Source organism: Malurus melanocephalus, unplaced genomic scaffold, assembly GCF_030028575.1.
Source record: "Malurus melanocephalus ecotype Western Australia unplaced genomic scaffold, MMel_1.1 scaffold_180, whole genome shotgun sequence".
NCBI lineage: Eukaryota > Metazoa > Chordata > Aves > Passeriformes > Maluridae > Malurus > Malurus melanocephalus.
In genome coordinates, this window is record NW_026623412.1 from 1372199 (window position 1) to 1507030 (window position 134832).

The window sequence follows — 134832 nt, forward strand, 5'->3', positions numbered from 1 at the left end:
CTGTGCGGCCGCTGATCGGCTCTTCTGATCACCASAACAAGAACAAAATGTTTCGCCTGTGTGGATTCTCTCTGAAAAGTTGCGGTTGTACAGGGCGTGGGGAAGGGTGAACTCCCAGCTTTCCAGCCTGGCCAGAAAAGCACATAATGGAAGGTCATCAGAAACGAGGAAAGACAGCCTCGTGGCCGAAGCACTGCACTGAAGCCATCAGTTAGGAGGTCTGTTCGGTCAGTTCCTGSCTTTAATACTGACTTCCTCCATGTCCCAGGAAGGACATAGATTGTGCGAAAATGTGGGAAAATGCGCACCCTTTGAGGAATATACAACGCTTTCCCACTCAATTCCTCCACCTGAACTTAAAAGTAACCTTTCTCCCACAAAAAAAAAAAAAAAAAACCAAACAAAAAAAACAAACAAACAAACAAAAAAAATAAAAAACCAAAAGCAGCCCTGTCAGCAGAAGCGTCTTGCTGCAGGGGAGCTCATTTGTCTCTTTGATACGAATTGCAGCTGATTACTCACCTCACGTTCCCATGAAGCTCCATAAAGCTCCTACACCCCAGGGTACTGATAGAACAGCCTGACGCTTTCCCAGCCTTCAGAGAACATCCAGCGCTGCAGAACCTGGGCATCAGTCTGCTACCACAGCTTTGAAAGCTGTTGCAAAGGCTTCCAGCTTCAGTCCATGCCTGACTTCTAGAACTGCAGATTGCAAAYACCTGGTGGGGTCAGGCAACAAACTAGTTGTCTTTGGGGCCAATCCTTAGAAATTTTTTTTCCCTAAAAAGAAAAATGAGATAGAAATCCCTGCCCTGAGGGTCATTTCTAYTTAGTTTGCTTAGTTTTCTCATATGAAGGATTAGTCAGGCACAGTGTTCATCATATTGCTGGAAAAAAAACTCATGCAAAGCATTTTTCTCCCATTTTAAAATGTGGACTGAAATCCACAACTTCGCTTGACTTGTGAAAAGTCACTACTTAGCTTTTTCTACAGGCAGTTAGAGAGCCAACMCAAAAAGGTTTAAGAACCACAGAATACCCTGCCAGAGACACCTCACCAATGATGGATGTGGGGAGGAGAGAGGTGACTGTACATAGACACCTGCACTGTCACTGAGCACCCACAGTCACTGAACACTCATGGAGTCAGGCTGCCTGCAGCTCTCCACAAGTTTGCCATTCTGCCCTAAACTCACAAGCAAAGGAGTGCCATGCAGCCTCATTCTTGGTGCCTTCTACCCACAGAGTTTATAAAACGTTGAGTTATACATCCAAAAATACTAGGTTTGAGGTAGTTAAAGAATAAATCATGGTTGTTGGCTCCCCTGCTGACTGTTAATGCACTCCTTGAGAGAGCAGTCTTTTCTGCAATGGCTCAAGGAAGGAAAGTCAGCCAGATAAACTCACAAAAGACTGCTGCACTGTGTGGAGCTCCAAGCCTTGCCCCACAACTCCAAGAATCATCCAGGCCAGGCCTCCACCTCCCCCAGATAAATGCTTTCACGCTTTGGTAACAGGCCCTATGCTCCCTCCTCCACAGCAGCTTCAGCTCATGCCACATCTGCTGCTGCTGCTGCTGCTGCTGCTGCTGCTGCAGCTCCAAGGGTTGTTCATGCCCATACTCCCAGGACTCTGTGTTTGTGCCAGGCTGGAGGCAGGCTGAGGCTTTCCTTCTCTCTTCATTCATTTGCTTCTCAGGTGTGAAATCAAGCTGTCATTTGGCAGCTCCCCAGTAAACCTACATGATCTTTCTCCTGGCAAAAGGAGARAGCTGTCAAAATGTAAAGGGGAAGGTTCTCCAAAGATGCTGTTAGGAGTTTTAACCTGGATTAGCAGCACCAAAGTGTGGGGAGGGGRAATTGTTAATTGTCATCTTCTCTCTGTGCCTTTGCATGCCACCAGGGCCTGCTTTCAGTGGAAAYCTGTGAGAGCCCATCTGCTTTCAGATCTACACTCAGTGTCTGTAAACYTCCTTACAGGCAGCTCCCACCTGTGGGTCAGGCACCTCTTGACCTCTCAAGGCACCTCTCACAGGCTCTGCCTGTGGTTCTTAGGGAGTAAGAAAAAGCATTATCTGAAATACATGCACACAGCTGTTCACAGAGTAGCTAAACTAACCTATCTGCATAATCAGGTGCTTGTTATCACAGCATGTTTACATTTTAATAGGGTAGTCATTTATGGATTTAAATTTAACCATGAAGAGCCTTCCTATCAGAATAATGGCCAYCCTATAATCCTCTGTTTACATACCAAAAATAATTAGAAATAGTGTTTAAATTAGATCAACTGAATCCAACTACCACTTCCCTAAATTTACATAAATTACTTCCCATCTGTCAAGTGATGTACTAAACTAATTTTAAGTTTTTATATTTTCACAGCCCTAATTTATTACGCACTTCAACTTCTCCAGCTTTTTTCCAATTCTTTTGTGCATGATTTTCCTTTATATCAATATCTTCAAGAATGAGAAGCAAACACATTTTTCACCTAAAGGTGCCACTGAAACAGTCAACAAAAATTAGAAAGGCAAACAGTCTAGAGACTTTAAATTGGAGGTTGAGATCCAGAAGCACAGGGACACCACTCTTCTTCCAAGTTCTGTCACATGTCAGGTTTTTACCTCTGCCAATCACCCAAGGGAGTTCCCTCCTCACAAACACTTYCAGAGATGAGCCAACCCATTGGTCATGTGCAATCTTTAAACTGGCCACTCTGCATGGGTGTCCCACATGTACAGTTTGAATCACCAATTCTTTTTTAGAGAAAAGTAATAATGGGGTAGCTCAAAGGCCACCTATGTTTTTGCACCCAGTATGAAATCACAACTGAAGTCTCTTCCATTTTCTTTGCTTTATGGAAAACTGAACAGCACAGTCACCACATCACGTGGTGCAAATAAACATTCTCTTCAGACAAGATGATCAGGTCAGATCTCAGACAGATCCTGCCGCAGGTTTTCAGTTCACTTGTTTATATAACTATGCTCTAGTTTTATGAATTTTTCTTTTCTTCTCTTTCTCTCTTTGTAAATAGTAGAAACAAAAGCTGAAAATCCTGTGCTGCTGCATCACATGTAGCTGAGCAAATCTGCAGCTGGATAAAGGGTAAAGGACTCTGGCACCAAAGTTTTGGTTATGTATACTGACGATATATATAGGCCCATGCCCTTTAGCTGGAAGGTAGCATTTACTGGAGGGGTGAGGGAGGGAAGAAAAATTGGGCAATTGAAGGAAATAGTAACTGGTGTACTTTCACTCCCCCAACAAAGACACAGTCCTCATGTTTGCTTCATATAGTGTCTGGATCTGCCTCTGCCTGGATGGCCACTCTTTGCCAGTCTCATAATTCAAAGTGTCTGAAGCAAACAACAATTTATTTAATTCCCAGAGATATTCCAGAATGCTGGGGTGGCCTCCCAGCACAGAATGCAGCTGTCTAATTCCACAGCAAATGGTGTCAGGATCCCCAGGCATCTTAAACACTCAACCTCCACTGCTCACTGTAAACCAGATTGAAAAACCCACACACCCTGAAGCTGCACATTCTCCTCCTGCTTCCTCAGGCATTCAGCAATTTGCTGGGCAATCACAATTGTAACCACAGATAACCTCTCTGCTCATGAGAAACTGCAGCTAGGTAAAAGGCTTGCTGCACAAAGGTAGGAAAGGTGATCCATGGAGTAGTTTCCATCTCATCTAAGTGTTTGCTCTRCCATTGTTTCAGAACCACCTAGTGCATGATTGACATCTGATTCCTAACAGCACCTCCAGAGAGGAACAGGACATGTCACAGACACTGWCTGTCTGTTTGAGGGCATGTCTCATTCCAAATCCCAAGCTTTTTTCTAGTTTTCTGTTGAACTTTATTTCAACAGAGCACTATGTAAGGACAGAGAAGTACAATGGGAGGAATGCTCCCAGGGAGGAAGAGGTCAGGCTAAACAGAAAAAATAATCATCTCTTTCTAACATTTCAGACTTTAAAAGAAAACAGGCAACACACAGTCTCAAAGAGAGGCCAGCACAAAGCATAGTTGCTCATCAGTTTCCCTTCCAAGGCTTCAAACGACAAGCACTCAGGGAACAGGGGAGGAAAGAACAGCTGTAATTTGTTTTTCCTGCTGGTGTTCCTTCTCTAAGATGTTAACCCAGACACACTGCCAGTCCTTTTCTTCCCTGTCCTCACCTTGGGGGATCCCTCAGGTAACATCTGACATGGCCACTGAGCCACTAAAGGGTAGATAGAGGAGTTAACGCTCCAGCACAACACATACAGAAAATCATCCTCTCTGAACTATTGATTCTGGATCACAACAGAAATTGTAGGTATTATCAACCTACTGATGCTTTTTTCACATTTTTAAGTTTGATCTGCAGCAGCTGCTATGGTCAGAATCATTCTCTGAGGTCTTTGTTTCTTCCTGTATGTAATTAAAGTTCAGATTTTTAGATACATAATTCCAGGACCTTGCCCCCTGGAGCTTTTCTAATCGTGTCCTGTTTGTAATTCTGCTTTTACCACATAAATCACTTTAAAAAGATTTTATGACCTTGCATATTCTTAGGAGCCACCAAACCCAGAGTGTGTTGTTTCTGGAACTAGCTTAACTCCCTTGCATAGGAACTATAATTAGTCACATCTCTGAAGTCATCTTTCWTCCTTCTATCACACATCTGGACAAGTAATCCCTTTTCTCAAGGCTGTGAAAGCAGCTTCTCCTTGCATAGCTTTTCTTCACCACCACAATCTGCACCTCCCTCCTTCCCTTAACTGCTCTGTTCTCCTCTTGGCAAACATACGGAGCATTTCAGCCCTTTCTCTCACCCACAGCTATCTTTGACAGTATGGTAACAACACAAATCTCAATAATGCAGTACTACCTAACAGGAGATGGAGGCTGATGGGCGCAGCCATTTCACCCACCTCAGTCTGAATTCAATTTGACAGAAATATTTATCCACAGAAGGCAGCCAGGCCTCCCCACACATCTCCTCTGAAAGGGAGCTTAAAGGCCTTATTTATTTCAAAGGCAAAGACATCTCTGAATCATACAAGTGAGCTTTTAGCAGGAAAGAGTTAAGTGCCTAAGCTGTASCCATCCTGCCGTAAACTAGTCAAGAGTCACAATCTCTGCATGCTGGAGTATAAGACAGGATSCAAATGATTGATTGTCATGTGTCAGCATGCAAGGTTTGATCTGTCTCATAGAGGTAAAAGGATTTTTATTTCYGTCTTTATTCCAAACACAATGGAATATTCACATCCCTGAATTCAAATGATGCAGGGTAACCCAATCTATTTTGCAGATACCAGCCTTAGCTAACAAGCTTCGAGCTGGGACTGAGCTGGGTATGTAACTGGGCTGTACAGCAGTTTATGACATTTGTTTCAAGAGCCCTATCAGCCCCATTCCCCAGCTGGGAATGGGATTGCTGCAGGAGACATTCCTAGCATGAGGGCAGAGGGGAATGGCTGAAGGCCACAGGCTGGTCACTCTTCAGCTAATAGCAGTCCGGAGTATTACTGATTGATAAATAAAGCCAAGCTCTAGTGATCAAAGTAATCATACAAGCCTGTGCAGATCACTGGCCTCACATGGAGATTTATTTGAATCAGGAACACCAAGGCAATTCATCCTCTCTTTACAGCCTCATTCCCTGCTCTGTTTGCTTACTACCCATGGAGCCCAGCTACGCAATCGTTCCCCTTCTTCTCTCTGTGCTTTCCTGCAGCATGTAGTTGCTAAATATAATTTGACAGCTTACTTTCTCTGGTCCAGAGCCTCAACATCCATGCATTGCTTCTCTATGCCAGAAGCTCTATTTTACAAGTCAAACCATAGTCTCCCTCCCAGCTCATCTTGTATGAGAAATGAGCATATCCTCACATCATCTTGTATGAGAAATGAGCATATCTTCACGTCCTCTCTCTTTCCATATCCAGCACTGTTGTTGGAATGGGCTTATAGAGCAACTGCAGTAGCACATCCCCTGAAAATCCAGCAGCATCAGRGCCACACAACCAAGAGTTAACTTCTGCAAATGCCAGCTAGCCCTTAGCTCTAAACAGTTCATACACTTACACCAGTTCCAGTTTTGGCTTAATTCTAAGTCTCTTTGAAGCCATCACACAGGTATAATTTCATTAGATAACAGAGCTCTCACATCCAAGTGGTACCTTAATACTTTACTGCACCTTTCTGCCTCACCAACTTCAAAAGGTGCCATATTCCTCTAATGTGCACTCACTGAAATGTCATTGAAATCTCCTTTCTAGATCTATTTCCTGACCTATTGCACATCCAATCTCAAGGCCAAATTTCTTAATTTTATTAATTACAGAAAAATCTGACCCTTCTCAGTATATATCTCACTTCCAACCAAGGAGGTTATTTAACCACTTGTTAGTTGCATTCCTTGATTGAGGAATCCMGAGCTCATTAGAGTACTGAGTGTTGTTTAGGTGCACACATCACTAGGATAAAGAGATTATTTCATGGCACAGACTATCMTCTCTAGTATGTAGGAAGAGAAGCTGAAGAGCAAACATATACAACCGGTGTGTTTTTGCTTCTCTGTTGCCAATCTGATTTTTCAAGCTGTTTTTATACAAAGRAAAAAACAGAATGGAGAAATCCTCATCTTAAAAAAATGGCTGGGAGCTCAGTGAATTCAGCTGCTCTTAGGATAAAATACCCACAGTGCATTCCCCCTGGCTGCCTCCTCAGGAACCAGCAGTATTTCTTACAGCTTTCCATTAACCACTTTTATTATCTGAACGTCTGCCCACATGAGTAATTGACTGAGTCACATCAGCAAAAGACTTGTGGAGTTTTATGAGAAGGTTGCACTGTAAAATTTTTTGAAATCACAGTTTAATTTACAGAAGGACGATTTTTAGCTGTGGCGACAATTTCAAGACCAGTGCAGCAGTAGTGGGAGAAAGAAACACAGAGGTGATAAGGATTTCCAGTTCTTGAAGGTAATTGAGAAAATGATTGCTCAGCTCAGTTTGCCATACTGGAACAGTACAGCCATAAAATATATACAGGCTAATGCACAATGTATGTTAGCAGTATTTTCATCTTTATTATGTAAAAATCACCATCAAGCTTCCTCAAGCAAAGAAGACATTCASTGTGAACTATGGTGTATATACAACAGGCTGTTATCACTGATAGGATAGGAAACCAGAGGCCAGGCAACTTCTACATCATTTCCTTTTCCTTTTCATTATGGCAATACTAGATTTACAAAGGTATTTAGGCATTTAAATAGTCAAGTAGGTGCTTGACTATTTGGGGGTATTCAAAAACCAAATACCTAAAGAGATGAAAAAATTTGGTTCCCAACAACTGAAAGCTACTAGAATTCCAGTGCAGCTGTGCAAGGCCAGTCTATTGCATAGTCAATGGTATTCAATGCAATTGTGCAGCATATTAATAGTCAGTCATGCAAAGGTTTGCAGAACCAGGCTCATGACTGAGGTTAATTTAGAGCATTCTGCTAACAAGCAATCGATCTGCTCCTTCCTTTTAGAACAGTAYGATCAAATCAAGGTGCAGGGTCTGTCAAACTTAGTGTGAATTCTGCATAGCAGAATAAATAAGTGCTTCAGACCCTCTGTGCTCCCAAATACCTTGCTTACCAATGAATGTGTGGCAGCTGCAAACCACTGGTCCAGTTGGTTTCCCATGATATGTGATAGTGTATTCTAGCAGGCAACCCTGTCAGCTCCTGTTAACTCACATTGGCTCACTTCTCTCCTCTCCAAGGCACCTTTCTCCCATTCAGACTGCTGTAAGAGCTTGCAAAAGCAAGACATCCACCTCACAAGGGCATGTTCAGAAACAAATCTGCCACACCTTTATCCCCAAGCAGGGCTGCAGAAGGTAGCCAAGTTGCCAGCAGGCAAGGCTATCTGGCCCAGAAATAGCATTTGTGGAAGATGAGAGCCATGCAAGAGCAGGTGTACATGGTACCACATGGCAGCGTTTGTCACTCGCTGCCCCAGCTCCTGCTGCCCTGTGGACCCAGAGCCCTGCACTGCCTCTGGCTGGCTGATACACACCGGAGCACTCAGCAAGAGGCAACTCCTGGCACACTGGGCACCGATGGCTGCTGAGCAGGGACTGACACTGCTGCACTTGAGTGATTTAGGTGTGGCAGAGCTCCTGCCTCTCCAGGAGCTCAGCTGCAAGGCAAGCACATGGAGCGAAGCAGCGGAGTGTGGCACAAARTACCACTGTGGTCTTTTAAGGAAGCGATGGAATAAACATGATGCCTGTAATCAGCCCTATATGAGCAAGTCAGTTGCTTCTCAGTCCATGAAACTATAAAGCCAGAATATGCATTTTCACTGATGTGAAAATTACTCCAGGGTATCATATTRTTCACAGAATTAGTAACAATATACCTGACAACACTGAATCTGATAGAGCATCCAACAGTGGCATAAGTACAGCTTTTTTCCATGCTGCTGGTAGGTTTTATCAGTGAAGATGTAGGTAAGCTGACAAGTCATCTTAGCTAGATCTGAGCCTTGCTTATTCTGTATCAGGTCTTGGCCAGTGTGAAACAATGCTGCCAATAGCCAATTTCCACGCTTCTGACAGTATGAATTTGGCTAYTATAGACACCCTTATTTGCAACCCCTCCCTCACCCTAAAAGATAAACAGCCAAATGTGACTTACTTTTTTCTCTTATTATTCCAATAGATTTTTGTTCATTTCCTGGATTCACGGCCTAGGGAAGTTTGGTCAGGAAAAGAGCCTTAATGGGTGAATTGTCCCTTTTGTTTTCTATATGACTATTTATTTCCTCCCAGACTCCTTTCCCCAGGGCTTCTGAACACAAAATACTTGTAGGAATCATTTAGTCTATTGCTGAAGCACAGGCCCTGAGCCAGCAGGTACAGAGCACTGCTGGAGTATCTTGTTCCATCAGTTAAATCAAAGAACTGAATCTGCTTAATGGCTGGGCTCACCAAGCTCTCTTTCAGAGAGGATACCCAGGGCCTTCTACTGTAAAGCTCTGAAGGGGAAGATGATCACTTTACCCTTGCTGCAGTGCCTGTGTCACCACTGAATTGYAAGCAACTGTTAAAAAAAAAAMMCAAACCTTTTTTGGTGAGACTTCAGAGCTGGCAGCCAAGCAGGCACAGCACTGGACGTGCCAGGCTCGTGACAGAGCTGACCTGCCTGGATGCCAGCAGGGAGGTGGGAGCAGAGCATGCCTGTGCCTGTGAATTGCTTTGCAGTGCACAGACTGGAGCAGAGAGGTAAGAACAGAAGAACCTTCAGGGAGGTTGAGAGGTGGCCCCAGCACTGATACCCAGTATCAAGGGCAAACATTTCCTGCATAATAGTGTCACTGGAGCATCACTTGTCCATCTACAGGGATATTTCACTGTCATCAAAGTAACCAAGACACTCACCAGGGACATCTTTTAGCTGGTTTCTCTGCCTTTTCAGCTCTGTATCCTCTCCTCTTCAATCAYGGCAAAAGGCCTCAGCTACCACATCACGACTACTATCAGTTAACTGCACATCAATTAAAATTTAGATTTTGTGCTAAGTTACACTAGTTTTRATCTAAAACCCTGCAAGATTTGTCCTTGTGACTTTTAACTGGTCTAGCATTGATTTATTTCAACTRCTTTTCCTATTAAAAATATGATCAAGTGCATGCGCCAAAGCTGTTGGAGCAGATATAGAACTATGACTGGTGCTTCCTGCCTCCTGCAAGCAAGGCTTTCTTTAAAGGAGCATTAAGATCACAGTAATCACGCATACTTCATTTATCTTTGGAGCAGGCTCCTCTGTAAAAGAAACTAGAATGACCTGAAAAGTAGGGGCAAAAATTCTTTCCTCTCCAGCCCTCCCCTAAATCTTTTTGTGGGAATCACAACTGTGTATTTGATGCTAAAATTCACAGATTTAAAAATACTTATCTTCAAGGAATGTTGCCATGGAAACCTTTACCGTGTCTCCTTCCCCACCCTCCATATGTGAAGAACATTTTCCTCACCTTTTTTGCCTGCATGTGGTAGTTCCTCTTCTCCGTCTGCTATCACCAAAACCCTGGCATTGAGTTCTAGAGATGTCAAAMCTTTTGTTTAGTTGAAAAGCCATTGCTAAAAAACACTCCTGAGCTGAACTACAAAGAAATGTCAAGATGGGTTCATATTCTTAGGCTCCAGAGAAAGATRCCTGGAATATTTTCTAGCAGTTCTTGCTTTAGACAAGTGAAAAGAAGCAATGAGAGCGGCCATGGTCATTAAAACAGTTTCACTTCCTGGTAGCATAACCCACAAGTGATGAAGATTTTTCTTTATGCTTTCCTGAAGGTACTGCTTTACCTCATTCCTTTTGCCYCAAAGCCACAAGAGGATCTGAGCATAAAAAAGAAGTCAATAAACTATAGGCTTACATCTGCTGATCAGGATGTATCTCTATTCAATGGTCAGTGTCAGGGAGCCCCTTCTGTAGCATTAACAGACACCTTGGGCAGGTCATACCTGGCCCTGTTGAGGGATGAGGCTGTTCAGACATCTCCTGCTGTCAGTGGGGAACGTGTGCACAGACAGTGAGATGGCAGTGAATGTGCTGACCTGTGAATTAAGCAGTACCAAAATGTTCATGAGCAAACTACACAGGTGAGAGATTGTTTTCCCAATCTGAACTGCCAGCAGTCCCAGGTTCACATAACTGCACAGCTAGTGGGGGAGCTGGCACGACAGCTGCCCAAGGGACTTTAAATCAGCAAACATACACATCCACCCTGCCCAATAACCAACACTGACTCTTGCAAGTAGGACAGAAGTTGCCAAGATGATCCTTTCCAAGTAACAACGGAAAACAAAACATGCAGCCCTGAACTCTGTGGTGCATGCCACAGCCACTACCAGCAAGTCCTTAAAACAGCTGGAAACAGCATATTACTAATTTGCAGTGGCACTTCTACATGTAGCCCATGTTAATTAAAATGTAGAGATAACAGTATTCATGGACATTTTGGAGGTTATGGGARGCTAGATCAGTAAACTGTCGGCTCTGCTCAAAGTTGTTAACAACTGTCTCACCAKTTGCCACCAGTACAAGGGGCAAAAGTAAAAGGTTTTGCCAGCCATGAAGAGCCATGACAATGGTCTGGCTGCTCCAGCCACCTGTGCTGGCTGCCTGCTTCTGAGAGCAGCAGGTTCCATAGCCACAAAGATATACTTGCCCTCCTACCTTTCCTGAGTTTGTGGCCCTGTGTAGAAACTTGTCCYACAGTTAAGAGCCTAAGGAATGAAACGACAGCTTTTCTGTGTGCTTTGCAAAACCATCCTTCAAATTTGTGAAGCAGCTTGCTGGTGTAAAGCAGGAATAGGAGCATAAAAAGCAACAATTCCCTATATTGTAGAAGCAACCTCCCCCTCTTGGCTTTCTTCCTAGACAAAGACATTTTTTTCCACAGRTTGCAATGCTTGCCATATCCCTATTTTGAAGCCAGAAGGGATCTCTGGACTTTAGATGTGTCCTTAGTATGTGGGTTTGAGCWGCACTCACAAACCCCTGTCCTCTGTTGAGAGGACTCCTGAGATTGATTATCTGCATCAGAGCAGGTGCCTGATGCAGGCTTTTCCCCAGGCTASCACCTATAATGCTGCAGCTTTGACTGCAATCTTGTGACATAGCTAGCATAGACTCCCTATCCCAGTCTTCTCTTTTCCCCACAAAATTTGCAGGAACGCAACAGTGCAGAGAATTCAAATCCCTGTCAAATGCAGCTGATTTGCCCAAGGGCTCAGAAGTTAGTTCTTGTGAGAAAGGGGAAAATGACCAAAAATAAGTGGGAAGGGTGCACACTCTATGAACACARGTCTTCCTTAGGAAACCAGGCCAAACAAGAATCAGTGACAGTGCATGCCAGACAAGGGGTGAGGGCAGAAATRGGAGAAAACTTATTTTTCAATCCTCAAATCAAAATAGCTTAAAACTTCTTAAGAAAGCTCCATTTCATGAACACTCCCATACAAAAAAGGAGGTTTGCTGCACAAGGATCCATAGTTGGGCTGATGAATGTTGCATTAAATTGCCATAGCTGGGCTGTCTGAAGTGACTGACACACATAGAGCGCAGAATGGAAACCTACAGACTTCAGCAAACAATGTGGCTGTGACCTCAGTGTCACTCCCAGCAGTAAAGCAGTGCATTACAAATGCCTGAGAGTGCCTTACGCCCCTTCTTTCCCTCCATGCTCAACACCGTTCCTTAACTGATGAGTCAGGGTGTTTTTCTGACAGCAGTTTTGAGCAAACACAAATAGATCATTGGCTCTCTCCAGCACACCGGGCCACATTCTTCTCCTGCATCAGTCATAGACTCCTGCAGCACGCTTGATCACTGGCCTGGACACAGTACAGCCTAAGGGTGCAGGCTAATGGAAAATTCGTAACTAAGTATAAAGGACCACTGCCACTTTTGATTCGTGTTACTGGGGAAGGGACTGTTGCAAGGCAGATGGTGTGAACAGCTCCAGCAAGGCAGAGAAATGCTGTACCAGAAATACAGATAATTGCACTTGGGAAGCTTTTCTAGTATTTCAAAGCTTCACTCCTATGACACAGCTACAAGAAGGCAGATCTTCACTCAATTATATTCCTTGTCCAGCTCCTAGCAAGGACAATGCTACCCTACCATATTTTCCCAATAAAGCAGTAACTTAGCCTTCATTTTGCCTTCTCTGCACACCAAGGATGCTTAAAAGTAAAATTTTTTTACCACACTAATTTCTCCAGAAGGTTTAGGAAACATCTGCAACTTTCAAAATAAACAGGCCTTTTTGCATAAGCAGTGAAGCAAAGACTAACATGAATTGCCATCTGGGGACATGACCAACCTTTAGTTAAGGGGAGGTCAGATTAGCAAGAGCTTTCTTGCAGTTCATTATRAAATCAGTGCAAGAAACAGAGGAAGCTGAACTGCACAACTTTCCCTTTTCTGCCCAACATCTCTGTATCACTCTACCCTAACAGAAGCTACAATGGGGGGCATCTGAATCTCTGCAGCTCCACCAAAAAGAGAGCTGACATGTTAAACCCAAGAGCCCTGAGTTTGTCAGGTGCCCACAGAGGCTGGCATCAGCTGCTAACTTCGTAAGAGCTGACAGTATTGCATTCRGGCTGGCACACCTCAGACAACTGGAAGAACGTTTTTAAAAGAGCAGCAGATTTCCTGACCTGGAAGGTACCAGTGAAAATACCAGTATCTGTAGAAATGAAAAACGGCACTTMCCAGTTATGTGTGCTCTGTCTGGACAAGCAGTGAAAAATAACTCAAACAAGAGGCACACACTCCTGGCCTGCTCTGGGGTGCACTGGCAGCTGTGTACAGCTGAAGCAGACTTTGCTATGGGCTGAGAAACCTCTCACTCCTCAGCTGCTGGGTGGAGATGGGGGACTGGGAACTGGGGCTAAGAGAGAAGTCAGGTGTATGGAGAAAAGACTTATACAGGTCAGTTAAAGAGYGATCCTGTGTAAGAGAAAAAAGGGAGAAACACAATGTAACCAGTAAGTCAGATGGCAATTAGTCCAGTGCAATGATGGGGTAGGAGGTTCCTGCCTTGCAAACCATTCAGCGGGGCTCTGAATGGAGCTGTCCTAGGATTGACAAAAAAGAATGGAAGAATCAGGAGAAAGCATGTGAATATGTAGCATTCACTGCTTGTTTGGCTGGCATTTTGGAGGAAGAAAAGATTCTTTGAAAGGCKTTCAAGTTACTAAGTACAACATTAATCTAGAGCCCTAYAAAATCAGCACTCCAGTATTTGCATGACCAGTCTCATGTTGACCCAGTGCTGAATAAATTGCAAGCATCTGTCAATTTCTGATGTTGATTAGATTAGACACTGCCCTCAGAATTGTCAGGATAGAGACTCTCTTTCTTGGGGCTTTGTTCTGTGGTTGTATTTTATTTCTTTATATTATTACTGATGATTTTGTTTTCTCAGGGGCCAAACCAATTTTATTCCTGTTGGTTTACTTGCATTTCTCAGTCATCCTTTCTCTTGCAACTACACAGCATGGCAAGCTTACACAGCAAGAGAACTGGTGGTGYAGTTGCCACCCCACTTCATTTCTCTCTTTCTCACACTCACACATATTTCTCACAGGATATATTTGCTCTTCTTGACAGATATAGCTCAAGGGAAGGAAAGACACTTTGAATAAAAATACCTATATATAGAGAAAGGGTTTGTCCTTGTGTTTCCAAGGTCTTATTTAGCTAGTACCCAGAATGAAGCATTCCACTGGATAAGAAGTGCACTCATACCTAGCTCTGGCTGCTGTGGGAAAGAGGCTCTGGTTTTTGACTAGCTGAAATCCAGTAGTTCATACATACACCACTGCAAGGTTTTGTTCCTTCCTTTGCAAAGGTTTGGCAAGAGATCCAAAAGAAAATATAAAAAAGACATATAGATTAAATCTACTTTAATATGACTACTGGTTGAATTAGAAAACGAACCAAAGATAGGCATGTGGTTAAGAATGTGGAAAGTAAAAATATCTGGATAGACAATTCCCTGGCTGAGTAAAAATGGTGCCAATATGGTTCTCATTAAGACCCTTGCTCAGAACTTCACTGCTGGCACTTTTAATCCCTTGTTTTGCTTGCTCCTAACTTCTCTTAGACACTGTTATCCATGCTTCCTCCTTTGGTGAGGTTACCAGTTCATATTTTGCCTCCATGACTTGTCCTTTCACTGGGTGGAGATACAGTTTCCTTACCAGGACACTCAGCAGAACTGTGGCCACTATATAGGCAAACCTGAGGGAAGAATCAGGAGAAGAAAATAAAAACCTTGCTCTGATGTACATTTGCCAAAGGATAACAGCCAACTTGGACAGGTTGTCCCAGCAGTAATACCAAGATGCTGGAAGCACCGACTCTGCTGTCTGCCACTAAGACTCACCAGGACCTCCTCCCCTATGCTCACCTCAACTCTGGGCACTCCTGGCTTCCTGAAAAACCCAACAAGGAGAGGTTTTTCATGGCTAATTCCTCATTGAATCTCTCTGGGTCAAACCTGTAAAAGATGAAACACGTGTAAGGCTTTCTGAGCAGGCACAGAATCCTTTCCCCAGAAACATGCACACACACGCACGCAAGCAAAAAAACTGGAAATTAAATACAGAACCTCACTAATTTGTTCTCTCTTGGTCATTCCACATAAATGTATAAAGGCAATTGTGCATCCACTCCATCAATGTTCCCAGCTGGTCAGCGGTGTCCCTTTTTGTTTAAAATGCTGACAGACTGAGGGAGTATGAGACAGGGCTGGAACGAATATGCAGTACACAGCTGAGCTGATGGTGTTACCTGCCCTCTACTCCTCTCCTGCGCACATGCAATGTCATTTCTCTCTCTCTCCCTCTCTCTCTCTCTCTCCAGTCGAGTCCCTTCTTCACTTCCAAAAATATTTCCCTTTTCTCCTTACCCCTCCGTCATTCTCTTCTAGCAGCTGGTGTGTGCATGTGTATGTGCTGGAGGAGGGAAGTCAGTGACTCATTCAAGTGAGAAAAGTAGTTTCCACCTTTAGGATGGTAGAGGCTGGGAGAAAACTATTATCCAGGGCTGGAAGGAGTTTAAAACAAGGGAAACTAATAAAATATGATTCAATTTAATTATTTTTTAAAAACCCAGCCGCACACAGAAAATTTCATGGACAGAAGACAGTTCTTTCAAACTTTTTTGCTAAATAATTCAAGTCTCTGTTTCCCTGCTTTAACAACCAAGCTCTGCTTCTATCAAGGTAAAGGGTGTGTGGGTGCTGATATTAAGGAAAAGCAGCATCAAACTTACATTTCTCCTGAAGTGCAAATTTCAGATTTTTAATAGGAGAAAAAATGCAGCTGCCTAGCAAAAAAGCAGGGAGGGAAAACAACCATGTTGTGGGTGAGGTGAAAGGATCACACAGAGCTGGTCTCCCATCCCTGTCATGGAAATATTCATCTACCTAAAGCTAAACCTCAACCCCAGCCTTTCTAAAACAAACATACAATGCTCATAGCTGTCCTCACAGTCACTCCCATGAGGCCTCAACAAATCTAAACACAGTCATGTCTTATCTTGGGAGGYAATCCTTGCCAAGGTGCTCATAGACTGGTGCATCAATGCCTGACCCCTTTCTAAAAGGTATAATTGCAGGAGAGGACAGGTGCTGTTGTCTCCTAACTCTCAGCTGTCTGTTCTCTCTGTCTAGAATAACTGACCCACATTTTTCTGCCAGCCCAAGCAAACTAAGTCAGATACACATTAATATTTGYCACCTGGAGGCCACAGGAAGCTACAGCATTTTTTTTTCCTTTAATCTCCAGAACACTGGCCTAGATCCACTTCAGTTTTCACAGACAGAAGCATTAAGGCAGCATTTCTATTCTTCCTAAGAACCCAAAACTTCAGACTGGCATTTCCTCCCTTGCATTGTTTCATGATAACAAGCAGTGACACCAAAGCCATTCAAGTCACTGTTTCACAGAAACCCTTCAACATAATTTACCAGCATTATTACCAGGGAAGTTCTGTGTATGTGCAAAAAACAGTTTTTGCTGAACTCRAGCACATACATACACACACATGCAGACTGGAGCATGGGAGGAACCTGACTTAAATTGCCTCAAAATCAGGCCCATGGAGACAAACTTAACCCAGACCTTCATAACCTGATTTTCTTACAGACTCCCTTTCATCTCTAGAATCTGCTTAAGGCAGGCTCTGCAACCCAAAGGGCTGTGCTGTAAGACCTCATTTTAAAAAGCAAAGGAATAAGTTGCAGTAAAATTCGATTCTACATACTTGTATGGTGATGGCCAAGATGAACTATCCTGCAGCATCACACCAAGAGCATAAAGCACAAGTGTCTGCAAAGAGAACTATGACACGTCAACGCACAATTGAACACACGTCTTGACAGCTCTTCTAGATGATGATTATTCTGTAGACTACTCATATTTAGGCGGATTAAAAAACAATTACGCTGTATTCATCTACAGATTTTCATAATCCATGCCCAGATGTTAGGATTTTAACTTCTAGAATCACACTGCAATTGCTGGTGGTTACAGAGGGTGTGACCCCATTTCTCTATGCTTGCTGGGATGTACATATGGACTACTTTATTCTCTGCAATGGAAGGTGACTAGTTATATGATGAGGCCTGAAACTGTGCTCTTTTATGCATAACTGAGCCCAYGGGCCCCTTCAAAAACTTACTCATCCCTGGTGGACCCAGAATCAGAAGCAAATCTGCTCAGAAAGAGAAAATGAATTTCCAGAGCCTCTCCAACAGAGGAACCACAAACTTTGAGCTAAACCGTACTTTCAGATGACAGAGCAGATGCTCAGGTTCAACAGTGCCAGAAGAAATGGTTTTCCTGCCTCACCCCTTGTCTCGAAGAAGAGGAAAGAGCACATTCCCCTACAGGAAAGGAGAGTACCTCCAGCACTGTCCTACCTCTTTGGGGATTGTATGTTGGTCGACTCTGCCCTCCAGTTCCTGCAGCTGTGCAGCAATGGGAGTAAGCTTTGCTGTCCGCACCGTCTCACACAGGACTTGCCGACAGTACCTGCAACCAGTGACAGTCAGGTTAACTCTCAGAGAAGCTTGTCCACGTCTTTGTGGCAGCAAGCAGACCTGCGTCAACTGCTGTATTTAAAGGCACTTCACATTTTTTTTGACAAGGAGTACCAACATCTTTGCAAGAAGCATTAAATCTCATTAACAACTTTCACAGAAGGTTATCGGAATCCCTCTTCTTTCAGATTTCAAACCAAACTACATCTGCTAAAATGCATAAACACACCAGCCCTTTTCATGTACCTCTCACCTACACAAGCAGCAGCAAGAAAACCACACACTATATTCCCTTACTGAAACTCTAACACTAGTCCAAACACAAAATGCACCCAGTTGCATCAACATGATAAACATAAAGGCACACTGTTGGTCAGTCATCATCACTTGTGGCTCTTTGAAAAGAAGACTGGTCCAAGCTTCTTCTCTAGTTATGTCTGTATCCAATCATGAAAATGGTTGATTGCTCCTACTTTTGGAAAACTAGGCCAGAAACCAAATAAGTCAGTAAGCAAAAAATTTTGGCCTGGCAGCCAGGACACTGATTCTGTGCTTTTCCTCTGCTGCTGAACCTAAAGGGTTTCCTGCAATCACCCTGAGCACCTTGGTTCCTGTGTCTGGAGTCCTACAGCAGATTCTCTCTGTATTGCAGGTCATCCTGTTGTTTGACAACTTACAGAAAAGAAATAAAATGGGAGTAAGTAGCTCTTGGATGCCTTCCCCTGGCCTCGTGTAGGCTAGGCATCAGACTCCATGTGAAACCCCTGTTCCCACCACATGACACAGCCCTCCTCTTGCAGCTCATTCTACAGGACCCACCTGAGCTGCTCCATTTTCTCATGTGTAATTGGTCCCTTCCCCAGAACACGGTCCATCTCCTTGTAGAGATTCTGCTGAACATCTTCTGAGGTTGCCAGGAAATAGACTGCCCAAGTACACACTGGGGAAGGAAACAAGAAGGCAAGATTGGACCCAGAAAATTCAATCCTTTATGAACAGCTTTCAGTTTTCTTACTTCCTTTATTTTCAACATTACTTGTTGACCTAAAAAAACAGGTGACCTCTGCTCACAGCAGGCTGTGCTAATTCTATATCCTGTGGTAGGAACAGAGGCTGAACTCGGAACGCCTGTGTAACAAGAGGCCCTGCAAGCTAAAATTCTCTTTCTGATGCTATGAGGAGCTTAGGGAGCTCAAACCATTCAGCCTCACAGCCTCGGCCAAGGGACCACACAGCCCAACAAACTCAGGGGAATCAGGGTTATTAGACCAACCATGCAAATGAAAGGCTGGTTTGCTCAAAGAATTGGAAAATTCCTTTATGTGGGGGGCTTCCCTAGCACATCTTAGGCTAGTGCTTCAGACAGCCAATGCCTGGGGCTCCTGACAGGGAGCTCTGTGCAGAGGTTGGCCAGCACCTTTTCCCCTACATCTATTTTTTAGGTACTTGAGATATCTTCAATAGCAGAGTGAGAAAAAAAAACATGCATAAGAAGTAAGTGTGTAGGATGCAGTTTCCCTACAGCTACAGGGAAATGTTTCTAGCTCTCAAATATGTCTGTTCATGAGAACTATCTGGAATCCTGGAGAGGAATCCTTCCAACTCAGAATATTCTGTGATTCTATGAATCCATGTGGATTCAAGCCCTTTAAAATTACAGTCTTCCTGGAGTACTTGGAGAGGATATTCTCTAGAGAGAGTATTACCATGGTTGCCTAATTTAATTCCCACATTCTTTAACACCTAGATGAATCTTGGAGGTTTTCTYTGGAGTCCCAGCCCATTCGCTGAGATACATAGCCAGATAATCATATAATATCATATGATATCCCTTATCATAAGGTACTTTACACACCTTCAGTTTGTATTTTYGTTTAGGGTTTTTTCATAATCTTTGCACAAATCCCAGAGCAGTTTCTTTGAAAGTCCTCCATACATGGAACACCTATTCTCCAGAAATTCAAAGCACCCAGACAGATTCTAGCAGTATAATTTTCTTCCCATGTGCCAGAACCTATTTTACAACATGACCTTTGTGGCTTATACATTTTGGTGTTTTTTCATCAAATTTAGCAYCACTTGTCTGGAGTTAAGAATGCAAGAAAAGAGAAATGGGGATGAATTCTAAGGTTCACCAAAAGATTGGAAAGGTTATCAAGCACAGCTTAGGTTCAGCTCACTAACTGTGAGGCTGTGTCAACAGTCTGATGAAAAAATTAGCTTCTTCTGTATGTCTGTAGCTCAGGAGAAAGAGAATGATAAATACAGGTTTTTTAAACTTGGAATAAGTCTCATGACACCATACACAGTTTTTGGCTGCTGAGTGTAAGGATGGGAAATTACCTACAGTTACTGTACTTACARTTAGCAGTGATTACACATCCTGCCAAGGAGAAAATCATTGTATCTTCCAGAATCTAGGAAAGAAAATTTGTTTCAGAGAATGAAGTTCAGAAGRCTGTAAAGAGAAAAATGCAGTGGCCTACTCTCCACTCAAGCACATTAAATCCTTTTAGTGCACAGAACAGGAAATATATCTAGAAGACGTGGACTGAACTCTCTGTAAAACTTCCACTGAATTGCACAAGRCATGTTTAATATTAACATACTTCTGGTTGATAAAAATAGCTATGAAGCAATGGCAAGGAAATCTACCAAAGATTAATGCAATCAAACATTGTAGGAGTGGGAAAAAAAGAACTAGAAGCCCTGCTTTGATAAACAATCTAAGCTAAGATGCAAAAACTTCTATTAAACGAAGGCTACAATGTAATGAATTGCCCATCTGGAAAAASTCCACTACTGTGAAATGAGGTAACAACTGCACAGACCTGCTGGTCACTCAGGCTCCCTTGCAGCAAGGTGTCTATAAAGACATGCCTGTTGAATGATCTGCCTCGGCGTTCCTTTGTAACCTTCCTTAAGATGGATTCCATCTCCACAAGAGCTTTGGAAGAAAAAAGAAATGTTTATTTTAAAACCTGATCATCCTTCTGCTGCAGAGAAGCAAATCTATCTTCCCAAGCAGATTTTCAGACCAGCTGTCCCTGCTGGGCTCACTTACAGAAGCAGCCTTTGTTACATGTTACTGCCAATTTGGAAGGCAGAATCTCCAATTCAGTTGAAAATGTAGGAACCAAGTAACATGGGTTGTCTATAAAAAGCCATCCTTACAGGTATAGCCAAGATGTATACTCTGTGAGCTGAAACAACATAAGGGGAAGTCACATAATGCTGTAGAACCCTCAAAGAATGTATTCCATCAGCCCTCATGAAAATATGTGARAGCCACATAACACTGGTTACAGGACCTGTAGAGTTACATTAGTACAGCACCACTGCACCTCCAGCGAGGGAGTCCCTTTTGCCAGGGGTTCCATAGGCATGGTGCAGGAGGATGGCTCTCACCTAAATGTCTCATCTGCAGACACAGAATGGGGGAGGGGGTGGGGAATGTGGGAGGGTTTTGGCACGAAGTCCGCACATCTGAAGATATGTGAATGCCTGTTGTGAGAACCAGGGSGAGTTAGGGACCTAGATGTCATTGCATGAAGTGTTTTCACATGCTAGCTAACTGCCAAGTATTAATCAGAGCAGGAGAAAAGTTTTGGGAGAAAACCTACCATCCTCATAGTGCCTCTTCCTAGTCGTGTTTTTGTCAAGAGACCCATCCAGGAAACCYTTTCCAATCTCTGACCAGATCTGAAAGAAGAACAGAGAGAACAGCACCAGCACTCACCACAGGCAGTGACTGCTGGGACTATTCTATTCTTCCCTACTCAGGAAAATGAAAACACCAAATAAAATTAAGACTTCCTGTCAATATGGAACTGGTCTTCTCTTTAGCACACCAGATTCCATTTCAGACACTATGTCTGATATGGGATTAAGCTGATAATCATAGCTGGGATTAAGCTGAAATGAAACCACTGTAACTACAACTGCAGGGGAAAAAGCATGGGAATCTTAAATGGGAGATGGAATTGTTTCTTTCCCACCCTATCACTASCATATTTAACATCCTCACATGTGGATACAGCTTGAGATCTCCTCAGATTTTCTTTTCTCTACAAGGTCACAGAGCCCTCAGAAGATCTTTGAAAAGAAGAAATTCCACTGGCAGTCCCCAAAGAGTTTAAGTGACTTAGGGTACCAAAGACCACCCAAGTGCCACTCAGGATCTGGGCTCCTGATCCCTATGGATCCTTTAGAAACACCTCTGACTAGCAACAGCAGGATCAGCAGTAGGATCATTTYCAGCTTGGGACACATGAGGCAGAATCCTCAAGCTTATCCTTTAAAGTCTCAGCAGTAGCTTGTACTAAACTGTAAATAGATACAAACTGTGCTTTTAGTCTGGAAAAATTTAATAGATTTCCTGGCTCTTTGGGACACTTACTGCATCATGGTACCTGCGGAATCGGATGACTTCCCGGTCATCTTCAAAGCTGCTGCCCATAGCTGTCTGTGTGACAGACTTCATAGCAAAGCCCAGCATGTGCTGGCAGAGTGGCACATGCTGTGCTTCGGGGAGGGAGAGCCATTTGGCCAGCAGCTCTTCTGACAGCTTGAGAGGGAATGAACCACTAGTTAGCAGTAATACCAGCAATCTATTTACCAAACACATCCTGGACACGTTCCCACCCAGTTCCTAAGGCRGACCACACTTTCATGGCTGTGGAATGAAGCTGAATTCTTTCCATGGTTTCTTCCCACTGTTAAACAGTAATATTTTAGCCTCCAATCTTCTGTWTCTTTCAAGGCTCTTCCCCAACAAGGCAACCCTATCCTCCTCTCTTGCTCCCTCTGTCACAAAAGAAACTTTAAGCCCTTCAACACTAACAGCTCCAGAACAGGGAAACAGATCATACTCTAGTTGCTGGACTAAATCAACAGAACAGTTCTCCTGCTTGTGGCCCCAAAAGRTGGTTCCTTGCTTCATCCTCCTGTCCTGGGAAATATATCTAGAATCCAGGTGCTCCAGTCTGGTATCTTGGCATAAAAAGTAGCCAAGCTCAGCCCTTCCCCCAACCCACTGGAGCTAAGAGAAACCAAATATTCACACGATGAAAGGCAGAGGCTGTTTGCTATCTCAGATGCTTATAGCTCCAGCACCAATTTGAATGCAGATCCTTTATCCCAGTGATCATTCTCACTAAAYCTTCCCCTGTGAGCCACACATGGCTTCTCTGCCATACAAAGGCAGCTACGCACCTTTTGGATGAGAGCAAAGTTATTTTGCAAGGACTTGGTCACACCGTTCTCATACAGTTTTCTCCTCATGTGGCTCTCTCCTGTATCCCCATTCAGGKTGGCCTCGTACCTCAAGAGGGATTTCAGCATTGTCTCAAAGGGRTCCACTGAAAGCAAACAGAGGATGCACCATTCAAAAGTCACACTACACAGGGCTGATGAAAACAGCAGCCTCTTTAACTGGGTACTGCTATTTCTGAGCAGTGAACAGGGTGTGGCTCCTTACCCTAGAACAGTCTCTTAGGAGCAAGTTTCTCTTGCTCAGTGTGGGCTGGGACATCATAAAGTCTTTTACCTGGGGCTGTAGTCATCCTGTGATCAGCTCCCCCTGCAGAGCTCACCTACTGGGCTCTACAAGTAACTCTTTAGTAGTAAGGCCTTCAGAGCTTGTTCCCAGTTTTCCAGCTTCCAGCACGTTGTGCCACTGACTTGGTGACAAGAGTGAATGTGGCATAGTCCTTCCCCTTTTCCTGAGCCTGACTTGCAGTCTCTTTAGTACAATCCCCCTCACATCGGGTGTGCCCTCCAGTYCTGAAGGTGCTATGCATTCAGGACATACCAGCTCACATGACAGACTTAGCCAAAGGTTGCTCTCTGCACTCCCTCCCTCCTTTGCATCACCAGCAAACCTTGTTTGATAGCCTGCATCATTTCTCACATGCACCAAGCTCCCCAGTGATGAGTGCTTCCCAAACCAGCACCTACTTGTCTGCCAGGGTTGCCTTCAGCACAGAAGCTCTGAAGCTCCCACAGAAAACTGTACCCCCCTAAGCTACAGAATGCTTTCTAATGTTGATCACCTTTTGATTCTTCTTCCACACAGAAACTTCCATCAGTGTAAAAACAAGACAAAACCACGTAACTTCTATATCCATGGCTCATTTCAGCTAGATTTTAACTCTGAATTTCACCACCAAGGACCTCTACTTAATAAATTTGCTAAAGGATATTAGGTATCAATGCAAAAYTGGGCAATAAAGCATGGCATACATTTTTCCCTTTCTGTAAACCTTTTAGCAGGTCTTGCGGAACTGGCAAGATCTTTAAGGAACTATTTGGAAGAAGCAATCAGGGTTTTCATGCAGGAATTGTCACTGTTTATCACAGTCTGTTATTTCTCCCAGATGGAGAGTGAAACCCCTGAGGCATCAAAAAACATCAAGGCTGGGCTAGACACATATGACTTTAACAGCAGTGGATGTATCTAGGATTCCCCCCAGAGATTGGTGCCTCATTATCCCACTAGGCAAACATATAAGAAAATTCCCACCTGCAGAGGACTCACTACCTAAAGACATAAAAGCAGCTAACGAGGCCAGAGGCATGAATATGGTAATCTTTCCCAAATGTTTTTCTCTCACATCTTCTCCTTTTCGATGTTTTTAAGCTCTGCATCTCACCCTCTTTCCCACTTTGAATGACAAGGACCATGAGCATGTGTCTTTTGGCACTGGCAGATGGTACCTGCCGCTCTTGCTCTCCACGTGGCACTGTTATGTGACTCTAGCTGCTGCTGACAATTCCTCCTCCAAGGTACTCTGTCACGGAGTGGCTGCTGCTATTCATGCCACAGATCCCTGCTGACTGGCACTGGCACTGGCACTGGTACAGCCAGGCACAATACCAGGTAGCCAGGAAGACACATGGCAGGTGGTAAAGCCCACACAGAAAATATGGCAAACAGGCATCTATAGAGGCTGGAGGATGCTTAGAACTAACACCTGCTGAAACTGCAAAGTTTTCCTGCTGCATGGAAAGGATGCAAAGAAAACTGCTGGATTAGCCATGGGCTCTGTTTCTTTTCTCCCAATGTCCCCAGTCTAAACTGGCAATCCCACACCATCAATACACCCTCACTGTCAGGCACTCAGGGCGGCAGAGCCCAGGCTGCCCTTTTGCAGAGGGATGGCTCTGCCTCATTCTATTTGGAAAGGGCTATCTCTCCACAGCTAATGACAAGTGGCAAGCTAGTGACTCCACATGGCACAAACGGCCTCAGGAGTGAGCTCTATTCTGCCAGTATTTGCATAGACTTTATCCTTTGTCCTTGTCTTGAAAATATCTCCAGCCTTACATTTTCAGCCCTCCTAGTGAAACATCAAAATTTTAACTGTTTTTCCACTTACAAGGAAATCTCCTCATCCCAAGAACCTCAGAGTGCTGTCTGGGACACCATGGCAAGTAGATACAGAGAAAAGATCTGAGATTGAGCAAAACTGAACATCAGAGATAGAACGGACCTCTAAACCTGCACAGTAAAGTGCTCACAGAACAGCAATGAAGTCCTGTTCAGACAGGCCAGGACCCACAGCTCCATCTCCAGTATTCAATGTGTTTCAGATTCCTTGCTCCAACCCAAAAAGCAACATTGACTCAGGCAAGGTTTCCAAATTGGTTCTGAACACACTGCTATTGACAATCCTGCATAAGTCCACCCTCTTCACATCCACATCCTCTGAAGGCCTGAACTGCTTCCCTAGAGCCACTCAGGGGAATCACCAGTACTAGCTGCAAAATTTTACTTCGTTTGAATTCTTCTTGCAAATTGATCTCAACCAAGTTTTAAGAGGCCATGAAAACATACCARTTTCAAACACAGCTTTAAGCATAAGGAAAAAGAGACTCCTGGAATTGGAAATGTTAATAACTTTGAATGCAATTAGTCCAACTTCAAGGCTTTGATGAGAGATGCACCATCTGCACCTCTGTCTCTGTCTCCAAGATGTTTGGCCATACCTGTGATACACACATGAGATGAGAGGAACCTTTGTATGATACTTGGAGCCAAACCCTGTACCTCAGCTTTGGAAACCAACTGTCAGGTATCCATGAAGACGGATGCGGGGGTGGCCTTAGGCACCCCAGAAGACTGAGGAGTCACATAGCATGGGTTTTCAAGTGGGGCTGAAGAGTCAGGAATTGGATATAATGCAGCTTGTCTGTGGGCCATCTCCTGTCCTACAACACCATGTTTACAGAAGACACACAGGTAACACCGCATCTCCAACAAAACCTCAAGCTGCCCAGAGCCAGTTTGTGGCTGATACTTATCACAACCCACTCACCAAGGAAAGGTACAGGAAGGGCTTTGCTACAGCTACTCAGCTATTACTGTTTGTACCTCAATGTTTCAGGAAATACAAACAGTARGATTCCTCACCTCTAATAAAGGTGGTAGACTTCTGGCAGGCATTGGTGCTAAAAGMAAAGCACTGATACAACTAATATTGCTGTTTTTCCATCTCTGAGTTYGCAAGAACCTTCCCTCTCAAGCCTGTTGCCTTTATGAGGATCCATCCCCTCATAAACTCTTCTGCTGAGATGAACGCACTTTTCCAGGCTTCTCYGGCATAACAGGCTTCCCACTTCTCTACGAGCACTGGCACCCTCTATCTGCACTTGCTTTATTCAAAATCATGCCTGCATGCAGAGGTCAGAGCCACACACAGGACTCCAGGTCTGACTCATGCTCATCTTGTGCAAAAGTCTAAATGCTTTCCTGTCTTTACAGAAAATGCATGACTCGATGTATCCTTTCCTYTCCATGGCCATTCATCCTGCAGGCAATTTGTGCAGCCTGCTTCCTCTCCTCCCACTCCTGTTCCTGTTCTCCCAGCCCTCAGGGACACCCATCTCACTCTTCAGCCCTGTGTTGACAAAGGGTCCCAGCATAATGCCATCAGGGCAGTTTGCTAACATAAGAGGCAGTATTTCACCTCCCCAACACTGCATTTCACTTTTCCAAGACAATACAACCTTGCTCCCTCTTTCATTTACCAGTGTCCAAGCAAATTCTGAACTGAATCCYTGACATAAACACAGTTCTATCACTTTCCTTGTYTCAAAATCTAATTATCAAAGTACARTGTGCATTTCCCATTTATCCTCATCCTGAAAAAAAAAACATGTTTAGCACTTGGCATAGCAGGATATTGGGCTAGTCTGTAGCTGCCTGGGTCACTTGATTTCCTGCATTTAAATCCAGGCACCATACTTCTCTTTCTCCGATACTCAGATACTCCCAAATTCAGCACATTTCTGAGAACTTGACTGCTCAGAGGCCTGTCACCACTTCTGTGAGCTTTGAAAAATCAACTGTCTGCTTAATTTCCCCTAAATAGACTTGAGAGCATTCAGATCTTCAGGGTGGTTTTCCACCTTCTGGAGTGTCATTGCTATACACTGTGTCTTGCTGATCCTTGTTAACTCCCACTCCTTTCCCAGACTGTCAGCATCTCTTTTTTTTGTTTTTGTCATGCAGCTGTACATGAAGCTTATCCCTCACGACCCTGACATAAAGTGATCTGAGATAGCTGCCTGTGCCTAAAGACAGCCTACAGGATCAAGTCAGAGGTGTGAATCCAGCACCTCAGTCAGCCTGGTAAGATAAATAYTGAAAAAGAAAGAAATGAAACCCAAACATCAACTGAGTTAACGTTTTGAGTGTAATAACCTTAGGAAGCAAAATGCCCACCTAAGAAGCTTAGGTCATCAGTTAAAATACCCTCCCATGACTAGGATGGTCAACTCAGCTACTAACACCACCAACTGCTTCCAAGACTGGAATATGATTACAGGTTTTCAGCACAAAATTCTATATACCAAAAGAAAAATGAAAGTTCWAGAACTTCTCCAAAGAATTGTTTAAAAAACCTCCATATTCAATGACACAAGGCAATTACAACAAACTAGCAGAGCTGTTTTCAGACTAAATTTAGCAAAGTTTCTGCTCTTAGACTACATTTCAAACTGCTTTTCAAATGTATGCCATGTGGCTACAGGATGCTCACCGTGCTCTATCAAGTGACTAATAAGCATGATGCCTTCCATGAACATTTGCCTGTAGAGAGATGGTAGAAGACACAAGCATACTGATTTCTTGATGGCCACTGGACAGCAGTAACTCTGGGTCACTGATACCCAAGTCCAGTAAGCAGGACCAAAATCATACCTGAACCACCATGACAGCTACAAACACAGTCTCATTTTCTTTCAACTTAGAATGAAACCCCAATTTCATTTGRCACCTTTCCACTGAAAAAAGTGGAAGCCCAGCAAGGCCAGAACACACTAACTCAAARACAAGGTAAAAGACACTTACCCAACCGGTTGGGGTTAATATGTTGTTTCAGGAGATCAATGGAGCCAAGGCTGACGACAAGACGCCTTCCAAACCAGAAGGAGGCCAGTGGCCCATATTTCTCATGAAAGTTCACAAGAAACTGATGTAAACTGCTGCTGACAATGATATCTGGCAGATTGCCATCCCTGGGAAACACAGAGGATATCTGGTCATGAATAGCATCCCCTGCCAATGTGGAACTTGATCGGTGTTGGGACAGAAACCACTTACTTTTCATCAGTTGGAGCCARCCCAGGGATACCTGATGCTCGATTAGATGCCTAGAGTAAAAGGAAATGCATCAATCTACATGAACCTCGGGTTTTCTACAAGTCCCACAGCTTTCCAGCTGGAGAGATGAATCTTCCACACCAATACTACTACACTACTTACAAACATGAAACAGAAGCTGATATGCTACATCTGCAGGCTTTAAACGCACTAAGCCGATAAACTGTGTGTCCACTGGCTAAACCAGGATTACTCRTGTGTTAGATGAAAGATGGCTCGGTAAAGATTTACAGGGTCAAGTTTGCAATGAAGGATCTGACACACTGATTTGCCCTGGAGGGCTGCAAGAACGCAAGGCGAGCAGATAGCATCTTTGGAAAGCGGGAGTCACTCCCGGAGTACGTAAAGCAGAAGTGGGTGTGTGCTGTACGTAAAGCAGAAGTTGGGTGTGTGCTGTCCCGAGAACGCCCCGCCCGTCAGCTTCTCCCGCAGGCCATGCCACGTCCCGCCCGGGCCCCGGGKTACGGGCCTGGGGCACCGCCCGAGCCCAGGAGCCGTGGGGCGGGCCCGGGGCTGCCTCTGCCCCGCGGCCGCTCGCTCCCCGCCCGCCTGCCTGCCCCGGGGGCCGAGCCGGGCCGGGCTGGGCCGGGCTGTGCCGTGCGCCCCCCGCCCCGCCGCCGGCAGCATTACCGGGTACAGGTAGAGCACGGCGCCCACCAGGATGAGCAGGAAAGTGACGGCGAAAATGGCGAAGTCCAGCATGGCTGTGCCGGGGCRGCGGAGCAGCGGCGACTCGACCCCACCCCGGGCCGGCAGCAGGGCAGGAAGGGGCGGAGCGGGCTGGGCCGGGAGCACGGCTCGTCTGGGCTGGGCTGCGCTAGGGGTAAGGCTCGTCTCGGCTCGACATGGGGGGCCCCCGGCGCCTGCTGCTGATCTCCAACTCCACCCTGCACGGAGGGGGGTACTTGGGCCACTGCCAGCAGCACATCCAGAAGTTCCTCGGGCAGTAAGTGCTGCGCAGGGCAGAGGGAGCGCKCCCGGCACTCGCCTCCGCCGCTCTGACCGCTCTCTTCTCCCAGGAATGTGAAGCGGGTGCTGTTCATCCCCTACGCCCTACACGACCGCGACGCCTACGCCCGCACCGCCAGGGCGAAGTTTGAAAGCCTGGGTAAGGCCGGCCCGGCTGCCCCGGCCACGCCGGCTGTGCCCGGGGTTGCCGAGCCGGCACCGGGCACGGGGAGCAGGGTGCGGGCATGGGGCGCCCCGGCTCTGCGCTGTGGGGYCATGAACGGGCGCAGCGCTGCAGCCTGCGGGGCTGGGCTGGACTGGGTTGGGTTGCTGCGGTACGGGCAGCAAGGGCAGTGAGAGCAGCAGGAGCCGGCTCCGCACTTGTGCCCTGAAGGAGATGTTTTAGAGGCCTCCAGAAGAAATCCTGCTGCAAACACTTCTACCCACTCCAGGAAGGAYATTTTATACCTAAATACTGAATGGCATCTTTTTACCCTTCTTAATCATATGAGGGAACATTTATTCCCATGCATCTAAAACATCTGCTCAAGCCGTGCAACCACTGGTGTTACGTGAAGTCAGCCAGTTCCACGATGAACGGCAGCTGAGCTTTGCKTGGAGCAAAGATCTTTGCAGTGCAGCCTATAGCAACACCTCCACCTAGTATCTGTCACTGCTGAGGGTAACTTTGGACTTGTTAGTGTAGTAATAATCAGTACCAACTTCCCTGGGCAGCACACTTTGCTCCCTGACTTGCCAGAAGATTGCTGCTATGAAATGCCCATATTCTTCTGTCTCTCCTGACACTTCTTGTACTCCATGAAACCCAGAAAGGCAAATCTATCAAAGTCAGACATTTTAACAAAACAATACTCAGATCAGTTATTTGCAYAAACAATGCTAGAGCTAATGATGACACATCCTGTCAAATTTCAGCACAGCCAAGCTGGGGACTAACAGCTTTTTCCTTATTTGCTASTTATCTGGTAATGCTCAGTAGGTTGTTGTGCCTCAGCCTGCACCTGCTGAGTGAAATGCTGTGCTCCTAGACACTGAGTGCATACATCMACAAAGCAAACATTTCCTTTTGTGCAGCTGGATGCTGAAGGCCTGCACGAATGCAGGACATACTTTATGTTGTAGAGTTCTCTGAAATTTCTTGTGGTTGAGCCATTTGGCTCAGGGTTGGAGGGGTAGGCAGGGAGGGATTGAATGTATCACATTCTTCCACAAGACTGACCTGTCAAAGGTAAATACTTTTTAATTTAAGGTTATGGGCTGGACAGCATTCATGAATTTTGTGATCCAGTGGAAGCTGTAAGGAAATCTGAAGCAATATTCATTGGTAAGTTTTATTTCTTAGTCCCTGGTGAAGGTTTATATAGGGCACTGGATTAGGCCTGCTCAGAGGTGGCAATGAAGACCAACAATCAAGTCAGGCCTACTAACTAGAAACTGCAGAGAGCAGTACTTGGGAGCCCTAAGACCCTAAATTTAGTGGTGGGTAGGGAAGTAGATTTACTRATGGAACTTACTGTGTTGAACAGTACCTCAGTGTAAAAACATGATGATGATCATAACAGCTGTATCATTACTTAGCCCAAGAAGATCTAGTTGTAATATCATGCTCCTGGGTATTCGAAGAGATGTCACTGTCAGACAGTGCCAGCCTTACAAGGACAACTCACGGCATGAGCCCATGGTCTGAAGCTTCTGATTTTACTGTTTCTCAAAGCACAATACTACCCTGAACAGGGCAYAGAACTCAGTGAGCTTGCCAAGTTTGTAAAGGCTTCAATTAAACGGATGGTGAAAGCATGTTAAATAAGCTGAACTTTCTTTCTGCAGGAGGTGGGAACACATTCCGTCTCCTGAAGGCTCTTTATGACAACAGTCTGATACATGAGATCAGGAAGAGAGTTCTTGAGGTAAAACTAGATTCTGGTCAAGTCTAAATGGCAGGATCTCAGGCATGAGCTTTTGGACAGAAAAATCCAAGTTGATTCTACATTTTTGTCTCTAATATACTTCAAATGTTGAGCCATTTCAGGCAACCTGGTGAACTGAAAACCAGGGCCAAATAAGCCTGTTACTGAGYCATTGAAAAGCCTTAAAGTCAGCAGTCTGTCTTCCTAGAGGAGTTTTCTGGATGTGGGACTGCAAGACTTTGGGATGTACAATGCTTCATAGAACCCTAGAAGTAAATCCCTCATTATACCAATGAAGAGCAGTGCAGGATTTAATCTAYGTCCAGAAACCATGTTTTTCAGCTTGAGATGTCTGCTTCATACCTTGTTCATGTTGTAGTTTGCCTGCTAATAAACTGGTACTGAAGTTGGATCTGTATGTGCCTTTTAGTGTGCCTTTTAGASAGTGTCCTGTGGATGCTGAAAATTATGTAATTTCTGTAACTYCTTGGTACTAAGAGGTGTGAGTGCCATAGAGCCCTTCTGGCCAGCAGCACCAATCTAGCTGGTAAATCTCATAAGGCACAGCAAACATACACCATCCCCAGAGGAGAAAGAAGGAAGGTGTTCCCTAGCAATGTGGAATTGCAAATGACTTKATGTAGATTTATACAAGCCACAGTAAAGCCAGCTGCCAAGAAAAAAGGTTAGCTAGGCTTATATTCATGTATAGAAATTCAGCATCTGTTGTGGAAATAAAAGCCAGAAAATACCAGTTAAGTCTGGATAACTACTTGGGTGCATTTCCATCAGTTGTCTCAAGATAGCTCTATTTTTACAAATTGTTTGGCATTACCTGTATACTTGCATATTTGTGTGGCATTCTTCTATGTACAGCATAGTGGTATGAATAGTGCCGTACTGGTGATGGTACTGGTAAGCTGACRCTTGACAACATTACACTTAACTTCCAATGGTCTGCTCTCTTCAGGAGCTATTTAAAAGCCAGTTCAGRTACTTCTTGTGACTACAACAGAGACAAGTCTCCCCTCTCTTAATAGCCAAGTCCAACATGCACTGACAGCCTGCTAAGTTCTCTCTTGTGGGCTCACAGAGTTGTGAGTACAAGGCATGCAGCAGTTAGTTCTCTGATACAAGCTACTGCCTACCTCAGAGCCTGAATTCTTTTTCTGCTTTTTACCTGTAAAGTTAGCAGTGAGAAAAGCTAGAAGGACTAAGTCTGATCTGACTGAGGAGTCTCTRAGATTGATAGAAAATGCTATAAAATGCAAATCCTAGTTGTGATACTGCAGACTGATCATTGCTTTTGTCTTTCAGGATGGGATTCCTTACATGGGATCCAGCGCAGGAACTAAYGTTGCTACCRTCAGCATCAATACCACCAATGACATGCCAATTGTTTATCCACCTTCCCTGAAGGCCTTAGGTTTAGTTCCTTTCAATATTAACCCCCACTACCTGGAYCCAGACATTAAGAGAACTCACATGGGTGTAAGTAAAGCACACCAGAACTAACACAATAACCAGAGTGTGGAGGAGTAAAAATAGTGTGCACTTTTGAGGCCTTACAAAGCTATAGAATGTCAAACAGCTGCTCCCTAGAGAAACTGGAAATGCCAATGAAGCAGTAACACTTTACAGCCTGTGATGCCCAATACAGAGCAAGCACACACAGTATAGCTGAAAGAAAAACACTTCAGCCATCAAGCATAAAGACAGATTTCCATACAGTGGGGATGAGCTGCTTCTTGAATAGAAAGTCAACTGATTCCTCAGGGAACAGTTTGTATGGTGCATCCTTTAACGTAAATAATATTCCTCCTTGTAATCAAAATTCCATGGTTAGAAAAAGTGTGAAGAATTAGGGAATAATGAAGAGATGGTGCTTATGGGTATGCTTCTAGAATTTAGATGAGGTTGTAGGTATTCATTTAATCAGTTTGTCACTAGATTAGCAGGCAATSTTTTCCTTATAAATAACTTCTGCTTTTTCTCAGAGGTTGGAAGCTCTGTGCTGTACYAAGTCCCTGCTGTGCTCCTATGTTTCCTGTTTCTTTATTGTTGCTCAGTTCAGCAGCAAACCTCAGGAAACATGATAGAGCTGTTCACAGAAGGAAATTCTTCAGTGTAAAACCTACTTGAAGACAAAAAAGCAAATATTTAATCACTGAAAATCCATGATTCACTACTCCCTTTCAGGAAGGTGGCACCTCAGGCATTTGCTTCTACCACCTTCCTCAGTGCAGACAGAGACAGTACTAATAAAAAAACAAAGTGGATGAATTGAGTAGAAGTAAATTTTAAGGCTTTTCAGGGTTGGGATTGTGTGAGTTCTGTTTGAGCAACCTGCAGTACATTGCTGCTAGTGGTGAAGKGTAGAACACATGTCAATTAAGAGTCAATCCTGCCATCCCATTCTGCTGGAGAGAAAGTACTTGCTTTATGTTATGAAATTGCTTGATGTGACACTACCTGGATAGTTCCAAGTCCTACCTTATGGCCTGAGAAGCTTAATCTATGCTCATTACTGCAGGAGACAAGAGAGGAAAGAATCCGCCAGTATCACGAAGAACCAAACACCCCTCCAGTTCTGGTGAGTAGCTCTGTGTCAGGGAGATCCTGGCTGTAGCATGATAAACATTTCAAATGCATTCACACTAGTTCTCAGTGTGGGTACCCTGCCTGTCAAGACTTGCAGAACCATGCCATGGAATGCTAATTGTACTCTTGCTAAGAGCTTCAGCCTTTGCTTTTGCCCACAGAAAATGAAATGCATACTCCTGTTAGTGTTGCTCAACACTATTTTAGGCAGCTCTGATTTTTGCTGTCACTGGCCAGCAGGCGTGTATTGTGTGTTGGGGGCCGTGTGCGTACAGATGGTACAATACTTCCCCTTAATCTTTTTGCAGATACTCTTTAACTTTAATCTCTGTAAAACAGTTTCTGAATCTGCACATTCAGTAGCAGTATATGTGTAATTTCCTTATGTGTGTCTGGGGAAGTGGAACTTCTGTGTTTCCTGTCTGTGTGTTTGATAGTGTAGTATAAAGTTTGGGCTCTAGCAAACTCAGCTGGTCGTTGATTGGCCCAAACTGAATCTAAGAATGGTGGGGTAGTGGAAATAACTGGGGGGAAAAAACAGAGTTTTCTCCTTAATGGTTTCTCCTTTAAAAGTGAAAACTGAAATAAACAAGAAAATCAGCTTCTAAAACAAGATAACTCACCTAATTTTGTGTTTGCATCTTTGTTAGGTAAACGARGTTTAGTCTATAGTCATGGTGAGCTGCACTAAGACTGCCCTGCTTGTGACAAGCATTCAAACCCTTTCAAATAGCTTGAAAATCACGTTAAATGTTTCCTCATCCAACAGGGTTTGCGGGAAGGTACCATGCTGTTAGTGGAAGGAGATAAAGCCACACTTCAAGGAGTGACAGGAGCACGTCTGTTTTTGAGGTAAATGCTTCACTTGAATTGATATCCTCCTTCACAGAGAAAGGAAGAGAGGCTTCTGTTAGCCTCCTGGCACATGCTGCCTGTCCCCCACATCAGAAGTTACTTAATCCCTTGATTCCATTTCTCCTTGGGGAAAGTGCAAGTATTGTTTCATGCTCCAAAGGAGCTGGCAGGATGACTGCACTCTAAAAGATGTCTGACTAATAACCCAGCATGTGCTTTGGCATTGCATTGGTGTTTATGTTTCCAAATTCTAGTTACCTTTCACAGGAAGAGCCCCAATAGTCAGGTCTTTTACTGAAAACCAGGGGAGTGCCAGTTTGGCCCTAATGCATTGAACTCCAGAGCAAGGGAATCAAAATCTATAATCATATGGACACTATTAAGAGATCTAAGATGCATGTCACATAATGTGGGCGAAGAGGGGAGTCAAAACTCTGCTTGTTAAGAACAAGGGTGCCTTGTTCCATCCCTAGTAACAGAAGCAGAGCAGTCCCACCTCCCATTAAAGCTCACAGCATGGTTTGTCTTCTTTGCAGGGGTAAGAAACCAACTGAACATGAACCTGGAACAGATTTCAGTTTCCTCCTGAATGACAGTAATGCCCCAAATCTGTAGCCTTCCATATTCTGCAGCCAGAGTTACTATATGGGAAAGACAATGAGCAAGAAGGAAAGATATGCTTGTAGTCTCAGGGTGGGTGGGGAACTTGAGCTTCATAAATAAAGATAAATATGTATTGCTTGGCTCTTTTCCTCACCCCAATTCATGTTTCAATCATCTCCTTCCCAGCAAAAAAAAAAAAAAAAAAAAAGAAGTTTTATTGCAGTACTTGGATAATCATAGCTATTCAAAGCTTGAAGGGGCCTGCACATTCATGTATCCACTTTGATTCATTCCCCACCAAAAAGTTGCCTTAACACAGTTAAGGCAGGACACTGAATCAGCTGTTTCTGCTGCCTACTTTTACCTGCTAAATAAAAGCATTGTRCGTTCAGTGTACTCCCACACTTAGTTTAATTTTTGTGCTATTAATAAAGGGAGAAGTTGYGCATTCAATTACTTTTATTTGCTTCAGACTCATGTTAAATATATACAATGATAATTCTGTACAAAAGTGTGCATGTTAAAAATTTTCAGGTTACAAACTTGCAAATCCTAGAAAAGTGCAAAATTTTAAAACCTCTTCCACCAAGCTGTACAGGAAAAAAATCCATCATTAGCCAATATATACACTCTTAAAACATATTGATCAAAACAAAGCAAGACATACAGTATACTCTTAAAGCACCCAGAGCRAAAAAGATATTGCACAGAAGACAAACAAGTTCATTACAGTGCCTGATGGCTTATTTCTGAAAGTAGCTATTTCCAGCACTCCTCAGACCTAGCATTTAACTCTTTAAAAAGGCATTTTTTGGCATTTTAAAATCCATTTGTAATCAYATCAGAAGATATGGTTAACTGTTGCTGTAAGGCCTTGGCTTCCACCCCCTGATTAGCTTCAATAAAAATTCATCAGGCAAACTGAGTAGCATCACAGCTTCCATCAAAACACTGACTAAAGGGAGGTAAGTCTCACATGCTGCATTTCTCTAATCTGSTATTAAGTTGCTTCTGCAGAATCAGAATACACATTGCAAGATTTTCTTGAATTCTTTTTTCCCATCATGGTTTTCTTTAAGAAACAGCTTCCTGCTGCGCATGACTAAAGTAGTATTGTCAAGTGCAAGATTTAGTTTATTTTAAAGCTATTTCAAGGCAAAAAATATGGCTCCCTTGAGAGGAAAATRCTGACTAGATAGGAAGCTAAATAAACAAGTGGCCTCCAAGTTCAGTTAGATCTATTATATATATGGCTGGATGTTTTATATTTCAAACACCTTAGCAGCTTTAAACCACAATCTGTACTGACAATCGTGCTTCTGGGACAGAAGATGTATGATGAAATTGTGTCTATGCTGAGTATAAGCACAGACCTAAACTGTGGAAATACCTGCCACATTTCTCAAGTCCACTGGGCAAAACTAGGAAGAACACACACTGAAGGAACTATTGAAAAGAAGTGAAACACCTATTTTATTTGGGCCACTTAGGTCAATGGTGACTAAAAGACACACSAGTCTTCTTCCACAGATGCACAGCAAGAGGGTGAGATAAAACCAAACAAAGGSTACCTTGGACCAAACACTGCAAGCAGTTCCTCGCATATGGGGTGTTCAAGACTGCAGTTAGGTGAATGGCAMTCAACTGAAACTGCAGAACATGCTATGGTGCCACTCAGAGGCATTTTTACATTCAGGCATCTGATGACTGTAACATTGAAGGAACAATACCATTTGACCAGTATTTTTTAACTGTAGTAGCTTTTTAGAAAACACTCGATTCCTTCTAAAAGTATGTGCTTACAAGGGCAATTTAGTAATAATATAATTGGCTCCTTGGAATGGAAAGGACATCYTCCAAACACTTGAGTTGATTCTAACATTGGCATACAATGAACCCACACATATATGATGCCATGGAAACTTACTCTCCCCAGAAGAAGACTACCAACAAGTGTCATGTTTAAAACTGAAACCAACATAGCTTTTAAGCCAAAAAGCATAAAAAGACCTAGAAAGCACTGAAGTTTATCCTTGGATTTCCATCCAAATAAATAAAACCTTATGTAGTGCTTTCACATAACAGTATTTATTAGATCAGGCCTTAGGATCACATTAGGATATGCATTTATTGTATGTGCAACACTTAGTTGCACTTAGTTTTTAATTCTTAGAAAAGAAAAAAAAAATCGCAGCACCTTGGTGCTCAGCATCTTACATAGCTAGCAAGGTGCCTTTAGCAGTGGAAGACAGGRATGTTTCAGGTGACAATACAGAGCATGTGTCTACAGAGACTCAGTGTAGAAGCAGAAGGAGGTCAACATCTCTACATCACTTCTAGCTCTAAAGCTCCCTACCATTCTATAATCTGTATATAGAAACACTTTTTCAGCTAAATACAGGTACATGGTTAAAGCTTTGTGCAACATTTGGATCCTTTACTTATATTTTCTAATGATTTTGTTCATTAAGATTGGGAAAGATTTGCAAAGGAAACAGGGARGAGAAAAACATGGTTTAGAGAAGTGAGGCATACAGCTCCCATTGACTAAAGCAGTAGTTAAAAGACTTAATAATTTGTGCATTACAGATGAAAATAAAATTCTCATTCCTGCAGGACTATTTTAAAGCAAACTGATGTTACTAGTCCCATACAGAATTTTTCCAGTGCATAAACATAKTTCTTTGCACTCATTTGAAGGACAAAGAAATAAAACTTTAAAGRGGATCCTTTTAAGACAGCTTTTGACTTGACTATCTAACACCTGTGAAGRCTTTGATAAATTTGTTTTGTGATTATACACATGATCTAAGGTATGCCAGAGGGAAAAAAGCTTGTTTATATCAATGCTGCAGGTTAGCAAAACAATTGTAATATGGATGTGGGTGAGAATGGGTTTTTTGGAGGGGAAGTTGTGGGGGTTGGGAGTTTTCTTGTTTTTGTCAGTTTGGKATTTTTTTCTTTTTTCTTTTTTTAATCAAACAGGCTTCCTAAAAAAACTCTGATATCCACAATGTGTATTAACCATCAGGACAAATGCAGTTACTTTAGGACTGGGATTATTAATTTGTGCTGGTAAGGTACATGGATGATAGAAGACGTGGTTTCTAGATATCTGATGAGTGATTAATAGGTAAGTGTATTGATACAGAAAAAAATGCCTTAGTCAGATGCTAACTTGAAGAGAATTCACTTTCTGTATGCTTGTATAGTACAAAACCAGCAAAGACCAGGTGGGATTCCTCACTATAGATAAARAGGCAACTAAAAGTACTATCAAGAATTATTAGTAAATTGATCAAAAGAAACTTAACAAACATTTTACTTAAAATAAAGGACAGATGTCTTCTAAATATCCTTTGGTATGCAAGTTCAAAACTGTGCTATGAAGAAACTAATACTGCCAACTTGATCTCATTTATATACAGGTATGAAAAGTAGGTCAGTTTTCAGTTTCTTTTAGATATATATACTTACACTCCTACTTACTCATCCCCAAAGGTARACATATCTTAAACTTTGATAAATATTATTACATTTGTTCCAAAAATTGAAAACAAGAAGATATCACAAAGAAGATCTTGACAAATGTAGTGCTATGAAACCAATGTCACTTAAGACCTGTTGGTTCTRAATTCCTCGTTGATATTCTTTCATCTCAAAACTTTACTTTTTACTCTTAAACAAATCTTTGATCAAAACCAAAGGAGAATCTTATWTCACCAATACTATCTGAAAAACAAAATGGGATCCTAAGATTTACTGACTTGAAGAAATCAAAGAATTATGCAAGTCATCAATTCACAGTGCACTGCATAACAGGCTGCAATTCAACTGACCTAAACAGCTGATCAGAAAAATTATTTTCTGTTTTTAAAACATTACTGTCTACTTTTTAAGCTAGTAAGTTAAAACCAAAAGAAACAACATACCAGCTAATGCTCACACAGCTCTTATCTTTTATTTAAAGCTGGTTTTACAGAAAGGCAAAGTGCAGACCTTCACACCTATGGAGGTCTTTCCAGAAGGCGCCTGGCAAGGATACCAAGTATGCCGTGGTGTATTCCTCCCATCCCCAAGGACCAGATATMTAAGATCCAAAGGCCATGGATGTTGCCATTCTACCTGGGGCATGAAGCAGCTCACAGCTGACCTGTTCTCTCCTCATTCTGTGCTGTTGAGCACAAACTAGCCTTGAGTTTGAGAGCCCATGAACTGTCCACAGTTAAACCTATCCCAGATGTTTGTGAAGATCACCAGTGCTTGCGATGTACTGAAATGATGGTATTCAAATGTCAAAAGTCTTCATTATAAACTATTATTGCAACATTACATTTGACTTAAATTGACACACTGTATTCTGTATTCTTGAATATTAAACTACTAAAAGTGTTAATTCAGTCCTTGTGCCTAACCCACAGTAGGATGTTTTCAAACACTTATGCAAACCCTCTGTGCAAATGACAAGAAGAAAACTGTGCTCTCACCACATACCACAAAAGACCCATCTCCTCTATTTTTCCACTTGATTTGGATAGCCCAAAACATGGTAATTTCCTGTCCCCTTCTCCTCCAAATAAACACTTAGCCTTGTATATGCATTTAAACACAACATTTTTGCACACACATTAAACCCATCAAGTCAATGCTCCAAGTTCTTTCAATCTCCTATAACACAGAAAAATCTCACATTCTGAGCTGTAATACYTTTAAACTACTCTCTAAAGAGCTACCCTGAAGTCCCTTCTTTATGAAATCATAATGGACAAACATACTTCACATTCTCATGTACAAACTTATTACTTCCACAGTATCCTTAGTATTCTTATTGGATAGTAATTGATTAAAAATGGTATTTTTCACTTTTCTATAGCTTATTTGAAAATATGGGATATGGGTTTAATTATTATTCTTTTATGTACATGTAGTATGAAAAAATCCACACCTCTCCTGGAAATKTAATCCTCTCTTGGCAAGTGACTTGGGAAAATAATTCTTATTTTCTCCTAACTTTCCAGACAAATGATTCTGTCACAGTGATTAGGTAGAATATTGCAACTATGCATAGACCCACTTGTTCACTAATCTGATTTATTATTTCATTTACAAACATTAAGAAAAAGCAACACAACTTTCTTTACACAATACATGAATCAGTCATCAAGAGGGATTTTCTTTTTCCAMTAAAGAAAGTGAGGAGGCAAAATCAGTTTGAAAGAGTCTAACTTCTAAAGATTATCCTTTAGCAGGGTAAGGAGGTATTATTATTTCTATAAAGTTAATAAATATTGTGCTTAAAGTTAATGAAATGAGATTATACACTGTGTTCCTCAGGTAGTTCAACATTATGTTCCTCAGGTAGTTCAACTTAACTCAGGTAGTCCCCAGCCACAGGGAATATTGGATAACATTTATGAGCGATACAATGCACATTCATTTTAATAAATAAAAAAAACAAACAAAAAAAACCAAGAAAAGCAATGGTAGAGGGAAGAAAGGGGGAGCCAAAAGGGAACATACCAGCTAACAATCACTTACACCTCAGCCTTGTATCTGCACTCCCGTCACCCCATGGGATTTTCTTCTTTTAATACATACATGAATATACATATATACACACGCACATATATACACGTACACACAGACTTTCGCACAGTGATGCAAAAATCTGTATTTTTCCCTCAGCACCAGGCTTTTCTAACAGTAYTGAGTTTATCATTTCAATCAGTAACATTAGAAAAATGTCAGACTGATAGAAAAATACACACCCTTCTATCATCATGTACTACTAAACAAAACAAACAAAAAAATCCRCAATGGCTTCACCAAAACATAGTAAGCAATTGGATATAGCACACRTAAGGATCTGATATTTTCTTTTACCAGGTCTTAAATGTATTTTGAAAATGGATACATCATCTGTTTTTCCCTGCTTAATTTTACAGAAAAAAATAATATGGCTAACAACTGGTTTGCTGAACACCAAGCCAAGAAACAAACGTGCTATTTTTAATTGAATTGTGCTGCAATGTTGCATAATGATTCTGCAGTGGAAATTCATCTTTTRTTTGCAGGAGTTCCCTTACTAATGAAACAGATTGATCTTTGACCAATATAGATGAGTCTTCCTCTGTATTTCTACAAGATATTAAACAGATAATGGTATTTTTTGGTGTTTGTCTACTTAATAATATAAATAATTTTCAGCAGCAGTATTTCCTACCTCCTTCAGCTCCTTCACCACCTCCAACTCCTTTGAAGTTATTCATGTCAGTACTTAAAACAATTTCTGATAAAGTAGTGCAACACGGATGTTCCTTGCAGAACAGCCTAAAACTGGAACTACACAAAAGAAGACAGCAATAGCCATTGATATAAACAAATTATAATAAAGTTCATTAGGCTGAAAAATGTATTGAGAAGGCTGCAACTGTCATCTCTCCAATTCTGAATTGAACCATTGCAACTGCCAGAATTTTAATTTACCAGGGAATAACAGTGCTGTCAAAGCAAAGCCAAATATCTTGTTTGTTATCAAGGAGCATCTGGCCCTACTCAGCTTTAAATCAAATGSTACTTATCTTAAATTCAATTAGTAATCTTGGTGTTTGGAGACTTGTGGGAGATTGCTCTTTTTTTTAGCCCTCCCAAAACACAGTTTTAGCAGCTGTTGAGAAAGGGAGTTTGCTGTGAACAAGTCAACACAGTTAAGGAAAAATATTCAATCAAGCTAACTTGCATGAGTTCCTATGGTTAATACCATACCTCTACCATAGGTTCTTTGTCAATAGACTTAGAAATCAAGGCCCTAATTACAAATTTATACATTTAAAGTAACCAAAAGATTAAACACTTTTCTGGAATCCATGAGAGCAAGTAGAAGCAGCAATCACTTGGAATCTTGAGTGTTATATTCAGTCTCTCCTGATGAAATCTGGCTGAGCCGTTTGCTTGATCCCCACAGCTTTCGGGAAAGCTGACCTGAGCGCATCTGTTTAAAAGTAATTCAGAGAAACAAAAGGAGGGGGAAGGGATAAGGTGGATAAATTAAAAAAGAATTCAGACACTGAATCTGGTGAAATGCAGACACTACAATGTACTGCATGAACAAAACTATACCAACAAAAATCATTTGAAAACAAACTAAAAGTTACACTTAGGGATGATTCTTGGGACCAACAAAAAACAAGACACAAAACACTAGTCACAGTCTTCTATGATTTTGAACAGTTAAAGGGATATTACCCACTAACGTGTACTTATACGCTTAACCTACTTCAAATGGCTTGGAAAGAGTGTTTAGATTGCTATTTTGATAGGAAGGGAAAAGAAGAGGTGAAKGTCAAGCAAAAATGAACCAAATGAGAAGAAAGGACATTTCATGTTAAAGATTTCAAACAGAAATTGCTAGAAGTGAAAAAAAAATAGCCAAGATGCAGGACAGTGATAGCAGAAAGAAAAAGAGAAAGGTTATCTCTTGGTGTCAAATTTATACAATCTTCCAAAGATCCTGGGTGAAATGTTCAGAGGAATGTTTAAACCAGAAGTAACTCATACTGAATATTCAAYAAGACAGGTAACAAGCAACCAGAGGCCATACTAAATCCGGCATCTGGTACGTCTGCAATCTGACAACRCTTTCTAAGAGACTCTTAATTACCTAAGTACAAGGTTGAAGATTGGCCAGTAGTGATCAGCCTGGCAGATGACTGTGTTCTGAAATTCCTTGCAGYTCAATAAACAAGATTCATGCCTGAACAAATTGGAGAACAGTTCCTCGCAGTTAGTACTACCAATGTAATGTGCTTAAGAGCTGCATCATCACAGCAGCAGTGTTCTAGAAAAGGCACAGGGCTGACCAGGATTAACACTAACAAGTGATAATTGCCCAGACTTCTGCAACATCCAAAACAGCTAAGTAATTGTTAAAAATACAAAAACGTTTATTATACTTCATACTGGATACTGTCAATGTAGAAACACTAAAGGCCAATCTTAATACCAAGCAGCATTGCATTTTTTGCACATTACAGTTAGGTCCATGCTAAGGATCCAATCCTCTGTCGTAAGGATCAATATCATCACTGAAAGCCAGAACTACAACACTGTCTTCTGTATACTATGTATTRTGTATTATATGTATTATATTCTGATAAAGTTCTAGTAATTAACACATTCCTTCCAAACTAAAAATAAGTAATTCAATAAATAAACACCCCACATATACACATTTTCAAATATATTGATTGATGCCATTATAGAAAACTAGAAAATCTGGGACATAATGTTGTTCCTTGTATGTTTGTGTTAAAAAAAGGAATCTATTTACATAGATATGAAGATATTAAGCTTGCATATTATCTGAACTATAAACAGAAAATTCTGAAAAAGAAGTCATTGGAAAGCCTCTATAACCATAAAAGGAATCCAGTTTTTGAAACATTTTCTGCATAGTTAGAAAAATAGAGCTGATTAAAGAGTGAAAATAAAAAAAAAAAAAAAAWKGKYMWTCAGTCTAATGATACAAACAAATTTCAGACTACAAAAGATCATTTCATGGAATCGGAAGCTTAGAAATAACATTGACTTTAAAACTGCTGTTACAACCATAAGTTTAGCCACATAATAATCAGCTCTTTGTCAATTCTACAATTGAAAACTGAAAGTCAGTGGAAACYTCCCCTCCACATCCAGTGCAAGCAAAATCAGACGACCATTGTATTAAGCCTGTTTCCAATATTAAACCATGCATCTCCTTGCAAAAACATTTAAAGATATTGACAAATAAAGTTGCTCTATTTTCACATTTAAAATATAAAATTAAATTAATACACACTTTTCTGGCTTGTACTAAAGATCATGCAAAAGTGATAATTACATTTTGAAATAAGTACATAGCAGCACAACAGAGATTGAGCTATAAGGATAAGCAGTTTTAAGTTAACTCAAGTACTTTGAAAGTCATGACAAGAAGTAATTAAAGCAAAAACTATGTTTTGCACACAAAAAATTGGGTACATCTGTTTGAGAGATGGATGCTCCGTATTTGATATTGCATATGAAGGACCAACAAGTTTATAATCACCATATGGAGCACAGAGCATACTGGGAACCTACAGAAGTGATTCCCTGTGCATTGCGATTAGAGACTCCAAACAGAAAGGAGTAATATCTTTTTCCCCAATGTCAGTCAATGCATATTAAAAGATATCTGACAGAAACGATAAAGTAGCTTGCTCTCTTCATTTCCAATTTTCTTCTGGAAAATTATTTCATGAAGAAGAGGCTGACAATGCTATCCCATTCAGAAAAGGTTAGCTATTATGACTTTGCTTATTCAGATGGGAGTGATAAAGTCTGGAAGTTAGTCCAGCTGAGCTTCCCATCTGCGATCCCTATATACCTCTGATTCTTAATGAGAACTTTCAGTAGAGCAGTCTCAAAAGTTATTTGTTTCCCACTGAAAACTGAAACTTGCTCTTAAATTTACCCTGCCATAGAGGAGACCTTTTGCTCAACTGGAAAGCAGAAATAAGTGAACTTCCCACTGTTCGGTAGAAAAAGTTCTTGATGGTGGGTTTTACCTCTGCTGGCTTGCCAACACCAACGATAATCAACTTGCCRTCCTCCAAGCCAACAAGGATGTGGCTGTACTCTTTGGTGACAGAAATGCAATGGATTGGCAGTCTCATGGCTAAGGGGGAGATGCTTAGACTCAGGCTGAAAGGAACAAAAACCACAGGGAGAAAGCATGTATTTGCTTGCACATACTGCAAAGAATCACATGCAGGTGAAATTGCTGTCCACAGGATGCATTATAAAACAGTTTCTCAATAATATAATTTGCAATTTCAATGACTATAAACTCCTACAGAACAATCTGATTCCATCCCAAAATAAAATTTCACTAACAAGAACAGGTGTGGTCAGGCAAGTAAGTCAATAAGCTAAGACATTTTCACTGAAGAACAGTGACATGAGTCCCACAGCTGTCTAAGGGACAAACATCACTCCCATTCTAAGGAGCAATGGAGCTCTACAGAACAAAGCAGTGAGTGGAGCTTAAAACTCAGTGCAGAACCACATAAGGCTTGATCCTGCAGTTGCTGAGCTCCGTGTGACTAATCAGGGGACAAGAACAAACTGACAGCTTCAAACTGACAGCTCCTCCTGTCAGGTCTAGGTGTTTAATTGGGATAAATATCTGGGAAGAAACATCCGTTAGAACTTCTCATTTTATTTTTCTCCATTTCTTATTTCCCCTAAAACCATTTTTTGGGKGGAACATAGAAAAAGCAACAGCTATCACCTATAACACCAAGCAAAGTTCACATTACACAGCCATATCTCAATAAGCATTTTTATTTGAACCTCAATAATAATGGTGGTACATTACCTGTAGAGATCCCGTATGGAAAGAAATCCCTGTAAGCTGCCCATCACAATATACTCSCCAGTTACACACATATCTGACACTTCCTCCTTCAGAGTCTCAGAACCCAGATATTTGCCATTGACAGAATAGAGGTGTAATGCATTCTTATCCTGAAGAGATCAAAAATAAATATGTCACAGAGGACTGACAGCATAAAAAGAGTAGTAGTTTTACCTTTAGCYCATTAACAGGTGCTACCTGGGCAACAAGACACAGATGATAATGCTGACAAGTTTCCTTGTGGAATGATACAACAGTAGTGAGCCTATACTAAATATCTATAGATAAAAGGTCATGTATGGAAGTTGCTGAAGCTACCTCTTAATGTAGCATTATAACATCTTACCTACTCCATTTAATCAATTCCAAATTTCCTGGAAACATCTATGGATTTAACAGACAGGTCCCTATTTTATAAGAATTTTTGTTAAAGAAGAAGAAAGCAAGATAGCATTCATCTTTAGCCTTGCTACCACCATCCTTTCCTCCCTTCTCTTCYCAAATTGAAAAGCAGAAGGAAACAAGCATATTTCCAGAGAGCTAGATCCTGATGCATTTTCTGGACAAGACAATGACTTCTTAATGATTACAGACACAACTAACAAAACCATCATAAATTCTTCCAGCCTGACAAGGAAGAACTCTTGGATCTCTTCTGTCCCCATCTTTCTAATGTAGCTAGTATCCCTACATCAAAGAAATGTGTCTTCCAAGAAATTTCCCATGTTTAAAGAAATCACAACAGCTCTACTGTTATTAAAGCAACTACACAGCTTCTCGACAGACAACCTTATAGCCATGTCTCCAATCCCAAACTGAGAAACAGTGTAGACACTGAGCATCTTGCACTCAGAACTTACRACTCCCCTTATAAGCCTCTGTTTCTGTGCACAGTGGAACTTGTTTCCCCTAGTTTCCCAGTCCAAAGCAGCTCTCCCAAGAAGATTCATTAACATATGATTGAGCATCTTCCTTGCAAGGTATTTGGAGATTTTAATGAAACTCAAAGGAGCACAATATGCCTGTCATTTATCCTTTAAACAAGCTGCACGCAAATCAGCTAGCAAACTTCAAATATGGAAACTTACACTGCTTGCTCAAAAATCCCCATTAATTCAAGAARTAAGATAAAGTTAGGTATATTTATGATTGAAATTTTCAGCGACAGAAACAGAGGTTTTCCATGAACTTAAGTACCTTAAGAGAAGTCTTTCCTTCCACACTGGTGTGGACAACTATATGGCCTTCCCAGGACAAAGCCAGGTTGGGAACAGTCAGCAGAAGAGAACTCTCACAAGGTGGCCGCAGAGTCCTCACATACTGACCTTTGCGAATAGTGTGGACAATGACAGTGCCATCCTGCAGCAACCAAATTCAGGGAAGTTGATATTTAGCAAGTAAATTAGCACAACAGTCACTATTTACATACAGAGGATACAGGGAGTGCTTTGAAAGCACTTAAATCCTTAATGGGAGATAAGGACTCCTGAACATTAGGAACTCTGCACAAAGAAGYCTTCCCCTCAAGACCATGTACTATAGGCATATGAAAAAAAAACAAATGCAAGTAGGACAAGAGGGAGGATAGGCAGCAAATCAGCCATTTCATAGGTCACATTTATGAATAGGCATTATGTGGAGTATAAAGCCAGAGTTCAGCAGTTTGCCAGTGCTGTACAGTAAGGCAGACCATGAGAAAGTGGCACAGAACCTTCAGGGTTAACAGAGCAGGCAAGAAACAGTCAAAAAAGTGTTGCTAAGAGAAGTCTAAAATCTCCACAAAAGTCCACGCATATTAAAGCTCATCTGTGCAGAGTAACACYGCATGGTAGGTGAGGCCTATGCTCTGCACAGCAGCTGGACGCAGTCTGATTTAAGCAGGCAGCAAAGGAGATGGCACATATTTTCTTGATACACAAGGCTGAAGAAAAAGATTGTGAAACAGTGACTTTTCTGGTATTATTCTGAATCAACGTTAAACTCCTTTTGCGGTTTGACTTTGGTTTGAAGAAAAAAAAAAAAAGAAAAGTAGGAAGATGCTTACCCTGGATCCTGACACTGCCATATCCAGTTCAGTGCTGATGCCAACACTTGAAACTTCATCAGTGTGCCCATAAAGGATCTGTAATGGCTTAGTTGCCAGGCCTACAGGCACTCCTCCCTGAGAGTAACAAAAAGCACAATGACACATTCTCTTGCAAGGAGAAGCAAGAAGGACAAACAAAAAATGAACTTCTGGTATCTTCAGCACCAGTTGTGTGAAGTGTGTATTTGACAGAGGCCAAAGCCAAAGGCATAACTCACCACTCCAATATCAATGTATTGCCTTTTATGTCAGCATCTTACTTACTGAAAACACAAGAATGAATGAACATGAGAGACATTATGACTTAGCTGATTCCTTCCTATCCCTGCAGGTGTCCAGGAGTGCCAGGAYCACAGTAAGCAGCCCTAAGAGGAGCTGTTCACATAGCCCATTCACACACTTGTCCATTACCTGTGTACCTGGGCTTATCCAGTTCTTACAGTTTACCCTGGCATCAAGCACCATCTTCATAATCAAGCTTAAAGAAGCTGAAAGCTATTTTACTTAAAATAACAGCAAYTCTTTCCATTTTCTAAGGAAAAGGRAGGAAATAGTACTTCTCAGTGACTGCCAGTAGTATGATATGCAAAGGAAATCTTGCAGTAATGGTCATTAAAAATAGCAATGGTCCCATACAACTGCAGGTTATCACAGCTTTTGTTCCAAYGAGTGTACTGTCAGCGTGTACGGGCTTATTCTCTAACCTGTTCTAAGGAAAGAACTGTGCTTAGAGAGAAGGTACAGCCAATAGTTTCGCAGAGAATGATTTATTTTTATTTCTGTGATAAAAAATTGACTGCCAACCAGGCCCTGAAAGCCTGAAGCATGCAGGAATACAGAACAAGTGTCAAAATACAGGTGTCAGTGCAGAGAAGACAAGAAGAATGGAAATGCTAGTATGCAGTCCATTACTGCCACTTTGTAAAKACCAAGATAAAACTCTCACAAGAAACATTTACTATGCATAAAATATCACATATATSTATTAATTAAAAATACTTTAAAAATCTTAAGAAAAAGCACTTCTAAACAAATATAATTTCCAGAGGATGACTTAACCAACAATGAAAAGATAAACAAACTAAAAAAATCTCAAACATTTATCCCCATTTGGAAYAAAAAGCTACTCATTCAAGCAGTAAGGATTTACTTTTTTTTGACCATGCACTACTACTAAGTACTTCTAGACAGAATTATAAATACTCCCCACCATAAAGACACCTTTCACAAAAGCACATGTGGTTACACACCATTCTACTGCTTTAAAGTGCTGACTTTAGTTCCATGACGCAACCAAGGTGACTTGACCAAATCTACTGTCCAAAACATGACAGCTCCCCTTAGCAATTAATCCTATTTGTATATCTCAAATGCAATTGGAAATCAGTATTTTAAATTCATAATGATGGAAACAGCTTCACATTTTGAGTGTAAGTAYACACATGGATCACACAACCAGTTTCACTGTGTGAAAGCATGAGACCAATATCAAAAAATCTCGAATGCCAGGGCAGATGCAGGTAATAGACAGTGCTGTCTTTGCTAACCACTACTGTAGTCATCAGTAACCCCCACAGAGAAAAGGCAGTGCAAAAATGTGACTACTAGGAGTGAACAACTGCTTAGAAATGTAAAATTCTTATTTGCCTACCCAGAAAATAATCTATGGAATCTTTAARAGAGCCTCTAAAATAGTGCATTTCAGCTATATATAGTAACTAATACGTACAGCATTTCAGAGAAGACAATGGGAATAAAATTACTAAGCTAATTGATTTTAGTGCACTATCTTCGCTACAAACCTGAGAGAAAATCAATAGAATATAACAGCAAAACAGAGAAGAACAAAAATACATTCAGAAGCTGCTTCTGAGTATGCTTAAATAACCCACCTGCTGAACTATTTGCCATATCATACAGGTAGTATCTCTGGAGCCTGAAATTAAATTAATTCCACAGTGGTCTATTGCCAAGCAGGTCACAATATCTACAAAAAGAAAAGAAAACAAAGTTGTTACACGGGYAATGAAGACGAATTGCCCACAGACTGACAATGTGGATACAATTTGTCAACACTGTATCCTAATTTGCAGTCAGCATGACATACTCCACTGTAATAAGGGTTGATGACACTTAAGCAATGAAATCATCATACAGCCAAGTGTACCCACCTGACTTATTCAGCTTTGCTACCTAAAAATAGCAGGCAAGCCTTAYTTTGGAACTACATCAAACCACCTCTCCAATGATTAAAAAGACATGCTCAAGTATTTATGTACAATCACAATTCAAGCTTTCTTCAGTTCTTATGCTGTTATTCCTTTACAACTGCTACACTTGTGTGCCCAAGTGAATTGGCTATGTTCTGAGAACACCCCATAACAAGGTACATCCATAAACCCTTTCCATTTCCCACCACAGAGTTACTGACCCATATGCCTGATGTGCTGTCCCATCAGTTTGCCTTTTGTAAGGGATGTCACTTGGATGCTGTTGTCCCAGTGGCCGCCACTGAAGAGCAGCTTTGCATCATGGGACACGGCAAACAACTTGGAGGTGATCTCCAGCCCTGGGGCAAAAGGCCCACTCATTCTGCGTTGTGTTCTGTAGGCAAACAATGAGTAGTTAAGAGTAACCTTAGCTCAAATCCACGTATTTTGCACTTCCTCTGTCTTTAAAAATCAGTAACAAATTCTGTCTATAGAAGAGGCTATATCCATGGCACAACCGTCACTGCTATCAGTGACTGGAAGCAAGATTTCATCTTAGATCTTTTCAGCCTTTTACACTATTGGATAACTCATGTCACTACTCAGCATTGCAACATGAAAGACAAAAAGGAATATTCTAAAGACAAAAAACACCAAAACCCACCACATAAACCTGTATGTATTAACCTAGCATAAATATGAAGACTGCCTATTTCAGATTCCAAGAGGAGCTTTTATGATTGATAATTAGAAAAATATTAGAAGTAGCTCTAAGAATAATCATCTAAGAATGAAGCTTGAAATGCCACTTATGTAACTCTACTAGAATGCTATTACAGATTAGAGGTCGTATCAGTGAACATTAGAAGATCCATTCTTAGGTGAAAACTCAGACAATGAATACAGCACAAGCCACTCATTTTGAACAATTACTATAATCCATTATTTTAGATGCATTGATCTGTACGCCTCCTCAAATTTGCTTACTTGGGATTTGTCACTGTTGTATCTTTGATGAATGTAAAATAATTGGAAATATTTTTGTCATAAGGCAGCCAACCATGAGTTCCAATAACGCAGTTCAGACTTGTTGTTACCTAAAAAAGTTGGATGAAAAAGTTGATGAAACCCAGAGGYTTATTTTCTGCTTGTCTTGATGCTAATGGAGCTTGCATAAAATCCAGTAGAGGTTCCTTGAAAATTTGCCACATGCACTTCTCCCCAGACAAACAAATCAATAAAAGATCCACCTCAGATGAGTTAATCCACATGTCATATATAGAACCATATTAGAATAGTCTATTTTCTACATWGGTCAGAGAAGCTGAGGTAGGAAGGATGAGTAGGAAACAAAAACTGAAAATCCCAGCCAACCAACTCCTCTCAAACATTTAATTACAAGTCAGTCATGCTGCTTCTTCTCTGCTCTGAATATTAATGGTTAATAGTAAACATATTAACATAGGAAATTTAAAAAACAATGTACCATAGTTCCATTTCTAAGGAAGTTACAAAGGAATGTAAATATCCAAGGTTATTTTCATCAGATATTTATGAAAAACACCAGGAGACTTTAAGATGTGTCCAAGTAACACACGAATGTACCACATTAAGCCAGGACAATAATTTTGAACTACAAAATAAGAATACCGGAAAATACTCTTTCCTGYGAAACAGAGGTATTATTACACTGGGGCCAGTATCTAGGCCATACATACAGATATAAACAAAAAAACACTGTCCTCCTTTTAGTATTTGGTATGTGCCACAGTATAAGAACATGTGCAAAAAAAATGTGTTGGTGTAAAAGTTAGTTTTAGGAACAATGAAAAGGCTTTTAGAGTGTGCATGCACCACATACGGTATAGTTTAAGATATGGCTTGGGAAGCGATGATAAACATAATGACACCATTAATAACTCAATCCTGTAACTTTAAATCTGGGCTGTACTGAATTAGCAAATTGGTTGCTACAGGGAAGTTGATCAAGTGGCAACTTAAAATATGTCTCACTGTAACTTACAGCCCTGTCTTGTCAGCTCTTAAATGCCATTCAACAAATCAGCCTGGTTTCTCCTTGGAAGATAAATATTTAACTTGTAACTGACATTCTTAATGAGTTAAAGCAACAGATTAGAAGAACAGTTAAGAAATGTTTCTCTACAAGCTGAATGCAGAAAAATACACTCATTTGGCRTCTGTAGTTTAAGAACAGTATTGACATATGCAACTCACCAAGATCTCTGGGCTTCCCTGAGAAATAAAGGAACGTGACTGATTCCTGGGGACAACGGCTTTGACAATGGGCACACCATCACTAATTCCCTAAGAGAAAGGACATGGTTTTGATCTGATTATATTCAAGAGCTAAAGGACAAATCTAGAACCTGTGAAAAGTAAGATCCAAAGGCTCTGGAATCAATGTCAGACCTGCAGAGCACTCTGAGATGTTGGTAGACACACATTCAGTTTGTGCAGGTAGGCTTCATCACAAATACTGGAAATGAAACCCTGGTCCTRAGTCAGTGAGTTTAACTACCAAGTTCAGTGGGTCCTCCAACACCACCGATGAGGTTTTTAGCCTTCTTGGTGTGGTGACTRATTTACTACTCAAACAACACCCACACAAACACCCAGCAGATTATGGGACTCAACCTCTGTGAAGCCAACTAGAAGGACAGAGCTCATTTAATACACATTGCATTGTAAAAGATTTTCCTTAAATAGGAAGCAAGTATATTTTCATCTAGCTTGTGACCTTTTGTTTCAAGTACATCAGAAGTTTCAGATTAGACTTTAAATAATYTGAAGTAACACATCTACCTCTATGAAGAACGACTTCAGTTCAGTGAGGTGTTGGAAGAGATTCAAAGTAGAGGTATCACTTTTAGTTAGTCTTTGCACTACCTCTTCTGCTGACAGTCTTTGTGGATGGGGCTCCTAGGAGGCAATATTTGAAGGAGTAACAAATTAGACTAGTTTATCAATTCGTTCAATACACACAAGATACACAGAACCTTAATGGAAAACAGTATTACATACTTAAGTTCCCTTCTTGAAGCAAATTAATTTATTTTGAAAATGGGTATTTTGGTAATGTGGCAAATATTTAACATTGCTAAAATTACAAACCATTACCTTACAAGTCATTATTTTTTTCAGAAGTCCTTGTAACTCAGTTGTATTCAATGACAAAGGTCTGGTTGAGAGGGAGCGAAAGAAGTATTACCTTTAACAGCTGACAGGGAGTTTGACCAAAATTGTTTATCATCCCTTCTAAAGCCTTCCTCTCTTTCTCATCTGTTAAAGCATCCAAATCCACAGCCCCTGGTGCACAACCAGAATGATGAAGAAGAATAGGGAAAAGAAAAAAAAAAAAGAACACAATCCAATCAACTTGTTAAGAATAAATATGGTCAACTAACGTTGCAAAACTTATTTACTTGCACGTTTATGGCCCCTTACCCTCAGGAAATCTCTCAAACAATGCCTCCATTTAAAATACAAGCTGAAAACTCCACTCTGCATGTTGAATTTTACATGTATCTCTCAGGGCAAGAATTGCAAGGCCTTTGCCTTATCAAATTAATTTAATATTTTTCACGCAAGTAACAATTAGCACACAAAAGCCATCCAAAATTTAGCTTTGAAATTAACAGATTAGCATTTGCCTCTAATATTAGTTGTTTTTAAGCAACATGCCTGAACTCTAAACCACAAACCCTCTTCCCACAAATGCTTTTAAGCAAGCAAATAAGAAAGTGACAAGAGAACCCAATAACTTCTAGAAAAAAACCACAACAAACTGTAAYAGCCCTCCTTTCAAAGAAAAAAGAACTGTACTGTTTTTCCAATGATACATTACAAGGTTTGCTGCCATATTTCATCTATAAATCTGCTGCCTTACCATATGCTAYTGAATGGTATGCTCGCTGATCAAGTGTCTTCTAATAATGAAAACTCACAAGTCTGATGACAATGACAAGGGAACAAACTGCTTTGTACCTTCGTAAGTACAATAATAGAACACATTAAGCGCCTCCACTGCAGCTGGTCCCCTCTGCTTGTAGCCAAAAATCAAATCTATCCATTCATGAAGATGAGCAGAAACATACTCAGATTCCTAGAAGGAAAAAACACTCTTGTAAGAATAAGAGAAGTACTGCTCCCAACATGCCGTTTTTACTCTTTTCTGTGGAAAAGATTGAATTCCTAAACTAAAAGTATCCACAGATTAGGTACTTATCAATGTATAGGGCAGAAGCATAAGAAAGGGTAGAAGCATAAGAATATCCTCACGTATTATGGGCAGTAACTGCCAGGTAAGAGGGAAAATCAATACAGCGACACAACAGATCCACATCTGCACTACTGAAATGCAAATTGTACAAAGGAAGGCAACCTGCCAGCTCCCTGATACCATACAGAAAAAGCTTTAAATAGCAAGACAAGGCTAACCTAACTCTGCATTTTATCTCTTAGGTCAGCAAATGCCCAAATCATTAGTGCCCAAAATGGCCAAGAGATTAAATGCTCTTTTCAGCAATTTATCAACATGCACAGAGTTTTTAACTGGAAGTTCTAAGGTTACTTGTAATGTCAAATGCAACCACAACYCCAGTTTGAATGTCATCCAACTTGTGTTATATCGAAGCCACAGCAACAATGTGCAGTCACTTCCTTTATGATTTTGTCTCACATACAAACAACACCTTACCAGAGCCTTCCTGTGTTTGTAAATGAAGTCTTCTGGGGAATGGGCCCATTTAGGCAGAACAACATCATTTACCACCTCTTTGGACATTTGAAGCTGGCCTAGGTTAAAACCTAGTGAATAATGCAGACAAGTTTAAGAGTCACTACAAAATATTTCAAGTATTTCAAGTTGGTTTTTCAATAAAGATTAAAAATCATGCTTTTCTCAATGCAAGAGAAGGTTACTGAAAAATTCTTAATGTAAATCTCCTGACATAGGAGCTGAAGTTCTGTTCTGTGTACTTACAGTTTTAAATGATAAAGGATAAAAATCATCCAAAATATGTAAATTATTTTGAAGCTGAAATCCCAACCATAAAAGTAGCATTAATCTTTTACACATCCATCTTTAAACCATCTGCATTTACTTTACCAGCATTAAGAGTCCGAAACAGCTCCTTAAGGTTATTCATAAGAAGAAAGTTAGAGGTTTTTTACTTGTAAAATCAAGCCTTTAAAGGAATCTTAAATCTCACCAGCTATCACTGAAACAACTCTACATAGTTAAATGACTTGATGAAAGTGGGACTAATTAGCTCAATTAGCTCTAATTTAGAACTCTAGTACTAGATTGTAGCAGCACAATACCAATCCATTTTCAAATTGTGCAAAGGTAGAGAAACAAATCACTAAACAATAAATGTGAATTCAAAAATGCCCAGGAGTCTCATACCAGAATGTAGGATACTGTCTTTTCAATCAGCATTATAATAAATATAATTTAGCTCTATTAACTCTTGCTAAGTATTTAATAAGTATTAACTATTACTAAGTTTTTCAAACATCCAAGTGAGCATTTCTGATACTTTCCATTGGGTAAGCAACAYTATTTTTAGCCATCCTTAAATGCATAGCCTGAATTTTAAACTATGTTTAAGCTGTTGCTTAACACAACTGGTATCTTCACTAAACAGTTGGAAGCCAGCGTGATGATTAGCGTCTATGATCATACCATAAAGTTAGTAACAAGTGTTCCTTAGCATTCACAAATGGTTGGAACTATTATTTTCTGAATAATCCAGAAACAGTTTTATGTGAGAATATTCTTAGCAGCCAGTTTACCATTTTGATTCTCCAGGAATTCTGGAAAGTAGAAGAACTCTGGGATAAGTTCCTTGACATCATTGGGGTTGTCCATGAGTGCCTGCCAGGTAGCAGGAATAGAGTGGAACTGTCTGTCGGCACAGTCAAATCTGTGGATCAGATACTCAGGTTGACTTCGATAATTCCCTCAGTAAAATGACAAGGAAGAAATAGGAAGAGGCTGTTTATTTGCTCAGCATACCTGCCACTCTGAAGCTGGATATGAAGAGTTGTGAAAGGCTCTACCCGAATGAGGTAATGCATGACACCAGCAGCATTTGAGTAATGTGTCCCATAGTGAAATTTATCAATCATCCCAAGAGGATCCTCAAAATTCTCATATCTAAAACAAGAAATCTTCATAAATACAACTGAGCATTATAGTTGAGCATCATAGTTGATTTACATGTGGATTATGCTTATTCCAGGTAAAGATTCAAAAGAAATGACCACATCAATCTAGAAGAGAAAAATACGTTGAGTTCTACCAAACGTGAAGATTCCTAATCTTATTCAGAAAGTCCCTAAGCAAAATACTGCTGAAAGATAGAAATGTAAACCAGATTAAGCCTTTGCATGCCTGTTATACTTTTCCCTGGGCATCTGCTATCAGCTGTCAAAAACCAGCCAAAGGGACTGACGATCTTGTACAAMAGACCAAAACACTCCACATCACTAAACCAAGTATTTACTATTAAAGTAAATTACCATTGTGATGTTTTCCTGCAAGATTTAAGAAGTGTGTGTGTGACTGTGCCAAGATGCAAATGAGAGATCTAATTCACACTCATGCCCATTTCCTTCTCTACTGGCAAGCTCACTCTACCATGCCACCATCTGGCTGATACATTCCTCAGCCTCACAAGGCCAGTAAAAGAAATTCTAGTTAAACATATTCTTAGAGAACCAATTTCATTACAGTCAGGACAGAGCCTAATCATTCAAGGAAAATCCTCCATGTTCCAGGTTTTCTGAATTTTGGAAAATACCTGACTAGAGTCTGTTATGATRGCACACTCACTCCCACACAGAAAAGGAAAGATCACTACTCTGCTATGGGGGTGCATGTACCTGCCATTTATACCCACAACAGACTTGCTGACAGTCATTGWGATGTATTTTATGTTGAAGATAATWATCTATGCTTGAAAAAAGGAGRGAGCACAGACTATGGATCAATGCTACCTCTTACCACAGGCAGCTCAACTCATCAGTATGATTTCACATTCCTTATCTTGATGTAGACACAGCACAYGTTATGTCTTTTCAAGCTGCTGGGCCATTAAATTGTTTCTACAGCCTGAGTTTTTCATCTCCACAGCTGAGAAACAATTGRAAATTTATAACAGTAAGTTTTGTCCTTTCACTGCCATATAACTGAGTGCCATATAATATAGTCTGAAAGCAGCAGAAACAACAAATCAACRACCTTTGCAAATGCATCTGTTACATTATAAAACCAGCTTTTAAAATATCACCATCACAACTTTGTTTTTTAAATGTCTTACTAGCCTGGAGGCTCAGAAAAGACAGAGAAATAYAACCAAGTGTTCAAATACATACTTCTCTTTCACAGTCTTCGCATTCTTCTCATTTACCACACCTATGGGTTTGGACAGGTCTCTAAATACTGCAGGATTGTTCAGGTCCAGCTCTTCTGAAGTGTAATCTTGTAAAATCCAGGGAAACTGAAAACMAAAATTAAACACCCAACGGAGGTTAAAAATACATCTTTCAAAACAGAAAAAAAACATATCTTTGTCAAAAATTTTTAAATTAGCTTTTATATTTACCACAGGATATTGAGCAAGGTCATTGTAAGTACGTCCTGCCATGGTGTTCAGCTGAATAAGGTAGTCAAAGTTGGATATTTCTCTATTCACCCATTTCTGAAAGACAATGGRAGATAAAATGGCATTCACTATATCAAATATATAATTATTGCAAATTACACATCTTGTCAGTATCTATCTGCCAGAGGACAGCATTGGCAAGCAAAAAGCACAAGACCACAAAAACTGTATGAAAGCTCAGAATCAATTTCTCATAATAAAGTTTATTTTCTCTTTGATTKAGTGATTGTTCCATCTATATTTCATTGAAATCAGGTCCTGATTGACAACAGTACTGTTTCAAATACAGAGCTGCAGACAATTAGCAGCCTCAGTAAAAAGAAAAATAGAAATAAAGAAACAAGCAGGGATATTAACAGGTACTGATAAAAAGGGGAGCAGAACTTTGAAATCCATTAGAGTATTAAGATCAAAATTTATTTATGAATTATTCTCCCACTGGTTAACAGTATAAGAACTTGCAAACCAAAYTGTCTGTGCAGCTTTGCTCCATGATTGTATTCTAAACAAAAGAGCAGACATAGCTGTGTTCAGAAGAGCTCAGTATTTGTCTGTAGGGTGTTGGAGATGTGCCATTACAGATGATATTTTCTCTTGTAAATACACGACTGGATAGTTTTTATTGTTAGGAAAACAAAGAACAATCAAAGTATTTCCAATATTTTAATGTTATTTGTAAAGCTTCCTCCCTCAGAGAAAACAATTTTGGCAGAAAGAGATGGAAAATAAAAATACATTTATTACATATAAAAATGTATCCRCATTTATGGTAATACAGATGTTATGACTTTTTTTTTTAATATTAATATTAATAATTCTCACTTAATCTTCATGAGTGTTTTGTTGAAAGCCCCATCATGAAAAGATAGCAGGGGAAATATTTAGCACATCTAGTGAATGAAGTTTCAAAATGTGCATTCAAGATCACAGACTAAAACCAGAAGCAACTGTGCCACATGTTTTGTATTCATGTTGGAATGCCTGTCAATCACATCAACAGAGTCTGGCTCTACACATGTACCTGACTGTAAACACAAACCAAACACTTCCAGAAACATGCACGTGAAAGTTTGGGGGCCAGGCTGAGAGTACAGAAGTTAGCAGCTGTCAGCTAAACACTGTAGGATTCCTTCCAAAAGCAGAGGACTGCTTTAGACCATTTAGCTGAAGTCTCGTACCTGCATCAAACCTGACGCTTTGAAAAGTTCCTGYGGAGATCTGGTCCCAGAAATGTTTGGAGAACGCAGTGACAATATCCGACTGTAGACTTTGTTTCGTACCTGTTAGAAAACAGCACTTATAAGCCAATGTTCTGGAGACAGAAGCTGACAATTAAGCAACTTATCTGCCAATTAAAATGTGAAATAAATAGGACACTTTCAAGCACTTTGATCTCTTGCTGTTTAAAACATTTGAACATGGATGGATGTGACTTCCTTCACATCAAAACCAAAGCACACATTTTCTAAGAGCTGTTCATAAATTGACCTCCTTGTATGTAACCCACCCTAAGTTCTGAGTGTATCTTACTCACTCATAAAAAGGATCACTGATATTATCCAGAGGGAAGAAAGGTTACCTTTCTAAATCATGGAATATCATTCATTTCCATTGTAGCTGTAAAAAAGGAAGTCCCCTTTGATTTGTAATTAATTTGTTCAATCTTTAAAAATATTTACAGGCTTCAAGACATCTAGATTACTACTGATGTAATTTTAATTAAATAACCATTCTGTATAACAGAGAGAATGAGAGAGAGGAAAAATGATAATCTTGTTTTATCTATCTTTTCACATTTAATCAGCTTGTAGATATCAGTCCGCAGTCTAGTTTTCCATAATAACTGTGTAAAACAAACCTTTTGCTACTAGYGTTACAGGGTTATGAAAGACAACCACTAAACTTAAACTTGACTCTTATGCTAATTCTATATATCCATTAAATTTAGGAAATCCATACCTCCTTATTGAAGTTTAGGAAATAGTTGGTTTGATCGGTAAGGAAGATCTCCAAAGCTGACCTCCTCAGGTTGTACCGACGCAAATGTATCTCTCGAATTTCAGAAAGATGCCATTTGAAATCAAAACCTACCCCTAGGAAGAGCACTTTGTTTACTGACTTGGAATATAAACTAAAAAACAAACCCTTTTCATACAGACACAGTGCAGTACAAGTTCCAATCACCTCAGAGTTAYCCCTAGAAAAGCAAAGTATTATAGCTGACTTCATTAACCATTTTGCTAGGAAAATACTAACTTCAGATATTGTACTGAAAGAAATGAAGCAAGAAGTATCTGATGGAATGTAGAATTTGCTTTTGTTTTCTGATTAAAGACACATAATAAATGTATTCTGTYGACAAAAAGTATGAACCAATCCCCTTTGCTTTCTTAAACAGGCTCAAACAAACTTTTATGTTTAGATTTCCCAAAGGCTGCCATTTTGGTATACTGATTTGGAAAATGTTACTATCATTTGCCCTATATTTCGCTTTGATGTTTTCATAGCTAGCTGTGTGTGTTCTAATAGAATTCCCTAAATTAATACAGATGGTTAATGTGTATATACTACTACATATTTTAATCAATGCATGAGTAAAGCATTATTTGTTAGGAAGATCAGAGATGCCATTTATGAAGCAAATTAGAGGCAGTAACTTTTTTTCAGTCAGCAGGTATCTTAATAAGTTACATTTAAGAAACGCTAAGAATTTACCAGCTCAGAAAGTACAGTTACAGTACAGTACAGTGAATCAATTTACCAGCTCAGAAAGTACAGTTACAGATTTTTGAAACTGAAGAGATCAGCCAGCCACTGGCCATCAGGCGCAATACTAATTTTAACTACAGATCAACAACTTTGACAATTATTTTGACACTCATTTTCAAAACATAAACTTAGCCTACTAAAAGCAGAATGTTGAACTGCACTGAATACAAAGAGACATTGACTGTGCTCACCTTCCTCTTTTTCAATGCTACCATCAAAGAAGTAGATGTGCTGAGTAGTGACCTCCAGCCTGCCTGGTATCACGTCAATCACTGTAATGAGTTCACAGTCTTCAGACAATATTAGCTTTTCTTTCTGACTTTCCTCGTCCTTCTCATCCCTGCAAAAACACCACCAAATGTTGGATAGATTATACTGTTGGTTAGGTCCTTGGTAATATCACAGTCCAGAAAAGAATCAAATTTGAATGGCATTAAAACTACAAAAAAACATAAACAATTACATAAAACTACTTTCATCAGTAATCTTGGGTTTTTCAGACTGGACCACAAACAATTTCATAGCATTGCTCTTCTGTCCTGACATTTTGTTCTCAGACACAAGGAATTTGACTTCCCCTAAAGCATGAAAACATCAGGCTGCATTTCTCTTCCTTATTTAATTGGTAGGTGCTTAAATTCTGTGCCCCAGAGCCAAGCTGAGCTCCAGTTAGTGTGCCTAAAACTATCTTCAGGGTTATTCAGCTATAGTCTATAGCAAGCATTTAATAACCTTTAAAGTACTAGATGTATCAGTATCACTCAGAGTGCCATATCTCTACAGGACTTGAACAGCACAGACACACATAGATGCATGCACACCACAACATGTCCAACTACTGAAGCAAAGCATTTGCTATCCTCCCTCTTCTGCCTTTTTTCTTTTTTTTGCAGTCACACAAGTGACATGAAGAAAGCACAGCAGGCCTCTCTGGAATGCTCTTAAACACAGGGCACTCTCCAGCATTTAAATGCCCACCACACAGATTTCCATGCTATGCAGCTGACAGTAGAATGAATGGCTGTGGCAACTATGGACAAGAGGCAGCTCCAGTCTAGTCTATGTCCTTACAGGGCAGATTGCCTCTTGACAGTTATATCCAATGTACATTGTAGAAAAGCTTCACCGGTTCTGTAGCTTCAGCTTCAGACCAACTGTGAGCAGCGGATCACTAACAGAACCCTACAAACATCGGCTCTGCCTTCTTTTTCCTGGGGCTTTTCATGTCTCAGTGCTGACAATTATAAATCCAACACTAACTTTGCTGATTAGAACTGCCCTGGATTGAATTGTCAAAGCCAGACAGAAGCAAGCTTTGTATGCTACTCAATTTCCAAAGTTATTCCTCATTCCTTATCCCTAGCACAGAAACAAATCACAATTGTTTCATTCTGTTCTACTCACAAGTTGGAACTGGCTGCTGTGTCTTCTTCTGGTAGCTCTAGAACATCATCTTCCAAGTAACTCACTTTCACCTGCTTCACCACCTCCAGAAGCAGAGACTCACTAGAGGGCTGTGTCTGGTGCACACCTATCATAAATACATATAACAGCTCAGAACTTCTTTTTGCTACAATATTTTTGGAAATCTAAACTACTCAGTGTATCTTCTACGGTTGAACTTTGGTTTTAACCAAGTAAGAAGCAATCAGACTTCTTAAAATATTTTTCTGGTTAAGCAGAACACTAAAAAATGTCCTTGAGGCGCACTGAAAATTATGACAGTAGAAAGGGAACACAACACCTAAGAAAAATTCAAATTGAATTCTGATGTGCACACTTCTAATTAAATATTTTGCAATGTTCTTCCAGACATTGCACTGCTACCTCTGGAAAAAAAGAACTACATTTGCTTTTTCCTTATGTGGGTTTAAAAGAGTGTTATTAGGGATTTGTTTTTTTTTTTTTTTCTTGAGCCTTGATATTCAATACACCTAACTTAACACTTACACCCCCAACTTAGACTTCCAAAACAAAGCGCTTCATTTCTACATGGTTTAATAATAAACTCTAAAATGTTTGAACAAACGCTGCTGAATCTGACCTTATTGCTTCTTTCAYGAAGAAATAATATTATCCAAGAAAGTTTGCGAGAGCTTACTTTAAAACCAAGGAGTGAACTTCTTTTATTGCACCACAAAACCACACATTTCAATGAACCAGGGTAAAAGACTTCTATGCAGTAGGAATATGCTCTTTCAGGTCAAAGCACCATTCTAATATTACAAATTTTATTATAAATTAGATTGAGAAAACTCAAGATTTATGTATCTAGCATATACAGCTTGTTAAATACAAAGAGGAAAGTGGGTATCTTTCTTTGGTAATAATTCAAGAGAAATAAAAAACCAATACAACTTTACCTAAATTATCTCTCAGGTCACTAGCATCCTGATGAGAGTTGAAGCTGTAATTCTGTACTAGTTTTAGTCTCATACGTGAAAAGTTTTCCACATTTGAAAGTTTCCAGTGAATAGGATGCTGTTTCCTATGAAAGCAGGAATATTCATAAAAACAGTGTTAAAAGAGTAAAGACCTACATGAATGAACTGATTACAAAAGAATGCATACCTAGAAAAGGACTGGTCATCCACTTGTATATTGTAAAATAAAAATAAAATGCAGTTTATTGCTTTCATTTCACACTGCAGCTCTGACCATCACTCTTTACTTTGTAAACAGCATTTATTTTCACAGAATTACTAAGATCGGAAGAGATGTTCAAGATCATCAAGTCTAACTGACAACCTACCATCACCATAATCACCCCAAAATTATTTTCTAATATCTAATCAGAACCTTCCCAGACACAACTTGAGGCCATTTTCTTTTGTCCTTTCACTTATGACATGGAAGGAGGTACCAATCCCTGCCTCAACTACAATCTCCTCTCAGGGAGTTGYAGASAGCAATGAGGTCTACCTGAGCTAAACAGCCCCAGCTTCCTTAGCCACTCCTCATTACACTTTCCTAGACCTTTCATCAACATCAGTGCTTTTTTCTGGACTCAATCCAACGCCTCAATGTCCTTCTTGCAGTGAGGGGCCCAGAACTGGACACGGCACTTGAGGTGAGGCACTTTGCCAGTGCCAAGTACAGAGGGACAGTCAKTGCCCTGGTCCCGCTGGCCACACCATTCTTGACACAGGCCAGGTGTCACTGGCCTTGCTGGCCACCTGAGCAYTGCTGGCTCATGCTCAGCMGCTGTTGACCAGCACCCCCAGGTCCTTTGCTGCTGAGCTCTGCTCCAGCCAGTCCRCCCCAGCCTGGAGCTGCATGGGGTTATTGTGACTCAGGGGCAGGACCTGGCACTTGGCCTTTTCGAACAATACACAGAACCCTCTGCAGAGTCTTCCTGCCCTCCAGCAAATCAACACTCCCACTTGGTGYCATCTGTGATCTTACTGAGGGTGCAGTCAAAGGCTTAATCCAAATCACTGATAAAGGTTTCAACAGGACCAGCCCTGTTTAACAGTGTTTTCTACTGAAATACATTAAATCATTTATACTTGAAGCTAATGGCAATTAAAAGACTTACAAAAAAACTTTATTGAGAACTTCCCCAAAAGCTATGACAAGCAATATGTACTCTTACATTGAACTTAGTTTCATATATAAAAATTCAAAAGTCTCTATTAGCAAGCGTATTATCTTCTCTCATAGAATCACTGATGCACAGGATCTCTCAAAATGTTTTTACAACTACTTAATTGATAACTAGTTAAGTATCCAGGCAATAAGCTCASMATTACACTTCATACTTTGCAATCTGATATTTAAATGCAGAAAACATGATAAAAGATCCATTCAGTATTGAGACTGTACATCTCAAGAATGGTTATTGCAGTCACTCTGACCAGATTCTAACCATGTGAAACAGTCATGTGAACAAATTCCTTTTAAGCATCRTATAAAGTTTAGGAACTCCAGTCTCACCTTTCAGCCCAAGGACCACGTTCAGAGAATAAGTAAAGCTGGGCTGCTCTCCACTGCCTCAGAGTGGCTGTGTGTTGACTACTGAGTTGTTTTAGCATACTGTTGTACCGCAGGTTTTCCTGCCGAGCCTTTCTGCTGAATGGTTCCACAAAGTGCTCCTGCAAAACCCATTGCAAATAAATCTAGCACTGAATTAACTCTGACCATAGAAAACACTGTTTGGTGGTTTCCAAGAATTCCCATAAAACAAGAAAAATMAAAAAAGGTTTAGCAATAAAAAATTCTGAAATTTGAAGTTAATACTGATGTGAGCAATTAAAAAAAGCTTACAGCTAGAAGAAATAATGGCAAATTTTGATTTAAAGATGTGAAGAAAGCCTTACCAATGCTGAATCCACATGAAAGCAATTTTTCATCATCAGCAAAGTGCTCAGTTTAGAAATCCTACARTAATAGGTAGGATTTTTCTTAAATTCAGAATTTCTAGAATATGACTCATACTATATTCTTCCTTTAGCTATTTGAATAAAATAGACCTATAAGTTTTGTTATTAAGAAAGCAAATGGGAAACCAGAGAAATGTGATTTCACCATGGTATTTCCTACAATAACCAGTTAGTTCTAATGCAGAAACTGAATCTGGACCTCGCACAGAAAGGTCAGTTTAGAAGCAGTTTTCCCATATTAAATGAAAACAGTTCAGTTTTTTAAGTGTTTTAATGGTATTGAAATGGGGTTCAAGAAAAAAAACAAACAAAAAGCTCATAATGGAGAACAGGTTTTTATAATTCAAAACATAAATCAAAGTAAAAGAAAATGCAGCTTATGGCTGAGCATATTTTTAGGTTGCTGTGCAAAAAGGAAGGTCTACTGTACTGAAATAACTTTGCTTACACATAAGACTCCTAATAGAGAGGGCAGAATTAGAAAGCATATCCTGCAAGTGCATATAGTCCCACTGCCATAAAATCTTAAGACAATTAACCTGTCTACAATCACTTGAACTGTGTCATCCTGGAATTCATTTTGTCCATCTTTCAGAGGGCAACTCTTGTGAGAGTTCTTTAAAGACAGCATTGCATTCACTGAAAACCTTACCTGAAATTTAAGTTTACTTTCTCCTCTCTCCCGGTCTCGCTTGTGCATATTCACCATAAACGCCTCATAACAGTCTTTCCAATAAAGTGCCATCTGCTCATTATCGTGTCTGAATGAATTCTCTTCATACTGCTTCATATTTGGAATAATCTGGTTCCATCAAAGCAAAATAAAAAGCACAACATGATTTCTGAATGGGTTCCTCCTCTGCTTCCATGGCTGAAAAGAGGGATGAAATGATACAAAAAGAAATTACTACTTACATATTTGTCAATATAAACCTGCCATTCATCAGATCTGCAGTAYTCTTGGAAGTCCTCAAAGAAAGATGGACTGCCATTGGTAGAAGGCAATGAAGGGAGATGCAGGTTCATGAAGAGAAGTTCATAAATCTTGGATATCAATGTCCGAACAAGGGGAATCAAAAACGAGTAAGTTTCTGTCTTCTCTTCAATTGACCTACTCAAAATGCCTTCCAACTTCCCCAGGAGGTAGGATGCTTCAGGCTGGCTCTCAATTACTTTGGTTTGAAGGAGGGTGTTTAGTTTGGCTGCTGCCATAGCACAGACCTACAAAAACAAGCAACAAAAAACGAATGCAATCCTCTTTGAGTGCCCATCTTTTTACGCCACTTGTGCCTGCCTAGCCCCATCCTCAAACGGAGGCCCTCTGCCTCTCTCACACTCCAGAAGTGCACATTAATAGGACTGCAGAGTAAATTTGTAAATGGTAAGAACCAACAAAACATCTTCCCTGCAGAAGGATGAGTAACTGCCACAGGTCTGCTCACTGGTAYGAGCGTAAACCACAACCCTTACATCAAATGTTCCCTTAAAACTCAGCATCACTTGCAGGAATTTGCAACAAACCTGTAAGTTATCTCGTGCAATGAATCCAAGGAGCAGCTGGACTTGCACCTGTGAAAGCCTAATTGCTTCTAGGCCATCAGAGTACCAGACTGACAGGCTATCCATGAGAGTCACTAGTTCTTCCAAGAGCTATTACAGAAACAGAAAATTTGTATAAAATTAAAATAAATAAATTGAAATAAAGGAAACAATGACTACTCTAGCTGGAGACACAATAATTTCAAAGAGTTGAAGAAGAGGCTGTGTTCATACTTCTAACTTAAACCCAGAAAATCATCCTAGAGCACTGCATTAAATCGGTTATTTGAAGAAATTCCTGACAACAAAAATCTACCTAGCCCAGTATATGTTAAGTCAAGTGTCTTCCCTAAATAAAGCCATATATATTGTATATATATATATATATATAGATATACAGAGAGAGAGAGAGAGAGAGAGAGAGGGAGTGTATATATGCTTATTGTTTTTCCTATAATTTAACTCCAGAAAATGCCATTTCCTTAGAAAGTTTAGAAGACTCACTCTAAGAGGTACTTCTTTCTGTCAGTATTTAGGTAGAAGAGTGATACAAACCTTGTGAAAGCTTTGTATGTGCAGATGGCACATTTCATTACCCAAATGTGTTAGTTTAAAACTAATACACCTTGACATCCTCTAACAAATTACTTGAATGTAAAATCATTCTGACTGAAATATCCTGTTTAGGACATTACAGTGCTTTAAATTCTTGCCAGGCACAGTGGAAGAGAATTTATGAAAGTACTGTTATTTTCAAACCAGAGTTGGCAAGAAGCACAACACTTACTGTTCCAAAGTTCAGATCTCATTTCTAATTATGTTTCTCAACAGAAGGCAAAGCCTTTACCAAGAAGAGACTTTTTTAAAAACAAGCAATTTAAAGCCTTAAGCTGTGTTTACTTATAAGCAGACATTTTGGAGAACAGCTTAGGAATTACTGTTAATGTGTTAATGACTCTTGACATTATATTTAAAAAAAAAGGAGCCTTAAAAATATTTTTTAGGGATTTCTTGTGATATAAAGACAGTTTCCATGTACTCTCCACCCTTTTGCTTAGAACAACTGAAAAGCAATGACAACTCAGAATGTGGAGGATGCAAGACCAGTGCCAGAGATTACATAAATGTTCAGAAAAATTATGGTTGTTGAAACTCGATTATGGGTCAATAGCCAGAAGTGATTTTTCCCAACTCCCAACTGAGAGCAGAGTTTTGGCTGGTCTTTTATTCGGGACATGCATGGAATCCTAAATACTGATAACCAGTGCAAAATCAGCTTAGGCTACAACTGACACTGTTTTGTTGGCTTTCACATTTCCTAAATATTTCCCACTCTGAAGAGACCTGGTTTCTCAGTAAAGAGTACCACTTACATGCCTATTCAATTTGCAAAATTAACTATATTCTCTGTGGTACGTATTCACACTCTTTTATTCATAAATGGGMACTCRAATCCATTCCACTATAAATCCTTACTCAGTAGTATCTGTGGTTTAAAAACATATGACTAGAAGAGATGACAGTGTCCAAACAAACAACTTTCTTATAACCGTTTCAGCCTATATACAGTACTTCCATGATGCAGTTACTGTACCTTTTCTGTCCATAAATTTGAATTAATTAGTCCTTCTGCCTGCAGGAAATCTTGTACAATTAGCAAGAGCTTGAAGGCATTTTCAGCATGTGTAGGGAGAGCTTTTGAATCTCTGTTATCAGTGACTGACCATTCTAACATCTTCTCCAGCAAGCTGCATGGAAAACAAAATCCCAAWGTAAGTATTACATGTTCTAAGTGTAATTGGATTTTTTAAAAGCCACTTAAGCATTTAATTGAATCTCTTAGTCTGCAGTTACATAACTGCCATCTTCTTGATAAGGCAATGAGATAAAAGCGATTGAGACTCATGAAAACAGGGAAACAGTTTTAAAACCTTCTGCCTGCATGACACTCCTAAATAGGTATTGGAATATATTTCTGTCTGAATGTGAAGAAAGAGCAAAGAAAGTACATCCTACTGGGAAACACCCACTCTTTCCCAGCTTCACTCATGTCCCTCACTTTTTCTGTTTATCCTCAAAAGGGATGAACCGTACACTCACTTGAGTTTTATTTCATCAGAAGGCCGCAGCAACTCATTAGACATCCCCAGTTTGGTGAGAGCAGAGAATACCTGTCCTCTCTCAATCCAAGCATCATCATCAGATTTTTCAATACCTTTCCACATTATACACAGCAGGATGTCTGTGAGTAACTGTATGAGTTCATTATCACTCCCCTACAAAAGAAGTGAAATATTTAAAGACCTTCTATTGTAGAAAAACTTCAGAACATTTCTTATTCATTACACCCCCTATGCTTTCATGTTTCAACATCTGAAACTGTGCACTCCAAAGTCCAACTGAAAAGGTCATGAAAACATGAATATAAGAGACTGTGGCTTGCTTGTATGCAAAACAAGCTGCCTTTAGCTACCCTTGATTTTTTCACAGCAAGTCTGCTCCATCCCTCCTCTGGTTGATAAAGGATGTTTAAATATAGAAGAGAGAAGGCAGTTKGTAGTTTTTTGTTTATGATTTCTTGTAGCTGGGAGAGAAGGTTGATTTTTGGTTTTTTGTTTGTTCTTTTCTTTCAACATCAAAGCTATCCCAAACAGACAATCAAAAAATAATACACATTACAAAAGGAAGCACCCCTACTCACTATAAATGAGCCACATTGCTCACTTCTCTGTTGGAAGATAGGAGGGACAAAAAAAAATTATTAGGGAGATTGACAGAATAAAAAGAAATTGCCAACAGCTGGRAAAACTATTAACATCGGGAGTGTGCTACTTACTCCTTGGTTTTCAGATAGAGAAAGCTCAGCAGTGACGCCCACACCATTGGTAACACCCAGCTCTTTGTCAGGCTGCCCTGAGAACGGCTTTGTGCTCTCTGTAGGTGAAGGAGTGCTGGGCTGGCTGTCTGTCATCTGATTCCCAACATCAGGCAGTTCRTAGGAGTCAACACTGGACAGATCCAAACTCAAATGTGATGGATTACTGCGCCACAATTCTTCTCGGTCCTCCGAACTAAAAGACATCTCTGCTGTRGATGCATCTTCCAGTGGCATGACAGAGAAATGGGCAGGGACATCCAGGGACTTGTTGTCTTCTAAACTCCACTGATCAAACAGACCATTAACTGATGCAAAGCTGCCAGCTTTGTCTCCCTCTGTCTTATCAGGTTGATGTTTCTGAAGCTCTTCAGTAGGAGGCTTTTTTTCCTCTTCCCTGGAGCAATCAATCCTGTTCTCCCTAAAGCCAGTCTGGACCTCTGAGTTTTCTTTCAGGAATAGCCTAATCAAAGTGTCCTGCCAGCCCAGCTGCTGAGAAATCTGTCTTGCTGCATCCAATTGGGAATGCAAAAGGTACAAAATCTAAGGATAGAAGATTCCCCATATCTACACATTAATTTTAACTTGCAACTGCATCCATTTGGCTTTTCAATTCAACATTTTACAATCTTACAACTTCTTTACTTTTCTTACAACCTTATATAAAAAGCCACAATTGGTTAGTAATAAGCAAACAAGCTAYAAACTCATTTTTCTTCATTAAAAGGATATATTTTAGAAAAAAACATTTTCAGGAGTAGGAGAGAAAAAGCTGTCAAAGCATATAGGTGAGATGCCATATTTTGGCATCTCATCTGAAACAATTCCTTCATAAACCATTTATCTCAATAAATAATCCCATTCAACCATTATCTAAAAAAATTAYTGAATAGAACATATGCTTGATTAGCAACTAATAAACTGATAAAATTAATAAAATGGCAGTATTAATAGCTTACTGACAGTGTACATTATAGTTTCACTTTTTCATTTTATGTAACCTTAAAAACAATATGGTATGTCATAACTAATTCAGTACTAATTCCAATGATARAAGCTTTAAGAAAACTCAGTAATTCAAGGAGCCTACTATCTCAAACCTGTAGAAAAKACAAGGTATTTGAGAAACATAATAGAGCCTTCACTTTTTGTTTTGGCTTTAAAAAAATACTTGAGTATACAAAATCCAACAGTAAGTGACAGACAGGTTTAATCTCTAAAGTAAAATAATTGCTGAAGAAAACAGTAACAATAAATGCTGCCACTATGTTTTAAAGAAATTATTTAGCTAGAACACTGTACAGTTTATGGGCTTGAATATTGAGTATTCCAGTTCTAAAGAAGACAACTAACCTTTCTACAGATAATCACTCTCATGTTTATATCTGATTTATGAGCCAGATGCACTACAGCTAGGAGATCTTTATAATTCACAGTAGGATCTGTAGAGAAGAAAGAAAGAAAAAAGCCAYCGTAAATGATTATCACACGAGAATATAACAGCCAAATATTTAAAAATTGCCTAGGAAGTTATGTCTACACRCAGGGATAGAAAAAGGAACAAACTTCAGAGAACTAAGAAAATGTCAGTGAAGACTAATGGGAACTTTGAACAGAACAGCTCCACAAGTAACACCTCTGGCTTTCCTGAGCAAAAACCAAGCTTGCCTCTGAGCAGCAGAAGTGGACTAATGTTAGACATGGCACTTGTCAATTACCTGCATATAGAACTTGGTTAAGAAGGTTTCTAATAAGAGAAACAGTAACTGGTGATTCATTCAGAAGGAGCCCCAGCCCAGAGTATCCCACTTCTCTAAGTCTCATACGGTGCTTGCTACGTTCATAAACTTTGGTACATTTCAGCATCTCTTCCACAATCTGCAAAAAAAAGTAGCACAAATGCAAATTAAACACCAAAAAGCATCCAGATCTCTTAAACYTGTGTATGATATAACATGCTGGTTCACAGTTCTTGAAGTTTATTGRTAAGCTAACTCAAACAACGTGGACTTTTTTTTTAAAGGTCAAAATATTTTATTTGAAGAGAACACTAGTTCCTTTGTGACAATGCCATCTAGTTAACATAACAGAAGACACAGGAAAAAAGCCAAATTTGTATGATTAGTATCTTTGTAATTACATACACTTCTGCAGCCAAATCAATGAAAAAAACCAATTTATGTTCAATTGATTAATTTAGGAATGTATCATTCATTACCTTGAACACAAGTTCTCTAAGCTTGTCAGAGTATCTTTGATGCAATAACAGAGCATAAAGAATATCAGCATTCCCYGGTTCAAAGAGCAATAAAAAAAGCTGGTCTGGGCTTGGACTGGAATGAAGTAGGCTGAAGAGAACATCCAAAATTCCGCAGAGCTACAAAATTAAGACAACTAAATTAATCCGCAGTCATTCAGACTTCATGCTCTGTTTTAGACAATTTTCTTGGTTTTTAAATTTTACCTTTGCTGGTTAATAGACATTCTGTTGCTCAGTATTACTGCATTTAAACAATTTTTAATACTTTTTTCCTCTATATAGAACACCTTATCAAACTGTCAGCAGAGATACAAAGCAAGTATCAAGTGCTACTGATATCTACAAAATAGAAGCTACATTGTTACAATTCCTGATCAGCTGAAGTTCARTTCATTTGGTTTTGTAAATGAAGACAACTATTCTAATGGCACGTCCTATCTCAGCTACATCTAAACAGAGCCACACATCAGCTGACATTTTGCTTGTCATTTTCTTCTTTGCTCACCCTTCTTTCATGTATACAAGGCAAGATTTCTAAACACCAAGAAGCAAAACAAAAATATGTACAGATTTTGCCATTAATTTATGCCATGTTGGATACCTGCTCCTCATCACTGGTGGCAGCTATGTATCCTACAATGCTCTGAATTTCTTCATGTGTTCCACCTTTGCTCAGGAAATATTTGATCAGTCCATACAGGGATGTCCGTATTGTTCTCAGGTCATCAGGAGCCAAAKCGCTGTCTTTACAACCTGTCCTATACGCCAACAGACCAGAAAGGCAGCCTAAGAAAGTTCTTCATGGCTCATTAATAACAATTTGACCATGTCAGTTTGGTAATTTTTCATCTACCCAGGTATCATGAACAAGTTTTCAATTTTCACTGAATGCAAGCAAATTAATAGTAATAGGGAGTTCAAATTTAATAGGTCTATAAAAGCTCTTAAATGTAAACTTGTATTATCTGGATGTAAGTCAGGATTGAAGGTTCTCACCTCCCACAGGAAAGAGCAGTCTCTAGCCAACCTTCCTCAAGGACATAGCTACATTTATAAGCAATTAAAAATCATCAATTTTAGTGAAAGGTAAAATTTTAGGTCCTACTGCAAATTCTACCGGTATTTAAAGTAACTTAAAATGCTAAACACCCTCTCTTTTTATGATGGTAATGATCTGTGACTTAATTTGCATTGTTGAACACAAGTCCTACAACTTTGTAATTTTAATTACTTATACAAACACCCCTAGTGTCAATGACAAACTACATAATATTAATATAAAAATTCAAGGCAAAATAAACTAGTAAGTCGAACAGGAAGAAAAAATTAACACAATTYTGTAAATTAAATCAACCACCAAAACCCAACCTGCAATTTCGTTCATTAATTTTCTCATTTGAATGATGGCAAAAAAMCCCAAGAGCCACATACAATAAATAAGGAGACAGAAATAGTAAAACTCATACCCATAATAAATCCTCAGTGTGTCTAGAAGAAATTGCACACCGTACTTCTTTCTGAAGAGTCTTCTACTGTCTTTGATAATTGTAGAAAGATACTGTATATGTCCTACAATTTAAAGTTTTCTTTTAGAATCAMGATAAAGATTTGTGTCAAGTAAAGAGAACTGCATCTTCACACAGTTGCCCAAGTTCAAGAGCTCACCGATTCTGAAGGGAAAGTCACCACTGTTCCAGATACTGAAGTCAAAAAGTAAGTGTTGATACATCTGTTGCAAAAGCTGCATGTTCTTTTCCACTGAGACTTGTTCTATCAACAGCTGTACAGCCATCAGTACATTCACATCCATAAAGATTCTTGGCACCTTACAAAATAACAACAGGTGTCAGCACTCAGAATACTGAATGTTCTAATAATATTTTATATTWAAAAATGGAAGTTTAAGCTTCTTTTATCTTCTACAGCAATGTCTGCCCAATTACAGCAATACAAAAGGCATAAAAATAGCCTAGTTTGAATAACAATGCACTGTATATATCAAAAAAGCAAAACATAAAAAAACAGTGAAATACTATATTCCACTTTGCAGATAAAGACCAACTTCTCATATCTTTTTGCTTTCAGAAACACAAGAAAGAAAATTACTTACCAAGGAGGCCTTTAAAGCCCCTGGCATCCTACTATGCTTCAAAATAATCAGGACCTCATCCATAAAATTCATTACTAAAGCATAGTTCTCAAGTTTGCTCACCTTCTGTAACAAGGCTCCTAGGGTAGCAACTCCATGGGAGTGAATGAGATTTTCTTGATTAACATGATGTCTTCGAATAAAGTGTTTTATCATCAAGATGAAAGTTGCAACTATGTTCTTCTCCAGACGTGCTTCTGCAGAACAGAACAACAGAAGCAAAAGTCTTATGGTTTATCATTTGATCACTGCTCAAAAAATAGAGGGGAAAAGTAAAAGCAAGTGTTTACATTCCCCACTATTTCCTGAGCTTCACAACTCCTGTTCCTTAGGTGTAGACTGTCTTCAGTTTCCTTTTTTTTTCCTGTGCAGAATCACAGCCATTCCATGCCTGTCCAAAACAAAGTGATTCCAGCCCTTTCTTCAATTGCTTCACCAATGGCTGTAGGTTACAAATTCTTTGTTAAAATGTTTGCATATGCTTTCCCTTATTTTATTTTCCCTTTCTAGTTGCAGACTGACACTTTCTAGCCAGGGTATACCAAAAAGTTAAAGATAGTGAGAAAAAGATCTGTTTTTTTTACTTTACTCCACCAATTAATCTTTGAAACAAACACAAATAGTGTTTTCCCTTGCAAGGTCTGACTTCTCAGTAGTTCTTGTTAGAGTCAAAGCTAATTCTCAATATTAGAGAAGTTTTTTTAAAGCATCCTTTCTATTTATTTTAATTTTAATCCAAAATGTGTGTGCAAGAGGTAGGAGTCTGAACATTTTATTGAGAAAATAAAACTTGGGCTCAAGGCTTAATAGTACTGTTGTGATGCTGCTGTGTCCATGTGGCTGTGTGACCCAGCACTCAAGTTGTAGGGAAGTTTCTCCTACTGTATCAGTAGGTTTTACATCAAATATAATTCCTCAAAATAATCAGAACTGAAATTAAAACAATGTCATACCTTGGCACCAGTAACAGTAAATCAAGAAAAGAAAAATGTTACTAAATATAGCTATACTTGAAGTATGTTATTGTATTATTTTCACATGGTGCTGGACTCCTGGTATTCAGTATTCATGTCAGATATCTAGGAACAGAAAGACCTTTCAGTTTTACATAGGTGCTCTGGAAAATCTAGCACATAAAAATCAGCTTTCTGTCATTCACAGACAGACTTTTAAAATCAAGCTTAAAAATTATCTCACTYCAGCTGCTTTTTCCTACCTGATGCCTTTGTGGATGATAACACCACCCAGTCACCCTCTACAGGAGTTAATAGTTCTGGAGGAAGTGTTTCCCCTTCAGATTTCTCAGTCATCTGTCCACCCAGAAAGCTGATCTGTTCCAGCAATGGAAACAGCACATTTATTCCACCAATACAGTTGATCATATCCTGAACCAAGAGAAAAGGGAGGAAAAACACCATCATAAATAAAATCCCCTCAATCACAGCAAATAATTACTCCACATACAGGAGTACTTACAAGCCAATTGGCATATTTCACAGGCCACTGTGAAACTAGTTTAAAACACGGTTGAAAACCAGGATTGCTCAAATTTTAGACATCACTGACACCCTGTCAGTTCTTGTTTAGAAASCACATTTTTTATATTTCCTTCCTCCTCCCTCCATATAAACACTGGAAACAGAAGGATATGAAAGCTTTAAAAGAATCTTCTGCTAAATATATTTGAAAAACAGGAAAAACATTTTTCTGATTTCTAAGTTACTTGCAGCAAGCAGTAAGAGAAAACTATAAGTTTATACATATCCCTGCTTTAATCATCTTCCTGCAAGTTTTCAACTTCAGGCAGTTAAAAAATAACACAATTTTTTTTTTTTTAAATAACTCTACACACCCATCAATTTTAAGCCTTTTCTTTAAAATTCAGGTCTCCTAAGTCCCTTTTCTCACCTCCTCCTCACAAGCAGAGATAGCACAAGAGAGCCCCTGGAAGTGTTTAAGAACAGACTGGATGTGGCACTTAGTGCCAAAGTCTAATTGACAAGACAGTGTTTAGTCATAGGTTGAACTTGATGACCTCAGAGGACTTTTCCAATTTAATCGATTCTGGATTCTGTTATTTGAACAATGATTCCTGGGGTAAGGTATAAYATACTCAAATCACAAGATTTCTAGAAGTGATTCACAACTACTTCAAATCAATTGAAAATCAGGATCTTAGCAAGCTACTCATACATCTACTCATTTCCCCAGCTTCATCTAATGACAWTCATTGTGGAGTACAAGTACCCGCTACTGGGTAAAGAGGACAAATGSAAGTATTTTAAAACTATTCATATCATAGCAAAATTAACTATCAAGTCTCTGAATTTTCTTAACATTAGTCTCAACAAGTGATTGCACATTGCATAGTGCATATGTGTAACATAGCTCCAATAATATTTCCTAACTAATTAGTTTGCCAGTACAGTCAATTGTTCACCATTCTTAAAAAAAAGCAGGTCTTACTTATTTTTTCATACATTCTGAAGATAAAAATGATGGTATTGTACTGATAWGCCACAAGTATTAATCCTACTAATCTTAATCAAACTCAGAGTTTATGACAGCAGGAAAAGCATGACAGAATTGCCTAGAGATGACAAAACGCTCTCAATATACAATATATATTCAACATCATTATGAAGAAGAGTAAGCCACACAAAATATCTTCATGTACTGTGACAGTAAAAGCAGTGGCCCTCATAAATTCTCAATAAATGTAATGCACAGCCAGGAGTACTCCAACTACAGAGTTAGCCCATTGATTCTCAATATAAAACCATGTTGTACCTGCTAAATATAATTTGCATTTCGACAATAACTTCCAGCATTCCAAAAGTTAGGTGAAAGCACACAACAACTGCCATTTTTACACCAAGTTCTGCCTCTTCAGAACACTTTTACCTTGATGTCCCAGTTCACTACTTTGTTTCCAGTTAGTCTTCCATGTAAAAGATTTGCAGACCGGTCAAGACAAATAGGGTTTCTGCAGGCCTGTTAAACAAACGAATAGGCCAGGATATCATTTAGGAACAAGTTACAGATCCTTGAACACAAGATTTTGTACCAATGTGTTGATCTTACAGTATTTAAACAATGTGAAACCCCAAGAACACCATTATATCATTTTAGATTTGACATTCACTGTTGTACAAGATAATTCCATGCTTTTGCCAAACATGAACAAAACCTACCATCTCTAAACAAGACTACAGTTTGAGAAAGCTCTCACTGCTCCTTATCTTCCCATAAACACCACAGTGCAAACACTGAAAGTAATGCACACTGTGTAGTCAAAGAGAAATTAAATCCTRTTTCATACCTTTGGTGTATAATGAAGCAGCACCTTACTGGGGAGGTCTGCTACTTCAGCTTCTTGAGACTTCCACGGAGTTAAACAGTTTGGACCTACAAAAAAGATACATAAAATTATGCATCATTTATTTAYGAGTCTTCTGGATATTAATGTTGCCCTCTACAAATTTTATACTACCAAACTTGTTGGAAGAACAAATGCCACAGTCTGAACCATATCTATTTGAGACATGCTTTGAAGTAGAGTCTTTGACTTAAATAATTTATTTCATAGGATCTGCTTAAAAAGGAACACATTCTGCAGGAAAAGCTAAACTACACAAACAAGAGGCATTTTTGTACATTTGAAGCTAAACTATACAAAGAGGCCTTTTTATACATYCAAACAGCTCAAATGTTTGTCTTTACAAACACCTATCTCATGCTTGTCACTAATCTCTGTCATCAAGCCTAAATGCCCAGAAAATGAGTAACCTTCAAAATRGTTTTGTTTAGGAATACAAAGTACGTCCTTTAAATGATGCAAATGTTTTAATACTAATCTGTAACAACCTTGAGTCATCATGAAACTTAATACCTTTAACACYTGAAACTGTACAACACACCTTTCAGAGTATTTTCTTCAAAATTACCATTTAATTATTGATTCTTACAGAAAAATCCTCAAGCATAAATCACCTTTAAGCGGCCTATCAAAATAAGGGCAATACTTTTAAAGAGTCAACTATAAACTCATATGTAGGCAAACAGCAGCAAAATCAAAATCAGACTTGCAAGTGAAAATATTACCTAACRTTTTAATTTTGACAAGTCTGTACATATGACAAACAGACAAASCTATGCAAATATAATATTTCAAAATCAAACCTCATAAATATTAATCTTATTTGCTTTAAAGCCCTCTCACTTAGGTCAGCTCTGCAGTTCTTTTTGATTATAAGTTCTTCATTATGTGTCTGTGTAGAGCAAAGCTTAGTGGGGTCTTGTTCATAACTCATTCCTTTTACTTCACTAAAACCAGTACAATCACCACTCACCTGCTAAATATAATGCTTTCACCTGAGAAGGTTGCAGTGCTTCATGAAAGATAATAACAGATCCAAGCTGGCCCTCCAAAGATGTTGGACACCCCCATTCACTGTCCTGAGTGCCTGCTGAGATCATCTTGGTGATGAACTCTGGTTTTCCAAGCACCCCACCCCAACTTCCTGTAGCAAGAATGCCCCCAAGCGATGTCCGTTGGGGCAYGATCGGGGAGGAAAAAGGCGGATCTGGTATCTGAGATGGAGGAGGAGTTGTTGTTCTTTGACCAGCTGAACCAATGCAGCAGGAAGTAAAAGCCTGGAAAGACACACATGGAAGAAAGAAAACAAAACATATACTGTAAATCTAAGCTTTAAATCTGAAAACTGCATCTAGCAAATCTGAACTAAATAAATAAAACCAAGAGCAACAAGTTCTGCCGAGCCCTGAAAAGCAAGCAATCAATCACAGCAGACCAAAAACCAGGGCATATACTTCTCACAGTAGGAGAGAACACCCTTTCTCCAACTGGGAACAATTTGGTAACTCCAACTGCTGCCTAACCTACGGCAGGAGCACAAGCCAGGAAGGACAGCACACCAGATACCCCTCTGTAAACACTCCTCTCCTAGATTATATTTCAAAATACTAGCCCAGAGTATCTGCTACTGTACATTTCTCWTATCAATCAGTCCATTCAAATAGATGCTCTCACAATAAGCTTACTTGCCTTACTTTTCGTTACTTTGATAGTTATAATGCTTATTCTACAGATGGGCAAAAATCCAGAGTTCTACCTCAAAATGAAAACAAAATTTACTCTCATTTTTAAGTTTTATACTAATTTTACCATTGCAGCACCCAACATATGTTGCTTTCTCAACAAATGTCAGATTAGAACCCAGAAAAAGGAAAGAATGTTGGGTGTTGTAGCTCAGTTTAATGCAAATTTGTTCCATAAAAGGAATGAAAAATGCTTACAAAGGAAACTAAACATGACATACACTCATTTTGATGGCTAGTGTATTTTTTTGTGCTGTGTACACATCCAAAAKGGTTAGATTAACTGCATGTAAATTGCTTATCCAGTTATCAAAGCAGAAATAGGACCAGCAGATTAAGGAAACAAACATTCAAAAAATGTAAGCAAAAATATAAATATATGAAAATAACAAGGAATATTCCTTATTTAATACTGTTACATCAATCCTCCTGGCAGAGGAGTTTATGTCATCATAAGGAGTTTATGATGTCATCATAAACTATGTCAAATATGGAGGAGTTTATGATGTCATCATAAACTATGTCAAATATGCTGAGGCAATTATTTTGAGAAAAAACCCACAATTTAATCAATGTCATCTGGTGGAGTTTTTTGTTTGATTTTTAAAAGAAGATGACTAAACAAGCATTAAATAATGGTCAGTTACCCTCCAAAATTATATTCTGGAGAGTATCCAAAGCTGAACATTATCAGCAATAGGCTGAACCCTCATTATTCTGAGAGCTCACCCTACCAGGGTTATGGCTCAGAAGGGAACTTACTTCATTCATAGCAGGGAACCGAAGCGGGGCAGAGACCTTTTGCTGTCCATTGACATAGATATACACAAGGCTCTGACCAAAGGGTCTCTTTCCAGGCATATGGACAATAGTTATGTTGTGCTTGTTAAGCAAGAAAAAAGAATTAAGTCATTATTAAGAGCAGTGAAATTACTGTACAAAATTATTTAACTTCATCTCTACTAAGCTGGTGAGGAAAGCACTTAAGAAAATAAATCCAAAGGACCAACAAGAATATAATACCACAAATCAGATGCTTTCCTTTTGAAGTAGAAAATGTAATGTTTGTAAGCAAACAGGTTTTTGAAGAGAAAGAGATACAGCTCTTCCATTATAATGCACATCAGTTCTTAAGTAAGGGAATATAAAAGGGTAAGGCAGAAAGAGCACCACAGTTTTAGTCACACAGCACCACGKACACCTATGCTTGTTTTAATTTAATATAAAATCCCTCTAATGCTATGACCAGCTTAATCAATAAAGAATACCTAAGAACAGAGGCATAGGTTAGCTCCATCAACAACTAAGTGAAAATTGACTGCATTATTTGAGATTAAATCTGTTCTTATGTAATGAATTATTGAAATATTATAAAAAATACTATTTGTAAAACAAATTTAAAAAATAGTAATTTGACTTGTGAGCTAACAATACAATGCTAAACAAAGGGTTTTTCAGCATCAAGTCTTACCCAGAGAGAGTCAAAAAAACAATGGTCAGGCAGCATCACTGTTGCATATTCCCTCTTCGTGCAAACTGCAACCACCAATACCCCTGAGCATGTRATAAAGGCTTCAAACCCCATACCACTTGCAGTAAAAAAGCTACAGAAAGGCAAAAACATACACAATCAAGGACTTGCTTCATCAAAACTACCACCTAACAATATATTCATTAACGAGAAAACCCAGTTATTTGTTGGTGGTCCAATATTTACTATGTACTGTCTGTTACATTTGTTATTAAAAAAACCCAAAAGACATTTTGCTTACTTCTGAATGTTAGGACCAGAAAGTTAAATTATATCAAGACCCATTCATGTCACTATCCACTATTAAAGCACTATGAAGGTGTCTTCTCACTGTGCTCTTATACAAACCCATAGGTCATTACCTTTACAACAAACTGTGTGAGACTGTTTTGGTTTTGGGTGGGGGTTGGGGTGATAGGTTTTTGGTTTTTAATGTTGTTTTATTTAAGCAATGAACCTTAAMACAATTTGGAGTTACGGATGTTGAGACTGTAAATGACAAGACATTATAACAGAGAAACTACACAGTTATTTCTGTACAAGAACCTRGCTCTGGTGGCAGATGAAGCTCTTCCTTTCCCAGACTAAGCATTATCTATTGCACTCTATGAAGCAGCACCACCACGAGTCACCGGGTATCATATGCCACAGCTGACCTACATATGAGCTGCAGGGTGTAGCAGTCACACTAACTGTACCTATAGAGCTGCTTCCTCTTGCCACTTTTGCCTGTGGTGCCAGGGTCCACGCGGTCCTGGTCAAGGCAGAGCCAGGCGTTGAAGGAAAATGCCGAGCCYGGCCACCTGTGGATGGCGGGCACGGCGATGCCGGCCATGCTGTGGTGGAGGTTGAAGTACTGCAGAGCATTGGCCAGGCCCTGCTTCCGCGCCATGGCCAGCAGGGCTCGCATCACYGGCACCACGTAGGGGTGAGCGCCTCTGGGCTCCTCTGTCCTCAGCAGCCACACCAGCTGAAGCAGCTCCTGTGAGCCCATGGACTGGCTTCCCAGGGAGCCCAGGAGGACAATCAGGTTCTCTGCACAGGTAGAGTGGAGCACCGAGTGGGAATTGAGGGTCTCGATGATCCGGATCACCATGTTTGCATTGACACACACGGCACGGCTCTGTCTGTCAATACAGCAGATTCGCCTCAACCAATTTGAGATGAAAATCTGCAGCTCATGTGATTCTATTTCTGGAAGCCACTGAATAAGCAGTAATAAGGGCTGGACGTTACTAATGCCTAGTATCCCAACAGCCATGTGGTCACCTTCAACAGCCTGAAAAAAAGCAGAGAACTCAGACATGAAATACAGTAAGRTAGGGCTAGAAGTACTTTTGAAAGATGTAAGCATTCCTGCTTTCAAAGCAAGCACAGCTCACCATATTCATGAGTTCTTCCAGCAATTCCCGTGAGGGTTGACCCAGCGATTTTAGAACCTCATATATGTGTGCATAACCAATCCGCTCCTTGAAGACCTCCTGAGGATAAAAATCCCAGTCTCACTAACAAATAAAATGGACAAAAATTGTTTGTCTACTGCAGCAGGTTCTAATTTAACACCATATTAGACACATTATAATTAGAATGCAATAATTAGGTTTAGAAATCTGGTTTTGATAACAGGTGCATTGTACTATCTCTAGAGTGCTGCAGATGAGAAGGATTTCACTGCAGCAGTGAAGTTCAAAGCTGTATTTTATTAATTACCTATAAAAGAATATAATTGCTTTGGTACAATTCAAACATTAATACCATCACAAAGAACAAATAGCTTAATTTTTCACCTTTCTAGTGCAAACTATAGCACAAAATGTTTATATTGAAAATTAGAAGTATTCAAATATTAATCATTCAGTAAAAGGTTTTCCCAGACCAGATTAAAAACCACGCATCCTAAACACTTAAAAAAATTACAGAAGTTTTCCAAGGAAGTTTTGTTGAAAACTAATWGATTTTATAAGAAGAAAATAAAAATTACAAACAAAAGTATGAACACTAGTATCCATTTATTGTTTAATTAACAGCCCACACATCCTACAAAATGGATACTCTTCTCCTGGCTATATTCTGCMCTGAAATGAGGGTTTTTTCTAAAAGAATAAATCTTTCAGCAGAAGTGAAGTGATAACTTAGTTAAACATGAAAAAGAAAAAATACATATGTTGCCGTGGAAGTACAACTGAAAACTCTGATGACTTTCTGAATCCCAACCAGTCCCTACCTCCAACACACAACTCTTCACAGGATTTCCAGAGTCAGTGGAGAAATAAGCACTTTGAGTAATGCTCTGGAGATGCATAACTGACCTTGCTATCTCTTAGGCTGTACTGCAAGTAGCAATGAAATCAGATGATTCCCACCTTTCCTTTGCTGTACAGCCACATTTCTTTACAGGTGCTAAGACCAGGTAATCATTCAGCCAAGGGCTGAATTTAACSAACTCAGCAATCCAGGAATAAATACGCTGTTTTGCTATGGGCTTAGCTTCCAGTCAGAATCACAAACTAACCACAACCTATCCATTTACCAGATTACAAGAAAAACTACCAAGGAAGGGCACAGGGCAATGGCATGACCACCATGTGGACAGCAATACTGTCCTGGGTTAGTTTAAAGCCAACTTTAAACTACAACACAAACTCCTGCCTGAAAATTCCTGCAAATATCCATTAAGCCTACCCCAAACATCCATGGGACAAGAAACAATGTACTTCCTTTACAAAGGCTCCAACTGCCATTATACTGAGATCTTCCAGTTTTGGYAGAAAGACGACTCAGTGTCCAGCCATTAGACACATATAAAGGGACAAGGAATGCTAATCAGCTTCTCCTATCTGGCATGAATGTGTGACCACAATCCGGTCATCTCCATTTGCAAGATCCATTAAGATAATGTGATAAAAACATTAATTGGAAACAAGATCAAGAAGYTGCAAACAGCCCTCTGCATAGACACCGTTACCTTTGCAGCCGGAGACTTGTGCATTACTGCTGTGAGGGCTTGAATGGTTGATACTGCCAAGGAGTCCAGATGTCCCTGAAATACCTGAAAGGTGCAGGTACAGAAGTCATATACAAACATGCAAAGACAGTTCAGCTCCACAATCTGTGGGGCGCCCTCCTGCCAGGAGGGAAATCAAGWGTTTGGTAACATGCTTCAAAAATCATCTCCCCACCAGTCAAGATTTCAAACCCCACAGCCTACAAGGAATTACATCACAGTAGACAAATAACCACAGACTTCAAGAGGAGAGAAGCATTCRCAACACAAACTGCACCTCAAATATTCTGATGGACAAACAAGTTTTCCTCATGCGGCTAATGGACAACCTCAAGACGAAAGGAGGAAAACAAGAAATCTCTTGCTCTSTGTGTGTGTGTGCTACTGGAAAATCAGGTACCAGCAGGTCATAGAATGTGACTTATCTTCCATCCAAGGCCCTTGCACACCAATGCAGTACACACACACACCCCCAAAGTGTATGAGATAAATCACACCAGCACTATTAGGTGGCTGCCTTACCCATAGCCTCATTGCATTGATCAATACCTGTCTCTCCAATTTAAGTAATCTTTTGAGTTTTTTTCTATAATTCTTCTTTATATTGATATTTCTGGTGGTTTTAAAAACATAAACATTGGAGCACTATTTTGCATCCATCAGTAAATCTAATTAACAACACTGTGCAAACAAACATAGTTTCATCATCTTTGAAATATTATATGCACTTCAGACATATTTTGAAAGTGAAATGTCAAGAATCAGAAGAATGTGTTAGATGTTGCAGCTAGAGCATTGTGCTGTGTCCAAAAAAAGGCAAAGCTATTAGTTAAAAAATCACAATTTGTAAATTGCCATCCCCTGTATTTAGCATTTTTTTACATTTTTAATCAGAACAAGTAATTCTACTACAAAATGAATACAAAAATTTGCATTTGAAACCTTCCACAGTATTCAGGAAAAGTAAAGCAACAGGCTATTCCTACCTCCCTGATTCAGCCTGTCCATTGTTTTGTAAACATCTATTCTTGATGACAAGCAGAGAATCAGGACACCAAACACAACTATTGAGATTCACAAACAAGGCCCCAGAATCTGAAACACCACAGTGCTGAGACAAAGAGCAAAAAAGAGGAAAAGGAGGGAAAAAAGAATCACCACCAGGTTGAGAGAATTTATTCAGATCCCATTCATGTACTTCACCTTTTCCTTAAAAGAAGCATAACTGATGCTCATTCTATCAATCACCAATACCTGCACTTGGAAGCAGATGAATAAAACACAGTCGAATTCAATATGTTAATCAGAAAAATCATTTTCAAGAGATAGGAAATGCTGATTTGTGCAGCATCGTAAGTTCATCTTGCTGCAAAAGGCTTAAGGACRATAGTTAAGGTGAAGCACAGGAATCAATTTTCCTGTGATTGTGTCTTGACTTCAACTGAAGCAAAATACAGTTTAGGTAGGTACCTGGTCCTCACTCATTTCTGTCAGTAATTTGTTGGTAAGGTCTTTCTCATTCTTGTCTGCCACTTTATTGTTAGCATTTAAAAACAGCTGTTAGAAACAGAGACAAGRATAATGGAAATAATTGTATTGAACAGTTACCTGCAGCCAAACCTGTGGAGGCTGCCTTTGATTTGTATTTCACATACAAAACAAAAAAGGAAAAGAAATKGAAAAAAATTAAGCTTTCTCACACTGRTGAGACATAATCACCCATTAGTATTAGTCTTCCATTAATTCTGTATTTTTACACTGTATTTTTGCTAAAGAGTAGTTATGTTTTTTCCCMMMMAAAAAAAAAAAAAAAATTAAAATATGTAATCACTGAGAYAAAGAGAGAGATCTATCTGGAATTTATACKGGTCTCTGGCTTAGCAACTGTGATTTCATTTACAATACGCAACGTGACAGAGAGTTCTAAGAAATTTACTTATAAGAAATAAAGACAAGAGTGGGCATAAAAAGGAGATGGAGACAGATGTTTCACTATTTTTCACTTATGTTTCACCCTAGGTGAAAGCTGAAGACACCTAGACAGCATATTTTCACCTTCAAACAGCCCAGTAGAAGAATTTCTGCGGCACAGATCTTTAGGACAGGAAGAAGGGCAAAATATCTCTGCCATCATCCTAAGAATCAGACAGGTTGTAAATAGCTTGAARTCAAACATACCTATACTACATCTTCAACTAAGGAACTGCTTTGTGTTCAGTAGCTGAATTCCTAGGCAGTYCCTGAAAGTTTAAAACTCACACCAATTCATAATCAATTGCAGTCACTTTGTGTGCCAAGTGTAGCTGTAACCTAATCAGAACTAAAACTTACCACCTCCTGCTTTAAGGTTCTATTGAGATATTTAAAAAAAAACTCTGATCAAAATGTTTTAAAAGTTCCTTTAAAAGAAGGGAAACACTTTCCTTTAGTGGGTACAACCTAAGCATTTGTCTTTTCCCACACACATGCATTTTGTTCCATTATCTGCTAGGAAGTCTCTGAAGAGGAACAACCTGAGAAATTGGCTTCCATTAATTAGGGCAAAACAAAGGACAACACTCAATATATTACTCTGGCTTACGTAGGTGTGAAAGCACATAACTAGAAACACTTGGAAATGTACATCACAGTCAAGTGTGCATAACAATGCAAAGTAACTATAATATAGCTTCAGAGGGCTGTAACATTAACAAGTAAGAATAAGAACATTACATAAAAGCAAATTAAGACAATGCAAAAATAAAGAATCCATCAAACATCTCGTATGAGTTACTTCATTTCTTTTCATGTGAAAAGGAAAAATAGATTCTTTTTTTACAATGTCTACATGGTTTTAACTCTTTAATTTAAAAGCTGTTTAAAATATATTTTTTCTTCTAATCAGACATAATGTTAGAYATCATTGTGCTTTGCTCAAAGACTGACCTCTGAGAGAGTTAAATAGATGAGAAAACATTCAGAACTGACAAACTGGTTTGTTAAGTGACTCTCAGTACAGAATAAGCACTTCCTGATATCTCTAAATTACAGTCCTTCTTTTTCGRTATCACGGGCCAAAAGCAACATTCAGATCATCAAAACTTAATTAAGCAGTTTTGAAAAGCTTTTGTGCAGATCTCTAACTCTAAAGCATAGTTAAGGAAAGACAGTTTGCCCATGAACCTTAAAAACAGCAAACATCAATAAAAAGTATTTATATTTTGTAACATTGTTATACTGCAAATGACTACGAAGTATGACTAGAAATAGAGCTTTGAACACCCCAATTTCTTTGGGATATCTATAGCAGAAACAGCGATATGGATATCCTTTACCCCTCCTTTACACAGAAATTACTTACATTTCAAGTTTGCAGGAGATCCAATAGCTTCCTGACTTTCAGCAGATAYGTGTATGGACTGTCATGCTCTCGGTGGAGATGCAGAATGTACTTTTCACACACAGCTTGCTTAGGAACCCAGTAGCAATTTCCACCAATAAAGAAAATAGAAATAGGGTCTCCACCCCCAGCTARTAAGAAGAAATCCTAATTCCACAGCTAAACCAACCTTTGCTATTTGGCTTAGAAAAAGAATGGAGACACAGTATATTTGGAATTACAAAGATACTGCAACACCAGCTCTGCCTCTGTCCTCTCCCACTTCTCATCTGTGGGGGTATTTTGATTGCGAAAAGCTAGAAAAGCACACTGTGCAGCAAACTGGCAGCACTGATCTCTAAAYAGCACAGTGATATGCGAGACTGTATCACAGGAAAAAAACCCTTCAAAGAATACATTTTATAACATACAGACAGGCAGATTAAAAGTAAAAAAAGCAAGCTGCAAAAAAATTAGAGCACCCATTCCTGCTTTTTTAAATTCCACTTGTTTATGAGCAGAAACACAAAGAGCCTCCATGAGGAGGCAAACATCACACTGTTGATGACTGTACAAGAAACTAAAAAAGGATTTTCTTATAGAGTACAAGGTTAGTACAAAAATAGGTAGAGATTCCCAGAGGAGGAGAATGGAAARGTCAAACAACGAATTTTCAGGAGGAGATAATAAAACTGCAAACTATTCAAAACACTTCCAGTCAGTTGGCATTCTGCCACTAACTATAATTAAATTAAGATATAATCCAAACACATTTATTTTCAATACATCATTGCACTGCAATACATTCTAATCCAAAATCTAAATTAATTAGAAACAAATTGCACACTGAAGCTAGCATTAAATTATCTACCATCAGGAGAGCTCAAAACAGCCATATAACTAACATACCACAAAAAGAGAAATAAAATAGCGCAGTAACATTATATCTGTATTCTTTCACACAGGGAAAATGAAATCAGTGCAATCAGTGGAAGTTTGCAGATTATGACGATTTGCAGTTGAGATTAAAACCATAAATTCTATGTAGAAAAGGAACAATAAAAGAACATTTTTAAGAGCCTGAGCTCATGTTTTATGTCAGCTACTTAAATATTTTGAAATATTTGCAATGGCACACCAACAAGTTTTTTTTAAATGGAAAAACATTCCTCTGAAACTAGAATTCAGACCTCCATCTGGCAGCACTTGTGAAGTGRCTTCCCAGCAATTCAGTGACTGCATATAAAAGAAACAAAACAAAAAAAAAAACCAAAGCCCACAACAAAATCCCAAATAAAAAGGTAGAGGGGATTGATTTTTTTAATCAGACATACTGTTAGAAGTCAGTGTGCTTTGCTCAAAGTCTGACATTTGAGAGATTTTAATAGGTAAGAAAAGACTCAGCATTGATTCCAAGATACAGCATTGCAACAGATTTTAGAGACTGAGAGGGGTCTGTAAAAGGATTCTGATCAGGACTAAAAGTAAGTGTTCRTTGCTTCAACCATAAGACAGACACAAGACACCTCTACCTTATTAATAATATGAAAGTATTTTAGAACAACTTGGATTTTTGAGATCTTTCATGATACTAAGTGACTCTAACCAATCCTAAGTGTAGACACTTTGAAGTTATATCATCCTTCTGAATTAGAAGCAAAAGTAATTAATACACTTGCAGTATAACAAGGCAGGTTCTGTTAAAAATAGGGTGATAAGGGAAAACTCACCTTGCAGTTCTGCAACAGTCGAATGAGATGCTCAAAGCAGTTACTGTTAAGGAAAATTGCCTGCAGAACAGGCCTATCTGTGCAGTCTAACATGGCTGTGATGGTATCTATAAAATTGAAACAGARCTGGCATAAGAGACAAAACACTTCCCAAATCTATCAAGAATTTTTTTCCCTGCACAGTCCATAATAATATTAGGAAAAAAAMCCAAACAAATTATATGCTCTGCATTTTTGATCAAGAATGATACCTATTTTAAGAACAAATCACTAGATCTAAAGCTAAACATTTTGATACTGTAAAAATGACTACATAGCCYACTAGATGGAGAAAAATTCACCTGATGAATACCTTTGATTGCCCTGGGGCTCTGATTCAAGTCATTGCCAATTGTRAGTACCTTTTTTTAAAAGCACATGAACCTTTGTTTCCTCACAAGCAATTACTCTGCATTCTACAGCAGCCTTATTCTGTGGGCATTCTCCATGGCCACAGTAATACTGCTCAGTTTTCTTAGAAGTRCGGGAAAAGAAACATCTTTATTTCTCATGCTGAATATCAAAATGGGAAAAACAGAAACCCCTGAATTCATACCCAAAAACTTACACTCAAGTCTTTGAGGCCAGTGTTTACAATGCCATTTGAAAATCAAACTATCACAAAACAGCACCACATGGTTATTTTATTGCAGAACAGTCTTATTCTGCAATTACTCAGGCTCTGATAAGTGTAACTTGTTGCCTAGCAAAGTTCTTCTCTTTTAGTGGAGATTTTCAATCAATGAACCTTGACACTCTGGTTAAATGGTAGCAATCTGATATGGTTTCTTCTGGCTTTCTTTAATAGTAAATGATTAAGCAAGAATATATCTCAAGAAATATCAAAGAAGAAATGYTAGAAAATTTTAACTGCTTAGCCAACATTTTTGGCAGAACTTTCAGTTGTATTACTRCCATGGTTCAATCACTACCTGCTTCAGACTTATTGTCAAGAAATACTGAAAGRAACTGCACAACTGGGTACTCACTCAGCATTTGGATCTGTAGTGCTATGAATCTGCTCTCCCACTGCCTGCATCGCCTTGCATTAGGTAAGGCTGAATGGTCTGAATTAAGCAATTTGAAATAGTTCTCCAATATTGTGCTTGTCTCAACTTGGCGCTGGTCAGAACTGCTGGTTAGGAGGATATGGACAACTTCTGTCAGGCACTTCAGAGTCAGCTCTGCCTTCCTGCTCACTTCCTCAGGGTTTCTGTCATCCCAGCTGTCACAGTCTGCTAAAACACGCATCAAGACTTCCATGGTGGCAGGAGATACTGCTTGAAGAGCATTTCTCTGAAACCCATATGGYAAAAAAATATTAAGAAAAATAAATAAATTTAGAAAAATTCAAACCTCTTAATACCAGCTGTCTACATGAGTTAACTGAATTGTGCAACATGCATTGTTACATCTACTAATGCTATGTAGTTGTTAAATAAATGAATTTCTACTTGGATTATGTAGATGATTACAGATGAAATGCATCCCATCTTGTTCACTTAAATAGGCTCTCTTTCTCAAAGGGAATGCTTATATAGAAAAGTATATATAATTTAAATATGTGTTATAAAATTCTTATAAGGTAGACTTGATAAACTGCCAATTCTAGGCAAACCTTCACTGAGTTTTCATTTTAGATGATGAGATTCATGATACTTTAGAACATGTGACAATAACACCATAAACAGCAAATGTTTGTCTCGGCCCTGAGTGCATTTTCCTCACCTTTCTTCCTGGGTGCCTGACTGCATAGGCTCAGGGACAGAAGCCCAGGTTCTATTGAGCTTTGAGAAGCCCCAACAGGGACACCTTGATCTCTGCAGGGAGCTGCATTGAAGTTTTGGCTCTCAACCCTTTACCTGTTTGATCTGTGCAGCCACAGCCATACCTGGCCATTTCCTGTCTTGAATCTGACCCACTGAAACCCACTGACTTGATTGCTCAGCTTGACCTTAAACCTGGCTCATGGCTAYGGATGGGGCTGGCAACCACTGGCCCCTTGACTGACTCTGGTTACCACCAGCAAACCAAGCCCTTACTCTGATGTGCTGATCAGACCYCCTCTCTTGACATTAGGCTTCATCACTACAGCCTTGTCTAGTGGTGTGAGATGGTTGATYCTGGTTACTGCCACCAGACCTGCTCTGATCGCTCTGTCTGGGTAGAGTGAAGATCACACCCTYTGCCAGTCAGGTCAACTGCTTTGGACCATCCTGCTCAGACTCAGAGTGCCTCCCCGGATGGGCAGAGYTCCACGGCAACCATGAAAAACATCTCTCTCTGAGATCCTAAGAAGTAAGAGCTGCTTGTGACCAGACTATACAGGCCATTACAGATGTCAGGCAAGACAGCGGATGTTGGCTTTGCTAATGATGAACACCCTCTTCTCAWACTTCTTCCATTATTTTAAACAGCTTTCACACTGTAAAGGCCTCATTTTCCTACTGRAAACAGCTTACTTTCAGCATTGGGAAGCAAGCTACATCAATTTCATGCACAGGAGCAYAAAACTTTCATCTTTGCAGGTGGAMATCCCTAATCCAGTCACTCACATTTTTTTCTTTACAATATTACAGTAAGTTCATATGAACATCCAGTTGTTCTAAACAGCRAACTTCTACTGTTACTTGAAACCCAGCTTTCAGCATTTAGGCATTATTCACAGAATGATCCCAAAGTTCATTAGACAAAAATAATGAATCATTAATAATAAATGGAGTATTTAAAAGTCTTAAACAAGGAACAAGCATTTGGAGGTTTCAGCAGCTGGAAAGTTCAGAGTATCCTTACCTGACCACCAGCCACAATAGCTCCAAAGAGATGTAGCAGGCAACATTTTAGGCTTTCCTTGAGATGTTCACTTTCTTGAAAGCATTCTGATTAAATAAAAAGGAGATTTTCCTCAAAAAAACCAACAGATGAAGTACTGAAAATCCCCTTCCATATTCCTATCATCATACAAATTAAAAGAAAAATCAACTAGACCATCTCCACTTTCTTTTACATAACTCAGACATAWACACATCAATTCTAGCATTATTAAACTAGCACAACATGACCACATTTATCAGGAATTCACAGGGCCACACCTTCTGCTTGCATGAAATTTTCCATGCCTGCTGACAGGACTATAGACACACAACTTTTGTTCTTGGTTCACAAAGCCAAAATAGGCCCATTTTGTCCACACTAATGAGATATARAAGGACACGTTAACACACAACCTGTTATCATGCATGATAAAGATAGAGAAATTTTGGCCTGAGAAGTCTGACGCCATATGCAGTGCAGGTAGCTCAAAAAAACAATCACTGAACTTACTCAGTTYAAGGCAGATTGCCAGAGAATCCTGTGCAGATCTGTAACCTTTCTAGCAGTRATCCCTTTAACAACACCATTGTTGTTAAACTATCCTGCACCATTTCTCTTGCTGTATCTAATAGAAATTAGTCCCAAACAGTCTCAGGAACTCTTCTTACCAACAGATATAACCAGGATATTGTAATTACAACAATAACACTAGATCCAATGTAGCTGCAAGAAACTACAAAGRAATATTTTTGGCAATAACCATTGTAAAACTTCCAATAACTTTATAAAATAAAATTGATAATTACTCAGCTTGTAAAAACTGAAATTTTAAACAAGCATTAGAAACTGAAAATGCAATATTCTYATGTCCACTAAAATAATAAGAATATAGCCTTTAAAATATTGAATATCTAAGCCTGTTTAAAAAGACGATTGCAGAGCTATTTTTTAAACCTGTTCTCCAAAGAGAACAAAGCTTAGATGACCACGGTTAGTGAGCTAGTACCACCACTCCTTGACTTATAGCCTCTGGATCTTTGTACAACTTCACACAAATTGAAAAGAGCAGTACCTGCCAGATTATAAATAAATCATTAGGCTGCACAGACTGAAACCATCCCCCCTCAAATTAGTCCTGTCATGGCAGAATGCTTAAGGCACATGCTCAGCAATTTCTTACTCTGTCCTTTCTGTCAGCTGGCCAACAAGCAGATGAGTATCTGCCTGCTAATTAGCACACTTTTAGCTYGGTCACATAATATAGTATTTAAGAGCCTCAGGAGGAAGCACAGTGCAATGCATTGAATGGAAAGAAGAGAACCTACAGATGATACCCCTTAGCAGCAGCCTTTAGAGTGGGTTTTCAGTGCCCTGGCACGTAGAGAAGGGCATTTTACTGGCATCAACAATTTGGTCTTTTTGGCAACTATCCTATTTTTGTACACAGCAATGGAATCTCAAGGAACAGGGTCTGTGACTCAAACCTAGAAAAATGAAATTCATAAATGCTACAACTCAAGGAATAGAACCTTTTTTTTATTATTTTCAATTAAAACCAAGCTAATGAATAGCTGAAAAAGAGCTGATTTCATTCTTTCACTCCCCATGTCTSCAGCTTATTCCTGCTACTACAATTTTGTAAGCACTAGCATTTTGGTATGCTAAACTGGCAAACTACCTAGGCATCCCACATTCCTGAGATTGAAGCAGAGGATATGGACATGCAAGTCCTTCTTTTCCACACAATGTGTAATGGCAAGATCACATGAATTCCAAAGTAGCCATCATGATATTTAATGACTTAACCAGAGAGAAAAGAGTTTACTAAACTGCAGTCCAAGGAGCATTTGCTACTTGAATGGCACAGAGTTTCATCTTTTCTAGCTCTTAAAGCATATTAAAGAGACAGAAATGCATSAACACTCTCCTAAGATTATTTTTCCATGAGAGTTATCAGCACACTTATTACAGGATCTCATGTGCAATCACTATGTACCATAATAAATGGAAAAGCTAGAAATTCACAGAACCAACCCTATTAAACCATGCTAGCACTGCATTAAAATGAAGTCTGGAAAAAAAGAAAAAAGCTTTCAGAGATGATCAGGAATGGCAAAACAGTGATGGTCAGAGTAAAATCAAGTACAAAAACCAAGCAAATAATCCACTTCATTCAGCCTCAGAAAGCAAGTAAGGGATTTTACTTCTACATTATCAGGCCTGCTTAGGAGAAAGCTACTTGGAATCATTTAAGTTCATTCCTCTAAGGATGACTATTTTTAACAGGCTGTTAGTAATACTTACGGTAAAAGAAAGGGACAAATTCAACAGTGAGGGAAGCTGGTTTATACTTCTGTCTGCTCCTTTCAACCGTACTAAGGAAACGTCTGCAATTACATTAAAAAACATGCACCAGAGAAATKAGATACAATATCTCTGTTTATGTCTTATTTATTAATTTATGGCTTATAATATGAWATTATAATATGACATAGCAGAAAACACTGCCAAAAATGAGGAATTATCTTTCACCGACAGAATAACAAAGAACAGTGAAGTAGTACTTTATCTTGAAAACATGAATCACAGCTAYTCCGATATTCAGTCTGCACCTAGAAATACTTGACATTTTACAAAATTGTWTAATTAAAAAATAAATAAATAAGCCAGCAATCTCTTATTTAGTCCATGCTTACTGTAACTAAGCCCCCAGCTAGACTGCCACATTTCTTGACCAAGCAATTTGAAATGGCACAAAATATTGTGTTCATTAGGCTAGAGGGAACACATCATCAAATTAAAGGGATGTCATTCTACTGATACACTTACAAACTTAATTTCAAAGATATAACTTATCTACACTGTGAACTTCAGTGACTTAATTTGCCCTAATTCAAATGGGCCTGCCTACCATATTCATTTTGGCTTCTTTGTTCCACCACTTCAGAAAAATGGCCAGTTTGTGGAAGAAGAAAGCAATGTAAAGACCTTTGTGGTGGTCAGTTACAACCAATCACCKCTTACTATATCCTTAGATTTAATTTTCCTTTAACTTTTATAGTAACAGTAAATATATTATCATTTTAAAAAGTTATTTAAATCATATCCAGTTTGAGAAAGCCTAACATTTTTCCGTRGTGTGATTCTACAGACTCATGGCTAAAGCTATAACAAACAACAGTATTTATAATCCTATGCTAGTCCACACATACCCTGCAATTCGCTGCCTCCAATTTCGATATGGATCATAGAGACTTTCACAAAAAGCCAATGCATGTCTTACAAATTCTTCTATGGGGGTCTGATCTTCCACTTCTTTTTCTTTTGTTTTGCTTTTTAACTGAGGAGAAAAAGAAAGCTGTGRTCAGAAAATTTCTAGAAGTTGAAAATTAATCTTGATCTCCCCCAGAAAAGTTCTGAGCCTAGGAACTGTTTCCYACATAACACTATTACTGAAAAAGCAGACCATATAAAGAGGAGCAGGAAGTATCAGATGGTAGGAATATAGATGAAAATTGTTAACCATATACCTGTTGAATGTATAATGTAGTCATGGTGATAACATAGTTAATGTATGAACACATCCCAATCTCTTCCACATTAGCCAAATTCCTGTGAAGACAACATCAAAAACACAGAATTGTATACAGTGTACCATTTGAAGCTAGTTCAAACAATGTTTGTTTTAGCATTCTGTCTCTATTCACACAAAAGTATACCAGCATTTCAAAAATACTCTACAAAAGACTGCACATACTTAAATGTTTATTTCTGTCACAGTTAAAGAGCTCACAAGTTTTCATCTAACAGGAAGAAAGACTCAAGTCACTCCACTGCATGCCAATTCTATCTGGAATTTGGGGTTTCAGAGGTTAAGCAGATTCCCATGACACCCTAAACAGAAAGGTCAGAAATGGCATCTGATAACAAAGACAATAACTTCCACTTTACTAGCACATACACTTYCCTAAAACTTCAGCAAACATATTACCTAGAAAGATTTATTCACTTTATTTCTCTGGAGGAAAACAAACACCTATAAATTATTTTAGAAAATAAAGCAACAACAACTAAGAATTTCTCGGTTTTGAAGACGAATCACAAAGGTCAGGTACCAAAGTGATGAYGCAGGAGAACTTTTCAGCAAGTAAAGGTGACAACAGTTTGTAATTCAGAAACACGTTACCACCGTCTACTCAGCTTATATTCAATAGTACAGAATACTTAAATGCTTCCATACAGCTCTTTGTATCATTTCAGAGGTAAGGAAAGCCAAAGTATTAAAAAATTCTGCTGCAAATACTCCTCAGTAAAGAAGATTCTCTATTATATTTTACCTCCTTCCTCTCTCTAAATGCACTTTGCAACAGAAAACTGAAGAAATAGTGAGGAATAGATCCCTAAAATCAGTTATTCATTTGAGTCAACAGAATTACACTATCAGGCAGAAGTTTCAGAAGTAAATCAGCTGCATGAGTGGTATAATAATAACTTTCACAAGCTGTTTATGGAATTATAAGCATGTTAAGAATGTGAAACAGTTCTTCCTGTAAAATTCTCTCAAGTTCTTTCATGTCTAACACTTGTAAGAGCACACCTGCTCTTTTAATAGTATTTCTWACACCAGGTATATCACATCTTGAATTCCCATAGATTTCTCTTGTACAAKTACATGGATTTTAGCATTTAATCCCCTTCTATTCCTATTGCARATATTATTGCTAAGATGACTGCATTGCTCCCCTCTCTCTCTTTTATTCCCTCTTCCTTTATTATGAAGATTGTTTCAGAGAAGCATAATTTCTCTGTTTCYACTGGAAAGTGTCAGATCACATCATATGTATCATTAAAATATTTATAAGCTGCGTCAAAATTTCTTAAACAAAACAATAACCTTGTTGAGGTAACAAATAGAACAAATACCTGCAAAGGATGATAAAAAACTTCACAAGTAAAAGTGACAGAGTCTGCTGCTGCTCTTCCAGGCCATCTGACATTTTCTGGACACACTGCARCAGCTGGAGCCTGAGGACCTGAAGAATGTTATCAGGAAGCAGCGATATTCCTGGTGGAATGTCATCCACCCTAATGAAACAAGCCAGATACAAAATTGTTAATCATACAAATGACAAGCTACCAATCGATTTCCACGTACTTATGTAGTGTTCCAGTACTGTTCTATGGGAAAGGTCACCCAGCTGACAGATCCCAAACACTTTCTAATGAATCACAGGGAAATATCTGKTGGCCATACACCAGCTTGAGCTTTGTTTTCCCCAGCAATAAACTACATTTAAAAGAAAGTGTTGAAATTAATAAAGTGGATTCCTGTTGCGGTGGATGAGACCACCCCAGAAAATGCTGAAGGGCCGGACAGCACTGGGATAGTTAGCACCCAATGRTGGAAATAATTTGATAACCCCTTGGGAATTACATGGTTCTTACYATGAATATGTAAATCCTGATGCCCTGGTTGGATTTAACGTGATCTCTCTCTCYACCTACCCCTTCCCCCCAYTGGTCGTTGTGTTCCCCTTTACCTTCTCTCTCYGCCCAGCTTCTCAAGTAACTGGACCCAAAGGATATATCTGTGGGCAGATAACCCCGCCTCTCTCTCTTTCGCCTCTGGTCCCTTCGGGAATAAACGCCTGGAATATACATACGACTGAGCCCTCTGTTTCTTGGTCTCTGGTAAGGTATGGACTACTAGTCCACTGGGGAAAGTGTGTTTGCTGGTCATAGGTCATAGGAAAGTGTGTTTGCTGGGCCTAGGCATAGGTTTTACTCCTGCACAGCACCAAGAAGTGCTGGCTGATGTGATCTCCACAGCAGGGGATGCTTGTAGTACACGCAGAGAGATGAGACTCCCCTGGACACCCCCTAGCTCACRAAAAGATTCCTAAATCCTCCTCCCTGCAATGAGCTGTTTTAACTGCCACAAAGAAATTGTATGAACTTCATCAGGTAAACAGGTGGTCAGACACAATGCAATGAAACATGAAAACAAAACATATTTGGAAGAATCTTTTCAGCTTTCTACTGAAGATTAAAAGTGYCCAAATAAATGAGATGCCAATTATTACACAGCTATTTGAAGCCCAGCTGGTATTCATCCACAATGAAACCCATATCATTCTTACATAAATTTCAAAAATCCATACAAAATTATCTTGCCTATTGTTTCCTGTTAAACTAAAACATTTTTAGAAATGCACCAGTGGGAACCAAGAYATGAAGAAAAGAATGGGGTTTTTTTGTGGTTTGTTTTTTTCCCAGTGATCCAAAACCAAATAAGCCAATGATTCAAGAACAACCATTCAGTAAGGAAACCTATTTTAGTTACAGTATAGAAACCTACAGACTGCTAGAACATTTTCTGGGATGAAGACTGTTTATCCACTGTTGCATATGCTAAAAAGAGAGCCTTTGGGAGCAGCTGTTTACCCTGACACATGCTCTATGAACTCTAGGCGGAAAAAGGAAAACAAGCAAGAGCTTTACAGCTTACAAAAGCTTTGGACATTGCCAAAGGCAGAGGAAAGTTACAACAAAAAAAATTCACCTAGCTCAAAACCTCATAAATTTGACCCTTGCATACATACATCTGGACAAGAAAAAGCACCCAAAAGTGTGTAGAAATGCAATGACTGGCACTATATAGCATGATGGCTATTACTTGAGGAAAATGGGGAACAATCCATTGTTTAGCTTCTAATGTTGAAACACAGACCTTTATAGAACGGAAAAACAGAGACCCAATTTAGTAAAATATGTAGAGAGGTGTAAGTGACAGAAAGCTACCATATCSTAGAAAACAAGTGTTACCTACACTTATACAGATGGCCACATACTGTTCATTCCCTTGACTCTTCACAGAGTGGGGCAATYTGCTTTTCAGATCCTGGGATTCAGAATCTCAAGGGATTCAGAAAGTCATAAAACAAATTTTATCTGCCTAGTCTCCAAACTGATAGTGACATAAGCCACAAAACTGAGAATAACTGCTTTTTTCCCAACACAACTGCCAAAAATGACATTTTAATTTCTCTGATAGCAACTTCACCCCTCAAGATGCCAGCAGATCCATACTCTATAGAACTACAAGCATGGTTCCTCAYAATCTGATAATTCAGATTCTGTATTTCAGATTCTGTTAATTCCCTCTCAGTATCAGRAAAACCGTAATTTTTGGCAGCTGAAATCATATCTCCAGAAGTCAATTCCCTAAAATGGCGAACAAGTAATTTTCAGTAAGATCATGAAATGCTTTGCAAGAGAGCAAACAGCATACCCTTCATGCCTCATATCCCAAAGAATGTTTTCTTTGCTGTAGCTGCYTGTCCATGCTGTTGCACAATCCATGAGAATTTAGTGCCTCATGTCAGATCGGCATGAGAAAGTCTAACTGGGATTACTCAAAATGAATATATTATAGAGTTTATAAAAAATATAAATCTTTATAAATATTCAAGGGCTTTTTCACCCCAGAGCAAACTATTACTGCTACCACAAACACCAAAGACTTAAATTTGTTGATATGTAGTACCAGTTTTTCCCAACAAGACTTGCTATTTAAACTAAGTATTCCAAAAGGAAGTAAAAAAAAATTAATATAAAAGTCATACCTTATCTAACATTCTTATTTGACTGCTGGTACCCCACCTCTAAAATGAGAAAGAACTTGACATATTTGATTTCTTTTTATTTATAATTTCCTTCGCTATGTCAAGATAGTTATGCAGCCCTACAAACTGCTATGTCAGGTGTCTGAAAGGGAGTTGAATCACCTCCACATTGTGTGCACCTATTACAGCTCAAACTCACACACTGAGGACTCTGCTCCACCAGTGGCAAGCACTTGGGAACAAACTGCTGCAACAAACCAGGCTTTATTTTTCAACACAAACCACATCATCAGCATTCCTATCATGACTTCTGCATCATTTCATGTGGGTTTGAAGTCAGCAAGTTAATAAAATATGGTTTCTATGGTATTTTGCATTAGCTTCCTTTAAGCTCCTTTGCTCAAGATCACGCAAACCAAAAGCAGAAAAAAAGAATGACAACACTCTGGAGTCCTTTGTTATTTTTAAAAGTATTAAATCAAATGGCAATTCCTCTTCAGTAAGGCGAAAAAAACCCCACACCAGCTGGTAAAGATTTTACCCTTTTTTACGGTAAATATGTACAACATGAATACATGTTTTGAGGGAAAAGAACAGACAGGTGTGCTGGTCTTTTGTGCTCAATCCTCAAGTCCCTCAGCATAGCTATATTCACCTTTTCAGCAGAATCACTGATAACATCATCAATGAGGCATTTCATACAGAGTAATGCACAAATGGATAGAATGGAATCTGTATAAGCTTATAAGYTGCATAACTGTATAAGCTCTACTTATTTAGTCAAATCACACCACTGGATATATTCATACACTATATTTAGAGGTTTCCCAATTCTGCACTGCTTAGCATCTTTCAGATTCCCAAAGAAGACTTCAGGAAATTATGTATTTTAAGTTATAGAAAAAGACATTCTTATGAGTTCAATCAGCAAGTGACAGTGCCAATTAAGGGCTCTTCTTTCAGGAAAAAAAAAACCCAAACTCAATAGAATCTTTACATTTCTTAAGTGGTATTTTCTTGGATGCTAAAAAACYTCACATATGTTTTAGATTGACACAGAATTTCATGCCTGTCTTCCAAAAGAAGTTGTGTCCGGCAATCTGTACAAGCCTTTTTCTCCCTAAATGGTTTCTCATTATTTCCTGGCATTAACCCTTCAGCATACAAGGTCTTTCAGGCATATAGCTGTAAAATATAGCAAGATTTATAGAGGGGAAAAAAAAAAAACCCAGTCAGTTTCTCCTTTCAGCCAGCATCACATTTTTTTTCATGACCAAAAGACAATTAATTGTCTAATAAGGAATTCAGCTGGAAAAAAAAGAAAAAATTACTAAGTTCACATCGTCTTAGGGCCTCTGAAATCACTGGAAATCATCATTTGGTGGTTCCACACTGACCCACTTTTCTTTTTTATGGGCCCAGTACTGTTGCCACAATGTAAATGCCYGCAATATTAACTGACAAACCCCAGAAAGATGCCACTATTCACATGCCTGATTATATCATAAATGCAAGTAAAGGCAGAAACTGCAATTCTTTGTTAATTCTAATATCTGATTGCTGTTAATTTTTTTAATCCCATATAAAAGCACAGGAATGATCTGCTTTCATCCCTATGCTGTTCTGATGCTTTTTTTTTCACATCTGTTACACAAATGAGTCTAAATCCACATGGTTCTATTCTTCCAGACTAAATCACTGATCCTGTTAGTAACCTCAGAAAAACACATTATTTTTACACTCACTAAAGTCACCATTTATCACAATGAAGATGCTGCTATTGTTCTGCACAACTAAGCTTTATGTTACCAAAAAAAAAACAACCCAACATGAAAACCATGAACAGAAATATTAAAAAACATTTAAACTCAAGTACAARCAAACTAAAAACCACTAAAAGTCAAAGTACATTCTTCTCTTCCAGTGTTCATATTTCAATACTAAATAGTATGTTGAAGATAMCCTGTATCAAAGGACAAACTTTTTTCTTAACTAAACATAGTAAGATRCATTTTTGACACTGTGAAAAAATAAATTTTCTGAAAGAACACAGAATTAACTTGAAGGTCTTGCTTACTGGTAATTGCACTACGTATTTTGCACTCACGTAGGCATTATGAGGAAAATTTTAMTACAAAGAGCTGGGAAGTCCAGGTTTTATCTGCTAAGATCCAGTTGCAGCATTCTTTATTTCCTTGTAACAGTAGAGGCTATCACTTGCACTTCAAACAAGATCTGATCCAAAGCCCATTAAAGAATTTCCATTGATTTCAACAGGGCTTGGACTGCAGCCATCATGTAAGGGAGCAACATTCTTTGCTTTCAAACACCATTAGTGGTATAGCCAATAATACTGACACCAGTTCTCATGAATTCTGAATCCTATAACATCTGTTTTTTCCTAAAAACCCCAGCTCACCCAAACACCTCAAAATCCAGAGAAAACATCCAATGGCTAAGTTTCTACTCCTCATTTTCAAAGTAACATATCAAAACAGAACCATGATAACACAGCATACAAATTTAAAATACTAAACATAAAACTCTGAAATTAAACTTCAACAGCCCCTCGTGAGTATATGTGGGAACACCTACTCAGCAATATGAGCGAAGTCAGCAATATTCTTACMCTGAATGAAGCCTCCATGGATGCAAGTCTGTAACTGGTGCATATTTTAATTTTTTAGTATTTTCAGCTAAGATACCCAAATCTTTCACTGAGCATTTCATTCACATTTAATCTTAAAGCAACCCCTGAAAAAAATTACAGAACTCTTTACCCATATCTTGTTTCTCTTAAGTCACTGCTGACCCAGAYAGCAAACAATAATATTATTTCATATGCAGCATTTAATGAATACGTATTCCAAAAATGACAAAGAAAACAAGGAAAAACAATTCTATTTCTACGAGCAAGAACAAGGAGTACTCATGCCAATTTCCTAATATAATTCAAATACCAGTATTTGCCTAGTTTCATCATTCTCAACCCTACTTGGCCTTCAAATGAATAGGAGAGCCACTCGACAACTAAAAATCTTTCTTTTATTTAAAGGCAGAACTGCTGTTGAACAAGACTGGGCTCTTAGCCAGGTCTGTTTCAGATATCAAGGAAAGATGAACAGGTCTATAATTCTACATACCTCGTTGGCAGTTTCTCAAAGTCCACATCCAGAAACTGTTCATAGCTAGACACAAAACTATCCAACCAGAGCTTCAGGTAATCTGGATCTTTCTGTAAAAACGAAGAGAACTTTAGGCAACATTGCACTCAAGGTCATCTATCAACACCTCTGCAGTACTGCTGCAAATAGAAAGTTTTTATTTAAAGCATTTCAACTGGGAGAAAGGAGAGAATACACATTTTTTAGAACTAAAATAAAAAGAACCACTTATTTTTGCTCTATTCATTAGTTTATGCGTCTCCTCTTCTTGGCACCAGTGTCAACCAAAGCATTTTAACTTCTCCCCTCACCAACAGTCTTAACTTACTCTCCAGAGACATCCATACCAGCTTTACAAACTTACTAGAATGCGTTCAAGTCTTGGTACCACAGATACTAGTACACAACATTCCTTATGGCTCCTAAAATTAATTAATAACTCTAATAGMAATCCTAATCACAAAATAATTTTCTTTTTGCATCATTCGTAGGTCAATATGGCAGCTAGCAGCAGATTAGAGACAAATGGTGTTCAGAAAGACAATGAAGAAACTGACTTGYATACTAGATGACTATAAAACAGATAGAAATTTAAATTTAAGCTTTCTAGTTGTTCTTAATAGAGCACAAAGACTGTGTTTGTGACCAGCGATCCCTCAGGGCTGGATACTGCCCCAGGAGCTAGGATGGATACTAAACCACTGCAAACCACATGGGAAAATTCTTTCAAGATATGCATTTGAGGTAGTCTTATTTTAGAAAATAAGCTGCTTAATTTCCAAAAACAAGTTSCCACACTATAGCTAACATATTCCCCTGCCAGGATTGTGCAGTCATATCCATTAACCACATACATGTAGTCCCACATTCTATGTTACAAATAATTTTCAAACCAGCYTTAAAATATCTGCCTGAAGCATTTAATATTATAAATGATTTCTGAATCTACTCCGTAATTTATGCAGAAGTTGAAAACTTTTGCAGAAATTGAAAGCATTTTTCTTCATCCGTAGATGTTCCCAAAGAACATAATATTTCCCTGCAGAGTTAAGATCAAAGAGCACACAGTGAATATCTCTAACACACACATTTTTCTGGAGCAATGTCACTGTAAAAGAAAGAGTCACCAAGAAAGACTGACAGAGTCCCATCAGCGCAAAACAGCTACCCACAAAAGATCTCTCCAATGGGGAAGAAACCAAACAAAACAACATTTAAAAAAACAGGCAAACAAAACAAAACAAACAACCTCAGAACAAAATAAACAAAAAAATCCAGAATTTCAAGTAGTGCAAAGCTCTTCTCAGAGAATCTTTCCATAGTAAGTACAGGCGTTATAAATAAAGCATAGGAACCCCCTTCTCATTATAAACTTCACTCTTGTGTCCCGAAAAACCACTCTCAACTCAAGCAAGAAGTGTCAGWAATATCCAGACACAATTTACATCACTATCGCTATTAATTATGTACAAAATGTGTTCAGGTACTGTGACAACAGGTACARATTAAACCCTCAGCTAGACACGTATCTTGTCTGATTATTCGCTTCCTTGAATTGCTGGGGTGAAAATGCTGACTTGACTGAATTTTCTTGTTCGCTCTTTCTAATTGTCTTAGTTTCCCTTCTTCTGCTTAATTCCTAATCTCTCCCTCCTTCATAATCTTTCCTCTCCTCATCTCTGCTCTTATTCACTTCTCAATTATGTAAGTAATCACWCCCTTTCTTCTTCTGTTAAAAATTTGTCTGAAGAGCATTATAGTCTGGAAGTGTAATGCAGCCTTGTTTTCATGTTTAATATGCACTGAACTACCAAATGGTTAACTTATCTTAAACAAGCCTACCAATTGTCCTCAACAYGAAATTGCATGAAAACACAGAATGAAGGCAGCTGTTGAGATAAAGAATAATTTCAGTGTTTCCAAGACACTGGTTTAAACTACAGAGTTTGCTGGATTATCACAGGTAGGTGAGTATAGAATATACATTGCTCAGGTTCAGAAATCAAACATACTGAAAATCAACCCAGAAGTTAGACAAGAAGTAGCACCTGCCTAAAGGAATGATTCAGAAGTAGTTAAAGATGCTGACTTCAGATATCATAGCTTTTCAAAAATGTTCACATACTGAAAGCTTTAACTTTCTTGTATTTCACAGCAAGTTATTTTAGCTGCAAGCAAGCTATTCCACAGGATCATAAAGAAGAGGAAAACCAGGATACCATTTTAGTAATTACAATGCATCTTAGGCTACAGGGGACAAAGCAACAGCAACTGCAGGGACGTAACGAACAGTAACGCTGCCATACCCGTATGCCCATGCTTCTGATAATAATGCAGATACTATGGGCAAAAGCTGAACTTATGTGACTTTTTCCCTGTCGAACAAACTGCTTGTTTGTTGGCATGAGAAACTTCTTGAAATCCAGCAAGAAATACTAGATGGATTCTATATCCCCAAATTAAAATTGTTTGTTGACACAGCTGAGGCTCCTTCCTAATTGTTAACAGTTATCTTGTGTAAAAAACCTCTGTTTTTCTTGGTCACCATGAAAGATGATATATAAATAACATTATCTGAATTGAAATTGCTTTAACAGAAAGTCAAGGATGAGGAAAGGAAAAGGGTAGGGCAAAAGACAAAATTAGATTAAATGCCTGATTTCTCCTTTTTAATGATACAGCCTAAATCATTTCAAGCTTCTTTATCTTTGAACTGCAATGCCTTTGCAAAGCTATCAGCACAGACTGGGAATAGAGAGAACACTGGCAGACAAAATAAGCAAGAAATAACACACAGATGACAAGAGTAAACCACATGTTATAAAACAGTCAAAAGTTTTTGCCTACCTGTASAGCACATACTGCTCAATTTGCTTGTCACTAAAACTCCTCCCAGTTCTGGTAAAAAGCAAGAACTGCAGGTCTGTTTGATCATTCCCTGCAGCACACTATTCAACTCAAATYCCTTCTGTCTCAATCCCCTGCCAGTCAATTAATAATGTAATATTCCAAGTTATCAAAATAACCAGATTTGATATAAAAATACCAGGTAACATTACTGGTATGTGTGCCAGCAGAATAGTTTATGCAGTAGTTGAGTCTGAGAGACAAATCTAGAAACTTCCATCCAAGCAATAGCACTAACTCAAAACCACTTGGAGAAAATGATTTTTTAAAAATCAGGAAGACAAAGAAAGTAAATAAGATCACTTAGCAACATGAGAAACACGGAGAAATAAATCTCTATTATACACCACCTGACAGAGGCATGCTTCCTTTCCAGAAATGAACAAAAATGAAGACTTGTGAAGCAGGAGTTCATTCCAGGAACAAGGGACCCAGTATTTAGCAGCCAGGCTACAATTAAGATATGCATGTGATTTCAAAAACATTAGAAACAGAAATTATAAACAGCTTTCAAACTTCAAATCTGGCCCAGGTTTTCTTTTTTCTTTATTAGCAACAACCATCCCAGATCCTAGCCACCAGTCTCCTGATCAAAGCTGCAAGCAATCTAAATTTTACTGAGGCAGTTTTAAGAATAGAAACTGAAAATGGTAAAAAAAAACCCCTTGGCAAAGTACATAAAACTGTCCTAAAATGCAGCAAAATACATACAACCTTTCTGAAAACCTGCCAATGTGAGTCAAATGCATCTTACATTCTTCCAAACCAAAGGCATTATCATTTAGGAGAAAGAGTCTTCTTACAGTGGTTTAAAATTCTAAGTTCTTAATAAAACCAAGCAGTAATAATGGGTATTGGCTGTTTTGTTTGCACCATTATTTTGTGTACAATGCAATATGTACAATCATATCCAGCATCTTTATCTTGAACTGAACTTTTTCTTGAGGACAGCTGCTCCCACTTAATCTGGAGTTGAAATTCGGTGAATTTTAGAAAGTATTTCTGTTAAGTTCTCCCCCCACTCACCTTTCCCACTATCCTCTATTTTCCCATGACAGAAGTGATAAACCACAGTAAGARCAGAGCAAAATTAACCTTACTTTAACATGAATACATTTGTGTTCTCCAAGCCAGTACATGCTGCAATATGACAAATATTTTGTTATTATGTATCAGAGAAGTGCATCCCATGGGATCTGTGCTGCATCTGAGGCAACAAATCACTGAACTGCAAACTCAGCTCCAACTGATTCACTATAAATTGTGAGCTACTACATCATATCTGTAGTCATCGTAAGGAAGCAGTACAACACCAGAATAAAGCATCATATACTCAGAAGTTTTGCTACCAGTAGAAGCAGCAAAAGGAATGTATGTACTTCCCCTCTTTGATAATTATCCTTTTGTTATTATTCTTCAGTKTTGTGGGTTAAGGTTTCTCCTTTTGTTTTCTTTCTTGGGCAATTTTTCTTTCCCATTTTTATTGCTGGGGTACACTGATTGCCAGGTCATCCTTTTGATGGCTGGGCAATTGGTGAAGACAAAAGAACCTAGCCCCACCCGAAGAGTCTCCCAGGGCACTTTTCCTGCCTGGCAGTTTTTTTCGGTTTTTGGCATTTGCATGTGGGGGAAGGGGGGGGGCGGGGAGTAGCTTCACTTCGTGCCCTGCTTGGCTCAGGGGAGGAGGGCGGACCTGCTGCCTGCGGGGGAGAGCTCACCTGCTGCCACTGCAGAGCCCAGCATCTCCGGTTGTTGGTTCCTGTTTGCTGCACTGGGACCTTCTGCCCCTATGCCTTGCCGGGGACCCCTGAGATTCCAGCTGCAGTGGTCGAGTTCTGCTGCATCCCATCTGCAGCCACCGGATTCTGCTCATTTCTTTGCTCATCTGGCCATTCTGGGGTTTCGTGCTGTCCAGAGGAGCACCAAGATCGGCGTTTTCTGCTGTGAGTTTGCAGAGGAACCCTTTCTCCATCCACCTCTGCCAGTTTGTGACCGCCATTGGCCACGCGGGAGATCTGAACCAGCCGGGACCCGCCCACAGCGCCCCCTGCAGCCACCGGGGAATCATTGCACCCGCCCTGCCCGGCCGGGAGCCAACAGTGCCCCTGCTGACTGGGACTGGAACTGCACCAAAGGGGAGGGTGTGTGTATATCTGTGTGAGGCTGTCAATGGGTTTGTGGCTGGGTTAGTTGTTGCTATTGTTGTTGTTACTTGTTTCACCTTGTTACGCATATTAGTAAAATCTGTTATTCCCTTTTACCCACATTACTGCCTGGAAGCCTGTGAATTTCAAAGCTGTAATAATTCGGAGGGAAGTGGGGAGTCATATCCACCATGCCAAAGGGGGTCCCTGCCTTCATTGGCAAGCACCTGTCTTTCAAACCAAGACATGCAGACAGGCAGCTGGAGGCTGTAAGTCAGAAAACAGCTCTAAATTGTTTCCTGTGGTGCTGGTTGAAGATGCACCACACTTYTAAAGCACAGTTTACAAAGCAATGTATGCTTTGGTAATACACCACAAGGCTAAACTGTGATAAACCAAACTGAGATGGKTATTCCTTTCCAGCCCCACCACACACGCTGTGCAGACATGTCCTATGAGATCAACAAGAAATCAAGAAGGAAACTTTTAGTTTATACAGCAGCAATAAAAGGAGAACGAAGCGTGAATGTGGTAATAAAATGCTTTTCACCAGTTACAACTTTCAAATTACTACAGACTGAGACCTCAAAGCTTTCTAAATTACAAGCCTAAGCTTTTCATTCATTTACCTGAAGCTTGCCTAGCTTGTGTGCAGGACAAATTTATGTAACTTACTTGAATGATAGTTCACATATAGAAACTGTATGCCTTAAAACTTTTGGAAGATAATTTCCCCATGGCTTTAAATCCAAGAAGGTAAAATCCAACTTATGTCAGCCATTTCTCTTTATAGTGATACATGGAAACAATTAGAGTTTTAACAAGGCTGCCTTAAAGGTGACATGGTAACATAAGTGAAAATCTATAAAACCCMTCCCCCCCCCCCCAAAACCAAACAAAGAACCAAAGAGTATAAAAGTTCAGACTTGAGAAACTGCTAAAGCAACAGCTATAGCAGTCGTTCACCTGCGCTAATGACAAAAAAGTCTTTTATGCCTATTAAAACAAACGTAGCTCAGAGCACCTGAAAGTGAAAATACTTCCCTGTTCCTTCCCCTCCTTAAATAACTCTGGTTTTCATTAAAAAAAACAAACAAAAAACTCAGATGGGCAAGATGACACAGCACTCTTCAGGCCTCCATTTCCCTAAGATCCTCTTGGCACAATAAGAGTTGCTACAGCTCTTTACACTTTAAGAAGAAAGAGTGTCAGGTCTGAGCAGTGAAGTGTTTTTAACAGGTACTGAAAGYAATCTCAAGAAACACTCAAGACCGCAACACATTAAACCCATCTCCCATGAAATAGCCAGAGGAGGGTTAGTTTTTTGTGGAGGCTGAAAGCCAGCATTGCAGCCTTGCRGGTTCTAAATCTAAAATTCAACCGACAAGAGTGTACTCCTGAGATCWGGAAAAACAAAAGGGAGTCTGAAAGTCTGGATGGAGGAGGACAAGACAGAGGAGGATGTTTACCAAAGCAACGGGACTGAGCAGCCTTGACTGTCTGTGGGAAAAGAAAAGAGGAATGTTGAAGAAGAGCRGTCTGATAGGGCAGATGCCAAAGACAGAGCAAAATCGCGAGAATTAACAACACCGCAACTTTTGCAACACTCCAATCATATGCTGATGAGTAGAGAAGGGGCTGGTAATTAGCCAAAAAATAGTTGCCATTTATGAGRAAGACTTAGTATACACCTGTTGCTAAATAGATAAAAGGGGCTCAGCCCCATAATAAAGTAGTATGCTTGTGTGCATGTCTGTCTGTGTCTTTTCCTCATTATTTGTGTCGTGTTGTCGGTCTCTACTGCAACAGTTTTTGTTTTCTTTCCCAACGTAGCTAAAGAAACCCATTGTACTGATCTACTGATCCTTAATACGCACTGCAATACTGTGACTMAACACTACCAAACAATTACCAAGATTCCCACAGAGTCTAAACACTTGCAATATAAACTCTAGCAAGGCCATCCTTACAATTAATGGAACTGGGAAAGAAGCTCCCAATGCACCACCTTCAGCATTTAATCACACTGAAGCAAAGCCAATAGYACAGAGGGGATCTACTCTGATGCCCTTCTGACAGACAGGGACAGGACTTTTTCTAAGGCAGTGAAGTGCAAAAAAACTGTAGCCAAAATCAACACTAGCTTGGGACAGGCTCTTGTCTTTGATACAATAAATTGTCTGCAAATTACAATAACCTTTTCTAGTCTGTATGAAAATTGATTAAATGAATGACCAAAGTGTCCTAATACTGTCTTTCTTTTTTTTAGTTTGCCTACGCAAGAAGGTCACAAGAAATGTCTGAACCAGTAAAACATTTTTAGACCCATTAAGAAGCCAGCCATCTGTACTATCTTACAAYTAGATATCTGTACTATCTTACAGCCAACTCTCAGTTAAATGAAAATATTTTACACAAAACTGGCACTGAAGTCCYTCCACTGAAAGTCTTCAGCCCTGTGCCTGTAGAATATGGGGACATTTACCCACAGTTTCAAAACAAAACTATTTATGCATTCATMCAACATGTTGAATTTAGATTTAGTATTAACTTCCATGTCTGCTATGGTTTCAGGCAAAAAATGGAAGGACAAACCTCAGTAGAATTTTATATAAATATGTTCAGGAAGTATTAGTTGCTAAAAACAAAAGCTAGATCTGCCCGAGGCTATTTCTATGCTCTAAAGGCAAAAATTCACTGCAGGGCAGTTTAGAGTCCAACTATCAGACAAGCCCAACTTGTCTGACAAGACAGTGTGTGAAGTCGTTAAATTTAATGCGCAGCCATCAAACAGCCAGCTKGGTCTGACTCCTGTGCTAGCTCTCAGTCAACCTTCAAAGTGGATTTCAGCTTAGAGGCACAACTATAAAATCTCACTGGCACTAGTATCATCATAACTAAATCCCCATCCCCAAGCACTTATTTCAAATAAGAACAATCCTTTGGTGACAGACCTACAAAATGTAGCATTAGGAAACTAAACATGAAACATTGCCTTTAGATCACTGGTGAGTTCACTCATCTTTAAATWAATTGTAGTGGTGTGCATAATGCAGAACATTTCTCAACACTGTTAAATAAACTATTCATTTAGGAATCAGAAGATTTGTTTTAAGGGAGCTCTTTCCKCTTCATGTTTTCTGACATAAAAGGCTACATTTCCATCATGAGAACTCTTAGCAGCCTTTACTCTGAAGTATGCCACAATGCTTATGCATTTTGTGAACCTTTCATATAAAATGCCAAAATAAAATGAGAAAAGCTTTGCTRCAGCAGCAACACAGCAGTTAGAATTAGTAAAAGACTTAATGATAAACCATTCTAAATCAGCTAAACTGACTTAATAAATTCAATCAATTCTAATTATCAAGAAAGTCACCTTTGGGCACAACCTTCCATTTAAATCAAAATACTGATTTTTGAATCAGTGGATCCAAAAGAAGAAAAGCTCCTGGCAAGTTATTACTATAAATCTCCTTTTTCAACATCCACATAAGTATTATGTCCCATTGCCAGATTTWAAAAAGGGATGGAGTGGTGATGCTTTGTTTTATATACGGAAGCTGCAGTGACTCATAATAGAAACAACTATTCTGGAACAAGTTAAAAATTCTCTTTAGCACTGGGATTTATACCAAAATAAGCCTAAAGCTGCCAATCATGATAAAATTYAGCTCACAGACTTTATAGTCAAGTTTAATATTTTTCTTCTCTTTTTGAAAACAAACAAAAATATTTTTAATCTTCCAGCATTGCCTTAATTGAAAGAAAAAGACAATTATCCAAGCAMTTTTATTCATTTTCCTTTCTACTTCAAATTGCCAACAAAATTAAACAATTTTCTTAGGAAAGTAGAGGTGTTACTTCTATTTTGGTTTCTCTTGTCTTTTTTGTTGTTGCTTTGTTTTTGAATCAGGATACAATTACAGCCTTGTAGCTTGAAACTGGCATGTGACTGAAGCCATCCACTGGATGAACCTAATTAATGTGAACTCAGATTTTAATGTCTTCACATTTGACAGGAAGTACCACTAGGTAAGCCCCATGTAGAAGCTCATATACCCTATTTCAGCCTTCTGGAGCCCACTTCACAGAGCACTTACCAGAAATTTACCATACTCTATTATATTCTATTAACATTCACTTTTCCAATCAAAGTTGGCATAGCGAACCAATTGGAAGTTGCATTTTAAGCCTGGGGAAACAAGAAGCAYTCAAAAAAATTCAAAGGCAACTAAAATAACATGACATCAAAAGTCTAGTGTCAAGATTAAACTTAAAAATTCCAACTATATCTTAGGAAATATAGACTTTAACTCTTAATTGCTTTAGAACTTCAAATTATGCCATTGTTTCACATGAGAAAAAGGCTGAGTTATAGCAACAACACACACAATCAGCTTTTGCCCCACTGAGTTTCCAACTTTCAGTGTAGCACAAGTTTATCACAGACAGAAAGGAAGCAGGATGGTGCTACAACAGTAAAACATCAGCCTACTATTTCACCATATCAAAAGCTAAATATTGCCGTGTCTTTCAGCAGATAAAGGCTGAGAACCCATGTACAGCTTAAAAAAAAAAAAAAAAAAAGCCTGTATTTGTTTCAAAGTGTCATGTGATTACACCAAATTTAACTAAAACCAATTTTTGTATCTTTAGCTATGGATTGAACAGTTTGGTTTTGTCTCTTCAGTCTCTCCAGGCCCTTACATCAATGTAATGAAGCTGAACTATACACTGAAGATATAAYTCAGCAACACACTGAAGGTGTATCATTCAAAAACCCCAAATGCACTTTTCAAATACACACTTAAAAATGCCCTCGAAAACTACAGCATAGCAGAACATGGGTTAATTGTAATTCCAACTGCTGTTCGACATCCATTGCACTTCCACTGGTTCAGTTTTTAAATGATCAGCACCAGCAAACAGAGGACAGATTTCTGCAAATAACATGTTTGTTTCCTATATCCTGCTTTATTCCCAAGAGCTTTACCCATTCTGTATATATTTAATATAATTTATTCCATTTCCTACTATAGGCAAATGTAATCCTCAATCATAAATTAAACAGACTATCAAAAATGCTTTAAATATCAGAGAATGCATCAACATTCATAAGCAATTTACCAGCACAGAAATCCTCACAGCTGATGTTTASATCTGCAGGTACTTGAAGAAGCCTTACTAAGATGTCAAATTTAAGACAATGTTCATGAGGAGAATAACCAAATACAGTTTTCATTTCTTGGTGTTCCCTATCATATCTCCCATCATCTTCCACTGCAGCCTCCCACTTAGTAGAAGATAAATTGGAAAAGTTAGACCTAAGCAAATTGGGGGATTTTAAAAGAAAAATGAYGCTTATCTGCACTGTTGAGATGTGCACGTTTTGAGGTTTTTTTCCCGTACTCACATATAATGCTTTCAGCAAGAAAAGCTCAGTAATTAGAGAAGCTCTTCTTTCTTCCACAGTAGCTGTTTAACCTTTCTGAAGCCTGTAAATATTTTAACCRTATCTATTGACAACATTTGGATTCAGGCATTAAGCTGCAATGCTRTTCAATGGGCAGCTAGCAAGCCTTTCTCTCATTTCTGCAATCAGRCAAACATACCACATATTTGGGTTGATTCGGCAATATTCTTTTATCAGGACACACGTTATCCCCAGATCTGCCCACTGATCAAGTTAAAAGAGCCATAACTCAGATACACACAACAATCCAGGGTTTGATAAAATTGCTCTTATATGAGAGCATCAACACACAGAACCAGAAGCCTGTGTTTGTAGCTTTGTGATAAATCATTCTATATAAGAGACACTCAATTCTTTCACGTCAATAAAAGCTTGATCTGAATTATGTTTGTTGGCATGTTCAGAACTGGATGTTTCTCACTGATTCCACAAGGCATGGATCCACAAACCTGGATGCATGTGGGAATTAACCTCACGCTGGCCATCACTAAAGCCCTGAATTTTACAAGGAATCAAAAACACGGACAAACCTCAGACTCTACTTTATCTAGAAGTAGAAGCTACACGTATGTACTGCCAAATTTATTACAGAATAAACAACAATAATTTCTTCATAGCTTGTAAAATGTTAAGGTTTTCTTACATCTATGTTTAGATTTATCTGCTGCCTCATTGCAACCTGAAGCYAGAACTTTGTGTCAGTCTGCTCTGTGCGTCTGAATAACTACCAGCACAAGGTCACCCTGGTCCATAATTAAGGAAGGAAACAGAGAGAGACTAATGTCTCATATACTCATGGCAGTTATTTATATGTAAAGCTCTATATTGTAAATATCAGAATTATGTTAGTTCTTGGACTAGGAGACATCTCTTTAAGTAGCAGTTAATTCAGAATTGAAGACTAACTGCTGTTGTTTATCTATATCCATTCTTAGTTCAGCCTCTTGAATACAGACAGAACAAAGAACATTTTTACCACTATGTGGTCACAAGTTACTTGTGACATGATCTTCTACAAGTTACACTCCCTAGGGGTGCAGTGATTTATTTAAAACAATCTACAGAAAAGATACCTTACACAGCAATTGCTTTGTAAGACTTCACGCACTAGTTTTAGCAGAGACATGAATTAACATCATAGTGAATTACGAAAAATTACTTTTACTGACCATTTGGTTTGCCCGAACATCTAACTGTAAGCTGAATACTTCTTTATCAAATGCAACAAAGACATACACAGCAATGTGCTCTGCATCATTGACAAGGCGGCAATTGCACAAGTGCAAGCCAAGTCAAGATGAGATCTCATCTGGGATGCAAAGGTCAGTGTTTCACRTGGGGCTTACAATTCAGCGTCAAAGATTATTATATAATTGCTGAATTACATGCTTCTCACCACAACTAAGCATAATTTGGCTAAACACATATTTCTTTGAGAAACAATGTTACAACATTAAATGAGAAAATATTTATCATACATAAGTATCCCTCACTATGCCAGAGAGAAAATGACAACATATTTATCTCAAGGCAATCAGATTTTGTAAAAACAGATGAGAGCTACAGCACAAAGTAAGAAAGCACATTTGCGATTTTGAGATAACAGCTTATGCACAGGTCTGCTGCTTTTATTTAGCGCAGCAAGGGATGTGACTGTCTCAGCTTTCTTGCAATAGTAAAGACCAGATCACTACGATCAGCTCTATGACTGCTACCACAGAGTCTCAACTGTATCAATGACAGTAAGATTGAATGTTCCCTCTTTAAAATGTGAAGCATGGGCTCCAAAATGGGTGAACAACATTCACAGGTTTCCTTCAAATCATTGTGTCATATGACAGGAAAAGGCAGTGTCTACATCAAATCAGGGCTTTACTGAAGACAAGAGTGTAAGGACATTCTCAGAGCCATTGTAATATAATGAAAACTRAAGATTTTCTGATGTGGATATGGCAGTTAAGTGCTTGCATTTATGCCTTTGAAACACCTTTTGAAGGCTACTAGGATCTTTTCATAAACTAGAAAAATCTCAATATAAAAGGATATCTGAACACATGCTGAATTTAAAAAAGAAATCAGAAATCCTGACATGCTCTATGTCTGAGTTTGAAATACCTACCACAACAACTGGAGATGAACTAAATATAGTTAAAATCTTACAAATTGCAGGTTGAATCTCTAAAGAGATTAAATTAAAATTTGCATCTGCAGTAAAAGTTACTTCAGATTATTATGAAACTAATAAATTTACTATGCTGATATATAATTAATATCTAATGAAAAGTTAATCAACCCATATTACAACACCAACATTATTATAGCCATGACAGACTAATATTTCAAGACAAAGCTGATAGAYTGCCTTAGTCACATAAAAACAAAAACGTCACAGACACACATGAAAGATGTCCTTTTCTGAGACTAATTTTTCTCCTACCTAATGGTGTTCTTCTGCTGTAAGCTTACATTAGTAAAGCATTTTCAACTATCTGCTCTACATGCCCATATATATAAGAAGTGTTCCATGCTCCTCTGTAGGTGAATTGAAGGCTTTGCACTGACAGTCAACTGAAAAAAAATTTTCTTAGTGACTTCTATAGAATGACCTATGCCATCCATTCTACACATAATCCAATTATCTTAAAATGCACCTATTACAACATTTGGATGAGAAAGACTGCAGTTCACATCCATATCAAGCATTGCACCTTAACAGTTCACTGAACAGAAAAAAAAAACCCCAACCACTAAAACCATTTGAAACTGAAAATCAYTGAAAACCACACCAGGAAGTTACATCCTTAATAAGGCACTCTTTTGCAGAAAGTTTAACATCAACATTTGGAAAATAMAAGAAAACAAAACCAACAAAATACTCAAGACAAGAACAGACTCAGACTGTAAACAACACAACGTGGTGATAACAACCCCAGTGACTCAAATTTAAATTTTACTAAATTTAATGACGTTTCAAACAGCTTCTATGGGTTATAACTACTTCATGTCTAACGGTAGACTGTAATCTAGTTTTTTGGGAAACAGAAGAAGAATCCAAAACCAAATCCCAGCCTTAGATTAGAAACTGCCAGATGAAAAACAATTGAATACCAACTAAAACCAAACTCTTGCAGACAGTCAGATATTATCTTAAAAAAAAAAAATTAAAGAAAAAACCAAACCACCAGCAACAAAAAGCTGAAAAATTAAACCGCCTCACACATGGTGTCTTCCAAAGACTGCTCCTGTGGAGGACGTGAATAATGTTCCTGTCTGCCCAAATCTCCAAATCCTCAACTGCACAAGGAGCAACGAAAATGGAGAAATGTCTTCTTAATGTTATTTGCACAAAACTAAGTGTTGCAACTGACACCTGATGATGCCAGAGATGTCAAGCGATCACAAAGAACAAGAGTCATGACCCAGGATAGATGGCAAAATGGAAACACAGCATTATGCAGCACTTGAAGGCTGTGAAAGGCCTTGCTGYTTTAGCACAGGGTGCTGTATTTAACAGACTATCCTGAAGAACCCCTTTACCAAAAGACAGGACTATTAGCAACAGTCTGAATCATCACAAAGTAGTAGCTTGGATTTCACTTTCGTTAGCTAACAAGGCTGCAAAAGCTAAAGCCACATATTTGGGATTTGCAGCACAATCAATTCCTACTTTACTGAACTGTAGCTCTCCAGCAGTTTTTCTAATCTGAAGAAATTGCCTAGCTTTTTTTCCCAAAATGTCATCCTGGGACAAATTCATGACAGTGCAACATATTACACTTCAGTAGGCACTCCCAGGTATAAAAAGACTTTTCCCTAAACCACTATATCCTGTCACTGGTAATTATTGCTACACCTTCCCGTTGCGCTAGATGCTCTGAAAAGAACAAAGCACAATATATAGATGATTCCAAGTGTACTGAACAAACTAATTTACATTAAGGCTTCATATGTTTACATCCCAAGACACAGCTTCTTCATCTGCTCTTAGCTTCACCAAGCTTAATCCAAGACTCTAATGCTGCATACCTGCAACAGTTACATCATTTTAACCYGAACCATTTGAGAGAGAAGAAAAAAAACATTTTTGTGCCTAACACTTTTTGAAAAAGTGTTTGAAAAAATCCCTTTTTCTGAATCACTCCAGTTACCTTCATATTTCAAAGACAAGATGTTTTATTTTCAAAGGTATGTTTTGCTACTGTGGAGAAAGCCCTTATTACCATACAAATTCATTTCATTATGTCCTTAATATATATTATGCCCTGAAAGAAAAAAAAAGGCCAAAAAAGTCACTGATAGCTAATGAGGTGACTGAATATACAAAAAGATGATTCTTTTTAATAGTCCATTGTCATGGTTTTACTCGGTCCGATTTTTTGGTGGTGGGGGGATGGGACCAAGAAACCACAAAGATGGCTCCTGTGAGGAAGTTCTAGAAACATTCTACTTCTTCTCCAGCAAAAGGAGTCCTGCCCCCTGTGTTTTAGAGCCAATCCATCATGGCTCTGAGGTTGATGGACAGGCTGMCCATCAGGCCTGGGACAATTGCACAGGTTGGTTACACCTTTGTGATGACGTATTGTGTGGTACTTAAGAAGAATTCAAAACAAGATAGGGGCAGCCGCCATGTAGCTTTTAGGTTGTTAGTATGTAGTTTTAGTATCATGCACTGGGGAAAAACAGAGCAGGAGGGTGAGGAGATGTAAGAAAAAAAATGGAAACCGAAGATCACAGTAAGGAGAAGATCGGATGGTTGCTGTGCTGTGGTTCTCAAACATGGAGGAATAAGTTGTTCTCGAAAGGATTATTTCATCAATGAGAGACCTGTATAGAAAAGAGAGCGACCTTGCTCTGAGGAAAAAAAACCTGGCCTTTGAGGACTGAACTGAACTTATCAGAAGCCAAAAAGGGAGAAGAGGCTTGGCCCCCACACGACATTTGAAGTGAGTTGATGCTAAGAAGAAAATGAGTTCTGTGGGGAGGGAGAAGTGCCCCCGCTCAAGCAAATGAAGCTGTGTTCTGATTTGTGATAGTGGTCTCACGCCACTGAAACAACGCAGTTTGGCCTTGAAGGACATTCTTTCCTTTCTCCTATGAGGTAAAGAAAACTCCCTTGCCACCAGCAATTAAACACTGACTGTTTCTTGGGAAAAAAAACTTCCACAGCTTGGAGCTGTAAGAACACTTCTCCTGTGATGCTGGACAACAACGGTAATGAGTGGTTTGATCTATGTTAGACTTTCATTCCTGTCCCCGATGTGTGTGGGAAAAACATGGGGGGGTGGAGATGGGAGGCCCTGGGAAAGACACGGGTCCCCGGAAAGGATAACAGGTGTCTTAAAATGTCCGTTTTTGTTTTTCTTCTCCTTGTAAATTTGTCCCTATCCTTGTTCCTCTTCCCAGTGCGGTAGTATTCTTAGTAGTTTGTAGTAATAAATCTATTTTGCAACGTAAGTTATTCAGCCTGTCTGACCATTCTCTGGAGCACATACRTATCTTTCTCTCAATTATGTTACRTTATCTGAAAGCCATAAATTTTCGTGTTAATTGGGCTTTTGCTCTCCCTTCTCCCTCTCCGGTGTGGGGGAGGGAGGGAACGTCATGGGTGCAGTGCTTCTTGGCTTTCAGCACACTCCAAATCACGACATCCATCCTCTACCACCTGAGACCTGCGTAGATTGCGGACACATTCCCATAAAGAAACTGAACATCCCCCAAGTGACCTCAACTACACAGTTCAACTAGCACTCCTTCATGCAAACTTCCTGTTAGCATCTGAACAACATGGAGACGGATAGCATACAGTCTAAACGAAAGGTTGCAGCAAAGGTGGAGAAGGTCAAGACAAACAAAAGAATATTTTAAAAAATAAGGGAAGAAAGAGCCAAACAGCCAAGGAAAGAAATTCAGTACTTGGCTAATCTCTGCAGCCCTCATCTCCCAATGCTGAGTAAAGTCTGGATTCTTGGAATCAGTTCCAAGTGTCTTTGTTCCTCTCACTTCGATGAACTCACTGGCAAARCATTCATCTCCTCCAACGCTACTCTATTGCCTACTGCCATTATCATTACTACACTGGTTTAAAAGACAAAGGTTCAACCCAGCAGATCACCCACACGGGGAGCAGTAAGAACGGATACTATGCTGTTATGCTAGCACAGGTTTCATTTTTAGCTACAGGATTATGGATACACAAAAATTAGGAAAAGCTATAATTAAAGCAAGTGCTTTGAGCACTAGTGTTATGTTAACATGGTCTGTATTTAACATCTCACACTCTGTGCTCTTGAGATGGTCATTCTCTAGAAATGAGGTGGGAAGCATAAGGGAAGGACTGTTCTACCCTTAATGTCCTACTAGATTGGAGACTTATAGAAACTGAAATACAAACGAAAAATGAGACTGCAAAAAAGCAAAACAAAACCAGAGAATAAGGCCACCAAGAGCCACCCTTGCCACTGAGCTCCTGTAGGCCAGTAGACTAGTCYTGTCCTCCACCTTTACAGATATTTTTTGTATGCTACTTATTTCACAGCTATTTAGATAATCTGTGATCTATTTTGTGTACATACTCAGCACACTCTGCAGCAATCAGTACATGTGCTTTAAATACATAAATTACTTTACAGTAGAAAATGCAAGTGGGGACAGGACAACATTTTTATATTCTTTCTGACAGGCAAAGGAAATTCATTACTAATGGAATATGTAGATGTTATGCCAATAGCCACCAAAGGCAGACTCTGGAGTGACTTAATAAATCTGCYCTTTGGAAAGGCTTTGGCTAAGGAAGTTTAAATAAAGCTGAAGCTTCTCAGAAATCACAAAGTACAAAGCTGAATACTACACAACACTGAATTAAATCAATCTTAAGCATATCTTAATGTGCTACAAAACAAAGAATTATGTAAGCGTAAGCATTCACATAATTAAAATACATAGCTACAGTAACTGCTTAAACTGAGCCATGAACACTGTGCAATTCTCATCTCAGACATAAAAAGACCAACCTGAACAGAAAACCAGATTAGGCTTTAAATAGTCCAAGAAGTGCAATTACATCCTTACAGAAGCTGAACACGTTTATGCAATTTTGTAAGAAAAACGATGCTAAAGATACATCTAAAACACTCAGAATACCAAMCAAAAGAGGATAAAAACAAACAAACACAAATATTTACCTTGCTGCAGTAAAGCATCCAAAGCTCATACAGCCKCTCTCGGGATGCCATTCCTTCCCTTCCGCTTCCCGTCGATCCCAGCTACTTTTCTGTTCAAGATCCTACCATGCTCAGTCCAAAGSTGCTCTTTCCACAGTTTTCCTTTATTATTACAGTTATATCATAACCCGGGAAGAAGCCAAGTAACAGGGTCTCAGTCTCTCCTTTTCGAGTAAACAACTGAGTGCCACACAAGCAACTGCAGACAAGTGTCAAGCATGTCTTTTCTTCGCCAACGCCACTTCGGTTTTAATCTCTGAAAGTGAAAACATACCCTTCAGGCCTTTAGTGGAGGGAGGAAAAAACAAATCCACACTTAAAGCCCACAGACAACCTGGGGATCGGGCGGCGGCAGGTCGCACCGCTTTGCTCTCTGACACTATTCCCCTGTGACGGAGAGCTCTGGCGTTTAACGTTCGTGGCGCTTTCTCGCTTCTGCAGGGGGAAGCCCAGGGCTGCCGAGCGGGGCTGCCGGAGCCCCGGGAGACGGCGGGTACGGCCGCTCACGCTCCCGGCCCGGCAGTGACAGCCGCTGCCACCGCCCTTCTGCCCCCGCCCCCGGGCTCCGCGGCCGCCCCGGACTGCGGCGCGCCCCGCAGGCCAGCGGCTGCCGGGCAGAGCCGCGGGGCGTGAGAGGAGTGTCACGCTGCGCTGTCGCCCGCTCCCGGTCGGTACCTGCCGCCCCGCGCCGCCACCTACCGCGCCMCGGCCTCCCCAGCTCCCGCCGCGCTACCTCGGCCTCTCCGCAGCCTACTCGGGCCGCGGCGAGTGATGGCCGGCCAGGAGGGGCCGGGTTTCGCCACATCGTCCGCCCCGCCCGCGCTCCCGCACACGCCCCGGGCCGCCGCGGGGCGGAGAGGCCGCCGGCGCCATCTTGGCTGCGGGCAGGGGCAGGGGCAGTGCCTGCCCAGGGCAGCTGGGGCAGGGGCAGAGAGCTCCAGGGCAGAGGCAGAGAGCTGCGGGGCAGAGGCAGAGAGCTCCGAGGCAGAGCCGATCGCTGCCCGGGGCGCCTCAGCCGCAGAGTAGGAGCTCCCTGCCAGGCGGTGCGTCCCTCGACCGCAACAGAAGCGTGCCCGGAAGATACAGCATTCCCAGTCCTTAAGGGCAGGAGCACCTCAGGAAATCTCCGCTCTGCTCTGCTTCACAAGTGGTAAAGGTTACTAAGCACGTACACGAGTTTTACGTATGTTTCAGAGGSCTGCCAGCATAGCCTGCGGAGCATGGAGGTATGCACACGTCCAAACTGCTACCTCTGTAAAGCAGCCCCCTACCTTGTATGCAGAGCTTGCGTAGGATTAAGGAAACACTCCTCAGAAAAGGTGGATTTCCAAAGGAAAAATGCAAAGACATCCCCTCAGCTTGCCGGTGTGGCCCTGCCCTGACGTGGCCGAGACACCACACTCCAGCGAAGGACTTTCCTCCCACTCCTTCAATAACAGGATCTTCTTAGCCTGACTCGCAGGGCATTCCCAGGGAATGGGCTTCCCTCTGTCAGCCTGCTCCCTTGGAAAGCGAGGCTGGAAGTAACGGTTGTGTCAGACTCCAAAGCAGGGAGGAGGAGGTTTAAGGAAACACGGGCCACCTCCCTAGTTTCCTGGGAGAATGACAGCGCTGCTCCTTCTGCCACTGGGTCATCTCCTCACTGGACTGGTACCGTTTCATGCGACAAAGCATTGCTATTCACTGTGCAAGTGATATTACTTTGCAGAGGCTTTTCACACTTTTGCAATGATTCAGGATAAGGTTTGGAAACCCTTTGCAAATGAATTGACTGTGCAAAATCGCTGTTATGTTTGCTACACAATTTTTTTCTAAGGATTAATAAGTATCACCAAGAGCCCAAAGACAGGCTGAGATGTTCCTGCAACAGGCCTTCGCATATTTGTCTTGTTTTTAGAAGATGAGTGAAGTTTCCCTGGAGAAATTTAAGAGCTAATCTGTGTTCAATGTTGTTTCATGTGGATCACCACAGTGGGAGTGTAGAAGTATCTTTTACTGCAATATCTAAACATAATTCCTAGCATGGATGGAGGGACAATGACAAAAATGAGACTGTAAAATTATTTTTAGTTATGTGATACATATGCTCTGGTACTTGCTGCTAGCCACAATATTCTGCCGCCTTGAGGATGTAACATAATCTTTTCCACCAAGAGAAGAATAAGAGCTTAGAGTCTAGTTCTGTCCCCAGGGCAGGATCTGCTGTGCTTAAACCACCCTGACTTCCTTCAACTGAGTGTGTCCAGGAGAAAAGAAGAACCTGCCTCCTCCCTGTGGGACTTRGTCAGGGCTTGAGCTACTGCTAGGAGCTCCTGCCTAACAGCCAACCTGCATCACCCTTCTAGCAAATGCAAACCACTATTATTTGGCCCTTCCACAGTAATGTGGTGAAAGGAAGCTCTTTGTAGCAGGTCTTTTGGGTTCCAAACTCTTACCACATTCTTGCAGCCTTTTCTAGACTAAACAACAGCCMATTTCAAACTTCTCTTACAACTTGCTCCTTCAAAGCAGTCARGCCCAAGCAAAGCCTTGTGAAAACTCTAATCCTCCCTTCAAATATTACTCTGTGTTTTTGCATTACTGACTCTTGTAAGATACAGCAGCTGCTCTTACACACACCAGTCCTGCAACAGGCTTYAATGAAGCAATAAATTTGTTGGAGCGGCCATTTGCAAGGAGATGGGGAGAGACACATAAACGACCTCGTAGACTTGGTTGTACGTGCTATCTCATCCGCTTTATTAACGGAAGCCGGGGTTTTTATACCCTTGGCTCGTAATGGCGGCGGCAGTTAGACGTAACGCTTTTTATAACAGGAATAATGGTAACTTAACGTACAGAAGCTCTTACTAATGCCATAAATTTCCTTATATGGTAGTTCTGCCGTTGCAGGGGGCTCACGCTGACTACCCTCGCCAYAGAGTTATATTGCTGCTTCTCACGGYCTCGCGGGCACTCGAGACAGACCCGACTGGAACTGTCACAGCACCTGCCGGCTGTCGGCCAACGGTGGCCAATGGCACCGAATGTTCCAGAGCCTTCACGGACCTTCTCTGCCCTTACCAGGCCTAGGCCTTATAATGGCTTACCACAACAGCCCATTTCAAACTTCTCTTACAACTTGCTCCTTCAAAGCMGTCAGGCCCAAGCAAAGCCATGTGAAAATTCTAATCCTCCCTTCAAATATTACTCTGTGTTTTTGCATTACTGACTCTTGTAAGATACAGCAGCTGCTCCTACACACACCAGTCCTGCAACAGGCTTCAATGAAGCAAAAAAAAGCCATCCTCTGATAGAAATAGGAGACTCCTCCCTTGCTAAGTGCTGCCACCTCCGTAATTAGGATGSTCCCAGACTGTAAAGCAGCCATTTTCCACTCTGCTGGAGTTGAAGCAATGTAGTTATTTTAGTGGGCCTAGGCAATCAGTGCTGCTTGTGTAGGCAGTTCTTGCCTTATATAGGTGCTCTAGATGGAAAGTAAAGMATTTGTGGTTTACAACAGAACGATCTGTTTCCATGTCATTCAGGGTGAGTGGTCTCCTGGTTTGACCTTCTAGAGGTTTTCCTAAGCCAGGTAGCTCCTTGTAAGGTCATTGAGGTGGCTTTTGGGTGTCTGCATCACTGGGTGTTTGTCAAATTTAGTTTCTCCCTGTACAGACAGATATTTAGTATTTGCTATGAGTTTTTTCTTACACAGATGTATGAGCAATGATGAGAGAGGTCAGTGGAAAAAGGGGGGGTTACAGCTTTGTCTCTGCAGATGTAGTACAATTCTAGGTGAATTTATATTTCAGCGTACTTATTTACATGAAGACTCAGCAAAGGATATGGAAATCAAAGAATGGAAGATGCTGTAAAAAGGAGACTTACTGGCTATGTATGAGTGCTTAAAAATGTGAGTGTTTGGGGAACGGTTCAGCTGCAAAAGCTAATTGTTAGACTTTTCATTGCCTTCTCTTCCATAATTATATATCAATTGTTTCACCAACCTTAAACAGTCAGGTAGGCAGTGYTCATAAGCATTTCATTGTCCCTTAGCTGCTGTCTTGTGGTGACTGTTTGCAACAGTGGTTATTTCTCATACTTTATTTATTACTTGTGGGTTTTAATGTCTCTCATCAGTAGTTGTATATTGGTAACTCAGTCATTTTACTACAGAGTGAACTTGTCTGTCAGCAAGTCCAGGTAGCAGAATGGGTAGAGAGAAGGGTGGGGATAAGGAGAAAGCATTAATTTTGGGTTAAGGAAAGATTTAACAAAGAAATTAACTACACTGGATTGCAACTTTGASTCCAGGAGCCTTTGAAATTGCAGGAAAAGACACATGCCTTAAAGTACTGCTTTTGCTAAATTATGCTTATTTCCTGTGGAAAGAAATTAAATAGGCAAAAAGCTGTAATTGACTTTTATATATTCTCAGCCCTTTTGTTTGGCCCTAATGCTTCTACTGAGACCAAGGTCCAGACCAATAGTAATCACACTAAGCTGAGTCTATGGCAAAGCCTTTAGCTGAAATTTCTTGATGTCTGAAAACTAATGTTTTTTTTGGTTTTTTTTTTTGTTTTTTTTTTATGAACAATGAAGACTTAGAATAGAAATAGACTTAGAAAATAGCTTAGAAATTAACCTGCCCCTCAATTCTTCAATCTTTTTTTTTCAAACAGGCTCTTGCACTGATGCAAGGGGTAAACTTTATAGTGTAAGCAAACATATGGCCTTATGGCTGTGTGTAAATCTTCCATTATCAAAATAACTTTTGCTGAATATGAAGAAATAAGACTTGTTGGATGCTAATTTCTAGACATTCAAGCCCACTTAACTTGAGATTGGATGTGGTGTGGCTACTGAAAAGGGACAAGTTGGTCCTTTTAAGATGCCAAAGCTTCTGTGATGGTTTTTTGTCATCTGTGCAATTATTCTGTTAGGTAAGTCAGCCAACTTAGGGTTTAATTTTCATTCTGTTAATATATTTACTTTGTACTCCAGGTAATTCAGATCTTGTTAGTTGTTGGTAAAGTCTGGAAATGGGAAGGACTTTGTTTTCCTCTTGACATATAAGCTGGTATCTGGGGATTTCAGTTACTTTCTTTGAAAGAGTTGGAGACTGGCCACAGCTAAAGCTGGGRGGTCATGGTCTGGCTAATAGCATTAAGTTCCCCTGCCTACCTTGCTTTCAGATATGTGGGGTTAAGCCATTCACCAGACGTAAATTCATGAAGGAATTTACCCCAGGGTAGCCTGGGATCCTGGCGAGTGTTYTTATCCTTGCCTGTCCTTTTGGCTTGTTTCCACAAGGTGATTTTACTATAATGAGTCCCTGTTGTAGAAGGCACAGGCGGTGCCTTGAACTTTTCTGCTCCCTTTTTGGTAGCACAGGCTCCCTTATCACAAGCCTTAGGTCTGCAGCTGTGTTAGGAATGCTCTTGCATAGGGTACCTCTTAAAAACCTTTTCAGAGTAAACAAAGATTATGTGTTTCTATTTTTTGATCTGCCTAGGTTCTTTAATAGACAGCAAAAATTCACGGATGAGAATTGAAYCTTAGAACTACCTCTCTCCTCTGCTGTCATTTAGATTAGCTATTCAAAAGCTAACATGTAGATTTGTGCTACAGCTGTCTTTTGCAGATGCTTGAAGCCACCAGTTGTCAYTACACAAGTATCTSAGTTTGAGACAATGTTTTCAGAGAGAAACATTACAGGATAAATGTTTYCTCTGAGGTGAAAAGTTTGATAATCTTTTCCCACCAATATGAAAAAGCAGTTTGAGCAAATGTGAAGAGAAAAATAGTTTATTAACAAAACAAGGTGCCCACASGACACAGATTAAAGAAACTGAGTAACTGTTAGATATTTAAAACTCAGGAACACACATCACCCCCCGCCCCCCACAGCCCTTCTTGACACGTGGTGCAGAGAAAAGATGATGTGGCTCCTGTCTCTGGAAAAAAAAAAAGAAACAAAAGAAAAAGACCACGTGGCTGTTCGAGCAACAGTGGAAAACCTGGTAGTAGTCCTCTCCTCACTGTGGATGAAACAGAGGGCTTGGTGTGCTTTTCTGTCCCTGGCTTGTCTCCTCCGAARTCCGGGACGAGAGAAGCGGCGCCCACAGCTTGTCCCCGCTGGCCCCTGGCTGGTTGGCGCTTGCTTCTCTGGGACTGAAGCCCCACTGAATTGCTCCAGAAAGAAAATCACAGGAGTTGTAGAAGGGATGGCAGTCCAGGGAGAGCAGTTTGCCCAAGCTAACAAACCCGAGCTAGCAAAGCAGCAACAATGTAACTGCCCTGCACACAGCGAGATGAGTTTGCCCGGCATCCAGCGGAGCTCCCAACAACAACAACTGKCTGCGTGGCAGCTCCGGCTTTTAACTGCCCACGCTGCCTTCCCAGCCACCCCTGCCCCTTCTTCCAGGTCAGATTTAAAGGCTSAAGGACACTTTGGGCATGCAAACAGACAGGATATATGAAGAGAGTGTTATCATAAAATCAACCCAAGATGACAAGACTGCATCAAAAAAAGTGTTCTTCCTTCATCAGGCTGACTTCTCACTCAATGTAAGCCATCCTTTACTGTGCAGTCTTACTGCCAATAATCGGTGAAGCTACCATACTTGCACTTCAAATCATTCTGATTTAATTAAGAGAGTATTTAATGAATTATTTTATTATGTTGCAGTGCTCAGCAGTATGGATCTGMAGCATGATTCCTGAAAGCAATCAGTGTGTCAGGAGAATCCCAACAGAGCAGCAACCACTATTAAAGGATGTGCTGGGGTTAGTAGTCTCTGTTGTTGTGTCTGAACTTAATTCCCTCTTARCTCAATAGGGTAAGGTTGTCTTGAGAATGCCTGGTATAGCAACTTGGAGTCCAAATTCTCTTGGTTTGGAGAAGCAGSTAAATAAAGGAAAGTAACTGAGGGAAAATAGGCTTAGGAAAGCTCTGACTGCTGCTAGAGGTGGGATTATTGGAAAATATTGATACAMTAGCCTCCCAAGGGTTAGACGTTGTCTGCAACACACTGCCTCCTTCTGAGCAGGATGTGAAACCAAAGGTGTGCCCTTGTGAATACCCCAGGGACTTGGCTAGCTTAATTCCTGAACACAGRAAGGGTATAGAGACCTGAATGATGGCTACTGTTGTAAACCTTGAAATGCACTTTTAAAGATTCTGCAGTGTAGTGTAAACAGTGTGCTGTTARAACATGTGAGAGACTTGTGGGGGCCCATTTGAACAGTGAACTCATAGAATCTTTAACATAATGGGTCTCTCTTCTGGTTCCTAACCCTAGGCCCTGGGAAAGCTGCTACTTTGGTGCTGTGGAGGGTCAGCATGAGTTCATGCCTCCAAATGGTGTGAGGTCCTGKCTAAACAAAAGGGCATAGAGTAGGCCTTGAGCTGGAAGTAAGARTGATTTAATCCTGTGCAGAAATCTAGACTTAATGCTAAATGGTAGCAGGACCTATTGGCACCAGGACTGTTCGTTGGATTTCTTTTAATCATGAAGTGAATAAGCAGCTGAAAGATTTATTTTGGTATTTGTAGCATTACAAATAGTCTTTATTAGAAATAATTTTTATAATACACTTGGTAAATATGATAAATGCTTTGCTCTGTATTTTGTCATCTAATGTCACAGCTGGAGGCTTGGTATGCATATTCCCATTATGATACTSTTTGCTGTCAACTGTCACTGCTGCCAGTGTACTCACAGAAGAAATACTTCTGTGAAAGCCATTGCTTTATGGGGTAATTCAAGACAGAAGGTACATCCTGTAATCAAGTTGAGCATGGAGTTAGTCCATGGACTCAATTACAGGGGGAGTTTGGGATTTTCATTATCATAAATGAAGGACATTTTTCTCTAAGATCTGAAAGAGTTGTCAGGTTTTTTTTTTTTACAAAGATTCTATTTTCAAACATACGGGTTAGGAAAGTGCTTGGTTAGAAAATAACCCTTGTTGGTTGGAAGGATCCAACTTTGGCACTYATGGCATCCCATTTGGTGAATCACCTGTACTTGTCAGGCCTCRGGAGGTACTGCTGTCCTTGGAAGTGTGGCTGTTCATAAAAAACACAGCTTTCTTCAAGTATGTTACAAGACTGGATGTCCCTGAAGTGAAACCCCTCTTGGAAAGATGGGGAGTTTTCCATGAACTTCAACATGCTGCCTCTGAAGTCATTCCTCAGACTGCTGTAGCTGCTGTGCTTCTCGGAGTGCAAAGGCAAATCCAAATATGAATAAACAGTATGTTAAGTGGCAATTCTAGGTACCTACAGATTTTTTCTAGTTACTTCTACAGTACCTACAGTTCTAGGTACCTATGCAATACTGATGCAAGCAAGAGGAGAGTGAATAGCCAGTACTATGAGCAGAAAGGTCAGTTTAGCAGGAATAAATTCAGCTGGATCTTAATTTTTATAGCAGTAGTGCTGTGAGTCCTTTTTGTTCTGGAAGAGAACAGAACTGTGTTTGCTAGGCCAGCTAGCAACATTGCATGCTGGTAAAAAATAAACTCAGTTRTATACCTGGACTTCCACAGCAGTCACGTGTCCTCAGTCTTCTCAGATGTTGATGTAATAACTGGATTTTTTTGCAGTCTTCAGTGGGCAGGTGTGGGGTTTTTTTGCTTTTCAGTTACTATGATGATAAACTGTTTCAATACTGTCTTTGACTTTTGTGCCTATCACAGCAAAGATTTGCTATAGAAAAATACTTGCTAGTTTGCATCAATGTGCAATACAGTTTTTGCAGGTGCTCAAGTGCAGTTGTATAGACACCAGAGTATTATTGCAAAGTCCAACATGTTAGTTTAAAATAAAAACCAAACCACAACCAAACCCAACAACACTTTAGTTCCTTCCTAATTTTAGGGTTTTTTTTTCCCTACTCCCATACTAATTCTCAGTTTCTTTGCTCCTTCTTAATGCTTCTCATTGATCTCCTAAGTCAAGTTCCTTTTAATCCATCTTGTTCCCAGCTTTCTTACCTGTGACTTCTGTCCCTCTACTGCTTGTAAGGAACAAGAGTGCACCAGCTTTTAGCACTTGGACCCAGAACCTGTCTTTGCTAAGTGAAGCCCAGAATTGCATATCAGTGAAAAAAATAGCTGCATTATCCTATGCAGATGGAATGTATCTGGAAACCTGCTGTGGTGGTCTATGTAGCTTCTGCTGGACAGGGAAGTTAYGAATTGTGCATAAAACTTGCAACATGAATGAACTTATTTTTTTATGAATATTAAAGGGACACATTCCAGCACTGAGGCTATTCCCAGGCCAAAWTTCAAATCCTTAGTCTTATGTGTGAGTATTGAGATATTCCACATCTTGGCAACCTCTCCCCTCTGAGTAAAACCGTTCCAGGGAATGAGTCTGGAAAGGAAAAATGCAGATCTRTTCTGGGCTGAAGTACTCAGAAAAAATCTATCATGAAGCAAATTTGCCTTAATGTTTGGCTCAAATGCACGGTGGTGTCGACAGTGGGATATGTCAGGTTGTCTCTGCAGTAGTGTAGTCATTARCTTTATGACTCTTATGACATAAGAGCAATGACTGGGGCATGGGAGACGTGGTTGTTTTCAGCTCTATACTAAACATCCTTGTAGTGTTTAGTACAGCATGTAGAGCCAGAGTGGTTTTAGAAGACTGGCAAGGTGCTTATATATATATATATATATAAATAGACATATTATTAAAATAAAAGTCAATAACATTAACTCTTCCCCTCCCACACCTGAGTACTAATCAACCATTTATTTGGGGGAGAATTGAAATTGACTTACCTACCTCTTTGAGACAACAAACCTCATTACGGGAACTTGGTGAGTAGTAAAACTACTCCTCTCCTACGTGGAGGTGTCTGGGGAAGTTGCGTCCGTAGGCCAGAACTGTCAAAATGGGATGTGCTGCTCTGATTCTAATGTAAGCAGTAACATACATGGAGACATATAGAAAACTTACTGCTGTGATGGAGTCATTGAAACCCATCCAGTGCTGGCAGTCAGGATAGATTATCCCTTCAGGAAGTACTGATGGCCTGTATAGTTGGGACATTCATGGATCACCCAACAGGMAGTTTCCATCTTGTCAGAGGTTGAGGTGGGCATGCAGGTCTGATGGGTCTGTGGTGACATCATAGGAAAAGCCCTCAAAGGAAAACATCTGCAATGACACAAAAGTAGTCCCAAATCACACTGGAAAGTATTTGAAAGCTGTCTTGTTTTTGCCTGGGTTGTACAAAACAATACAAAGATTGMATGGGTCCATAGGGACATTTCTACTGGCCCCTAGGACTAGCAAAGCCCTTATATCCATTTTCTATAGGAYGCACAGACAGTTACTGCTGTCTTCTTTTCTATAGTACTACAGAATRGTGGATGTCCCTTTGGGGTTCTGAAATTGGGGGGGAACTTCTGTCATTATTTCATGCTGCACGTACCCTGTCAGCAGCTTTTTGACAAGTTTTTGGGAGCATTTGGAGAAAATGAAACCCAAATTGCTCTTTGGTGTCTCTATAGATGTCTTCTGTTTATTRCACATTCATTCAACTTTGTGCCCATCTCCTGCACCCAGTCCTGGGTTCCTAGAAATCTTCTGTTATGTAGAACAAAGACAAATGAAGGAAGAATTTGCCTATATCTGAATTGTGCTGTAGCTTTTACATCTCTTAATGATACTGGAACAAAACAAGACTGTTCTGTGTAACCCAGGTCAGCCCATTGAGCACTTTAGGTACTGTTGGGCTGATGTATCTTAGCAGCAGTAAAATCCAGTTAGAAATACTTAAACTCAACAGTATTGTTTGGTGGTACTTCTTACACTTGTTTGAAATAGATTACTTCAACCTTATTTTCCTGAGATCTTAGAAGTCTAAGATTATATAAATTTTAGGTCTCTTTAGGAAGTTGAAAAGGGAAATTAGTAAGACAGAAAACACAAGCAAAATACTTTGCATGTGTTTCTGTTTTAGTATTTGAAAGCTTCAAAGTACACTATGGGTTTTCTTTAATAAATTCATCAGAGATATAGATAATAAAACAACCACTTGAGGTTCCCCCTCTGCTAATTTGTTGCTAGACCAATGAAAYATGTTTGCAAATGTACCATGCTAGGTTGGTTGCTTCATTCACTCAACTGTTCTTATCTTTGCTGGTTTTGATGGGGTGTACCTTTTCTCTCCTGCGTGCCTTCCTTTCCTCTCCTTCYACAGCTGCCTTTGAACTAACCTTTATAAAATTCATTCACGTGCAGTGCATTTTCATGTTTCTTGCTCATACTCATGGAAGAAAATTTGGGTCCTTTTGCCTTACTGGCTTCTTATTCAACAAAAATGCTACTTGTTTTGTGCTTTCTTGCCATGTCTTTCACTATGAGTCTTATATGGTGATTCCATGAAACTCCAAACCTTCAGGGATAAATCTTTAGCTATCCTGTTTTTACACAGCTTCAGTTGTGCTTCTAAGGGGTCTTGTAAATGGTATCACTATTGTCAGTGTCTCTTGGAGCTGTTGCCTCAGCCAGGAAATTGTACTCTTCAACACTGAAAGCAGACTGAGGGAAGAGTGTGATTAGAGTCCAGCAGTTGTTTCTGAACACCTGTATGCTTTCTTTGTATCMAAAAGAACTTTCTGATTGTTAATGCTAGCAAATTTAATTCACTTAGAGGAGCAACTTCTATGTGCAGRCCTGTTCTTGCATTTCTCAAAGATCTTTGTCAGACTCAGAAGTGTTACACTTTTTGTTCTGTCTGTGATCATGCCTGCTTTGTGGAGTAGATTTGTCTTTTGGATTCCACATGGTCCATCACAGATCAATACAGTGAGCACTGGGCTTGGTAATGAAGTTTGGAACTTGAGAGACCACAAACTTGAGTAGGGCAGGTATATGTGAACTCTTYATTGTAGTAAATTTAGTGCAGCCATCACAGGTCAGATGGGCCATCCAGACAGTCAAGTAACTTTCATGAACAGGCACTGAGGAAAGGGTAGATATGAAGCAAATATATGTTCATTTCATTTCATTTCATTCAAACTTCAGGACTTCAAGCTATTTTAGCTCAAGAGTTTAATGAGCAGGAGCTTTTCTTCTCTGTCTATAAAAACTTTCTATGGATTTGTCTTCCAAATACTCATCGAGCTTCTGCTTGAATCCTGTAGAGTTTTAYCTCCCAGGACCCTATGCCACAGATGAATTGAGCACTGCAGGAAGGACTGTGGGTTAATCTTAAACTCTGGAGCMAGAATATCTCGTTAGATAAATGCTATCCATGGTCTGAGGAGTGTGGTTATTTCCATCTGTCGCAGCTGCCTTCAGCCAGTAAATTGTTGTGACAGCTGCTTTTACATGAAGATTGACCACTTTTGCACCTCMGAAAAACTCGAGCATAGGAGTAATCTGAAAATAGCAGTGCTTTTGTAGAGAAGCATAACCTTATGCTAACAACTGTAGTGTTTGCTACCAACCATAAAGCAAGCTGCAGGAGCCCAGAAGACTGGTTGGTGAAGACTTAGATACTTTGGAATTCCCAGGGTTCCTCTCCTTTAGCACCACTATTCTTGAGATTCATTGTCTGCTTGAGATTCTCTGAATCTTTGCAAATAAAAGCAARTGCAGCCTTTCAGTGGTCTTTAAAACATAGAAATTGCAAACATCCCTATCTCAGGTGGAAAAATTTGGAGCCACTCCTAAGCTTTACGATGCAGCAGAATCTAGAATCCACATACCCTACCTATCACCCTGATCTCTGAATAATTATTTCTGTTCATTCTTGCCTTTTACCAGAGGAATACCAGCGTGTGATCTACACATCAGTACCAAGGTTCTCAATTGCACAAATTGAACCAGGTACTTTGTTGCAATAACTATGCATATGTTAATTGCTGTCTGGGAACTTGTCCTTTATTTATTTTATTCCCGCTGAAGACAAATGTAATATTTTCATTTCCTGTTCTGAGCAGACACTGCTGTCTTATTATGACAATCTGGGTTAGCATGGTAACCTAAGCATGCTAACACATATATTACTTACACTGTGCAGTTCCCATAAATGCAAAATATTAGGTGTTTACAAACAAAAGGAAACATGCTTTTTCACACCTCTGCCCTGACAGCTGAGTTGTTCATGCTCCATTTCCCTCTGATTGAAGCTTGGCGTTCTTATGTGCACCAAACATTTGCAGTAGCTGAACAGCCTGCTTCATGCAGTAAAAGACAGGAAGGAGGGCAGAGATAGTGTCCCATGTATAAAAGAAAGGACAAGAAGGGCAAAGACTAGGGCAAATTTTCCTCTCCAGGGAAAGGCTGTTACTGATAGGTCATGTAAGTGTGGCTAAATGAGGTCCCTGACATTAGCAGAAGAGATGCAAGTTTTAAGCAGTCTKCTTCATGGCTATAAAAGTTGCTTGGTTTTATTCAAGGACTCCATTATCAGAATGTTTATGAGGCAAAATGAAATCAAAGCATACCATTCMAAGCCAAGGTGAAATTATTCAAAATTAAACATATACCAGATAAGGTTGGAGTGTCCTAGCAGTTCTGTGCTCTCTGCACWGCTTTTTCTTTCCAAAAGTCTCCAGAACTTTGCTGAAAAACACTAGTATATTTTAGCACCTGCAAGTTATGAAAAGGCCCTGGAAATAGCTTCGATATTAAACAGATTATTTCCTTCAATTCAGTTAAACTTTGCATTGCCTTACTGAACTCTGCTGTCTCTCAAGTTGCTTGTGTAACTATGTTCTTAAAGGATAAATGATATCCACTTTCTTAAACTGTGATGTGCTGCTAAGCAGAACTCATAGCATTAGATGGCAAGACCTAATGGAGTTGCAGAGATTGAACCACTTCTGGAAGTCAGRATTGTTCTTCCTTTTTTGAAAAGTAATGACATTCTGGTAACTATATTCTCATAAATAATTTATCAGCCTTTTTTTGCCTTAAAGGAATTGCATTGTTTCACAGAGGATTGCAGGTCAAGGTGGTCACTGCTATATTCACAGCAATGGTCAAGAAGCTCTTGTCTTAATAAAAAAGTGATCTGCAATATAAACATTTGCAAAGACTCATAGTCTACCCTGGTGTCTGTGTGAGAGCAGGAGAGTGGCATACTGGGGTTTCTGCTTCTCTTTGCCACTTCTGAAAATTTGCTGAGATGCAAGTTGAGAGCTGTGAGCAGACTCTGTGTTTGCTTTGATATACTATAATCCTAATGACCCATCTGCAAAAAGTAACACAAAAGAGACCATTCTAAGCTCTGAGGACTTCTCATGTTTTGTCTGTCTTGTAGTTATGATGTTTATTGCATTTATCATGGGGGACTCTTTTTTTTTTTTTTTTTTTTGCACTGTATTTGCTGATTCTGTGTTCAAGCTGAGTTGTCAGGTGACTTGTGGGGTAGAATACTCATTGAGCTGTTGTTAACTGTTTCATGTGGTGCATCTGACCCAATGTGGGATAGGTACAAGCATGTGTATGAGTATTTAAGAATGACTCGTTACAGAACCTCCTTTGCCTGAAAGCTCTTGAGCTCAGCCGTCCTGAGCAGTTTCTGGTGTAGGTCTGTTCCTCTCCTTCCCCACCCTGTGTTGATTACCTCTTGTCCACGTTTGTTCCATKGCAAACTTTCCTTTTGTAACTGCAGATGAACTCGGCTTTAATTTCAATACTTTTTCGTATGTTTTATCCTGGAGACAGGAAAAGTCTCCATCTCACATGATGTTGTTAGCCTTTGCTTACTAAACATTTCTATTGTGTACAGGTTTTAACACAGATGTTTGAGGAGGAAACAGTGATTAAAAGTTCCAGTGTCTTCCTGGTGTGTGATTAACTGCATCCCAGAAGACTATAAAGATTGAAATCAAGTGGTTCTTACTGGATGTCTATCAGTGCATCTGAATTACTGACTAATATTGTAAATCAGTTTGGGTCACTTGGTTCATATTTTTCCCTTTGAAAGCCTGTTTTAAAAATTCAAATGGAGCAAATGATATTAAACTCAAATTGCTCTCTGTCTGGAACACAGAAGGATTGTTTTTTAATGCTAAAGCAGAGTACTTTAACTCTATAGCACAGATAGTAGGCTAGAG

The 134832-nt window shown here is 39.6% G+C and overlaps 4 protein-coding genes across 7 annotated transcripts; 1 reads left to right on the plus strand and 3 right to left on the minus strand.

Moving 5' to 3' along the window:
- Nucleotides 1–13115: 13115 nt before the first annotated feature.
- LOC130577476 (cytochrome P450 20A1) lies at nt 13116–29064 on the minus strand. The gene is made up of 13 exons (XM_057372876.1): nt 28921–29064; nt 28231–28280; nt 27979–28145; nt 22839–22984; nt 22024–22191; nt 21248–21326; nt 20456–20571; nt 19987–20041; nt 18444–18564; nt 17505–17616; nt 16847–16911; nt 14988–15077; nt 13116–14818 (listed from the first exon to the last, which is right to left on the minus strand). The coding sequence occupies exons 1-13, from the start codon at nt 28990–28992 to the stop codon at nt 14668–14670; spliced, it is 1392 nt and encodes a 463-aa protein (XP_057228859.1). The 5' UTR covers nt 28993–29064; the 3' UTR covers nt 13116–14667.
- Nucleotides 29046–35436, plus strand: LOC130577475 (alpha-aspartyl dipeptidase-like). Its single transcript, XM_057372875.1, has 8 exons — nt 29046–29236; nt 29310–29398; nt 30509–30583; nt 31087–31166; nt 32484–32657; nt 33700–33759; nt 34537–34619; nt 35159–35436. The coding sequence occupies exons 1-8, from the start codon at nt 29136–29138 to the stop codon at nt 35235–35237; spliced, it is 741 nt and encodes a 246-aa protein (XP_057228858.1). The 5' UTR covers nt 29046–29135; the 3' UTR covers nt 35238–35436.
- Nucleotides 35437–37385: 1949 nt separating this feature from the next.
- On the minus strand, nt 37386–120548 carry NBEAL1 (neurobeachin like 1). Of its 4 annotated transcripts, none has more exons than XM_057372877.1 (56): nt 120488–120548; nt 119716–120010; nt 101987–102078; nt 96142–96303; nt 94749–94830; nt 94431–94558; nt 93523–93605; nt 91198–91283; nt 89394–89700; nt 88366–88472; nt 84748–84834; nt 83239–83322; nt 81656–81754; nt 80972–81552; nt 80214–80346; nt 79505–79624; nt 77974–78277; nt 76944–77029; nt 76526–76615; nt 74838–75006; nt 73685–73818; nt 73138–73297; nt 72939–73041; nt 72074–72230; nt 71431–71589; nt 70931–71090; nt 70566–70654; nt 69174–69755; nt 68438–68613; nt 67932–68085; nt 66320–66448; nt 65714–66019; nt 65451–65600; nt 64353–64510; nt 62780–62904; nt 61821–61947; nt 60608–60756; nt 59607–59740; nt 58826–58927; nt 57588–57683; nt 57358–57482; nt 55997–56137; nt 55774–55904; nt 54674–54783; nt 53962–54079; nt 53186–53283; nt 52780–52896; nt 52192–52281; nt 50944–51053; nt 50178–50350; nt 49639–49733; nt 47705–47821; nt 46858–47019; nt 45622–45770; nt 44810–44945; nt 37386–42216 (listed from the first exon to the last, which is right to left on the minus strand). In XM_057372877.1, exons 2-56 carry the CDS (start codon nt 119764–119766, stop codon nt 42115–42117), a joined length of 8175 nt encoding a protein of 2724 aa, XP_057228860.1. In that variant the 5' UTR covers nt 119767–120010; nt 120488–120548; the 3' UTR covers nt 37386–42114. The 4 variants fall into 4 exon arrangements, with proteins under 4 accessions (XP_057228860.1, XP_057228861.1, XP_057228862.1 ...); XM_057372878.1 differs by having other exon boundaries at nt 120454–120533; XM_057372879.1 differs by lacking the exon at nt 84748–84834.
- A 7145-nt stretch (nt 120549–127693) lies between these two features.
- On the minus strand, nt 127694–129858 carry LOC130577483 (gamma-crystallin 1-like). Its single transcript, XM_057372887.1, is given in 3 exon segments — nt 127694–127957; nt 129713–129765; nt 129768–129858. Coding segments are annotated over 3 exon segments (408 nt in total).
- Between the last annotated feature and the right edge of the window lie 4974 nt (nt 129859–134832).